At 38.7% G+C, this 108,793-nt stretch overlaps 4 protein-coding genes, 2 long non-coding RNA genes and 4 pseudogenes across 8 annotated transcripts; 4 read left to right on the top strand and 6 right to left on the bottom strand.

The window, feature by feature from the left end:
• Window positions 1-5,903: 5,903 nt before the first annotated feature.
• On the bottom strand, window positions 5,904-19,798 carry LOC143845795 (carotenoid 9,10(9',10')-cleavage dioxygenase-like). Its single transcript, XM_077354206.1, has 14 exons — window positions 19,460-19,798; window positions 17,761-17,831; window positions 16,808-16,822; window positions 15,728-15,839; window positions 14,861-14,960; window positions 14,626-14,688; window positions 13,464-13,574; window positions 13,194-13,378; window positions 11,790-11,928; window positions 10,653-10,764; window positions 10,465-10,566; window positions 9,424-9,675; window positions 7,296-7,407; window positions 5,904-6,214 (listed from the first exon to the last, which is right to left on the bottom strand). Exons 1-14 carry the CDS (start codon window positions 19,679-19,681, stop codon window positions 6,191-6,193), a joined length of 1,620 nt encoding a protein of 539 aa, XP_077210321.1. The 5' UTR covers window positions 19,682-19,798; the 3' UTR covers window positions 5,904-6,190.
• A 1,422-nt stretch (window positions 19,799-21,220) lies between these two features.
• On the bottom strand, window positions 21,221-27,832 carry LOC143845797 (uncharacterized). Of its 3 annotated transcripts, none has more exons than XR_013234530.1 (4): window positions 27,531-27,832; window positions 26,350-26,457; window positions 23,474-25,843; window positions 21,221-23,365 (listed from the first exon to the last, which is right to left on the bottom strand). It is a non-coding gene; the product is annotated as an uncharacterized LOC143845797 (long non-coding RNA). The 3 variants fall into 3 exon arrangements; XR_013234529.1 differs by having other exon boundaries at window positions 21,222-23,365; window positions 27,541-27,831; XR_013234531.1 differs by having other exon boundaries at window positions 21,232-23,365; window positions 23,474-24,290; window positions 27,541-27,829.
• A 6,067-nt stretch (window positions 27,833-33,899) lies between these two features.
• Window positions 33,900-38,250, bottom strand: LOC143845793 (zinc finger CCCH domain-containing protein 30-like). The gene is made up of 3 exons (XM_077354204.1): window positions 37,994-38,250; window positions 37,858-37,915; window positions 33,900-36,825 (listed from the first exon to the last, which is right to left on the bottom strand). The coding sequence occupies exon 3, from the start codon at window positions 36,800-36,802 to the stop codon at window positions 34,580-34,582; it is 2,223 nt and encodes a 740-aa protein (XP_077210319.1). The 5' UTR covers window positions 36,803-36,825; window positions 37,858-37,915; window positions 37,994-38,250; the 3' UTR covers window positions 33,900-34,579.
• A 16,211-nt stretch (window positions 38,251-54,461) lies between these two features.
• Window positions 54,462-55,817, top strand: LOC143891895 (uncharacterized). The gene is made up of 3 exons (XM_077396394.1): window positions 54,462-55,017; window positions 55,311-55,393; window positions 55,506-55,817. The coding sequence occupies exons 1-3, from the start codon at window positions 54,462-54,464 to the stop codon at window positions 55,815-55,817; spliced, it is 951 nt and encodes a 316-aa protein (XP_077252509.1).
• An 87-nt stretch (window positions 55,818-55,904) lies between these two features.
• LOC143891894 (uncharacterized) lies at window positions 55,905-56,925 on the top strand. The gene is made up of 3 exons (XM_077396393.1): window positions 55,905-56,254; window positions 56,398-56,544; window positions 56,646-56,925. Exons 1-3 carry the CDS (start codon window positions 55,905-55,907, stop codon window positions 56,923-56,925), a joined length of 777 nt encoding a protein of 258 aa, XP_077252508.1.
• Window positions 56,926-58,915: 1,990 nt separating this feature from the next.
• Window positions 58,916-61,591, top strand: LOC143891893 (labd-13Z-ene-9,15,16-triol synthase, chloroplastic pseudogene; annotated as a pseudogene).
• A 5,356-nt stretch (window positions 61,592-66,947) lies between these two features.
• Window positions 66,948-69,629, top strand: LOC143891892 ((RS)-norcoclaurine 6-O-methyltransferase pseudogene; annotated as a pseudogene).
• A 4,993-nt stretch (window positions 69,630-74,622) lies between these two features.
• LOC143846268 (uncharacterized) lies at window positions 74,623-79,831 on the bottom strand. The gene is made up of 3 exons (XR_013234728.1): window positions 79,765-79,831; window positions 75,341-75,410; window positions 74,623-74,694 (listed from the first exon to the last, which is right to left on the bottom strand). It is a non-coding gene; the product is annotated as an uncharacterized LOC143846268 (long non-coding RNA).
• Window positions 79,832-81,394: 1,563 nt separating this feature from the next.
• LOC143891891 (autophagy-related protein 18f-like) lies at window positions 81,395-84,174 on the bottom strand (annotated as a pseudogene).
• Window positions 84,175-99,971: 15,797 nt separating this feature from the next.
• LOC143891889 (autophagy-related protein 18f-like) lies at window positions 99,972-107,292 on the bottom strand (annotated as a pseudogene).
• Between the last annotated feature and the right edge of the window lie 1,501 nt (window positions 107,293-108,793).

Genomic DNA, 108,793 nt, shown 5'->3' with positions numbered 1-108,793 from the left:
GACCGGGGTTACCACATCTTATCTCTGATACCATTTGTCAAGACCCGGGTAGCTCTCACCCTCAAAACCTAGCCATTAAGGGTAGGGTGCCCATTCCTTTATAAGCCACCACATCCTTTCATTTTTTTTTCCCGATGTGGGATCTTGTTTTTGCGTGGAACCCCCAACAATTTCCACTCAAATCCATGCCTAGGGTAGGGCCCACTATTTTACACCATGTTTTTGATAGGGTGGGTCCCACTAACTGCACTCAAAACTAGACCTGGCAAACGGGTGGGTCGGGCCGGGTCAACCCGCGGGTGGTGCGGGTGCGGGTCACACGGGTCAGAATTTTGGTGACCCGCATTTTTGCGGGTTAGAAATTTGATGACCCGCGCGGCCCGCGGGTGGGCCGGTTTAACCCGCGGGTCACCCGCAAATATAAGCAAATATAATATGGGATTTAAATTCTCCTGATTTGACGTGATTTGACCGCACCCAAGTTTTTCCCGTAATTGTAATAACTCTACACATGTTTGTCGTATTTTTCTCGTTATTTTATAATTACATAACCATTTATCCGTAATTTTTCATCTAAAACTTTATAACTTATTTACTTTTTTTTTTGTGTAATGATTACGTTTTTTTTACTTTTTTTACTTTTTCTTTTCTAGAAACCTTCGCCTCTGTGCGCATCTTTGCACAGCGTTAAAAAAAAAAACGAAATGTTACCAACACTACGGAGGGCAATCTCACTTTTTTAAAGGTATGGTATGGCCCACACCATCGGATGATCCAAACCGTCCATTAGATGGGCCATAGGCAAAATAGGTTATACTCCAAAAATCATTTACATCTGATGATTTTCCAAGAGCTGATAACATTCTCTAATAAATTCTTAAAAATTACTTTAAAATGCGGGTGCCCGCGGGTTGACCCGGCCCAACCCATGTTTTTGCGGGTTGGGTTGCCCGCGGGTCAAATTTTGGCGGGTCACTAAAACCCAGACCCGTGCCCGCAAATTTGCGGGTGGGCCGGGTCAACCCGCGGGCATGGGCCGGTTTTGCCAGGTCTACTCAAAACCCTATGCATGGGTGGGGGGCACCATTTAACACCTCATGTTTTGATGGGGAAGGGCCACGTACTATTTTACACCCATGCATAGCATCCGCGCATGCAAATATCATAGTAAAAAATGAGTTTAGCACCATGGATGTAGGCACTATCATTGGTGAGACCTATTCGATATACAGCAAATCAACCCATGAAAACAATCTTTGGTGAGATCAAAGAACAGCAATATACAACAAATCAACTGGAAAACTATCTTTGGTGAGATCAAAGAACAGCTCCCAAAACAGCTGTGCGAAGTCCTCATCTTTCACCCTTCTTCTAAATCTAGACACTTCAAAAAATCAACGGCTTAGCTTTTCTTAGCGGAGCCCTAAAAGAGGCTTTATGAATCAATAGCCTAAGATCATGTTATCAAGGAATTCTCAACGGCATTGGGTCAATGGATCAGAATATGTAAACCCAAAATTGGGGATCAATAATTATATTTCAGGAAGGAGCCTAAAAGCAAGTTTCTTTTAGCATTTTACGTTCCCTTTATCATCTCTAAAAAAGGTCTGATTGGTTCAACGGAAAAAGTGGGAAAATCAAAGTAAAGAGACATGTTTTCCTTTGCCTGGCGATGTTTGGTTGCCATTTACTATTCAGATGAAAGCCGTTGTCAGCATTAAATTGTCCAAATGCAAGTCTTTTTTAACTGTTTAGCTTTCCTCTGATTTCCTCTCAAATCAGAGGAAAAGGAAAGTAATGAAATGGGAATATGTTTTCCTTCCCTTCTACTTCTATAGTATGAAAACAGACCAAATGAAATATTTAGACCATGCTTGAAAGCTATAAATAAAAAATTATTCTAAGGAACATCCGTGGGCTTCAAAAAAAAATTTCAAGGTTGCTGTCGTATAACCAATCACTCCAAAAGCTTAAGCTGGTAGAGAGTTGGTGTTAAAACTCCTTTATGGCAGTTATGACTAATTTTTTACGCCATCCTAAATTGGTTTTGACCAATGAGGGCGCCTTTTCCCTTGCATCAAAGCTTCTGTGAGTCCAGCATTCCTCCTAAAATATATTGATAATGCATAAATGAAATATCATAAAATTAGATAAAGACGTGGTTATTTTCTTTTGCTATGAGCTCGTGAATGTACATGAATGTCATGCTTTGATGCATGTCTATTATTGAAAGATGTACATATTTTTATAAATATATAAATAATATAGGATTATTTTCTATACTACTCCCAACCCTTATTAGAGAATGAAATCAAATCAAGATCAAATATTTTGAGATTAGAAGATTTGATTTGATTAGGCTATATTGGTTGGTTGGATTAGATTAGGCAAGTGAATTATATTAGGATAATGTCTTTCCATAATTATCTTATTCTCTTGCTATGTTTATCATTTGAGTCTTCTATAAAAACACTCCTTGTGTAAATCATCCAAGAATAATAAAAATTCTCTTAATTTATTATGGTATCAGAGCCATCGACCCTGGGCTGATCACAAATCATCAAGTCCTCTTTCCCAGCAGACCGTGATCAAGCCGTTCGCCCGGCCACAAACCCATAGGTTTTTTTTTACTTGTCTTGCTTGGAATTTCCAACGGCCTAACTAGTCACAAGTTTGGCCTCCATGCATCACTTTGTCTACCCGAATCCAGTCGTCTTCTTCCAAAGCCCCACTCATGATCCCATCGAGGCTATGATCTATTGGCTTTTAAGCCCTCTTCGTGACACATCAACAAGCGGTATCGTCTTCGGCAACCATCATCAATGATCATTGGCAGCAACATCACTCTTCATCAAAGGATCTTTGTCATCGACTTTTAGAAGTGTGCATCAAATCGGTTGATTTTGATTACATTTATGATTTGGAGAATTCAATTGTATTGGGGAATTTTTTTATTGTTGTCAAACGTATATCGATTTTCAATCCATATACGTTTGAGGGGGCATGTTAGAATATGTGGGATCCAACAACGATTGGATTGGGTTAAGATTTCACCGTTGGATCATCTTGGAGGTAGATTGGGTAAGTTGGCTAAATGAAGCAACTAGATAAATTAGGCAATGGATAAAAGAGGCAAGCAAGAGAGATTAGAAAGTAGATTTAATTAGGTAGATTTGATTATGATTCTTTCCCTCCATACATATCTTGATTTGATTCTATGTTTATCATGTAAGTGCTCTTTATAAGCACACAATGATCCTCTTGTAATAGCAACCAAGAATTAGTGAAATCTTAGGATTTATCATGGTATCAGAGCCATTTAATCCTTCGGCCTGATCACAACCTCCGTCAGCCCGTGTTCCGGTGGACGACAGACGACATATCTTGTCGTCCGCCTGGTATTGATAGAACACCGTTCTATCAGAAAAGAAAATAGAGAAGAAGATAATAGAAAAAAGGAATAGAGTGAGTTAATTCGAGGAAACTCAGGCCTCCAATATGCAAACTGTACTAAATTTGATTATTCATTGCTGAATAGCCATACGACATCTACATGATATAGAAATTAGGGAAAGCAAAATAAGGAACATAAATCAGTAGAATGTAAAAAAGAAAATAAGGAAACCCTAAATATGGGAATAACCTGAATAAAGTAGACAATCTAAATTTGCAGAATAGGAAAAATGAAAATTGATTCTAACATCCCCCGCCCTTAATTTCAACCTTGTCCCCAAGGTTCTCTCGGCCCCCATTTACTTTTAACGGGGATACATAAATATATGAGCTCTTCCTATCCTCATAATTAATATATTTACATGATAAAAGATCATATCTGTAGTGTTTTTAAAAAATTTCTTTTTGACTCGGCAATGAATTCACCGCGTAATCATTTTCATTCTCGTAATGAATGAATTGGTGATTGATCTTGTGCAAGACTTTCCAAATTTCTTCTCTCTTCTTCTTTTTTTTCTCTCCCTCCTCTTTGCATTTTCTTTGTCTTCTAATTAGTCAAGATTTTGCCTGTTATCATCAAGAGTTGAGTCCACTCCAATTGCAAACTGATCCTACCATGCTATTCATCAAAGCTTCTTTGATGTATTTTTTAAGATTTATGCCGGATGGTTTCAGGTGAGGATCTTTTCTATAGCATTGGAACGGTTGAGAGGTATGACAAATTTTTTGGCGTCGACGTTGTTGGACTCGAGAACGCTGATAATGATTAACCCCTTTCTTTTGTGGCTTTTTTGCTTTTTCTTCAATCTGATTTCTTTCTCTCTTTTTTCTGTTTCGTCTTTTCTTTTTTATTGTGTAAGCCTTCTCGACGGTGATCTCACTGAACTCTTCACTTAGAGCCTCTCCTAACTTCACGGCAAGTGACAGTCGTGTTTGCAGAAGAAGATCGATGATCATTTGCAACTGTGTCTCAATGTTGTTGAACCGTGCCTGATAAACCGCATTGAGTTCTTCTCTAATTTCAGCTTTCAAGGCATCCGCCATGGAATAGATTTGGAGGTCGGTGATGCCGGAAAACTCTTTCTGATGGCGAGTCAGCACCATGCTCCAGGAAAGTGCTCCGTTACCAAGTTGATAGAACACTGTTCTGTCAGAAAAGAAAATAGAGAAGAAGATGATAGAAAAAAGGGATAGAGTGAGTTAATTCGAGGAAACTCAAGCCTCCAATGAGTTAATTCGAGGAAACTCGACCTCCAATATGCAAACTGCACTAAATTTGATTATTCATTGCTGAATAGCCATACGACATCTACATTAGATAGAAATTAGGGAAAGCAAAATAAGGAACATAAATCAGTAGAATGCAAAAAGGAAAATAAGGAAACCCTAAATATGGCAATAACCTAAATAAAGTAGACAAACTAAATTTGCAGAATAGGAAAAAGGAAAATTGATTCTAACAGGTATCCATAAGCGTCTAGATTTTTTTTTAAGAAATTTTTTTCCTCTTGTTTACCACTGTTTGCCACCGCTCCTCATTGCCATTTCCCATCCTTACAGCTCCAATACTGCCTATATCAAGCTTGCTTCAATAGCTTTCATGGGCTACTTTCGTACTTGAAGAGATGGAACCGAGATGGAACCCCAGCTTTGTTTTCCTTTAATTCCCTTGAGAGTTGATATGTCATGAGACCAGCTCTATCTTCTATTCTAAAAGGTGAAGAGAAATGATAGGACGGGTACCATTGCTTCCCAAGAAGAATTTATCACCTTCTTTTGTCTCCACCTTTCACAATGCTCTTTTGTTTTTTTTTTTTCCTATTCATCCAACGTATAATGAAGGCTGGGAAATTTCACCACTCATTTTTGTTTCACACCCACTCTTTTTAATGCCCTGTCCATTTTCTTTGGCCGATATTTGCTTCATCGTTTTTGCCGCTAATTGATGCCCACCTTTTTGTTTTTTCCTCATCTTTGTTGCCCATTCCGGCATTGGTCCATCATGACCTATTTCTTGCCCATTCCGGCATTGGTCCATAGTGACCATTTTCTTACCCATTCCGGCATCGGTCCATAGTGACCCATTTCCAGAAGGTTCAGTATTTAAAATCGGCCTAAATATGACTCGCTCATTCAGGCTTGAGTCAAATCCAGTTTCACAGCTCATCTTTCATGCGGCACATTTTTCAACATGAGACAATCATCTTCAGCAATATCGGCAACATACATCAAACAAACATCAATCGTGGCAGTGTGCATTAAAATTTACAATTTTTTCTATTTCTTTTTGGGGATATCTATTGTAATCAAACGTATATTGATTTTCAATCCATATACGTTTGAGGGGACATATTAGAGAATGAAATCAAATCAAGATCAAATATTCTAAAATTAGAAGATTTGATTTGATTAGGCTATATTGGTTGGTTGAGTTAGATTAGGCAAGTGAATTAGATTAGGATAATGTCTTTCCATAATTATCTTATTCTCTTGCTATGTTTATCATTTGAGTGTTCTATAAAAACACTCCTTGTGCTCAATGTAAATCATCCACGAATAATAAAAATTCTCTAAATTTATAACAGCTGAGACTGATAATTCTCTGATTTGCTTCTGCTCCTGAATTTTAAAAGATAGCTCCCAGAAACATGATAAAATACTATAGGCTGGCTTGCCAAATTCCAACCATTTCTTCATCAGTATATCTTTGCAACTTTGGAAGCTTTAAGAATCAAAACTAGGCTTGTTTTCGAAGTTGCTCCTGTCGAAATATGCATAGAAGACTATTTTAGGGAAGAAAGATTACAGAAGTAAGGAAAAGATAAAGCTTTTATAAGAACGCATCATAACAATATGAATTAAGTAGCAATTGCCAGAGCAGGGAATTGGGTAAATCAGGCAAATGAGTTGGAAAAATAAACAGATAACATATAAATCTTATGTGGGTTCTGCTAAAACGCAATAATGATCGGATAAATTTCTTTGATTTTGTCCCTCAGTGAAGTTTACAAGTTCTTGGGTCTTCCGTTGTTTTTTTTTTTTTTTTTTCATTTTGGCTTGTCCTTTTGCTTTCGGCTCTCTTTGGTTATACTTAGAGAGCTTCCCAGGCTCCATTTTTTCATTTGGCCTTTACTATGGATTGATCGTTACTCAAAAAAAAAAAAAAAATGCAGTAATGATCTGTTAAACAACAACTGCCACTGAGATAGGTTAATCATCTACGGTATTGGTTACTAAACAATCCTCCATTGCATACTTTAGTTTATATAAATAAGCAATTTTGTTTAACATCTGCACAATCCTATAATTTAGCTTCGTATTAATTCTTTCTTTAGAATTCAAAGATATGCCTAGTGATGTCCTATTCGGGTCCTGTCGGGGTATGCGACACAAATGAAGCTGAGGTTAAGGAACTTTTGTTCGGATTGAAATGGTTCGCATGCAACATGAGGGGATCATTGATAGTGGAGTGACTCATCCAACACAGTCTCGTGGGCAACCAAAAATGCTGATGGCCCTTGGTGTATCCAGAATCACATCAGGGAAATCAAGGATCTCGTCCGTCAGATCAATCCAACGGTGGAGCATAGAAGGAGATCGGCTTCTAAAATGACCGATCAGCTAGAAGAGAAGAGAGGGGGGGTCCTACTAGAGGCCATGCCAATTTTTACTGCCCCTGATAGCGTGGGGATTGGAAATATTGTATCCTGAACCTGATCTATGTGGTTCTAACGAGGGCTATGAGGGACATCTTGTCCCCTACTTTTCCCTTTCTGATTTATCAATAAAGTCATCTTTCAAAAAAAAAAAAAAATGCCGATTATTGTCATTGGATTACTGACCTCTGTCACAAAGAAGGCATGGAATCCATATGGAACTCTCTTAGGTAGTTCCACAACTGCAACAGGCTCAGCTGACATCGTTTTTGCATCAATCACATTGACTTCAGATTTTCTGCAGCAATAAAATTGAAGATACAGACAGTTAACTATAGTCTTAGAAAAATTTTATACAGAAAAACCAATAAAAGTGTCAACAATTATTATAATTTTCTCAAAAGACAGCAGTCACCAGTATTGTAATTGAGTTCATAATGTGCCATACATGTTAATATGAAGTTGCAAGGATAGTGATTAAGATCATGATGTAAAACATGAAAATAAGATGAAAAAATGTAAGAATAAACCTTTTTTCAAGTTTGATCAGACTTAAATTTCCCTAGTTTTCATAAAAGAGAAGACAATATACTCTAGCCTTGCATATTTTACCATGGTATACAGATTATTCCCAGTTAAAAGCTATCCCCGATGTCCACAAATTCTAGCAACCACCCACAATGATTATGTATCAGGGCTTAAAAGCAGTGTTTAAAAACTCGCTGACACGACAAGGAACTCGCCCGAGGCAACAAGGTTTTTTTTTTGCCACGTTCCGTGTTACACCACATTCGTATTCCACATTTTTCCCTACAGAGTCAATAAAAACTCCTTTGACTCTTCCGAGTTATGACCGCGTCAACTACGTCAACTGCATTCTTGGCCACGTCCGTGCCGAGTCGACAAGGATTTTTCTTGGCCACGTTCCGCGTCACATCCGTGTTTTTAAACACTACTTAAAAGCACAAATTTGGGCAAGAACTCCGCCAAGGCAAACCCAAGTCAACTCAGGCAAGTCAATTATTGATAGTCAGTTTTTCATAACTCTCAATTATTGACGGTCAGTTTTTCATTAACCTGGGTAAGTAAAAAGGAGTTTTTTATTGACTCAGTAGGGCAAAAAACAAGTCAAGTCGTACACGCCAGTGATTAGCCCTGGGGATTTTTAAATGTTTTATGTATGGAACTACTAATGTTAGTAAGATATAATTGCACATGTTAAGTGCTTGCAAAAGTTATGTAATTTTAGTCCATCTGGGAGACATAGGTGAAATTGATGATAGTTATACAAACACATTCAAGAACTTGTCTTATTTGATTTCAGGTTTCCAATTCTAATGTGTATCACTAAAAGCCATAGCAATCCCATCTATCAAGGCAACAAATAAAATAAGGGCAGTGATAAATCAACCCCCATATATCTTAAATCGACCCCTATATAGGGCAGTGCTTAGAGAGAGAGAGAGAGAGAGACAGACATAGAGGTCAATTTAAGATATTAGGGGGTTGATTTATCACTACAAGAAATTAGTGAAATTGGGAAAAAAAAATGGATAAATGAACTCCAATTTGCTAGCCTTGGCTTGGATGGTCCACTTCCATCTAGTCAAAACACCGAGGAAGAACTTACTCGTGTTATTTGATTTCAGGTCCCTAGTTCTACACGTTTATTACTAAAAGCCAAAGCAACAGTGGTAGAGAAGTAAAATATACTTGTATGATACAATCCTTAATTAAAGGTATAATGATAAAATTCATTGTATTAGTATAAATACCATTGTAAATCACATTCTAATCAATGAGAGTTACACTACTTGCTCTCATACAATTTTTGTCTTCTCCTTTCTTTACCACTTCACTTCTTGATCAAGATAGATATTTTATGGTAGAGCCAGGCAATCCTTAAGATTAAATACATCAAGGTACTTCTAATATCTACCATTTCACATAGGGTTAGAAATCTTCAAGAGTTGATCCCTTCAGACAAACCCTAGATGAACCCTCCAGTACTACACATAGGGGTTGCTATTGCATAAACAGGTTCTATGGTCCTATCACCGCTCTATAATGTTTTCCTTGGACTTTTCTTAGCCTAATTAGGTCAATACGCATTCCTTAAACCTCACTAAGCATGAAAATATAGGTCACAACTGCCTTGGAGGATTTTCTTGCAAGTCTACATAAATTTTCTTGCAAGTCAACATAAATTTTCATAAAATCGCAACACCACACCAATATGATAATCATGATATAGTGACTAGAACAACACTAGAAGTTACCATTCAGAGAGAGAGAGAGAGAGAGTAGAAGTTACCCGGTGTTCTCGTCATGCACAAAGAAAATCAAGTAGCCATCATCCTCTTCTGAGGTGACACCTGGATTACGAGGAACAAATATGGCCTCTGAACCATATCTTCCAGCTGCCAATTCAAATATGCCTTGAATATTTCCTCCAACTTCAAGCTTTAATTTGCCTGCCTCTGGCTCAGCATGCAGATCAAACTTTATAATGCCTTTCACCTTTGTAATTTTGTCAAGTATGGTTCCATATACAAACCGTTGCTTCCTGAATTTACAAAATGATAAATAAATAAGCATGATGCTGAAGAAAATAACTTGACCTCTAGTGAAATGACTTGTCACCACAAAAATTATCATGATTTAAAACAGAAAAATAATCCCAAACATTTTTGGAATGGCTAAGGTACACGGGAATCTTCATGGGTACAGGCGTACAGTAATTGAGAAAATACAACGCTGTGAAACTTGTGGTAGTTCTTTGGTTTGAAAGAGAACGAAGCGAAGACATTTTCTGTACTTCATTAAGAATAGAAAATACAATTACAATCCATAGACTTGGGCACACCATGGGAAACAAATTAACATTCTCTATTTAAAGGACCAAGGACAGCATATTTCTTAGTTCTGAAAAAGTATTTATCATCTAAAGAAAATGAAAAATAGGGGTGTGTTTATTCACATGTCCCCCTTCAGAGAACACTAAGGGACCGTTTGGATACGCGGATTTTAGAATATTGGATTTCACAATGGAAGCAGTGTAAAATTTTGGATTTTAAAATGGAAGTAGGGTGCAGATGTGGGGGAAGTAGGTAGCAGATAGTAGGAGATCGCCCCTGTTTCCAGGTTTTAGAAATCTTAGGAAGGGAGAGAGATTTCTAAAACCTGGATGAGATTTCTAAAACCTGGATTTCTTACTTAAACCCTTCATCTGCAACCTACTTCACACCTGCAACCTACTTCCATTGTAAAATCCAGAATTATACACAGCTTTCAAACTAAAACATGGATTCTAAAATCCACGTATCCAAACAGACCCTAATGGATTGAGACATACCTTCCGGTGTAACTCTCGTTGATCCGAGGAAAATCTACAGCAGACACAGATAGTTGCTTCTGTGAAGCTTCACCAGTTTTCATATTGAATCTCATTTCATATCTACAGGAAAGAGACAACCGTTATAAATACTTGTGATAACCAAGATGCGGAAAGATAATTTAGTTTTATGGGTCAAAGTTGCATACAGCTCATTTTGGAAATTTTCGTCTATAGCCTCTCCGCTGACCTGATCCAGATCAGGATTTTCAAGGCGGCAAGTGATCAAAACAATTTCATCACCCTCCTCCCAAGCATTGGCTAGTAAAATAAGCAATTGAAAGCATCAGAAAAGACAACCAAAGTGCCCAAGCATTTTTCTGTTTCGTGAAATAATACTTAAGGAAACAAGCCAAATTCCAATGTAACCCAAGAATATCTACTCATGTTGAAATGACCAAACCTCAGTATACGATGCTACTTTGACTAAGCAATAAATCAGTTGATATTTTACTTTAGTTCAACAAGTCAATGATCCATAAGAATGGCCAACAAATGTTATCAATAGCATCGATCATGGAACATCATTTGTTCTATTGAGACAGCTTGATTCTTGAAAATCCAAAAGTCATTCGTGCATTCAGCAATGAGGTATAATTTCATGAAATGCGAGAGAAGCTAAAAAAAATTGCTTGGGAAGGATCAAGGAAGACTTCATCAAGATTTGAGGATTCAAACAAATGAACCAACAAACCTCTTTTGTAACTCTAAATGAGAAATCCAATTCAGTGATTCATAACTAACAGAGGATGCAAAGTGGATTGGCACTTCATCAATATAAACATAGTAAACAGTCGATTGAGCAAAGACAAGCATTGATAACAGCAAGAACATTTTCCTTGATGGTCCCTCAATCATAATTTGAAGAGCAACACGAATAGGATACAATATATATTTATTTTGATGTATGCTGTTTCCTATCCACGTATGGTTATTATTGTGCTTATAAAAGTTCTATACATGGCATATCTACTTCTTCCATGAAGAATCCCTTCAAATTTCTTAACATCGATGTTGTATCCTTATCCATAACCAAAACGTGTCCAGGTAGCACAGGCCAGTCAAAATCAGTTCAAGACTGACATAGTTACATGTAATCACTGAGAAAAGGTCTCGATTGTGGCACTGAGTAGGTTTATATTGACCAGCTCAGCTCAGCTCATTAGATTTTTCAATTTAATACTGCTTGAGATGTCACCTAGGATGATTATGCCAAATAGCATGACGAAGCTTAAATGATAGAGAACATCCTAAAACATTAACTATAATGAACAAACAGGGCTCACCATTATGGAATATGAAGCAATTTGGAAGCTCAAACCATCGGATTTGAAGCTCATTTTTCGCATATCTTGGAAGTATACCAAAGCGAGCTTTTTTTGTTGCATCAAATGAGAAGATTAGCTTCTTGTCTTTCACCATTTCCTGGAAATAGAAGGTAAAATGTTATGAACTAGCTGGAAAACCATTGTTTGTTCCAAGCATCAACAAAATACCTACGCATGAAGAGTAATTGTTATCCCTTGACCTCAGTGTTATGGAACTTGAGGTCATCATCACCAGGTCATAGCCCCAAGTTCCCTGAGTTATCCCCTGACCTCAGGTTTCGGTAGATACCGAAATCGAAATTGGGTTAACCAAAACGTTACTTTATTTCGACCGAAATTTCAAATTTTCGTTTTCTAGAAATTTCGGTCCGAAATTGTAGGAAAACCACGTTAAAATCTACATTTAATTAATTATTTCATATTTCCCTAAAATTTGGGCGAAATTACCGAAATTTCAGTCCAAAATTTTAGGCTGGATAAAATATTACTCTTTTTGATTTCATGGGATTTTGAACGAAATTCTGAAATTTCGGCAAAAATTTCGGTTTCGGTGACAGTACCAAAACGCATTCCGAAACCGAAATTTAAAACCTTGGTTAAATCTCAATGATCTTATGTTACACATAAGAATAATCAACTATTCAAAAAAAAAAAAAAAATCAACTAAAAAATGAGTTGTCAAGAAATACAAACTCAGAGTACCTTCTGCAAGTTACTTTGAGGAGAAAAAGGTGAGGCTAAGATAGGTTTTCACTATGGGAACAAGGAAAAGATTTTAAAAACTACAGAGGAAGGTACAGGGCCACAACACTTCTGAGAGCAGACAGCGGGCACCATATTGACCACTGCTTGATCCACCTTGTAAAATAAGCATGCCTACATGCAAGTCAGATGGCAGCAAGTATGCATCACAGCCTTGTTTAGTTACATTGCGAAAAAAGTGGGGCCTTTGAATAATTTTTCATTGAAGAAAAAAATCTGTCACACGGTTAAACACACATAAACAGACAATTAAAAATATAAAACTGACCTTCCCCTTACATTAATAACTGAGCAATATGAAATGAATATTAAAAATAAGACAAATTTTTCATAAAGAAAATGCCATATGGTAAGTTGATTAACCACTCTTAACAGTATTGACCCTCCCCATGCCCTTGTCATGCATAATTACTAATGACTTGGTAAAACAGGGTTGTCCTCTTATGACAAGTCATGCACCTAGTCTACTACATTGAACCTTTTTACCTATTTGGCATCTAGAATGTTATCACTATCCACAACATTTAGAAGCATTTTGGGTGTGGGGGGTTACTCACTTCCAAGAAACAATTTATATAAAAACACAGGTAATTAAAATACCTTTGGACGGAAGTACAGCGGCAAATCCATGAAGATTGCATAGTTTTCGGTGATGGCAAAGTCATGCATCATAACAGGGTCTGATATTGTTATTGGCACGGGATCAAGCATGACACCATCCTTAGTAATGACTCGATAAGTACAATAGGGTGGTGTATGTGAATAACCAAAGGTAAACATCTCATCTGCATTCAAAGTAATTATGAATAAAAAAAGTACTTGCATTATGATACTACACAACAAAAAATTGTACTTTAAGATGGGTTTTACCAGTAAATGGATCAACCTTCGGATGAGCAGTGAACGAATGAGACAACCTCTTGTCATAGTCTAGCATTCCAAGGGTTTGCAGATCACCATCTTCCAGAACTTTAAGAACGTCTGCAGAATGTAGTAGAAAAGAGTTTTGAATTATGCACTTTAAAAGTAGTTCAATAGGGACGAAATGATTAACAAAGTCTTTTAAACATGCTGTTATTCACAGGATTCAATTGCCACTCGCCATCACAAGCTGTCATTTTGATGATGCCCACATAATCCCAAATTCATAATCCATGGACATCTTTATTTGTTGTGCTCAGAATCAGAAGAGGTGCTAACATCGAACAAACGTCAACACCAAATTTATACAAACTATACACATTTATCGATAAATACTCAAAACACTCCATGAATAAAGATTTTCTAGTCTTTATGTAGATATAATCTCCCTATTTTGCAAAGAGATCTCATGACCTCTTAAAGGGAGGCCCTCCAACGCTCTCCTCTCAGGACCCCTCAAACAGCTTTTCCTTTTGCTTTGGGGCTACAAAAGTAGGAACCACGAAACACTCCAAGTCCAGCTCGATTCTCACGCAACTCTGCAAACACCCAGACACTATATGATCTTCTTACAATCTTCTCAGTTGGGGCAATTAGATACATCTTGGCATCATCTATGATCTCTTCACAAGGCCCCATTGCACACCTCCCATTTTATTTGCCCGCAAGTAATCCTTGCATAGGTTTACCCATCAAGATCTGAACATTCCTTGTTCAACCACCATCAGTGACACAGCACGAAAATGAACGACCGGGAACGACAAACCCCATGAAATATATTAGGGAAGGCCTAACCAGGACTTTCTTTGTCTATCAATTAATTTTATACTGTTCTTGACCATATATTTTACTAAAATATTAGATCTTAGAAATATTTATTAAACTTAAATCTAAATCACTTTTACCTACAATTTATTCATTTCTATTTCTACATGACTTTTGTCTCCACCTTCAAGGAATAATTAGAATTTGGCTGTTTCTGATTCATCTATTGTGTTGATAATTATACATCTCTATGAAACTTTATTGATGAAAAGTAAAAAAGAAAGAAAAACAGAGGCACTATAGAAATATTTAATTTAACTATCTAAACAATCAGGAGAAGGCTTACAAGGTTTATCTGCTTCTGAAAGTGCCAAAAGTCTACCATGATGATATATGAGCGCTGTGTTACCTGGCATTGTGTCACAAAAAATAGGTTCAGTTCTGATACATACCATGCTTAAAATCAAACCAAGATCATATAAACCACGTAAGGTGCAAGTTAACAAAGGATAATCTAGAACTGAAAAAAGAAAGCAGCTGATAAACTAACTAGTTATTTTTGGCTTAGTCAACAAACCTACCTGTACCAATTCCGTACGAAACATCCAGTACTTTCAATTTCGCTCGTAGCATTTGCATTTGGACCATAAAAAGACCAAACAACCCCTTAAGGTCTCCAATCTACAGATGACATAAAAACAACGTAATTATGTGTTTTCCAAAGTAGATTTTTTTATTTCTAGTTTTTTACAACTAACCATGAAGTTGAAACCCTTGAGTTCCATTTTATGCAGTTGGGGTCATCACTGATATCAATTTCTCGCTGACCATTTCAAGTGTTTTCTATATACTCTCTTTTTCTCTGAAGTGCATCTAAATCAATTAAAATTTAAGTTAAGACCTTTAACCACCCGATTAGTCCCCAAGATGGACCAATCTCTTAATTCAAGCGTGCAACTAGGTCCAGAGTTAGTGTTAGGAGTCCTTGTGAAACATCTGAAGTTAAAATTAAAAATGCTACACAGAGTAGCACTACCTTTGAGCAAACTTCTTTTTCTTTTTTATTGATCCGTGCCTCAGAATAAACTTATAAAGCGATGGTTACTTATTTATAAACACAATGCCAATGTAAAGCAATGTACTCAATAAGAAGATAATGGAAATAATAAAGGGAAATGATATCAGAAATACAAAGTTTTGATATTTCCGCTAAAGCTTCCTTTTTTTTATGAATGGTACGAAAAGGACAGAGATGGTCAATTATTCCGCTAAAGCTTCTTGTCTTTTAGTATTTAAAGGGCTGTCAATAATTTATTACAGTTCCCAAAAAGCTCTCACAAGCCAATTAAAAAGGAAAAGACGAGCTAGGACCGCGGAAATATCAAAACATGACAGTGCTGATATCATTTCCCATAATAAATTCTACCAACAATGGTTTACTAGTTTACCTTCATAAATTTTGCACCCCCATAAAACTCTTCTTGCTTTAGGCGTGATGTCCTTACATATCGTGAAACATAGGTTGCTTTTCCATCTTTGATATGCATTCCATGAACCATTCTAGAACATCATAATGAGAGCATCAAAACCTCAGTCATCCTACTTACTATCACAGATCAATTATGAAGGCTATATACTTTGAGAAGATGTTACACAGACTAAACCCTCCAACACAAAGTAGCAATCTGATAGAAATGAGCAAAAATGAACATCCACACACAACTTTCAAGTAGCTAAAACAAACAAGTTGTGGAACTCGGATAAAAAAAAATCCAATCTTTCCTGCAACATAAAAATAAGATGTGCAACTTCCGATTCATTCGATGAAACAAATTTATGACGTAAATCATATAAAAGTTAACTCCCATCTTTCCATAAGATAAAGTTGAACTCGTGAAAGATTTTTAAGGTTTAACCTAGGGAATGTGATAATATTAGTATTTAAACAACCAACTACTTAAATGAATGAAATTTAATAAATCTTTTTGTATTTATTTCAATTTTCAAATAATATTTCCTAGCCTTAGGGACATCATTGACTCCCATGAATGAATCACTACTCAAAAGATATGCATTGTGAAATTCTTAGACAAGGACTAAAGAATAAAACAACCAAAATCATTTTCGTCTTGGAATGGTCACCTGGTGTCATATACGCCAGCTGTTAGTGTAACAACAGAATGTTTTAAGAGTACTGGCAGTAACAGGTTGTAAGCATGTCTCTCTTAAAGCATGTCACATAGTTTTAGTAATAGCACGTAACAACAGAATGTTTCAAGAGTACAGACAAAAGTAGGGACTCTAGGAAGCCAGTTTCATAAGAATAAAAACAAAGAAAAAATTATTAATTATTGTTCAAAAAGAAAGAAAAAAATTATTAATTGACTAAGTACTTGAAGCTTCACCTAGAGCACTACGACTATTAAACTATGCAAAGGAAAGAATCCTCATTATGAAAAAACATAAGAAATTCATCTAAAAACCAGTGCACTTTTGATTTCCATAGGAAAGATGAGAAAACAACACACCCATCTCCATCAAACCTGCACACAAGTAGACAGAGAAACCAGAAAAAACTGTAAGCATTGGAGAATGGTTGCCATTCAAAAAAAAAAAATCATTGGGGCATCAATGCTAGAAAATGATATATATACCTCTATTTTGGCCCATATTTAAAGCCGTCAAAGGGCTGCTGTTAATTCTTCCATTTTAATCAAATATGAAAAATCCACTTGCATAAGAGTTATATCATTTGAGATTAATTGATTATTCCTGGACCCACCCAGGAGGAAAAAAAATCAAGAAGTCAAATTGCCCCATATATTTAAATAGGAAAGCCAAGATCAAGTTATAAGGCAAAAATATTTTTCCATTACAAGTAAAGGCATATCAGTGTGTTTATGTGCATGTGGGTCTGTACAAGTGCATGCACATGCACATGCACATATCTGTGTATGCATATACATATACAGAAAAATCCCTTTTGAAATCACTTTTTCTTCAAGGAAAACAGTGTTATAGCATGGACCCAACACAATGCTTATAGTTATAGTGATTGGGTCTGTGAATCATGTTGCCCACCACAAGTCTGGATCACTGCCCCTAGTCCAACTCTCATCAGATGATCCTAGCACCTTGATCGAGGGTGATGAAAATGGTGACTGGTTAAGATGCTCCAATCCATGGAACAATCTTGCAAATGAGACATCCATTCAGTAAGGGACCGGGGCCTATTTTGCCTACATGTGATGGCTTATCAGATAAACAGTTCCAATCACTAAACATGTATGGCACGTCAACGGTGAGTTATGGTAATTTTCGCTCATCAGCATACCATCTTCCTACTTTAATCTCATATATGCATCACAATAACTAGACAATTTAGATATTCCATTTATGCTCCAGGCTTGGCCAAAAAACATACATCTACAGAGCCCTGCTAAAATATTGTTAAATTTCAAGAGTAAGAAAAGAGATGTACCAATGATATCCAGCCACTGGAGCGAACTTTGGATTAGGGCCAACTCTGACAAACTCCCCATTCAAGCATTCCTGTTAACGGAACGCCCCACATCATTTCATGGACTTACTAGAAACGAAAAGTAAAGCTCAATTCACCAAAACAGAGATCTACATTTACAGGAACTCAAACAACTTCAACTGACATGGCAGTAAACGCGAGCTTACTATAGGATTCATTTCATAGAAAAGTGGCAAAGTTAGATTATTAAACCACTAAATATTAAATTGTTAGATTATTGCTTTAAGAGACACAAATAGAGCCTTTAGTTTTAACTGTATTCTCAAATTCTTGGTCAAACACGCAAGGCTGTCAATTCTAAATCTTATACTTCTGGAAAAATAATCTTTAAAGTTGAGCCAGTTTTATTAAAAAAATCCAAAAAAAAATAACCTATTTTTTGCTGAAAATAAACTTCAAATTGGCTTTTGCTTGGGTCAGAAACACCAAATGTAGAGAACATGACAAAGGAAAACAGGTTTTTTCTTAGAAAATTCTCAATTCTTCAAAGCATAAGTCCTAACAAAATTATTAAAGACAGACCCCCAGCCCAACCACGCCAAAAAGAAAAGGAAAAGAAACTGCAATAAGTCATAGGTACTGTGTAAAATAAAACCATCATAACTCGTAAGGAATACATTTAAAGAAACCTCAAACTCATCCATATTCTCAAGAGAAAGAAATGCCAAATCCTCAGGGAAGAACATGTCCTGAAAGCTATCAATTTCCTCCAAATCTAACAATTGGAATCCAAGCAATTCGAACTTCTTTTCTTTGCAATTACCAATAACAAAGAATGAACTTTACAAAATAATCCAAAATCTAAGAGAATTTTTTATTATCAAAACCTCCTCTAAAACTCACTCAAACTCATCCAAAAACAAACCTAGGAAAAATAATAATAAAAAGGGGGGTGATAAATCCAGCGAAAAACCATAAAACTTATCCAGCGTCTGAAAATTACAGAAACATTAGTAGAGGAACTAAAATCAGATTATCCAAAACCAAAGGTGCACCACAGATGTCATTACAAAATAATGAATAGTAAAATTCATCTACTTCTTATCATTACCTCATGAATTAGAACTCGTGAATTCATAACTTAATCAAAGTAATAGTTATAATAAAGGAAAATTTATAGCTTAATCAAAATAATAATAATAATAATAAAGGAAAATTATCAAATCATTCAAAAAAATAAAGGAAAATTGTCAAATTCATAACTTAATTTTTTTTTTAAATAATAATAATAATAATAGAAGAAAATTCTAAATCTTGGTTTATATGTGAGAATTTGGGTGAGCAAAGTTCGATCCAAATTAATAAAGGTGGTTTGATGACACAGTAATAAATGAATTTAATCAAAAGGAGAGAAAAGGAATTAAATAAGGGTGAGAGTTAGTAGCTCCACAATTATAGTAATAATAACCTTTCAAAAGAAAAAAGAAAATCCAACCAGAAACGTCAAAACATCCACAAAAAAAATTCACAAACCAAAGGAAAAAAAATAAAAAATACAAAGGTTCACAGAAAAGCCAAATAAACACATCCAAACACAAAAGAAACAAGAACCCAAAAGTAAAAGGATAAAAAAAGGCCAAAAAAAAAGAAGAAAAACTATCTTTGTATCTATGATTGTCTGTGTAATTTTATGTCGTACCGGAAGAAAACCTCTGACGGTGAGATTAGTACACGGAGGGGTCTCGTTGGTGACCGGAGCGAAATTTCCAGTGAGATAAAATTGAGGTTTTGAGTAATCATACATTACCCAAGAAATTACTTTCTCTAGTGCATCCACCATTCGAGATGTAATTCCTTTTTTTGGCTTTGGTTCCACTACCACCACTTTCTGCTCCTTCTCATTCTCTTTCTCAATACCCATCTCTCCTTCTCAACAAAAACTAGAACAAACAGAGGAAAAGAAAATCTCTCTCTCTCTCTCTCTCTCTCTCTCTCTCTCTCTCTCTCTCTCTCTCTCTCTGTATATATATATATGGCCACAAGGAGTAGATAATGTGGAGGAGATAATGGCCACTCCATATATATATATATATGGAGTGGGGGAGCTGTTGTTTATAAAGGTATATGTTTATTAGCTACTAGTGATACTGCAACGTAGATCCGTTAATGGCCACAAGGAGGAGATAATGGAGTTTCTTCTTTCTTAAATGCCACTCATTACGATAAAACGATGAGTATATCCTTCTACCGAAGCAGTGGTTTAGCGGGAAAAGAGAATTGTTTAGCACTTTAGCCCATGTCTGCATTGCATAAAAAATCATTATGATGGAGATTTTTTGTTGGGGATCATATTTTTTGGGTTTGTGATATGTGCTTGTTGAATAAGACCATGGCCCCACATAGGCATGGACTAGTCATGACTAATATTGATGCAGTTAGATATTAGCAAGGCATTTCACAGCCATACATATTAGGGTTTTGGTGAGCCCGCAATTACAAATCTTGACATTCGGAGCAGCTAAGGTATAAAGGTATATGTTTCTTTGCCAATATTGATCCGTTTTCTTACGTAAAGGCCACCCGTTTACAAGGAAACAACGAGGATACCCTTATACCTAAGGAATAGTTCAGCGGCAAACGAGAAGAATCGGTTGCCGGAATTCTTTTCGTTCTTGGGATTTTTTGTGGAACAAAAGACTTCCTCGGAGATTCATTGGAAAAAAACTTTCTGGAAGTATCCCAGTAAAATAAAAATCCAATGTTTGGTTGACCACAATATAGTGGGAAGAAAAAACTTGAACTGTTGGGAAGAAAAAAAAAAATCTTCTGTAAGCTTATTTTTTATTCCTAGGATTATTTTGGTTCTTGGGAGTATTTTTTTTTTTCCTTCGTGGGTTTTCGTGCGGGGTTATTTTGGTTCCTGGGATTAATTTGGGCCCACCAACCAAACGTGGATTTCCTGCGGAAATTCCACAAAAGTCCCAAGAATCAAAAAAATTCTAGCAACCAAACGGAGCTGGGTGCAACTTGGGTCGGGTTCAACCCGAACCCGACGAGTTCAACCCGTCTTTTTGCCTAGTTGGGTTGGGTTTTTCCTGGTTGGGTTGGGATTTTATAACTTGAATTGCAAATCGGGTTGGGCCAGGTTGGGGTATCGGCAACCCGAGCCGAATTGTAACCCGACTTTTTTTTGTTTTAAGTTTTTTCATTTTTTTCAACGTTTATTAATATTTATGTTTTTACCATTTCAGAGTTTTAGACTTTTGAGATCAACTGCCATATTTATGTTTTTACCATTTTAGACTTTACTTTTCAACGGCCATATCAAATCTGATTGCTAGGCTGTGATTTTTTTGGGTCAACCCGACCCGAATTGGAAATCGGGTCGGGTCGGGTTGAGGAAATTGTAAATCAGATTGGGTCGGGTTGAACCCTGCCTGGTTGGAAATTGGGTTGGGTCAGGTTGGGTTGGAAAAATGGGTTCCTCAGGTTGGGCCAACCCAACCCAACCCGAATGGGAAACCGGGTTGGTTTGGGTTGAACCTTGCCAGGTTGGAGATTGCGTTAGGTCGGGTTGGATTGGAAAAACGGGTTCCTTGGGTTGGGCCGGGTAACCCAACCCGAGTTTCACCCCCAGAAATACGAGGGTATAAAGTACTGCATAGACGTAAATGTCGCCTACCGTCGAGCTGAAACTTGAGGGAAATTAATGGGGTTCGATGAAGGGAAAAATAGTAACTAATTAGGGAAAATGCTAAAAGACGGGGTTTTTTTTTTCTTTTTTTTTTTCTGAAATGATGGAATTTCATTGGATAAGCAAGGCCAGGACCATGGTGGTCATGGGCACAAGATACAAAAGAGAAGATCACAACTAGGATAACAAAGCCCAACGAGGTGATAAGTCAATAGTCTCTAAATCCACACTAGACATTCCTGCACGAGCTAACTGGTCTGCCTCTGCATTTGTTGACCTCCTTGCATGATTAAAACAAACTATGGGCCCTCCACTCGACCAAGAATCACGTCCATGAACTCTGAGAATCTCCGGGGGTAGGAAAGATCTCCTGTCCAACCAACTAATAAGTTCCCAAGAGTCTGATTAACCTCTTCTGTTTGACCATCGGTCTGTGGATGGTAAGGAGAGCTAAACTTCAAGTCGGTTCCTAGTCTTTTTCAAAGACTTCGCCAAACCGTTTTCATCTCTATGGTCTCCTCCAATAACCATCGGGCCTGAATTACCCAAACTAGAACCGTCAAAATTTTCAACCATCCTAGGTCAGGAGGTTTCCATATAGGGGCGACAATCCCCTCCCAATCCTTGCTTAGGCAAATTTGTTTCCAACATCATTTGATATTTGTGACAAAATATAAATTGATAGAGGGAAAGACTTTTAGCCCATGAGATGACTAAAGATTTAATCCACGCAAAAGAAATGACAACAGTTCCCAAAGCACCCAAATGGATGCCAACAATGCAAGCTTCCATAATGTCCTCCCCTTGCTTGGCCATGGGGCATAGGACCAACTATCTAGAAGATTGAAAATGTTGGTAGGGAAAACCCACACGATTCCAAACAAATCTCGGATTTTGGCCCAAACCTCTCTAGCACACCTGCAATGGATAAGCATATGGATCATTGTCTCGCTCCTACTCACACAGACGGCACAATAATAAAACACAAGGATGTTAAGAATTAGTAATTTGTTCACTTTCGTTGCCGATCTTCTCACGCGGTGAAAAGATGTAAAGGATGTTAGAAAACACCATCTTTAGCAAGCTTATCGGCTTCCCAATTTGCCGATCTTCTCACATGGTGAAAAAAAATCCGAGCCCATTAACTATGTCTTTTATCTCATCAAAATGAGGGGCAAATCTCCAAGGAACAATAGATGGTCCTCCAAGCCATTTGATTAAACTTAGAAAGTCCCCTTCTACCACAACCTTATCCAATATATTTCGGTCTCAGAGTTTGATCCCTTAAAAGAGGACAGCTTGCAGTTCCGCTTCATTGGCATCTGCCACTCCTATGAGGGTCTTAGAATGCGCATCTCATCGATCCCGAATCATCCCTAAGGAGGCCCCCCATACTTGAGGGGCTGGGATTCACCAAACTTGATCCATCAAAATTAAGCTTAAAGAACCTAGTAGCGGGCGGCTCCCAGATTTGCACTATCTTAGGACCTGATCGGAACAAAAGCATAACTCCCTCCACCCATGCCATAAATCGAACGCAGATACAAATCCGAAGCACGGAACGATCTTCACCCGTGAGATCGTAAGGGTGGCAGACACCAGACGTTCTTTTCTTCGGAAAAAGATAATCACAGCTTTTAGAATGACCTTTGAAGACCTGGGTGTTCCTTTCTTTCCATATCACCCAAATTGTTGCAAGGAAGGAAACCTTCCATAAAATCTTCCCCTTCTTTATTCAAGGAACCAAGATGAAAGTTCATAGTAACAATAAATAATCCGTGCATCGAGCTTAAGCAGAATAGAAGTTAAAGTTTCAAAATGGGTAACCTCAAAAGGTTGTGTGAAAACTGCTAAAATGCACATTCCCTGTAGAAAATATGTGTTGATGTGGTGTTGCCTCTGAAAAACTGCCTGCAGCCAAACCGACAAAGTGGAAACTGGTATCTGATTAATTTCCATCAAGCATTAGGCCATCAAACAGCTTCCAAAGCAAAGCAAATATAAGCAACTTATGCTAACCTTTTCTTCTCTACCTGTAAATAAGCTGGGACAAAAATCCTGACCTAAGTAGACAAGAAAAACGAGTCTTAGCACATGGACCATGTGGACCAAGATGGAGATAATGGAGTCCATCTTGTTATTTTGTTTCATGGCAAAGGTTAACTGAGATACAAATAAAGCCGGTACTAAAATAGTCAGTAATTGCTGGATCCTCGGCCATGAAAATTGCAATGGCATACGAAATCACTCAAATCATGAAGCTGGGGTATAGAAAAAGTGCAGAACGGGAAAAATACTGGAAAAAAAAGAACTATAGCCAAAACAAATGCACCATTCAACATAACATATGTTTTTTTTTTCCTTGAGACGAGCTGATATCAGGTGGCAATTGACTTTAATACCATAATGTGTCTGCAAAAACTGTATGAAACCTGTAGAATGATAACTGTTGGTCATTTTCATTCTAACAATCCACTAATAGATCAATGATTGGATGGCTAGCTTCTTCAAACCTGGGAGTTCTTTGGGCACCGCGGACTCATCAAGTTGGTAAAAAGACAAAAGTTATAAGATGTAATTAAACTACAATAAATAGTCAGTAATTGCTGGATCCTCAGCCATGAAAATTGCAATGGCATACAAAATCACTCAAATCATGAAGCTGGGGTACAGAAAAAGTGCAGAACAGGAAAAATGCGGAAAAAAAAAGAACTATAGCAAAACAAATGCAGCATTCAACATAACATATGTTTTTTTTTTTTTTTTTTTGAGACGAGCTGATATCAGGTGGCAATTGACTTCAATACCATAATGTGTCTGCAAAACCGTATGAAACCTGTAGAATGATAACTGTTAGTCATTTTCATTCTAACAATCCACTAATAGATCAATGATTGGATGCCTAGCTTCTTCAAACCTGGGAGTTCTTTGGGCGACTCATCAAGTAGGTAAAAAGACAAAAGTTATAGGATGCAATTAAACTACAATAATTGCTTTAGAATTGGCATAAATCAATATGAACATGTTATCCCCACAAAAGAAGGAACAACAACTCAACTGGTGGAGATGAATAAGGTAAACAGAGTATTATATAATTAAGTTTTTAGTATGGCTTTGTTTTCTTTTTCCTTCTCAAAGATTCTTGAGTTAGAGCTGCACCAGGCCCATGCAGTACTGCAGCACAGCGGCGACGCTCAAGAACTGCCATAGCAAGCTGTTGGCATGGTCCTAGTGGATCCCCCCCAAAAACTAATTTATATTATTGGGCTTCTTTATATTATTGGGTTTGTTAGATCACGTTTTTTTCAAATGCAAACCTCGTAAGAATCAGATACCATGCAATCTTAGCCAAAAGGTATGAAACATCAATCAAGCAGGAAATTTATTACCAACTCTGAGACAAGTGAAATAGTTAATTGAACTAAATAACACCAATTACCATGTGACACTACAACATCCAAATGGAGCAGTAAAGGTCAAAGGAAATGATTGCCAACAACCTGAATGACCGGCAGGCCAGTTTGGTTCAGTTAACTATGTGTCCTGTGTAATAATGGATAAATTGAGTAAATTCTGCATTCATAAATCATAGTGACAGTAGTATGAACTATTGAAGTCTAATTAATTAGTGACAGTAGCATTTGTAACAAATGCAATACAGTAATGAAAATATTTACGGGTGAAAATACATAAAAGTAGTAACCATGTGATCATAGCATCAATACCATCCCTCAGAATGCCTGTTCTCAACCTGGCATGAAGTCGTGGTTTCCTCAACCTCAGCAAGAAAGTTGCACGAGGGAGCACCCACCTTTCACAATATTAAGAAAGTTCAGATTACTAAATGTTTCGTCATTGGGAACATGGAAGCATTATTAGCCAAAGAAAGTGAAATAAAGTCCTCACATATAATCTCAGCCAAAAAAGGTGGCATGCAGTCCCCACTTACTTCTAATGTCAGTGTAGGAAAAAATAAGCAAAAGGTAACGCTCAGTATCCATTCTTCGCAGCACTTCTGCATTTTTTCGATGCGGAGAATGATAAAAGAAAAATCGAAATGAACGCATTCTGTAATCCTGACCCACAACAATTGTTTCTCCAAATCATGGTTTTTTGAGTGGTAAAAGCATGTTTTTTAGAAGCGATACAGAGTCGTTTCAAGTAATTCTCATTCCTCTATTTTCGCCTTTTTTATTTGTTCAAAGTGCATATGCTGACTTGTAGCCTCTTTCTAATCTCATCCAAAGAAGGTAGGGGGAGATAAAGAATTTACCTGCTTCAGGCGGCACAATGCTTAAGGGCAAAGGCAACTTGTTCAGGAAGATGACAACGATCGCAAGGTAATTTGTCATTTTTCTTCGCCTTCGTCTTCGTCGCAATCTCCTTCTTCTTCTGGTTCAAAAGAGTTGTAGAATATGTTTCTGGTTTGAAATGGTTCAAAAGCTCCAGGTAGAACTAGTTCGAACTGATCTTTCCTTCTTTCTTTTTCTTACTATTCCTACTAGTTCAAAGTGATTTGATTTGTTTGAACTCCTCCTTCCTTTTTTCATCCTTCTCATGAGAGGGTTTTCGAGAGATTTTTCTAACACAGGAGGGAAATATGCTATCTTTTAAAAAAAAAAAAAAAAAACCCTAATTTCTTTTTTTAAAATCTTAATTAGGATAAATGGGCTAAATTGCATTAATAGCTTCAAAATGTGATATGGCATTGTCAGAATTATGTATAAAGGTTATATTTTGTCAATCTTTATCCAAAGTGAACTAATGAATTATTTTTTAGCTAGGGATAGTAGTACGAACTAATGAAGTCTAATAAACTAGTGACAGTAGCATTTGTAATAAACACAATCCAGAAATGAAAATATATACTGGTGAAAACACATAAAAGCACTAACCATGTGATCATACCATCCATAGCATCCCTCAGAATGCCTGCTATCAACCTGGCATGAAATCGTGGTTTCCTCAACCTCAGCAAGAAACTTGCACAAGGGAGCACCCACCTTTCACAATATTAAGAAAGTTCAGATTACTAAACTTTTCGTCATTGGGAAAGTGGAAGCATAACAAAAGATGCATACAGCAACAAAGAAAAGGGCATTCAAAGAACGATTGGAAGAACTGAACTAAACAGAAGAAAATATGCATGACTATAACTCAGATTTTCAGAGCAAAAGTCCAGAGTCCTTGGGTGAAATTCAAAACCATGAAAATAGTAACAAAAAACTCAAGAATAATTGACACAAACAATCTGATTAACGTCTCTCTTGTGAAATCCAACTTTACCATTCACCAAAAAAGTATCAAACCTCAACAGCCATGAATTTCCTCATAAGCTAGTATGGAGTAAAGGTTTGGACATAAAGCTATTCATCACCAAATGGGGGTCACCAAGAAACATATTGATTGAAATTGGAAGTTGATTTAAAAGCTACCACTGACAGGAGAGTATTAGGGCGAGGTGGAGCCCTCCTTCCTAGGAATCCATCAAGCTTAACTTTGACGAACGCTCTAGGGATAATTCATCCCCATTTTGTGTTGGGTAGATTTTGGAATTATTTGGGTAAAATAGTTGCCCCACAGGCTCTTATGGACTAAAAAAACTGAAATAATAACTCCTCTAATCGGGCTTTGAATCTTTAAGGCAGAACTACTACTGAGAATGCTATGAGTGGAGGTGACAACCAATGTGATTGCACGGGCAAGCCCGAGACAACATCATTTTGGTAATACTTCCTGGAAAAAATCACACTTTGGCTCATAGTTGGGATACCAAAACTATCAAAACAGAAGAAGTGTATATTTAATGAAAATGGCACATAAATCCAATGGTTGCTCCCAATTTATACCCCAAAAAAAATGCAAGAAAAGCACAGCTAAACCAGCAAATCAAAAGAATTAGAACAAGAAAAACCTCTCTCTAGATAAAGGGTTCTTTCTTGGCATAAAGGAGAGGTAATCTAAATCACAACAATAGCATCCAGTCATCCACAGCACAAAACCTAGCCAAACAAAAAGTTCCAAGTAACCCAGAACAACACAAATTCAAAATCTAGGGATTAAAAGATAAGGATACTCTGTTAGACCTTGTAGTCTCCCGCTTTGTAAATGAACTCCTCACATATTCTACTGCATTGGCTTATCCTTCTCCCTTTTGGAATTTCCGCATCTGATCGAGCATTCTAAACCCTGGGAAACTCAAACCCTAATCCTTTCAAATTCGCTTCACACATCAGCTGGAAATTCAGAAATCACACAATACGAGGCAACAAAACGACTATATAAAACCCTAGGAAACTCAAACCCTAATCCTTTCAAAAAAAACCCTAATCCCCGCCCTGTCCCTGTTTCTTTTCAAAATTTTATCTTTTACTTGATTGATTGGCAATAAGCCCTAGTTTTAGCTTATGAAAGCCTCTCATCCTACTGAAATCACAATTGGGTCGTGACCAAGACATAATAATCCCACGTAGCGTCCTATCTCAGAATAGATTGTGGCAAATGGCAATGTAAGAAAAATATCCTTCATTTTTTCTCTTGTTTTTAAGTAGGTAGTGATATTGGCACTACCATGTTTTAATAGTTGCACAAACTCAGGTTGTCTTTTCTTTTTATATTTAGCTCTTGAAAGGTTTTTCGTAAGGCTCTGTTCACTTGCTTTCCCGGGAAAGGAAAAGAAAAGGTTTTCCGGGAATCTGACGTGGCATTAGGAAAAGAAATCCAGGAAAACTGTGTAGGAAAATGTTTCTCGCGCCTGTTTACGTGTGCAGGAACTGTGCAGGAAAAGGTTTCCCGAGAAACTACTTGCCCACCTTTTTTTACTAGTTTTTCAAGAAAAGCAAATCCGACCAAAATAGTGGGATTTGGTTTACCACACTTGTGAGAAAAGAGACATTTCCACATCCTTTTTGGCAATTTCCATGTTATTATTTGACATTTTCCATCTAGGCTTGATACTTTCTCAGGAAAGCAAGTGAACACTAGAATTCTGTCTTGTCAAGGAAAAAAGAGGCTGTTTTCTAGGGATTTGCTTTCCCGGGAACGCAAGTGAACAAAGCCTAAGAGAAATAGCTTATCACTAGCCTTTAAGTAAATTCATGAGTGTATTTTGGTAACATTAGAAATCCACTCAAAACCACAAACGACATTTCATTTCCTACTTTTAGTTTCTATTACGCAAATGTAATGTTCCATTCTTTTCTACCCAAACATCACACCATCTGAAAGCTACTTCTTCGCTCTCACCTAAACCCTTAAATCCCATTTTACACCAAGGATTTATTCTCTTCAAAACAGTCCAAGCACTTTAATTACTTTCATTTCATTGTTTTTGGAGTTTTGGACTTCCCAACAAATACCAACCTTAATTACATTAATGGTGCTGATACAAAATTCACAGAGAATAAATGAAAACTTTTTGACAAATCACAACTTTTTATACGCCCTAAATAAAAATATCTTAAAATTCCCCATATTCTTGAATAGCACCATCTAAAAATCTATATTCCACTACACAGTCACATACCAATCCCTAATTTTGAGGCTCGAAATGCCCCCAATTGATGTCCTAAAAGGCAGAATTGCTAGATTTGTGACCCACCACATCACATTGATAATCCAAATGCTCCCCATTGATGCCTTAGAAACCCTAATTTCCTACTTAAAGCCCCAACTAAGATGGAAACCCTATTCACCACTTGAGAACACCATCCTCCACTTCACATTGATATTCTAAACCAGTGTTTCAAAATGTGGATGCAGAACAACAGAGAGCCAAACACAGCCCTGACTTGGTGCAACATGAACAAGTATTCAATTGACAGAGTCATATGGAGACAGGCTAAGGCCCTTTTTGTTTGGGATTTGAAAATCAATTGTGAAGCCATTACTAATTATTGTACTCAAAATAAAACATAATTTTGAGTCTAATGATCAGTTTTGGACTCACAATCAGTTCTCAAAATCCCAAACAACATCACCTAAGGAGTTTTATTGAATTCATAATCAGTTTTGGACTACAATCAGTTCTTAAAATCCCAAACAAACAGAGTTTTGACAGGATCTAAAGAGTTTTGACAACTTGTAGCGTAAAACGAGGACTCTGTAAGTCCTCAATGACTATGCTTCAAATCTGAAGCTCTCCCATGGTACTTTCTATGTTCAATTCTTTGTCCTTGCACAGCCCGTATTTCTGGTGCGATATAGGTTTTATACATGTCTAGTTGTTAAGAAGAAAACCCGACAATCTCCTATTGTCACTACCAGGCATGAGTCCACATGCCTGCATCTTCCATTGGAGCCACTAGCATTGTCATACTAGAGTCCATGGCTATTGTGACCACAACAACACCATAACAACATATTCCACCAAAGAGACGCCATAGAGTTTCTTATATACCTACATATAGTATGTACTTTGAACAACATTTATGTTCACCTACCTATACTTTGAACAACATCTCCTAATAAAGTACTCTCTCATATCTTTTTAACTCCTAAGAAAGTACTCTCTTTTATCTTCTATCATTGAATTTTTGTATTGAGTATTAGAAATTAGAGAGCATAAACTACCACCTTAGGCGATGTTGGTCGAATCAATACGATAGAAGATATTATAAATTTATGGATCATGAATTATTAGAGCCCCAATTGTACCTTACAAGTCAAACCATGGGTTTGAGCTTAAGCTTAAGCTTAGGACTACTAATCAAGCGTTGAAAACCTCTTTCCACCACAAATATTAGTTATCAAAAGAAGCCCTACAATATTGTACTTTTTTACAATTTTAATTAGGGCTGCAACTCGAGCTGGGTTTTCCCGACCCGCATCGACCCGATCCGAAAATAGCCTGGGTTGGGTTCAGGTTTCATGGGTTTCGGGTCGAGCCGGGTTGAGCATTCAAAAGCCCGCATGAATCTCGGGTCGAGCCGGGTTTGAAGGAGCCCGACCCGACCCGACCCGAGTTACATAAGTTATAGTATGTACATTTTTTTTCTATTGTTAGTTAAAAGTTAAAAGTGAAAACCTACGCACCCACTGTTATTGTGTGTGAGTGTAATTTATGCTTCTATGAGTTGAGTTGATTCAAGTGTTTGATTCAACATTGATTGTAATTACAACATTGTTTGATTACAGCATTGTTTGATTCAAGTGTAATGTGAGTGTAATTACATCATTGTTTGATTCAAGTGTAATGTGAGTGTAATTTCTGCTTCAATGAGTTGAGTTGCCTTGCCAAACAAGAATTTTCCTTAAAATATTGCGTCAATGTGAAAAAACCCGAACCGACCCGACCCGAGATTTATCATGGGTAGGGCCGGGTTTGGGAATCGTGGGTTTTCCAAAAAAAAACCCGACCCGACCCGACCCGAGTTGCAGCCCTAGTTTTAATAGTGGTTTATATTTGGCAAGACTGTGAGAGGTCCCTTCTTCAATTAGGATTAGCAAGTTGTATGGACTATAGACAATCGCCCACCTATTGTAATGACCCATTGAAATTAATTATCAAGATCTTGGTCACGAGTACGGTTTAAGATAATATCTCACGGGAAGTGATACCCCACCCCCCTCCGACGGATAAAATGCCCCCTTTAACGTTATCTGTTAAGTTTTAAAAGCCAAGAAAAGCGTTAAAGGGGGTGAATTTATCCTCAAACAATGACCCATACTCACAGAAACCGTTCCAGGGGGAATTTTATCCATTTGAGAGGAAAGAGGGGGGGGTGTGTGTATCATTTCCCTATCTCACCACAAAAGCACCAAAGACAAACCCAGAAATAAAGGCTACTGATATTGGAACTACCATATTTTGATAATGGGACTAACTCACCATGTCTTTTATAATTTAATTGGATGCAGACAGCTTTTTGGGAATTGTAATAGCTTTTCACAGCTGTTTAAATAATAAAAGACAAGGTGCGTTAGTCCCAATATCAAAACATGGTAGTGCCAATATTAGTAGCCTAAATAAATGCGTATACAAACTTTCAACAAATAATCTCAAAAGTAGGCCCATAAGGTTATACGAGATTTTATGGGAGCTGATATTTACGCCCCTTTTAATTCTGCGGACACCCATTTTCACCCCACAAAACGGGCTAAAGAAGGTAGCCATTTATACCACAAAAGCACTTTTTGAAATGACCAAAATACCCATGACAGTATTCAAATCCCATCTCTCTCTCCAAACCCATAAACCCTCTTCCTCTCTCTCCCACACGTCTGTCTCTCGCCCTAAACCAGCAGCGTCTCACCCAAACCAGCCCCATCTCGCCAAAATTGAGCTTCCATCTCCCAAATCCAGCTTAGAATCTCTCTCTCTCTCTCTCTCTCAAAATGTTAAAAGTAGTACTCTCTCTCTCTCCCAGGTTTTATTCCCAAGTACTTTAGAAACACAAATCCTGTAATAGCTCCCACAAGCTCTGCCATACAACACAAAAGTAAATAAGCATCTAATCTGAGCCCTTGACACAAACAACAGTGTATAAAGCATTCTCTAAACAACACTGTAAATACAATACAATAATCTACCCAATTCATAATGTCGAGAGGTAAGTTCCAAAAATTTGCTGAAAATGCATCCTGGTATCAAGAAGCTCTCTATATGAACGATTGGCTTACAATAGCATAGGCAAATCAAGATCGTATTTGAAGATTTGCAATTATTTATTGACTTCCCATAAATTCCATTGCAAATCAACATCTACTGATGAAAATCCAACTTAACATCAAAATTCCACACCATAATAATGGCGCTATATATTTCATATAATTTTGTCTGAGAGGCAAAATATAAATAGATTGGAAGAAATTAGATCCCAAATGTTTAACTTGAAACATTGTCAAACTCACCCTACGTTTTCTTCACTTACCAAGCCGATTGTGTGATTTTAGGTTTTCCGAGGAAAATAGAAAGAAAAAAGGCCTATTTTTTTTTATTTTTATATAGTAGCTGAAACAGGGAATGCACTCATAATCCGAGTAAAAAAGAAGGAAACAAAACTTATCTCTTTTCCCATTCCAGCGGGGACCATGGGACCATGGCATGTAATCAGGCAGCCATTTACAGCCCAGCTTGGACTCTGGATTTGGGCGAGAAGCGTGGGAGAGATGGAAAGGAGAGTAAGCGATTTAGATGCTTTTATGGGTATTTTGGTCATTTTCAAAAAGACTGGCTATGTGAAACTGGCTACTTTCTTTACCCGGTGAAAAGGTTTGATATCGGGTGTCCACAGAATTAAAAGGGGCGTAAATATCAGCTCCCGATTTTATAGGGTTAGGGTGTATGTGTAAAGTCCAGTATTCTCGGAAAGTACAATGGAACCCACTTGATAGGATTATGCGATTATCAACGTAAATAGGTTGTAATTTGAAAATCTTTTTCATAAGATGATCCTAAACTTCCGATCCACAGAGGGACTAATTATGGAAACCCCTAAAATTGGAGGGTTGGGATTATCTTATACAAACGAATTGCTGTGGTGCTACAAATGAACGGTTTGGATGATCCTATGAAGTGGGCCCGACTGTAGCTTTTGAAAAGTAGCCCATGCTCTCTCTGTGTGTGTGTGATACCAGCGAAAGCAGCAACAGGCGAACAACCAACTTCAGATTGTGGGAAGATTTGCACACGCCAACATACCACAACACGAAAAGAGGTGAGCCAGCAGAGGTAAACCTCCTGACTTTTACAACTAACACATCATACCACCCAAATGTAGTGTTCCATCAACTCCATCCTGTCTACCCAAATATCACCTTCTGAAAGCTACCTCTCCACTCTCTCACCAAAACCCTTGAATCCGAATTTACATCAAGGATTTGTACTCTTCCCAAGGAGAACAAAACAGCCCTAGCACTTTCATTAGTTTCATTTCAATGTCAGGGAGTTTTGGGCTTCCCAATAAATACAAACCCTAATCACATCAATAGTACTAATACATAATTCACTGAGAATAAATGAAGAATTCTTAAAAAAAATAACATATTTTAAATAGCCCCAAATAAAATATCCTGAATTCCACAGATTATTGACCCCTCACTAATAGCTCTAAGCCAAATAGTAAGCATGAAATTGATACTTCTACACCCCGCCATTAGAGAAGGAGGAGGAAGTTCTTCCAGTCATGGTTGGAGCAAGTTTTGTTACCTTTAGACTCATACACTGGGGGAGTCTAAGGCAATGTTTGTTTGGGAACTTGTGAACTGATTGAGAGTCCAAAAGAGTCAAATAATTTTAATTTTGAGTACAATAATAGGGACTCGAGATCAGTACTCAAAATCCCAAACAAACAGGGTTTTGAAATTTTGGAAAATGAGCATTGGGATTCACCACCATTGCAAAGAATATGCTACTTCAAACACAAGAATCAGAAGCAAGTCCATAAATTGTTGAACAAAGGCATTAAGAAAAGGTGGAAAAAGAAAGTAGATAAGGACGTAGCACTGCAAAGAAAAAGGAATTCAAATAAAATAATTAAAAAAGTTTTCTTTTAGGTCGAATGTTACATACGACAAGAGATATAACCCCTCGCCCCTTGCAAAAAGGCAGATCAAAATAAAATTAACAATAATTTAACCTCAAAATGGGAACACGTCACCAAAACAACGCACCGATTTCTTTTTTACAATTTTTTATTCGCTACTTCGGAGACCTGGTCGGCACAGAAAAACACTTCTAGAGAGAAATTTAAAACTTCACCTTCTTCTACTTGAACAGGTTAAAAAAAAAAGGAAAATACAGAATAGAAGGAAGAAGAAAAGGGCTACTGTTTCATTGCAATGAAACATGGAGCTCTTTGAAAGAAGAAGAAGAAGAAGAAGAAGAAGAAAAACCCTAATCCAAAATAATGGGAGACTTTCCTGACATGGGTTGGTCCCCCAGTTATTTTTTCACTATCCAGTTGAAAACAAATTTTGAAAATGAATTCTGAAATGTATCTCCCTTGTACTCTCCTTCCTTTTCGTTGTTACTCTATACTTCTCCCTCCCTCACCACCCCCACTGCTACTCACCACCATCGTCCCACCTACAAAAAATATAATAATAATATATAATTTACTAAAACCATTTTACTACGTTGAAGGGGGGCTCGGTAAAAATTCCATTTTTTAAATGAAATTTTCACTAAGCAACCAGTTGATCTAGTTGCATCTGCTCCAGCCAAGCTCCCAAAACTGAATGATCAATGGACTCCAAATTCGAACCCTCGCCAGAGGGAGCTGAACCAAGAGATGCTGTTGTTGGAACTATTGCTGTTTTTTCCTTAATTTCGGGCGGTGATTCCTTCACCAAAGACTGTACCCACGACAAATCGGGCTCCTCCCCACCGGACCCAAGCTCAAAAGATGATGATCTGCGATTACCCAGCTCCTCGCCGTTAACCCCCCAATCTAATTTTCCCGCAGGGGAGCCCCATTTCAACCATGAATTATTCACAGGGGAACCAACAATTCCCATATTACCAGAACCCAGATCACGGGCGCTGAGACTACGAAGCTTTTCTCGTTGAGCGAAAGCTGCAACCCTGGAGCTCAGTGGAGAGAGTGATTCAACAGCCCGAGGGGAAGAAATTCGACCGGGAGAAGGTAGCCCAAATGAGGTTTGTAAACGTGGATGACCAGAGAGCTGTTGATCAGAGTTTATGGGTGAAAACACATTGGTATTGATTGGAGAAAACATGTTCTGTTGATGTATCTGGAATTGGTTGAGAACTGCCGATTTGTGATCAGAATATCGTGGTGATGAGGACATTTCAGCTGAGAAGAGGTCCTCAAGGTTGGATGGAGTTAGGGTTTTGGATCGAACAGAACGGTTCCCAACAGAAGAGCTAAAGTGGGTTTGTGAGAAGCATGAGAAATCATTCAAGAGCTGATCATTAAGGAGCTGTTGGGAATCAAATTCTGGCAACATGGAGTAATCCTCAGTTGGAATATCTCTAGCATTGAAAGATGATCTTAAACGACTAGACTGAAGATTGCTTCCAGGGAGGTGCAAAGTAGGCACATTAGGCTGAGGCCAAACAAGAGAAGAATGCGAAGTTCCATTACCAGAAGGTGACATAGGAGGCGTAAAAGTAGTAGGAGACATAACTGGGACTGATGAAGGTGAACCAGACAAGAGGCTCATGGCCGCTGCCATCTCCATGGCAGAAGAACGTGGAGATGGGACTGCAGAACCTGTAGAAACATAGAGTGGGCGGAGCTCATCGGAGGTGTGAGCAAAGAAACAGACCCTTCGAGCGCAGCTCGTCCCATCCTTGCAGAGCCGGGTTCGATATTGTGCTGGATGAAGCCAGCATTCAAACACACCATGTGCATACTCGCACATATCACTTCTTCTACAAGCACCCTTTCGAAAATCGGGGCATGGGACACAACTGTAATGAAATTTCCTTGGGTCTCTTCTGCGGGCATTCTCACCGGGGTGGACAAAGGGGCACTCAGTCCAGTCATGAGAATAGGCCCTCGAGCAGGGCCGGACTTTGAAGGAGAACATCCGAAATTCGTCGGTCGAATAGATGCTGTTCTTGATGTCCGGTAATGATGGATCAATTGGGTATTCCTTCTTCTCTGATACTGCAGGGAGCTCATTGAACAACTTAACTCTTGGAGAAGAAGTTGAATCAGAAGAAGATGAAGGTGACCCACTCTCTGGAGAGGATGATAGTGGCGGTGAGTCCGAATTCGAATTTGATGTGGCCGTCAATACATGTAGATGGGGTGAGTTTGAATTCCAATTCGAATTTGAGGTAGCCTTTAATACATGTAGATGATGTTCACCAACGGTACTGTCAGTGCTGTTTAACAGTTCTTCAAGGCCAATTTTCACAGTGGGGAGCTTATGGGAGACGAGGATAACATCAGAAGGGCGTCGACCATTGGCATCAAGGGCATTCGGGTCCGCCCCTGCAAGTAAGAGAAGCTTGACGGCATCAACAGCATTAACAGATCCCCCAGAAGCAGCACAGTGGAGGGCGGTGCTCTTGTCGGGCCCACACGATCGATTTACATCGGCAGAGGAGAGGGAAAGGATTAGTTTCAAGACTTCTATGCTTCCATAAGTTGCAGCCACCATTAATGGAGTTCTATGCTCAAGGACCATCTGGTTAGAGCCCTTTTGGCGACCATACCATAGTTCAACATGATCAATAGCAGAGGCATCACGCTCGATCGATCGCTTGAACCCATCAAAGTCGTTGTTGGCAGCGAGTTCTAGTAAGCTCGAGAACGAATCTTCGGTTTCAACTGACAAATTGTTCATGCCTTTGGGTAGGGTTTGGGTTTTGCTTTCTTCAGGAGGTGTAGATGGAGTCGATGAGGGTTTTATGGTCTCAGGACCACCGCACATGCTTTGGTTCCCTAAAAATCCGCCTGAAATGTTTGAAACGGGTGAGAATGATGGAAAACAAAAAAAAAAGATTTTTCTGGATAGAAAAGAAATCAGGATTTGGATTTTTCAAGATAAAGAATCAAAGAAGAGAAATTACAGGCGGCTGACTGTAAATTAAGAAAGAAAAAGGCATCTAGAATTTTTTTAAAAAAACACAGAACCTTCAGTAAAGGATGAAAGGAAGTTGAAGGGAATTTCATATCCCAAGAGAAACAAAAATCTTCCGAGAACGGTTTCGAAATCCTATGATTATTTGAAATAACTAAAAACACAAATAGAGAAAGACCACAGGAGAAAAGAAAATATAAAAGATCTGAAGTATAGATATTGTGCAAATGTCGAACCTTTTTTCAGACCGAATTTGCAGACTAAAATATCGTAAAAAGAAAAGGAAAAAAAAAAACTGAAAACATAAAGCTCGTCCAAACAGTATGAAATAAAACAATAATCTCCTCGATCAAAACCCTAATTCTTAAAGAATTAAACCGATCTACAAATTTAGCGATTTCAGATCACGAAACAAGTGACTGCAAAACGATTTACAGATCGAATCGCGACTTGCAAAAGCAAAATACGAGAAACTGAAACAGTAAAATGAGAGCAAAAAAAAAAAATCGCATTTTCTACTTAAGATCTAACAACAAGGTACACAAATCTCAGATTTCCGAATGAAATCGAGACATAAAACTGCGAAGGTAAAACAAAAAATAGCAAAAAATGAAAACAAAAAAGTTGCATTATCTGCTCAAGATCTATCGACCAGGCATAAAAATCTCGCATTTCCTACTGAAATCAAGACATAAAAATGAAACGTAAAACAACAAAAAAAATAGAAGTAAATGAAAACAAGAAAGTTGCATTTTTGCTCAAGATCTATCACTAGGCATACAAATCTCGCATTTCGGAATGAAATCAAGTCAATACATAAAAATGCAAAGATAAAACAAAAAATCAGCAGAGCTACAACAAAAAAAAGAAGAAGCATCAGACATCAATTTTCATAGAAAACTTACCGATTTCCAGAGGCCGAAGAGAGGAGGTAAAAGGAAAAGTTCGACTCTATTACCAAATCTGCAAAAAAAAAGCTCAAAATCTCTTCAACAAGAGAAATAGTAAAACGGAAAGATCTTACAAAATAGGCGATCTAACCGAGAAAATGTCGAAGATAACGAGATCTGCAATGGTTTTCCTATCTCCATTCAATTTCTATTCATGGAAAAAAAAAATCGTGGGAAAAATCTCTGTTCAGAGGCAAGGAATGACACAAACATAGACCTTCTTCCCCTCTAAGTCTCTAACACTAAGGTCTCCAAATTAAATTGAAATGAAGTGCTCAAATGAGGATAAATTCCGCATAAATTATACGCAGCCCCCAGCCTTATTCAGTAAGTAGACCCGATAATTAAAATGGATTTGAAAATTCATCCTAAATTCACTCTACATGCGCGTTAAATCCTCCGAGAATTCAAATGAAGAGGAACCGGGTGAACCGGTTAAAAGGCCGGGTGTTTACTGGTTAGGTTGGCTCGGGTGACCGGCTGGAGGGCGCGTGTGTCTGGGCGATTGTGTTGGATTGAAATCCGAGTTCACGTCCGCGAATCAGGTTTTAGAATGAGTACTTTCGGATTTTGGGCAGCAGTCAAATTTGGTTAATTGTTAGAGTCAAATCGAGGGAAAAAGCGTGAGCACCAACGACAAATATTTATTAAAAAGATATAAAAAGGGCGATGATAAATTCGCACCCCCTGTAGCATAATCCGCACCGAAGGAGGATATGTCATATGTGGTATACTTCAACGCTTTTTAACGCTACAGGGGCGCGAATTATCTTACAGAGGTGCGAATTTATTGTTGCCCTTCAAAAAATTTGGAAAAGAAATATAGCCGCCCACATTGACTAAAAATAATTAGATAATAAAGAAAATAATCTGATTTTCCCATGGGTGATGATATTTTCACCCTGCAGTACTTGCACACCTCCTTATAATGTGATTTGACATAAAGTTTCCAACTTTTCACTTCAAATCAGGTTACAAAGGGGTGTGCACGTAATGGGGGGGGGGGGGGGGGGGGGATATCATCTCCCTCTCCGATTTCTGTTTCTCGAAATTTCGGACGGTTTTAAATCTCTTCCTCCCGAATTTAGGGCACGGGTACATGAAAATACTGGATTACTCTTCAAGATGGCATGAAATTTCTTAATGGGTGGTGTATGGGCTTACAAGAATAAGGCCTAGGGTGAAAGTACCACCCTTAACATTTGATCAAACAGCAGCTCACTTTTGCTGTTGGATCAAATATCAAGGGCGGTACCCCTACCGTATTATTGTAAGCCCTTACACCATATAAAATCTCTGGGTACTCCAACACTGTTGAGGATTACATGGAATGTTTCCATGATAAGATGGAGTTTTTTCCATGCGGTGTGCGTGAGGTCCAGTATTTTTTAAAAAGTAAGCGGGGCTCCCTTCATATGATGATCCAGACCGTTCATTTGTTGGGCCCCAAATTAAATAGGATGTACCTTATCGATCATCCCCGTAGGTAGATCCGATCTAAAGAGTTTTTATAATATGCAGTCCTTATATGAGGGTTAGGATCATCCTGTGGATATGATCTACGAGGTAGTACCTATCTACATTGTGGCCTAGCAAATGAACAGATTGAATTATCCTGTGAAATAGGCCTGCTGCACTTTTTTGAAAAAACTGGACATCATAGGATGACCCAAACCATTCATTTGCTGGCCCACAATGCAACTAGGTTGTGCCCCGAAAATCATTCCCATGGGATCATTCCAGCCTTCTAGCCCTCTGATCTATAGACCTCAGAGGGCTAGGTCATCCTATGGAAATGATTTCCCAAGGCACAGCTTATTTACTTTGCGGCCCAGCATATGTAGTGAAGAATTAAGTAGATATGAAGGAATTTCTCGACAAAGTTATTTTTGAGATTTTATATAGTGTAATACTTATAGTCCAGTATTTTCCAAAAAAGTACTGTACTGGCCATAGGATGATCCAAACAGTCCTTTTAATGGGTAACAAAGTAATTAATAGGTTGTGCCCAAAAAATACTTCCCTAGGATGATCCTAGCCCTCCGATCTATAAAGAAATCTGTATAGATCGGTTGGTTGGGATCATCACATTAAAATGATTTTTGGGGCACAACCTATTTAAGTTGTGGCCCATCGAATGGATGGTTTCGAGCATCCTATGGTGTGTGTTCTATAGTATTTTTTGGAAAATAAAGGACTATACACTGTTACACCATATAAAAACTCAATTATTTTATTTAGTCTGTTTGGTTGCCACCGAAATAGTATTTTCCCATGAATAAAATTAAGGGAAATGATAAATGCGCCCATTTTTAGTACTTTGGACACCCAGCTGCGTTGTACATTGCAATCAGGTCATTTCATTCCTTCAAATGTGAAGTACATCAGCACCTTGTAGCCTAGATACACTTCATTCCTTCAGATGTGCAGTACATCAGAACCTTTCCAGCCATAATAGATACCCAGTAGTAGCTGGGTGTCCCAAGTACTGAAAAGGGGTGCATTTATCATTTCCCTAAAATCAAATGACATTATTTTTACCTCTTCGGAGATGTTTAGTTGCTATGCACCATTCATTCTACTTCCATTGTTTGAAAGGAATTTTCGAAATAATTGCCTTTTGAGTTTTGAGCTTCCTCCCAAATCAAAATGAAAAGGAAAGCAAACACGATTTCCACTTGTATTTTTTAATTGGAAAATGATGTCATTTTATTTTCCATATAATTCGGTTAACTTGCATTCAAATGCAAAAGGAATTTTCCATTTTCTTTCAAAAGCTACTTTTTTTTTTACTTATATTAATAGAATTTAAGGTGCGCCGTGTATGTGGATAAATTCCGGGTTTAAAAAAACAAATTTTTTTATTTATTTTGTGGGAACAACTATATTGGCACTGGTACATTTGGTGTGATTAGTGATTCATGATTCATGTTAGAAATGGAACTTGTAATTGAACCAACCATGTCAGTGGACCAAGGAGCGCGTGACATTTTTCTAATTCTATTTAATTTCTTGGACAATTTTTTCTTTTTATGATAAAATACTAAAACTTCTAACTGCTTCCCAACTGACATTTTAGAACAATTCATAACTTGTTGGTGTTCAAACTGCAGGTTAATATATTATCACCAAGGTTTAAAATTTCGGTTTCGGTAACCACTTCGGACCCCACAAAAAACCAAAATTTCGGTCTGAAATTTGGTAATTTGGTTCCAAATTCCGCAATTTCGGCCGAAGTTTTGTAACACTTTTTAAAAAAAAAAAAATAATGTCATTAAACCGAAATTTCGGATCGAAATTAATGGCGAAAAATTGAATTTCGGAAATTTTCGGTTTCGGTCTCCACCGGTATCCGAAATTTCGGATTTCGGTCGAAATTTTAAACCATGGTTATCACCCTTTATTCCTAGCTATTTTAACTTTCTTTTGTATCTATTGATCCAATCTTAAGGCCTGATATTTTGGGTTGTGATGTAAGCCTAACATTGCTTGATCAGATCATAAGCAAGCAATTTTAACAAACAAAACTCATAAAATATCAAGCATAAATACCTCAAACCAATGCTTGATCCTGGATAATTTCGATCGTGACACTAATGGTTGATGCCCATTTTTTTTTTCACAAAAAGAGATCCCTGTCTTCCTAGCAGGGCTGGTAGACTATTATATTCCTCGAGAATTAGAGGAAAAACAACATGAAATAACAGAATGAGCCTTAGCTCTATACTCAAATTGAAAACGCTACCCTACTTCTCATATTTACTATGTAGAAGCCACTAAATCATTACAACTGTGATAATTTTTTCATGATATTGTTGTTATAAAGGAAAATTTTCAATGGAAAAAGTTATTTGTGGAAAATGAAATTCCAGGGTCTATTGATTCTGCAGTATTCCTTGAAAAATTAGGAAAAAATTTAATTTTGGGAAGAAATTTAATGAAAAATGAGTTTCCCTAGAGTCTCAAGACTGGAAATTATCCGAGGGTAGACAATCCACATCATCTTCAATGACCTTGCCATATTAATTAAACAATTTAGGAAAAAATTTGTCATCATCAATTGGATGGTCCAGATCAACGGAGATCACCTTCATCCTTGTGACTCAATTGGATGGTCCAGATCAATGGAAACCCAATTGGCCCCTCTAACCATAGTTTTGGTTTATACACTCAAAGTTGGTGTATCATATTATAGCTGATTGAGTTCCTGGAGGAATCTAATAATTCTCGGGCCCATCTAAGAAAGAAAAAGCACAAATCTCCTTTCGCGAAAGCATTATTTTTATGCCTCCCCATGATAGTTATCGATGACTTTGGAGTTGTACAGTTGTACCCAAAAAAGAAAGAAAAAGAAGGCCACAGATGAGATTTATATGCTGTGTGCGTGTGAAGTCCACTATTTTTACAAAAGTACAGTGGGGCCCACTTTATAGGATGATCCAAACTGTTCATTTGTTGACCCACAACGTGAATACATATTATAGGATCATCTCTAGATCAGAGGGTTATTGGTCATCTTATGGCGATGATTTTGAGGGGTACAACCTATTTACCTTGTGGGCCAACAAACTAACGGTTTGGATCATATTATAAAGTGGGACCTACTGAACCTAGAGTTTTCATATGTTGTTTTTGTATGTATTTTTCAAAAAATATAGCGGGGGCAACCACGATTGGATGATCTGAAGCGTCCATTCATTCGGTCCCACCTTAAATTTGCCGCGCCAGAAAAGCATCCCCATAGAAATGATCCTAACCTTCCAATCTGTGAAGTATGTCACATTAAAGAAATACCTTCAGATCGGAAGTTTAAGATAAAAGTACGAATATTGTTTATGGAGTAAATCCTATTTAAGTAAGGACCCAATAAATGAATGGTTTCAATGATCTGAGCGTGTGGTGCCCACTGCACTTTTTTAATAAATGCAGTGAGTAGACCTGGCAAAAAGTGACCCGGACCCGCTGGTCCACCCGGCCCGTCAAAACTGGGCCGGACCGGGCGGACCCATGGGCTCCCGTAGAGAAGCCCAAAGGTTTTATTTTGGCACTTTTGGTCTTTTTTTCGTAATTGTCATAACTTTTGCTTTTTTCTATGTATTTTTTCCAGTAATTGTCATAAGTTTTGCTTTTTCTATGTATTTTTTCCATAATTGTCATAGAACATTCTTTCAGTTTGGGTTTGTTTTTCGTAATTTTTCTATTTGCTTCCATTTTTCCTTAATTTCTCATTTTAAACTTAGTACCCCATGATTATTATTTATTGCTAGCCACCCATTCACAAATTGTACTTGTGCCAATCTTTGCAGTTTGCACCAGGCGGCAATAAGACAAATCTCTCAAACAGTCAACATAAATGGTTGGCCAAGGTGGCTAGCAATTCCCTATACAAATAAAAAAAATCTTAAAAAATATGTCAAAAAACCGGATGACCCGCGTGTGGACCTGGCCCGTACGAGGTGCGGGTCCAAACTTAGTGACCCATAAAATTTTCCGGGGTCATTTCGACCCGGCCCGTTTGACCCGGACCCATACGGGCCGGGTCAAACCCGGCCTGGCCTAGCCGATTGCCAGGTCTACCTGTGTACACCATATAATAGGAAGAATTAAAAGACAAATTATAGTGGGTCCAGGCGAATTTTTCTCCCATTGGGAACCAATCAAACGTACGGTTCAAAGGTTTTGGCCATAAGAGATCCAAGGGAAAATCAATCAGATGGACAGTTCCGATCATTCAATGGTGGGACCCACTATGCTGTTCTCAACCCATCTCGTCCTACCGAAGCATTCCTGTGTTTCTCCCATCCAAAGATGTGGACTCTCTCTCTCTCTCTCTCTCTCTCTCTCTCTCTCTCTTGTTGATCAAATTAGGAAGGTTACAATCCATGTGCTAGGGGTGCAACTCGGGTCGGGTTGGATCGGGTTAAGGCCAACTCTAACCCAACCCAAGATAGCATTCCCTCAACCCTAACCCGAGCCTCGGGCTGAGGATGTTCAACCCTAACCCAACCCGGCTCCAAATCGGGCTGAGTTGAGTTGGGTTGGGTTCAGGCTCATCTAGGGCCAAACAGAAAAATAAAAAGATATAAACATAACACCAAAAAAATCACGATAAAAATAAAGGACGGAGGTCAGGGTCGGTTGGGGTCGGATTGCCAAGGCCTCAACCTTAATCACACCCAAAATTAAATCGAGTTGGCTCTTCCTTAGCAAGCATGCCATGTGGGCCCAAAGGAGGACACATGGACTGCCCTAGACCCATCTTGTTCGAGTGTGACATGGAACTCCCGCCCAATCGGTTCCCTGTCCTGTAAACCATGACAAGTTGTCGTGGCACCAGACCACTACTCATACTTAGAATTCCTCCTTTTTGTGATCCATTTGGCGTTTTCTAGTCGCATCATCCATCCCTTCAAAATCCTTATCCAAGGGTGGCGTAGGGTTGGCCTTAAGAAATGGACAAGGTAGATTTATCTATGTTTATAGACTACTAGTTCATTATCATCCCCTTCTAGGATGAATTTACCCTGTAATTTTCAAAATGGACTGTACAGCCCACACCATAAGATGATCCAAACCACCCATTTGATGGGCTACAACATATATAGGTTGTGCCCCAAAAATCATTCCCACAGGATGATCTCAACCATCTGATCTATAGAAATTTCCATAATGTGAGTCCCTCTAGGGTTAGAATTAACCCTATGGAAATAATTTTTAGGGCACAACATATATACGTTGTGACCCATCAAATGGGCAGTTTGGATCATCCAATGGTGTGGGCTGCACAGTCCATTTTGAAATATTAGGGTTGAATTCATCCTACAAGTTGGTGAATTCATCACTGCCCAAAAAAGTCTATCCTTTCCTAATCGAGGTTTCAATTGTTGTAGTGAGAGAAGACACATGGAAAGAAGAAAATGGGTTGAAAAATGAACATCAATGCCATGTCTTTCAAAGGACTCTTCATTTCTTCCATGTAAAACAAAGGGAGAAGTTAAGAGCCCGTTTGGATACCTCCCATTTTGTATTTGGATTTGGAATTGACTTTTGAATACAAAATGAGTAGATCCGGCGGCTGATGTTGATGGAGAGAGAGGGAAGGGGGTACTTCCTAGTGGAGGGGAGAGGAGAGAGATTGAGGAGCAAATAGGATGAAGGAAACTGCCACATCTGTGGATTTTCAATTTCTTATTTCCACAGCATATTTATAAATCTAATTTTTTTCACTGTCAGCTGCTGAATTGGAAATCCAAGAATTTGATCGGATCCAAATTACAATGCAAAAAGAGCTGCAAGTGTAAGAAATCCAAATCCAAATCTTCTCGGCATCCAAACATTGGAGCATAGATGCAAATATATGCATTAGAAATTTCTCAGGAAGAATATATCTCAATATATTTTAAATATTTTTGTTACTTTCAATTTATATCAGCAAAAAATTATTAATAAAATATGGGGAGATGACAAATTCGCACCCCATATAGGATTATTCACACCCCTGTAACGTGATATGCCGTCAAAAAGCGTAAAGTGTATTCATGTTACCCTCCTTTTTTATGCTTTCTAATGTCAAATCACATTACAGGGGTGCGAATAATCCTGCAGGGGGTGCAAATTTATCATCTCCCTAAATATATTGATATTTTTTTAAGTATTGGGATTATTTCGGGATTTGTTGTTTTATCAATGTTATGATAAAATTCAATATTTGAAAAAGTCGGATATATTTGTAACTATCGGTCCGATATGGGGTTTAGACTTATTCTCCCTCTATATTTTGTGACGATATGGGGTTTAGACTTCTTCTCCCTCTATATTGTTGTGAACGTGGCTATTGAAAATGACTAGGAGTAAATTATAAAATGATTTTAGATAGTCTCTATCAAATAAGAAAGGCCATATATGTAGGGGTGTAAACGAGCCGAGCCGAGCCGAGCTTGGCCAGGCTCGGCTCGGCTCGTTAAGCTCACAAGTGAGGCTCGGCTCGGGCTCGGGCTCAAACCAGGCTTGGCCAGGCTCGCGAGCCTTACTGAGCTCGGGTTATATTATGTTCACACCCCTCATCTTCCCTGGACAGCCCTACTAGTGTAATTTGACTACTTTTTTTACACTATGGGGGGTGGTCCTAGTAACAAATGGGGTTCCAAAAATGAAGTGACATATTTTGCCCCCCCCCTTCACTCCATGGACAACCCTTTTAATGTATATATTAATATATAATATATATGTTTAAATATATTAAATTCTTAACGAGCCTTAACGAGCCGAGCCTGGCCTAACTCGGGCTCGGCTCGGCTCGTTAAGGATTCGAGCCGAGCTTGAGCCGAGCTTTTTTCGAGCCGAGCTCGAGCGAGCTTCCGAGCCCGAGCCAAAATTGACACCCTTACATATATGAGTTCTGCTAAGAAATTTATTAGCAATCTTATATTAAACACGGCGATGAAGACGTTTGGGGTCAATAGAAACTAAATTATTGAAGATAATGGTATTATAAAGACACAAATTAATATAAAAACTCATTGGTATGAATGGAAGGAGAAATACATTAAAATATATGGGTGAAGAACACCTATTAAGCATCGAAGCATTTGTCGTCTCTTCTCGTCGAGATATATTTTGTGGGTTAATTAACTTAATATTAAATTATATCCATAATCTAATCAAAAGAAAACATCATCAAATCCTTCCACACAAATTAGAATATCTCTTTAATGGCAGGTGATTGAGTGCATCCTAGTCAGAAGTCACAAGGGAATTGTATAATTTGGTAAGACCTTGGAAGATTAGAGGAAAAAGGTATATGATTTCTCGATAAGAGCAATGATAGATACAAGGGAGCCCTTGCATAAAGAGCTGCAAAAGGGCTCTTCATTGGATTCACGTCATTCTCAGTTACATTTTTAAATCAGTTGAAAAAGTAAAATCAGTTACATTTAATGATGTGGATCCAATAAAGAGCCCTTTTTTTTGCTCTTTATGCAAGGGCTCCCTTGTATCTATCATTCCTCGATAATTTATTATGGTATATATAATGAGAAAACTGGCGCTTTCATGCGCATGCTCCCGTGATATCAACAACATAGGTCAATATTAGTTGGGTATTTCGCACGGCAATAGCTATTCTAAAATATGAGGAATCCTAAACTGAAGGACGCCTTTACAAAAGTAAACAGCAAGGCTGCCCCTAATTGGATCCATGTCATCAAAGTCCATTTGTAATAGTACTAAAAATGAAAAAGTAAAGAAATAATTATTGTATTCTGGTGACCTGGATCCAACGAGGGACCTTTGCAGCTGGTTTTTGAAGTCTAGCTTTCCCCATGTTATATATGATAATTACCACTTATGATTATACAGTTTGAGGGCTCTCTGTGAACAAAATCTATGCTATGGGTAATTGGTTGTCCCCAAGCCTACTTACAACCTCATAAATGTAAATTTTCTTTGCGCGATGATATTCCCCCCGGTACGTATGCGCCCCCTTATAACGTGATTTGACATCAAAAAGCGTTAAAGTTGCCCACTGTTCGCGTCTAATCACGTTATAAGGGGGGCGCATGCGTACTGGGGGGATATCATCTCCCTTTTCTTTTAGCATTTAAACATGTACTATATACAATGGGAAAACTTGGATGGTCGTAGGTTATGAAGAAGTTGATGAGAAAGGTTTGATCTAAACCTGAGATCAAAAGCAAGATAAAACAATTTACAATGACAACACACAAAGAACACACTCGGTTTACGCAGTTCAGAATAAAGGCCTCGTCCACAGGTGATCCATAGAATATTTCACTAAATAAGACATAGAAAGATTACAATAGGTGGCTCATACGATCTAACACTCGATCGATTCTCCTACCATTTCCTTGCAACCCTTAACCCTTTCCACAACCCCTTCTTGGTGTCCTCTCTTGTATTGCACATAAGAAAATAACAAAAGCTTTCTTCTGGTCCAAGCTAGAGAATCTAAGAAGGAGATCATCTTCTTTTCTCTCTATTCCCCAAGAGAGCCAAACCGTCACCCTTCTCTACTTTATCTTCTCCAAGAGGCACAGAACTGTATGGTTTTTCAGATGTGTCTGTTTTTTGGAGAGCTCTTGTTAGCCTTATTTTGTAATCTTTCCAAAATACATAACTAGTTATCAAGTTATTTAGGAAATGGTTGGTGTGGGAAACAAGCAAATTCACAACAATTTATTTAAGAACCTTTTAAATGTAAATTTTTATTTAACTATTAAATATCTTACAAATGTAAAATTCTTTGGGCTACTGATAGCACTACCATGTTATGTTTTGAAATAAGATGGAAGCAGAATAGGATGCCAATTCTAGTGCCTGACTCTGAAAATTCAAATGCAGCTATAATCTACAAGGAGAGGTTTCATGCTTTAACAAATTACTTCAAATGGTAAATTATCAAGGTGTTTATGATAATTCAGTCACAGTCCTACTGGTTGAGATGGTGGATCGCATTGATCAAGTACCAACCACTGGAATCAGGGCTTCCAAGTGTCCACGTTCTTCAATGCTTCTCACTCTTTGAACTTCAGAGCATACGAAATGGGTGGATCAGAATCACTTGCAGCCAATAGGCTTTTGTTAGGTACCTAACCAATACTCCGAGAGCTCCAGAGCTGATGGAACGCATTAGGCTAGGCCCTTTAAACCTGTCCTATACCAGGCTGGGTCCCACCTAGTCCCATATCTAGGCAGGTCCCCCTCAAGACCATAACAACTTTGCTCTATGAATTCAGTGCTCGCTCTGAGAATTCAGTGCAAAGTCAAGTCAAATTTTCCTCGAGAGTTGGAAGTTGGAAGTTGGAGTAACGAGCCTAAAGATGTGCCGAACTCCATTCTCCGTTTTTTATTCTCCACAACAACAAAAAGCTATATATATAGGGTTAAAAACACAACCCGAGAGTGTCTGGCATGGATACTTTACCAGTTCAGAAGAATCCATGTAACTTAGCATATCACATGTATCCCATTTAACTTATTAAAAGGTGCAAGTTAATAAATGCATAAATTTTTTACATTCAACACATGAAAAGTTTAAATAGACATAAATTATAACAACCTCTTTCACTAAGATGGCAATGCTTTGTGTAACAGAGAGCATTTACAGTTTAAAACCATTTTCATACATATCAGTTTTGCTTTGGAATCAGATCAGTAACTATTTCTCCATTTCCCCACTACGACGCAGAACTCTTTCACAAGGAAATGCATATCTGTATAGCGTGGCCTGATAAATGTGGTTGCTTTGACGAATTGAAGTTAGAGAAAATGAAAGTTCAACTGCAATGTGACAACACATAAAGGAATTGAAGTTAGTAGTCAAATGCCATTACATAGAAGACAATTATAAAGCTAGAACTCAACATTCATTATATTCCAAAGAACTACCTGGTAGGCTTTTACACTACCAATAATTGCTTTGTTTCTGGGAGGCAACTAGATTCATGTAAAGCATATGCTATAAATTGCCATGTAAGACTGTAAGAGCAATTCTCAAACCAATTTCTGCTGCAGCCATGTAGTTTTTTTTAGTTATTTCAGGGGGAAACAACCTTCATATGTTTTGTCTTAAAGTTCCGTTCAGAACAGTTGCTTATAAATATGAATTTATATGGTTAACATTCTATGTAATGCACATGGAGGAATGTCCCCCCCTGTTGGACTTATTATGCAGAGCGGTGTGACCTCAATTGCCCAAAAATCTAGACACAGAATAGAATAGAGGTGCAGGAACTTCCCATTTATATTAAATTGACAGGTATACTAACAAATACTTAAAACTTGAAAAAATTATAAAATATGAACTCACTTCACATTGCAGTACTTTTTAAGTACGTGGAAAGATTTTTTTTTATTTTTTTTCCTGAATGGCAGCAAATTTCATTAAAAGGGACCCGAAAAGTCACACTTGGTTACACCATTGTTATCCCTAAGGACACTCCCCACTCTAGATGGGCCTGGATTCCCTAAAACTTAAACCATCAAAGTTAAGTTTAAACACTCCTATGCTTGGAGGGGCAATCAGTGGGCAGGGGAAGATATAGGGTGGTTGTTGTTACAGAGTACCCGCCAAAAATGTCAAAGCATATGGAGACTCTTTTAAAACTAGGGAGAACACTGGACCAAAAAAGGAATCAATGCTTGAACTTTCTGGAAAGTTTGATGAGAGGTTTTTGTTTTGTTTTTGAAGATGCGATTATTTCTTTCTATCCAAATAGCCCAAACATTAGCCAGGAAATCTAACCTCCAAGATACTTTCCCTCTAGAGACCCAAGGATCAAGATTCCAACCTTCAAAGAGCTCGTCAATGTGTGCAGGGTTACCCAAGACATTATAGAGGCACTGATTTTCGTTACCTTAAGTTTGGGTCTGCGTGGCGGATGTGTGCGAAACCTATGCTGTCTGTAACCATGACAAATGGCTCGAGCGTTTCTGATTTGGCTCCTGTTTGTATTTTTTTTTTCTTGATTGTACCAGTTTCCTAATTTGAATGTGTCCTGTCTCTCAATGGTTGTATCCTCTTCTCCAAGTTTTCATTGTGAGAGTTCTCCTGGATAATTATTTCCCAGTTAGTCAATGAAAACTATATATGAAGTGCCTAAAAGAATTAACTTTTTGGAAAATATTTCCAAACAGGTCTCCAAATATGGCACTAAATTGTTGTTGACCTGTAATTGTGATTGCTCTGACCTATATTTAATTTGAATTTTTCCAGGTTATAGTTGAATTAGAACTCTCTGCAGGAGAGAGACTAGCACTTGAACCTGCAGTTAGTAAATTTTTTTTGCCTCATCACGTTTTAACAAATCATGCTTGATGATGGTGTGAAAATTGTTGTTTAATATATAACTGCCATGACTAAGAATCAAATGAGGTTCATGTCAGTGACGACAAGAACCCATAGTTCGATCGTGAGGCGCAGTAGTCCGAACAACGCGCTCCTAGGTCGACCGTGAGCGGTACCGGTTCGAACAGCAACCCCCAAGGTCGACATATAGGTCACTGTGCACAGTTCTGGCCGTAGGGTCTGGAACTCTGGATTATGTAGAAACCTCTGTTTTGGTTGGTTTTTGGGATTCTTTTGCACGGATTACATACCCTTAAACCATTATTTGATGGGATAGTCTATTGAACTAATGAATCGGCCTTTGAACTTTGAATTCCCCAAAGATCTTCGAGATGACTTGTTTCAGGATCCTTATTTATTTTTGGTAATCGGTTGCGACTATTGTTCATACCAAAGAATGTTTTGACGAATTAGGAGTGTGAATGACAATCGATTGACTTGGACATAGAAAGGTTGGACCTTCAAATAAGATAAGTAATATAGCATTACTTGGTTTTACCTCACTTTGAGCTAGAACTGTATTGTCAATGAACTATGGAAAAGATTCGAACTCCAACCTAATGGCTATCTGAACATGCAAAACTCATTGAATATCTGAATTGGTGAAACTCATTGAACATCTGAACTTGTGAAACTCATTGAGTACTTTGTCTTTCAAGTTCAGCTTTCTCCTTATTTAGATCCCATGATTTAGACATGTTGTTCGGACAGTTTGGCTTTCGTTGAAATCCTCCCTATTTACATTGATTATTTCTGAAATTCGAATATAAGAACTTTAGACCACTGACCTAAAGACTATCACGTTATTTGTGGGGCTGCTGACCGTCGGCCTTTAAACGCAGCGTATTTATCTGAATTATCGATCCCGCCAATGGGGGATAATCATTGGTGTTGTCGACAAGTTATTTCGGGAGCTGCTGACCGCCGGCCTTTAAATGCAACGTGTCTATCTGAACCTTATGTTGGGTTTTTCGCCGAAGAAAACCCACTTTAATTACAAAGCAAACAAATATGCGGATTAAAATAACCAAACAATCAAGAGAGCAATCACACAAGAGAACACCAAGATTTACGTGGAAAACCCTCCAACGAAGAGGGAAAAACCACAGGACGGAAATATCCACTAATCAAATAAGTAATACATCGTCTTTCTCTCAAGTTTTCACCCGAAACTTGAGCCAGTGAAAGAAACAAGAGAGATAAAAGGTTACCTTGTTGCGAACACAAAACCCACTTTTTCACCAAAAAATACCCACTTCGATCTTCAAGTCGAAGAAACTCAAATCTTCTCGAAGTCTTTGTGCAACGAGAGGATCTAAAGGCACGGTGAAAAACTCCAAGAAGAATACTCAAGAAAGGCCTAGCTTTTGATCCAAATCAAAACCCTAACACAAAGAAACCCTTGTTCTTCTCTTCTTCTCTACTCTACCTTTTTTTCTTCTTCTTTCTATTCTCTCTTTTTTCGGTTTTACCTTTTTGTGTTTTTTATTTAACGCACACACACACCACCGACTCTCCTTTCCTGTTCCAACTTGGAAAGTTTATAATTTCCTATATCACATAGGAATAAAGTAGTGGATGTGGGGCCTACATGGGCTGGACCCACAACAATCTCCCCCTCCGGGCCCATGAAGAGGAGACAACATCCTTGACTCCCACTTCGAGTCCATGCTAGCTATGCCTAAGCACAGCTCAAGCTTTTCGATCATCTCAGATGAATTCCTATCGGCATGAATCTTCTTCAATTGCACCAACCACGTCTCGATCACATCACGGATCCAACGGTTCCCAAAAAACCATTTCACAATTGCTCGGTATTCTTTGCCTCTATGAGATTGTGACTCCTGCAACCTCTTTGGCTCCCGCTCACTAGTAACCAACATATACTCTGAGGTGGGATATCTTGTTGATGGCCGATGCTCTATAGTAAATCTTCTAACCTGAGATTCCACTATCTTTGTCTGTGGGGGTTGCTCCCCCTGCTCATGATCTATCACAGTATCATGACTACCTGCATCTAATCCACGATCACTAACATCGTCTTGCACTTCTCCCCCATGTGTAACATGCTCGAATGGAGAACGAATAGATGTAAGATCAATAATACCATCAACCGCACTCATAGGTTTTTCAACACTCTCAAAATCTACAAAATCCTTCTCACTCATGTGAGCAAGTCTCTTATGCCACAAGCTAGGAGAACTGTCTTTGGTAAAATTTACCACATCCTTGCACACCTTTGCATAAGTCTTGTATAATGTGCAACAAATCTTCCCCTTTGCAACAACGAGTGAACCTTTGGTGAGCTTCCAAGCTCCCTTACCAAAGTAGCTTTCATAACCTTCCCTATCCATGGCTATCCCAGAAATTAGATTTACGCACATATCAGGAACATGTCGCACATCCCTCAAAGTTAACGTGCATTCAACATTGGTTTCTAAGCACACATCACCAATTCCAACAATCTTTGAGAGACTAGTGTTGCCCATCTTCACCATACCAAAGTCCCCTGCTTTATATAAAGTGAAGAACTCCCTATTGGGAGTAGCGTGGTAAGAAGAACCGGTATCAACAACCCACTCTATACCCTGATCTGCAACATGTAAACACTCTTCTTCTCCAAAAGAGAGTGTTATCACATCTTCAGTAGACACGATAGCTGTAGTGTCTCTCTTTTGTAAACCCAACAATTCTTCCTTATGTAACCCTCTTTGCTACAATGGAAGCATTTTTTCTTCTCTCTTAAATTCGACATTTTTCTGGATTTGTCATAATTTTGTGACCCTCTGCTTTTGCTTCTATCCCTGTTCTCTGTGACAAGAGCCTGTGCATGGTCTGTACCCATTAATTTCCTTCTAGTCTCTTCATTTAGCAAGCTACTAGTAACTTGGCTTATGGTAAGTACACCATCTGGAGCAGAGTTACTAAGTGAAACCACTAAAGTTTCCCAACTGTCAGGTAACGAGCTCAAAAGTAACAATGCCTGCAACTCATCATCTAGCACCATCTTCATTGAAGACAACTGGTTCACTATGCTCCTTAGTTATAAATTCCGTTTCGTTCCGGCCGGAATGGACCGGATTCCGAAACAGAATGGGCATATTTTCCGTTCCGGCCGGAACAGTCTGGAAAGGCGTATTTTTCATTTTTTTGCAAAAAAATTGGAAAAAGTAAAATAAAAATCTCAAAATTACAGAAATGCCATTATAGCTGTTAGGGACTATTTTTTTACACTTCTACCTTCATTTTATGACCGTTTTATAGCTGTTGGGAGGGCATTTTGCGTCATTTTCACCCCAAAAGCTATAAATAGCCCTCTAACCATTGTTTTTTCACAATTCTTTTTTCACAACTCATTTCCTCTTCAAATCTTCTCCTAGAACTACAACCCTTTTATCTCCTACACTACACTACATACAACTATATCTACTTCTCCTACAACAACAAAGATCATCTCAAAGGCCTTTATTATTCCAATTCCAACAAATTCCACTACAAGCTCAAGAAGATCAAAGGCATTTTTTATCTCCTACAACAACAAGCTCTACTATACTAAAGACAAGGGCTTCTCTTCTACAACCTAAGCCTTCTTCAACTCATTCTCTCATCCAAAAGGCGTAAGGAAAGTTAAAGCTTTATTTGATTTAATTTCCTTTCATTTCTTATTCTATTTATCTCAATTTCAACTTAAAAAATGAGTTCTTCTGGAGGAGCCTCATCTATTGGTTCCGCACCCGCTAGATCGGATGACCCGGCATGGGCTTATGGCCTAGTAATTCCTGGTCAAAAAAACTGTGTTAAATGCACATTTTGTGAAAAACTCATAATGGGTGGAGGTATAACCCGATTTAAAGAACATCTAGCGGGTGTTCCTAGCGATGTAGCGGCATATAAAAAAGTCAATGCTGATGTAAAATGGAGAATGACACAAATGTTAGGCGAAATGAAAAAAGAAAGGGCTAGGAAAAGTGTATCAAGGGCAGAGGTGGGTAGTTTTTATGCTGCACCAGAAGAAGAAGATGTGGAGGAGGGGGAGGGGGATGAGGACGACGAACCGATGGGACCACCTCAGCCTAGGAATAAGGGGAAAGCAATTGTTGTAGAACCGAGTGGGGCAAAGAGGAAAAAGAAGGGTCTTGTAGGGGGGTTTAGAGATTTCTTTACACCACGAACAACCCTTGGATCCCAGCCAAGCATTAAGAGTGCTTTGGCAACAAAAGAAACACTTGATCTAGCAAATGTGGCAGTTGGCATGCTTTGCTATGATGCCAACCTGCCTTTCAATGTTACTAATTCACCATATTGGTAGCCAATGTTTGATGCCATAAATGCAGTAGGCTCAGGTTATAAGGCGCCTTCTTTTCACGATTTACGGGGGGGGGGGGGAGGATATTGAAGAAAACTGTACAAGATGTAAACAACTACTTCGAGGAAGTTAAGAATTCATGGAAAACTAGTGGCTGTAGCATTATGGCCGATGGATGGACAGACACCAAACAACGTGCCGTAATTAACTTTTTGGTGTACTGTCCTAAATGAGTAGTTTTCCTTAAATTTGTTAATGCATCTGGCGTAGTGGAGAATGCTGAGGCATTGTTTGCAATTTTTGATGAGATTGTTTTGGAGGTAGGTCCGAAAAATGTGGTGCAGTTTATAACTGATAGTGAGCCAAGTTATAAAGCTGCTGGGAAGAAGTTAGAAATCAAATATGCCACATTCTTCTGGACTCTGTGTGCAGCCCATTGTTTACTTGGGCAAACCAGATGTGTTTCCTCTCATAGGAAGCACAATTGACAGGGCTCGGAAGATTACGAGGTTTATCTACAACCACGCAGCTCTATTGTACTTGATGAGACAGAAATTCACGGGTGGGAGGGACTTGTTTCGTCCTGCGTGGACTAGATTTGCTACCAATTTTATTAGTATACAAAGTCTGGTGCTTCATAGGAAAGCCCTACAACAAATGTTCGTGTCTGATGAGTATGCTGCTAGTAGGTACATTCGACATGGATTGAGTGAAGAGATCGTGAGTACAGTGTTGGATAAATAATTTTGGGACAACTGCAAGCATATTTTAAACATCAGCGAGCCATTGGTGAGGATGCTGCGTTTGGTAGACCGGCAAGACAAACCAGCAATGGGTTACATATATGAGGCCATGGATAGGGCCAAAGAAAACATCAAGCCTAGGCTAAAGAACAAGAAGTCAGATTATGCTCCCATCTGGAGGATTATTGACCAAAGATATGACAAACAACTTCACAGTCCCCTCCATGCAGCGGGATACTTTCTTAACCCTGCTCTCTTTTTCAGTCCTACATTTTCCAAGCATCATGAAGTCACCCGAGGTTTGATTGAATGTATTAATCGACTAGTACTTGATGAAGTTACACAGGACACCATCACCAGTCAGATTGAGAACAATCGGGAGTCCACTGACGTTTGCAATGAAGATGGCAATCCGCAACCGAGGCAGATTGGGACCAGGTATATTGGTTTGTTCATTTAATTAGGTATATTTTATTTAAAATTTCCACAAGTAAATGCTTAACTATTATTATTTCCTTTACAGTTGCATGGTGGAACCAGTTTGGAAATTACGTCCCAGACTTATAGAGTTTTGCCGTCAGAATTCTCAGCCAAACCTGTAGTGCTACTGGATGCGAAAGGAATTGGAACACTTTCGAGCACATCCACTCGGCAAAAAGAAACAGGTTGGAGCATCAGAGGTTGAATGACTTGGTATTTGTCCATTACAACCTCAAGTTTCGAGAAAGGTATGCTACTTAATTGAATTGGAATTAATTTTCTCATATTTCACCACGTGCCTTTAAATTTTAAGTATTACTTATTAATTTATGTTGGACATTCTTTTCAGGGACTTAAACAGAAGATCTTCTACCACTAGCGACCCATTGAGTATAGATCACCTAGATGTTATGATGGATTGGGTTGCGGAAGATGAAGATGTCATTCTGACACCAAACGACATTGGATGGGAAAATATTAAAGCGCCTTCTAGAGTTGATGCGGCCGACGACGATGACGAGGACGCAAACCTTGAGGACACTCCTCCAAGAGGCGGTGGTGACGGCGATGATGAGGGCTACCAGTCGGTTGAGTACGATGATCCTCAACCAGATTCACCACCATTTTGATTTAGATTTAGAGATGATATGAGATGTGGCTGGCACTATGTATTTGGCTTTTGTTCTTCTATGTTCTACTTTTTTATGTCTTAGTTGTATTAAACTTTGGTTTTTAAGTAATAAAGATATCTTTTAGTTCATTTAAGTGTTTCTTATATTTTTCTAACAATTTCTAATTTTTTTGGATTTTTTTCATATTTTTAACTATTTTTTTCGACCGGAACGCCGAACGAAACGGCCGAAACACCGAAACGTTCCGTTCCGGTAGCTAAAACGGAACGGCGACTGGAACGGAATTTATAACTAAGCTATGCTCTGAACTTCATTCAGATGCTCTGCAATCGAACCACCTTCTTTGAACTTCAAGTTTACAAGCTTTTTAATTAAGAAAGCTTTGTTCCTGACAGTCTTTCTCTCATAAAGACCCTCCAACTTTGTCCAAAGAGAACGTACAGATGTTTCATTAGACACATGATGGAACACACTGTCATCCAACCATTGCCTAATATGTCCAACAGCCTTTCTATTCAATTTTTGCCAATCCTTATCAGACATGCCAGTTGGCTTGGCCTTATCACCTTCAATGGGTTCATATAAATTCTTACAAAATATAATATCCTCCATCTTTGGTTTCCAAATCATCCAATTTGATCCAGTCAACTTGATCATAGTTTCTGAAGAACTCTCCATCTCAATCCACACAAACAACTATGCTTCCAAACAACCTCGGCTCTGATACCACTTGTTGGGTTTTTCGCCGAAGAAAACCCACTTTAATTACGAAGCAAACAAATATGTGGATTAAAATAACCAAACAATCAAGAGAGCAATCACACAAGAGAACACCAAGATTTACGTGGAAAACCCTCCAACGAAGAGGGAAAAACCACGGGGCGAATCCGACAAAATATCCACTAATCAAATAAGTAATACATCGTCTTTCTCTCAAGTTTTCACCCGAAACTTGAGCCAATACAAGAAACAAGAGAGATAAAAGGTTACCTTGTTGCGAACAACAAAACCCACTTTTTCATCAAAAAATACCCACTTCGATCTTCAAGTCGAAGAAACCCAAATCTTCTCGAAGTCTCCGTGCAACGAGAGGATCCAACGATGCGGTGAAAATCTCCAAGAAGAATACTCAAGAAAGGCCTAGCTTTTGATCCAAATCAAAACCCTAACACAAAGAAACCCTTGTTCTTGTCTTCTTCTCTACTCTTTTTTTTTTCTTATTCTTTCTATTCTCTCTTTTTTCGGTTTTACCTTTTCGCATTTTTTATTCAACGCCCACACACACCAACGACTCTCCTTTCCCGTTTCAACTTGGAAAGTCTATAATTTCCTATATCACATAGGAATAAAGTAGTGGATGTGAGGCCTACATGGGCTAGACCCACAACACCTTAGAGTTCTACAGGACTATGTGGCTTTATCTAACTCTGAACCAAGTCTCCATACCTTACCTAACAAAGAATTAAAATAAGAAATTTTCTATATTAACATAACATATGCAATTATGTGATTTAAATATGAGTACTGCTAGGCTGCCAACCGAGAGTGGTACCGAACAAATCGCTACCTCCCGGATATGAGGAGGCTAGTTTTGCCATTTTAACAAATAGAAGAAGAAAAAAAAAGGCAAAAAATCACGAGGAAGATGTGGTTGACGTGTGAAGATGCTATTTCTTTGGATCCATTCTTGATATAAATGCAATTAAAAATAATAAAAAATTAACAATTCTATTTATATCACGTGTATATAATCAAATGTAATCAAATTCGTTTATAAAAACAGATTTTGTTCTGCAAAAATCACATTAGAATATAATTAATGGATAAGATAATATTTTCTAACAACCCTTCTCTACAACAAATTTTTGGCTCCCTCCCTGCTCTCACATGACAAGTTCTTATATATGTAGATCAGTATATGTAGCATCTCAGATCCTCAGCCATGCTAAGACACTTGGAATAAGCCTTGGTCTCTTCACTAGAAACCATGGCATCTTCAGAAGTTGGAGCAAAGCTTCAAGCCAGTGTTTCTTCATGGTCTTGGGAGGCAGCCAACCGAACCATTTTCTTGGTTTTAATTGCACTAGTATTAGCTATTTCATGGGGAACTAAGGCATCAAGAAAAGGAAAGTTGAGACTTCCCCCAGGGCCACGTGGGTTCCCGTTGCTCGGATACCTCCCGTTTCTTAGCTCCGAAATCCATCACCAGTTGACACAGTTAGCCCAAATCCATGGTCCGATCATGAAGCTCGGGCTCGGTACCAAGCTCTGCGTAGTATTATCCTCCCCCTCCTTAGCCAAACAAGTCTTAAGAGACCAAGATACCATTTTCGCCAACCGTGATGTGCCCGAATCCGCCCTCGCCTTGTATGAGGGCAAGGGCGTGACGTGGAACCCTTACGGTTCTCACTGGCGGAAGCTCCGAAAACTATTTGTCCGCGAATTGATGAGCAACACAAGCCTTGAAGCTTATTACTCTTTCCGCAAACGGGAAGTGCAAAGGATGGTAATGTGAAAATAAAATAAAAACCAATTACTCCAAAAGCTTAAGTTGTTAGAGTTGGTATATATTATTTAGGGCCGGTGATGATTTTTTCGCACCCCCTGTAGGATAATGCGCCCACCTCTAAAGCTTTTTAACGTCAAATCACATTGCCAGGGGGGCACATTATCCTACACGGGGGATCATCGCCCACTATTAATCATTTATACTCTTTAACACTCCCCATCAAGTGTGGCCGCTTTATTATTATTATTATTAGGTACATTGTGAAACAACCAATTACTCCAAAAGCTTATGCTGTTGGCCGTTTGTATACAAGAATTTTATAATACAGGATGGTAAAATCCTAGATTTTACAAGCTAAAACTTGGATTGTACATTTTCAAAATTGTAAAATCTAGGCTTTTTTAGCTTGTGAAATTTCAATCCTTCCAAACAGCAATTTAATGTTGGTGTTATTTGATCATTTATACTCGAACAGGTAGAGGACGTTCGTGCCCGGATTGGAACCCAGATTGACATTGGAGAGATGGCGTTCATAACCACGCTTAATATAATTACGAGCATATTATGGGGAGAAACACTAGTTGGAGAGGAGAGGTGGAAAGTTGGTGTGGAATTTCGGAAAGCCATAGATGAGATGATTTTGCTGTTTGGAAAACCTAATGTTTCTGAGTTTTTCCCTTCTCTGGCTCGCTTTGATTTGCAAGGCGTGGTGCGTGAGATGAAGAGACTCTTTGTTTGGTTAGAGAAGATCTTTGATTCCGTCATCGATCAGCATATGAAGATGGATAGAGCAGAAGGTGAGGGAAACGAGAAGAAAGAAGGCAGGGATTTATTGAGTATCTTCTTGCAGCTTACCAAGCAAGGAGAATTGACCGTCACAGACGTCAAGGCTACATTTCTAGTAAGATATCATTCGTTTTAGGTGGGAAAAATATTTTAAAAAAAAAATAGGGAAATGATATCAGCACAATCATGTTTTGATATTTGCACTAACTCATCTTGTCTTTTATTATTTAAAGAGCTGTAAAAGGTTATTACAGTTCCCAAAAAGCACTAACAAGCCAATCAAAAAGAAAAGACAAGCGGGGTCAGTGCAATTATTAAAACATAGTCCTAGAGATATCATTTCCCAATTTTTAAACACTCAAAGCTCTCTCTCTCTCTCTCTCTCTCTCTCTCTCTCTCTCACACACACACACACACAATTACTACCACCATAGTTTCAAAATTCCCTAGCAAGGTCATGAACTCTCCCGAGTCGACTGCTTTTCACCTTGGTCGCGTTCTTGTTGGACGCGACCAAGTCAATCAAAACTCCTCTCGACTCTCCCGAGTTATGACCATGTCAACAGAGTACTTGACTTGTTCGCTTTGACCTCGTTCTGACTCACATCCACATTTGGAAACACGGAGTAAACCCATCTCTCTTAAACAAAACCAGATGACCCAGGTTCTCTTCAATCCCTGATTAAAGAATTCTTGTTTGTTTCGTCGGCCGCAAGGATGTTTTATTTTACATTTATGACATGAATTTTTCTCCAGGATATGGTGATCAGAGCAACCGACACAACGTCAACCACGGTGGAGTGGGCAATGGCCGAGATCATCGGCCACCCAGAGATTATGAAGAAAGTTCAAGAAGAATTACTCAAAGTAGTGGGGGAAAATAATACCGTCGAAGAGTCTCATTTGCCTAAATTGCGTTATTTGGAAGCCGTCGTGAAGGAAGCGCAACGACTGCACCCGGTGGCGCCATTTTTAGTCCCAGCAAGGCCGAGCGAATCATCAGCCGTCGGTGGGTATATGATCCCCAAAGGCACCAAAGTAATGGTGAATGTGTATGCAATACATAGAGACCCAAGTGTTTGGGAGAATCCCTTGGAGTTCAACCCAGAAAGGTTTTTGGGGGACTCTAAATTGGATTATAGAGGCACTGATTTTCGTTACCTTCCGTTTGGGTCTGGGCGGCGGATGTGTGCCGGAGTTCCTATGGCGGAGAGGATGCTACTTCTTTTAATTAGTTCTCTTTTACAATCGTTCGAATGGCGGTTGCCAGAGGGAGTGAAGCTCGATCTTTCTGACAAGGTGTCACTTGGTCTGAAGAAAGCAGTGCCTCTTGTTGCCACTCCAACATTACGATTCTCAAAACCATAGCTTATTTTCAACATATTTCTGTTCTAATGTGTGAAACCTATGCTGTAACCATGGCAAATGTTTTGAGCGTTTGGGATTTGGCTCCTGTTTGTATTTTTTTTCTTGATTGTACCAGTTTCCTAATTTGAATGTGTCCTGTTTCTCAATGGTTGTATCCTCTTCTCCAAGTCTTCTTTATGAGAGTTCTCCTTGATAAGTATTTCCGAGTTAGTCAATGAAAATTATATACGAAGTGCCTAAAAGAATCAACTTTTTGGAAAAAATATTTCCAAACAGGTCTCCAAATATGACACTAAATTGTTGTTGACCTGTAGTTGTGATTGCTCCGACTTGTATTTAATTTGAATTTTTCCAGGTTATAGTTGAACTAGAACTCTCTGCAGGAGAGAGATGAGCACTTGAACCTGCATTAGTAAAAAAGATTTGCCTCGTTACGTTTTAACAAACCATGCTTGATGATGTTGTGAAAATTGTTGTTTAATATATAACTGGCATGACTAAGAATCAAATGAGGTCCATTTCAGTGACGACAAGAACCCATAGGTCGATCGTGAGGCGCAGTAGTCCGAACAGCGTGCTCCAAGGTCGATCGTGAGCAGTACCGGTTCGAACAGCAACCCCCAAGGATTACCTTTAGGTCACCATGCGTGGTTCTAGCTGTAGGGTCTGGATTATGTAGAAACCACTGTTTTGGTTGGGTCTTGGGATTCTGTTGCATGGATTACATACCCTTAAACCATTATTAGATGGGATAATCTATTGAACTAATGAATCGACCCTTGAACTTTGAATTCCCTAAAGATCATCGAGATGACTTGTTTAAGGATCCTTGTTTATTTTTTGGTAATCAGTTGCAACTATTGTTCATACCAAAGAATGTTTTGACGAATTAGGAGTGTGAATGACAATCGATTGACTAGGACATAGAAAGGTTGGACCTTCAAATAAGATAAGTAATATAACATTACTTGGTTTTCCCTCACTTTGAGCTAGAACTGTATTGTCAATGAACTATGGAAAAGATCATCGAACTCCAACCCAATGGCTATCTGAACATGCAAAACTCGTTGAATATCTGAATTGGTGAAAGTCATTGAATATCTGAACTTGTGAAACTCATTGAATATCTGAACTTGTGAAACTCGTTGAGTACTTTGTCTTTCAAGTTCAGCTTTCTCCTTATTTAGATCCCATGATTTAGACATGTTGTTCGGACAGTTTGGCTTACGTTGCAATCCTCCCTATTTACATCGATTACTTCTGAAATTTGAATATAAGAACTTTAGACCATTGACTTAAAGACTATCACGTTATTTGTGGGGCTGCTGACCGTTAGCCTTTAAACGCAGCGTGTTTAACTGAATTATCGATCCCGCCAATGGGGGATAGTCATTGGCCTTGTCGACTAGTTATTTCTGGGGCTGCTGACCGCCGGCCTTTAGATGCAACGTGTCTATCTGAACCTTAGAGTTCTTCAGGACTATGTGGCTTTATCGAACTCTGAACCAAGTCTCCATCCCTCTGAATTATTGAACAATGTATCGTGATAAGAACTATTAAAATTTTGAATTACTGACTCTGTAAATCTCTGATATACCGACCCTGTACTGAAAACCCTAAACCCTACTTTCCCTTCTGGGATCAACCATTGAACATATATGTTGAATTCTGAATTCTGAATCAAAATAATTATTTAAACATTTGAACTTATTGAATTGTGTATTGCGCTTAAGAACCATTGGAATCCTAAAACACGTGAGTCTCTTTGATTCTGTTGAAATGTAAACTGGATGTGACTCATGACTCCTTTGGATTCCCATCGATTTTGAAATTATATCAACTTAAATATTCGATGTGTGACCTGTTATCGATCTGTTGAACTCCGTCAGACAGCAACCATATGAACTTAGTCCTCAGGCTCCCAAGACTAATAACTTGTGAATTTTGTACACGAACTCTTGAATTCTCAATACTTGTGACCTTCTGATTATTGATTCATTGACTTGTGTACTAGAACCTTTGAATTTAAACATTTGACTTTGAAATAATCACTCTTGAATATAGAATCTGATTTCAGAACTGTGAATGATATTGAATTTGATATATTTATATTACTGTCACTTGCTTACTTTGCTTTCTTGGCTTGCTTAACCATAGTCTTTGCTTTGTTACTTTTCTGGGCTTTCGCTCATATGTAGTTAACAACATTTTAGATTCTGAGAATTGACTCTCGCGGAGGCTTGTGGCAGGGCCTTTGCATTTTGGCTTATTGGAGTTAGGATCTTTTATTTATTGTTAGTAGCGTGAGTACTTTGAGTTACAAGACAACTTCAATATGACTTGTAATTTTACATTCTGTTGTAGATGAAAGAGAATAGAACTTGATATCATTGTGATTAATGTTTTTGGAAATAGAGTTAGGCATGTTATCTAACTCCTGATTTGTCTTGTGGATTTTGATTTTGGAATTTGATATTAAATGCCTTGTGCACTATGTATGGGGTTCGCCTTGTGGTGCACGGCACGGTCTCGTACCGGGCCGTGTGAGATGATACATTTCATCTACTTGGGCAGCGCAGAGGAGCCGCATGTGCTCTAAGTAGCGCATCAATCGGCGAAGGTTGTCGTAGTTACCACAAGGCATGGGTAGAGAGGCACCCAATTGAGAAAGAGTCATGGGTTCGCGGTGCCCATGAATGATGTCTTCGATGCCCAAATCAAGTGCCCATTTGAGGCCTAGAGAGTCCATGGATGCCACTATGTTGCTCCAAACAGAGCAAGATCATCCAGCTCTTGATTTTTCAGCCCCATTGCTTTGCTTGGATGACTAATTTTTATCTTTGTTCCCAGCTTGTTCCCTCTCATGGGTTTACACGGTGACAGTGTTCCAAAGCTTCTTTAATGGAATTGAATAGTGGGTTGAACACTTGGCATTTTCTTATTGCAGATCCCCTGCTAGGTTTGTGCTCTCGGTCTCCATATCATTTTCCTTATAAGAAATGGTTTTGTTGAGTGCCCAAGGAGCATTGAAAATTTAAATCTACAATAAATTTACATACCGTTGAAAATGTAAACCTATTTTTTTTCTGTTATTTGGCACTGAATTCACATGGGCTCTTTTATTAAATACCCGTGCTGCCTTACACGCGGAACACGAGATTTGGGATCAATACGATTTAACGTGCAATTTACCAAATGACTCTACAAAAGATTCTGCCCCAAACTAATATGATTATGAAAGACACTTCATGTTGCAGGGATTTTCAAAGTACGTACAGGCGGGCAACCACATGGTGATATTGTGGGCCCAAGTCTTTTGGTAAACGATCACATCCATTAGATCAGCAAAAGGATATATAAAATTGGGCCGAATAACGTCTTAAGCGAAGCGTTCGAGGACGTACGACAGCTCTACAGATATTGAGGATTATCTATTCTCTGTTTGGTATTTCCATCTTTCTATTGCGATTTTCATTTTTATAATTTCCCTATTTGCACCAACAAAAATTCTAGAAAGATTCAATTAGATCAAGGGTATAGAATCATTTGTTCAATGTAAATGAAGATCAACGGATATAGACGTCAATACACATAGGCGAGGGTCATGCCAGTTAAGGATACTTTTATCTTCATTGAAATTTTAGGAGATATTGCATGTCCCCTCGTACGCTGGCATTTGGTGGAAATGTAGGGAACGTGCAACTAGTGGAACCTAGGAGGTTAGACCGTTATTAAGAATTACCTACCGATTCTACTTTATCTCTGAGCTCAATCGATGAAGTGGGAAAGACTTGTTGAGCAATTATCCAGATGGAAAGGTTCAAAGAAGTGGCACATTTTTTGCCAATCGAGGGAGAGTGGATGATAACCACATGGAAGAATGGAGGACGTGCAAGTCATTCACGTTCTTCATGTGTCAACATCCCCACATTTGGCATCACATCTGTACTATAAAAGTCATTTCCATTTGTGTAAAGGTACAGGAGCCCAAGGAAGAAGTGTCGTTCCCTTCCTCTCTTTCACCTGAAATCCAAACCCAGGGACAGAAACATTTCGGCCATCCAAACTCCTCGAATTTAGTTTCCGATCTTTGCCTCCAAGGAGGCTAGCATGCCTGCGCATCACACACCCATACACATGGCACACGGCGCAATGCACTGACCAACCGCGCCTAGGTCCGACTTTAGACCAAACAATATATAAATACGGAGCATCAAGGCAATTTCGCACAAACTCATTTATGCCCTCTCTTTTTCAGGAGAGAAGTGGCACCCTCATTGTTGAATTTGGATTATTTATTTAATTCTTGAGGTGGCACTTCTCTTTTGAAAAAGAGGAGATGCAACATTGCTTTAGCTAAAATGCTAGTACATATTACTTGTCACCAAAAGCGTGGGTTACATGCGCTTTTTAGTAGAGCTCACATCGTTTTTCTTAAGTCGTTTTCTGTATCTTATTCTTCATATAATATATATTGGGGAAAATGTTGGTGAGCTAGAGCTCATGTAAGCTTATATCAGCTAGACCTCACTAGTCACTAACATAGGGGGCCCACATTGTTTCATAGGATCATCTTAACCCTTCTATTTGTGGAGGTTAAAATGGACGGGTATAAACCTCTATAAATTTACCTTTAGCGTGATGGTTGATTACATTTACAGATTAGTATGAAGATTCTCTACAAATTACAAGAGATCTGGTTGTTCCTAGAAGCAACCCATCAAGATAAAGAAAATGGAAAAATAACAGATAAAGCATAGAAAGGGATACGCAATATCTTTTGTGATTTCGATGATGATATCATATCCTCACCAGTAATGACCTGCACCTAGATCCTTTGATCTTAGTTTATCTTGATCAGATGATTCTTTATCCTTCGACTGATCCAATGGATTAGATCTTTCAGCATGAGTCTTGGGCCCACCATATGAACAATTTTAATACGGAACGCGCGAGTGCCACAACAATACATTGAAATACCCTCACTTAGAATAGCCTTCATAATCAAATTATTCTGGAGCATAATCTAATTAATACGTATGGTCAATGGGTCAAAAGAATCAAAATTACATATTATATCCTGTTGTTTCCGATTCTCACATGTTCCTCGTGTAAGATAACACAGCTCATAACAGGGAATTAGAGGCATTTGATTAAAAAAACGCATGTGAAGTTGTGAGCCCAAGAGTTCGGTACCACTAAAAATGGTTTTTTTTATTCACCCAATGTACACTCCCATAAAGTAGCATAGTAAACATGCCACTATATAAATCGATGGAGGGAACAAGCTGGGAGCATCTCTCTTCTTCTTTCTAACAAAGAGTGAGGCAAGAGTCATCCAAGAAGAAGCAAAGCAATGGGGATAGAAGCAAGAGAAGAGCTGGATGATCTTGCTCTTGTTTGGAGCCACATAGTGGCATCCACGGACTCTCTAGTCATCAAATGGGCACTTGATTTGGGCATAGCAGATATCATTCATGGGCATGGTGAACCCATGACTCTTTCTCAATTGGGTGCTTCTCTACCCGTGCCTTGTGGTAACTACGACAACCTTCGTCGTTTGATTCGCTACTTAGTTCACATGCGGCTCCTTCGCACCCAAGGAGATGATTTGTATCATCTCACTTCTGCGTCGAAATTCATCCTTGTTGAGGACCCAACGAGCTTAGTCCCATTTGCTCGGCTGATACAGCAATGGGATGCAGACAGTTGGAACGCACTCGGCTCTTTGTTGGAAGCAAAGGCAACTACCTCGAAAGGAGAAGACATGTGGAGCAATGCCGCTAAGAATGCCAAACATAACAAGCTCTTCAACGACGCCATAGCCTCCGATGCCCGATTAGTGACCCCGGCCTTGATCAATGGTTGTAGGGACATTTTCCGAGGGATCAAATCTTTGGTGGATGTCGGTGGAGGCACAGGCACAGCCTCTAGGGGAATTGCCAAGGCATTTCCACACATCAAGTGCAGTGTCCTTGACCTTCCTCACATTGTCGAGACGATACCCGATGTGGAACGTGTTGCGGGTGACATGTTTTCTTTCATACCCCACAACGACGCTGTTATGTTGATGGTGAGTATATATATATATATATATATATATATATATATATATATATATATAGAGAGAGAGAGAGAGAGAGAGAGAACATTTCCTACACACTTGTGTAGGTAAGTTACCTACGCACTACCTTAAAATACAGTGGGGGCCTCCATTGTTTGGGTGATCCAAACCATTCATTTGAATGATCCTCACATAGATAGGGTGTCCACAAAAAATCAGATCCATAGGATCATCCTAACCATTTTTTGCTCTGGAGGCAAAAAATGGACTAATTTGTGAAGGTTTATACACGTCCATTTTACCTCCACAAATCGTAGGGTTGGGATGATCCTATGGATCTGATTTTTTGTGGACACCCTATCTATGTGAGGACCATTCAAATGAATGGTTTGGATCACCCAAACAATGTGGGCCCCCATTGTATTTTAAGCTAGTGCGTAGGTAACTTACCTACACAAGTGTGTAGGAAATGTTCTCTCATATATATATCATCCCAACCATTCAAACTATGGAGGCAAAAAATGGACTAATTTGTGAAGGTTTTTATACACGTCCATTTTAACTCCACAAATCGTAGGGTTGGGATGATCCTATGGATCTGAATTTTTGTGGACACCCTATCTCTGTGAGGACCATTCAAATGAATGGTTTGGATCACCCAAACAATGTGGGCCCCCACTGTATTTTAAGCTAGTGTGTAGGTAACTAACCTACACAAGTGTGTAGGAAATGTTTTCTCATATATATATATATATATATATATATATATATATATATATATATATATATAGAGAGAGAGAGAGAGAGAGAGGAAACTGTTGGTGAGCTTAAGCGCACCAAACTTATGGTGCGCTTAAGCTCCCCAATCACATGGGTCCCACATGTTCTGTGGTGATCCAAACCATTCATTTGCAAGGCCTTATCATAGATAGGGGGTGTACCAAAAATCAGCTCCATAGGATCATCCTAACCCCTCCATTTGTGGAGGACAAAAATGGGGCAAATTTGTGTCTGTCCATTTTTGTCCTTCACAAATGAAAGGGTTAGGATGATCCTATGGAGCTGATTTTTGGTACACCCCCCATCTATGTAAGGGACTTTCAAATGAATGCTTTTGATCATCCTAACAAAGTGGGCCCCCATGTGATTGGGCGCTTAAGCTCACCATAAGTTTGGTGAGCTTATATATATATATGTTACTTTGTCGCTTTATTTCCTTCATGTCGAATTTAGTTTAGGGGCTGTTTGGATACGCAAATTTTAGAATCTTAGATTTCATCAAAATCATGAGTGGGAGAGAGGAAAAGGAGACCAACAGTCGTTTTCTGATTTCTCGTTACTCTTTCTGACAGCAAGAAAGCAGGAGATCATCCCATGTTTTCAGGATTTAGAAATCTCGGGATGGGGGAGAGATTTCTAAAACCCGGATTTCTTACTTAAAATCCAAGAAACACTGTCAGGACAGCATACAGCAGCTTGATCATGAACTGTCGTTTACACTGTTTTCAAACAAAAAACCTGGATTCCAAAATTTGAGTATCCAAACGGCCCTTAGTGTGGCTTATAATAAGGCTACTGATGATGGTCAATACAACCCGTAAAAATCTACTTTCTTGTATAGCTAATGAAAAGGCTAATGTTTTGTTAATGGTAATGGTATGTAACATGTGTTGGTTGTAGAAAATACTACACGATTCGGATGACGAGGACTGTGTGAAGATTTTGAAAAGATGCAAGGAGGCTATACCAGAGAAGGGAGGGAAGGTGATTATAGTAGACATTGTATTGGATATTGAGGAAGGTCACGAGATCACTCACACCAGATATGCCTTCGATGTGATAATGATGTTATCCACTGGAGGTAAGGAGAGGACTGAGAAGGAATGGAAAAGGCTAATTTTCAATGCTGGATTCAGTCAATGTGAGATGACACCCATTAACTCTCTGCAGTCTGCCATTGTCGCATCTCCTTAATCTCATGCCTTATCTTCTCCAGTTGTGTTTTGTTTGTTTCTCCCTTCATCTCTTGTATTGCTGTGTTGTTGTAATGATGCCTAAGCATTTAGTTCTAGTTTTCTGGCTTGCTTTGTAATAATCTTTCTAATATTTACAAAAAGACAAAAAGAGTGAGGCCTCGTCACAAAATGTGGTCCTTAATTAATGTAGTACTATGTGAGGGAGGCAATTATGTTTATGCTTACTTTTGGTAACTACCTTTCCTGTTTTCTACTTAAGGCTGTACATGAGGGGTATATTCATCTTAGCAGGTCAAAGTTGGAGTGGAAAAGTTTAAACTCTCCAAACTTGACTAGAGTAGTCACCTAAGAAGGGCCTAATAACCCATAGTTAATTCAATAATCAACTTTCCAAAGTAGCTACATTGTCTGGTTATGGAACTCGATGGTGATACGAACTACTTCGTTCCTATTTAAAGAACCAGTCTCTACTAGAATACGTGCTGGATTCCATGCGAAAGTAAAGATTCCACATGGTGTGTTTGGTTGCGGAAAAATGGGCATTTCGTAGCATTTCAATGGGATTTAGAAAGCCAAAGCATGTTTGGTTGTATTTTTTGGTTGAAATCCCGTTTTGACCACTCTGCTTGTCAGAAGCTTGTTGGCTGACATGGTTCACAATTAAGAGCCGAATGGCGAACCATGAAATCGAAGTTTTTTCTCTCGGATCTTAAAATTTCAGCTTTTGAAATGACTTTTCAACTTTTAGCTTTTCAACATATGCAAACATCACCAAAATTCCAACTTTTATCTTTCCAACCAAACAACACTTTTAAAAAATGCCACTTTCTTTCCCTTTGACTGACATCCTATTAAAATCATGTTTGACTTCTAATTCCAATAAAACCCCACCTACCATATGGAACCAAACAGGGCAATGTCATAGGAAAAGTGAATGGATGTGCAAGGGCTTATTCGGACTTGGGCGCCCTTCCCTTAATGGCTAGCATTTAAGGTGGAATTCTGCATCGATCCCTAATTATTACTGCAGTGTACCCTTGATGTTGATGAAAATTCCACAGGAACAACTTGTAGTGCCACAATGCTTCCACCTTAACAGTTAAGGGCTAGCTTTCAAGGGTGAGTTCGGTTTCTAAGAGTATGAGGGGTCCATACATTAGTTTAAGGTCACGGGTTATTTAATACAAATGAGAGGTTTGGAATGTACACTCTAAAGTGACTGAAGGCAGAGAGATCCCCTCCCCCGCTCCCAACACACACACTCACACACACACACACAAAGAATTTTTTGGGGTTAAATATAGGTCATGCCAGTCTCCCTATATAGATTGCAAATCCTCAAGAGTTCGCGACTACAATGCCCTATGCTATTCCTAAGCTTCAAGATTGGCGGTCACATAACACCAAGGTTTTAAATTTCGACCGAAATTTCGGACCGAAATTAAGGGAATATCACCAAAAAATCTGGTTTTATTAATTATTTAATATTATCCCTAAATTTCAGGGATTTCGCCGAAATTTTGTAGGGGATAAAATATTACGGTATTTGATTTCGAGAGATTTCGTCCGAAATTTCAAAATTTCGGTGAGGACCGAAACGCACTCCAAAACCGAAATTTAAAACCTTGCATAACACCGATAGCCCCTTCTAGTTTTTCCTAGACAAACTGACTCCTATGTATTGGAGTTTGAGTCCAAAACAGATTTTTGGACTCAAATTGTTGAGATTCAACGCCGACACTAAACTGATTCCTTAAGAGTTCGCGACTACAATGCCCTATGCTATTCTTAAGCTTCAAGACTAGCGATCACATAACACTGATCGCCCCCTTCTAGTTTTTCCTAGACAACCCGATTCCTATGTATTGGAGTTTGAGTCGAAAACAAATTTTTGGACTCAAATTGTTTAGATTCAACACCGGCACTACACATGACGTCGGAGGTGTCGGTCCGACATGGCAAACGCTGGCCCATATGGATTATTCCTAGTTAAACTAGGACCTTAAGTTTTCGAAGTTTCTAATTTTATTGAAGTGAATATGAAAAAAAACGGAAATATTTCTTATCTGTTAGTTTCTTAATTTAATGGTTTTTAGGTTTTAAAAAGTGGTAGAATTAGAGAAGTTTATTTTAATGTCTTTGGTTAGTTTTAGAAAGTGTAAGAGAAGGAAACCGTCCTTCATATTTAGAAAGAGAGGAGAAACGTTTATGTGGACCAAGTCTCCGGTCAAAGCTTGTGGGGCCTCTATGGTGGAGTAGGGGTAACTAGTTGTGTGTTTCTTTGAACAAGGGGTATTTTTGTAATAATTGTGAGGTGAGGGGATGATTTGTAGTGAGGGGTGGGATTGTAAATTGAAGGGATAGAAGGGGTAAATGGAGTTAAAATAGATTTGACCGTTGGACTACCCAATTTCTTGAAATTTATTTTATACACTAGTTGCAGTCCCGTGGCGAAGAAAAAATTATGAACGTGATAAAATCGGATATGATCTTGATAAAATCGGGATGGAGATGGATATGTACTAAAATACTAGTTGCAGACTCGTGATCGAATGTTAATTTAGATTGAAAAGGAAAAAAATACTAAAATAAATAAAGAGTGCAATATATTCTTGAATTACTATTCATCCGTATATGAAAAAGATTAATAAAAAATCACTAAAAGCAAAGAAAAGATGCATTTACATCCAACTAACACCAAAAACATGAGTTATAGAAGAATCGGACTTGTCATAGCCAAATTCATATCTCTTGCAAATTTTCATCATTGAACCCCACTTTCATAGTAAAACCAGTGAGTGAAAAAAGACTTGAAGGAAAAGAGAGAAAAAATCAACCAATTCACTATGAGCTTGATCGATTTCACCATAGGAAAAGCTTAGCTGGATAGAAGATGAGGGGCTTTGGTTTTGTCTCGTAAAGAAAAAAAAATTGCCATGAAGTTCATGAATTTAACAACAAATTCACATGAAAAAACAAACACAAAGGATCAATGGAAATAACAAATTAAAAGAGTCCCGCCAGCTGGAGTGGAGAGGCTGGTAGAGATTTTTTGGGAAATGATATTTACGCCCCTTTCATCACCGGGGACACCCATTTGCCAGTGTACTTTGCAATCAAAGCCACTGGATTTTTTTGACATAAAGTACATCATCTCCCTTTTTGCCATTGATACACTGACGTTGGGTGTCCCTGGTGATCAAAAGGGGCGTAAATATCACTTCCCGATTTTTTTCGTCTAAGAATAGCTGCAGATCAACTTTGAAGTACTTCACTTACAAAAATCAACTTTGAAGTAATACTATGAAAAGAAAGTTGCCAAACTGTGGGAATCGTTTGGAGTGATTGAAAAGATATAGGAATTCAGTCCAACCTGTGGTGTACAAAAGTAAGCTATCACACTCCATATGAAAGTTAATACAATCTTTTTATTGTTCCAGTTAACACCAGTCAATCAACATTGAGGCCACCTATAATGCTAAGTTAACTATGCAGGATTCCATAAACTTAAATATATACCAAATCTTAAAATCTCAGATCACAGTAACTACAGAGAAAAAAACAAACAATAAGAAGATGCATTCCTGCATTCATTCTTGGTAATGGGCAAAATAAAGCAAGCAGTGGTTTCATACATTTGGTAGAGGCCTAACTTAGATTTTTTTCCTGTACAATATGCACGATGTCTGAATATGTGATATCTTCAGGTACATATGTGTTTATAAGATGGAGAGATGCTGGGTCTTAGGTTATCTCCTAAAACAATTCGACCAAAAGAGAAACACCCAAAATCTGGAATTTTCAATCAACAGATAGGAAAGTGAAAATCTTCAGTTGGATTTTCTAGGAAAAAAATCAAATCCAAAATCATCATCCCTCACTTGTTATCCTGCAAAATCGGAATTCGCTTAGAATATCATACAAAAGTAAATGGAAAAAAAAAAAAAAAAATCTTCGAATGAAGGTAAAATCCTTCAAGGTTACTACAAATATTTATTGTAGCCTAGGGAGACGCTGGCAATAGAATGGAACCGCCAAAATTAGAATATGAATAATTTCATGCGTAAGGCACAATGCTTGCATTAACTTACTAAAATGTAACGGGTGGGAAAAACAAAATAGGTATATATTTAGCTTAGGGGATTCCGCTTTACATATATATATATAGGATAGGATTGATAACCCCAATAATTTTAGGAGATTTAATGTGTAGAGAGAGATTATTTTAATCAATCGTTTATTTTAGGCAATTTTTTCATTCCTTGATTTTAGGCGTTTTTTCAATTCCAAAATAAGAAGTATTTTAGGAGATTCAATATGTGGAGAGATATTATTTTAATCAATCCTTAATTTTTGGCGATTTTTTCATTCCTTGATTTTAGACGTTTGTCAATTCCAATATAAGAAGCATTTTAAATTCCGGGTGAAACGGTGCGCTACATCCCCTTAATGCGTTATTAAATTTTGGAATGCGGTGCCGGTGGGGGTGACACGTGGCACAACCTCGGTCCAAAAAAATGCTTTATAACTTTCTTTCTTTTTTTGAAAAAATGAAAGAAAAAAGAATTCATAAGGTAATTATATTTGTAAATATAAAAATTAGAAATCAGTATTACACAGTTGAGTAGAAGATAATACCTCAATTAGTTATAAATTAACAATTAACAATAACTATAAAGCGAAACTCAAATATAAAAAAATGCAGCCAAAACTTAAAACCCAAAATAGAAATGAATATCATAATAAACAACCAAGTTTGAGGAAAAAAAGATACGTAGGAGTCGGAACAATAAAATGTATAATTAGAATAAAAATAATTGGAAGTCAATAAATGTTATAGAGAATAGAACTTGAGGAAAACAGATTAGATAAGTTGCAGATATCATAACTCAACCGCATCGAAATCAATTTAAATCAACAAAACACACACAAATGAAGGTGTATGAGTTGTAAATAAAGGAAGAAAATACATTAAAAAACATACCCAATAGTCTCCAAATTAATAAGAAACTTTCCTCGCCTGTTGTACATTATTACTCTTTGCCAATAAAATAACCCTAAAACTTGATGTAACAGTAACAAAAGGTCACACATTTTAAATGGACTAAGAAATCAACTCATTATTTTTCATGCTCTAAATTGAAGTGAGAGCTACAAATTAGATTAAAACACATTTTAAATGCTTAAAAAGAATCAACTCTTTCATTTTTCATGCTCTAATCTCTTCTCAATGACGGAGCAAGTTCAAGAAAAGATACGCCTAATATTTGTCTTCTCGGAGATTTTAAGATATCAGCCCCAATAGATCAATGGTTCTAATCATAACAGTAGAGAGACAATATGCATGTGATGCAGGTTTTTTTGACCTGGTAAGCCCCATCAGGGACATGCTATAGCCCAAGACCACACCAATTTGGTTGTGGTCATGACAAAAATTCTCCATTGAATCTAGGTCGTTGGTCATACTTTTTAAAACTGTAAATTTGCAGTCGTTTGACCTAGGATATGTTTCCTTAGTTACATATGCTTAATTAGCAACAAAGGAGAAAAAAAAAGAAGAAGATGAGATTAAAATTTAAAACTGATCTGAATGCGAGGTGGCAGCATGTCCATAGAATGATAATCAATATTGTGAGAATTCCTAAATAAGGAACCAACATGGATGCAAATTAAATAAGACAAAGTGACATGGATGGAAACCAAGTACACCACAGAAACAGAAACATTGCGGAAACTTTCAAAATCCATGGGTGAAAGCTGCTCTTCCTCTTCAGTTTAGCTGCAGAAAGGATAAAACAGGAACAACGGTATTAGCAACGGTATTATTACTTGTTACATTCGGTGTATATAAAGAGGTAAATTAAAGGGACTTTACTCCCGGTTTAATAGAAACGTGTAAGACCCTATTGCGCTCTCATTAGTTGAATAGGAAACTGCCACGTACGTGTAAAAGTCTTTAGTGCATTATGGTCATTACTCGGATCGAAAACGTGTATGACTCTTTTGCGCATTGACATAGGAAACTGCCACGTGGTACAACCTAAGCTTACCACATTCAGCTTTATATATAAGTACTAGTAATACCCGACGTGCGATGCACGACACTGCCAAAAAAAAAAGGCTATGATACCAAGAAAAAAATTAGTTAAAAATATGTAGAAACAATATTTTTAACCACGACTTGCGATGCACGACAAGGCCAAAAAAATGAGTGTGATACCCGACGTGCAATGCACGACGCGGCAAAAAAAAAGAGACTATAATAACAAAAAAAAAAATTAGTTAAATATATGTAGAAACAATAAGCAAAAAAGTATGCATAACCACATACAAAGTAATGAAAAAATGCAAAAGAATGAGTTTTCTAATTACTTTTTCTGGAAAAAAAAAATGCACGATACGGCGGAAAAAAAGTATATGATACAAAATTTCGTAATTAATTTTTGTGTAAAAAAAATAAAAATATGCACGACTCGGCAAAAAAAGTATATGATACAAAATTTCGTAATTAATTTTTGTGTAAAAAAATAAAAATATGCACGACACGGCAAAAAAAAAGTATATGATACGAAAAAATGTTATTTAAAAAATATGTAGAAAAAATGTAGCTAAAAATAAATAAATAAAGTATCATATACTTTTTCTAAAAATATATGCTTTTTATATTTTTCTAAAAATATTTTCTAATGCTTTTTAACAAATGAGGGGATTATGATTGAAATTATGTCGGTTTAATGGGTGCCTTTGTTAAAAAGCATGAAGGAGGGGGTAGGATTGAAAATATGTGGGTTGAATGGGTGCTATTGTTAAAAAGCATAAAGAAGGGGGTAGGATTGAAAATATGTGGGTTGAATGGGTGCTTTTGTTAAAAAACATAAAGGAGGGGTAGGATTGAAAATATGTGAGTTGAATGGGTGTCTTTGTTAGAAAAAGTCAAAAAAAGTGAGGTGTAAATTCCATAGATTTTTCAAAAAATTCAAAAAAGCTTGGGCTTTTCCATCCAGCTTATTATAGTAGATATAGATGAAGCTTTCAAGCACCCATTGGTATTCCTATATTGGAATTCACTCTTTGGGAGTTAATGTTCTAGTTACATTGTTTCTAGTTTTTGATTTCCTATTTCCAACACCCCTCCTTAAATCAAATTCCTGAATATTTTATAATCTTCATCAACACGATCATCATCTGAACTTGATGAAATCTTAATCTTCAACATAGCAATGTAGTCTTCAAGCAACTCAATCTGATTCTTCAAATCTGCCACACGTTCTTTTTCTTCCATTAGGTTACGATGATTAGCATCCACGAAAACGATAGGGTAGCATGCCGCAGGCAAGAAATGAACGGCGACATGTCCTACACTTTTGTCAGCTTCTTTCTTTGTGCTTTCCACATTTCCAAAAAATTTATTGAAAATTCCATGCATACCAACTTCAACCGAGGCTTTGAAAATGGGTTTGTGGGCCGGTCCTTCTTTCCAAACAGCATAAACATGAGGTTTTAGCTTCAACTTTTTTGAAGCTTCCATTAGAAATGCTTTGAACGGAGCTTTCACAACAATGGTTTTAATGGTGCAATTGCATAAGCAAAAATTGTTATCGTTGCCTTTATGCAACGCCAAAGGGATAAAGGAAAAAATTGTTCTTTTTCCCAACACTAATCAGGACAATAAGAGAAATTCGTTCTCTTTCCCGAAACACAACAGAGGACACTTGCCTTTTTCAATTTTAAGAATAAGAGAAGATGATCATTCTCTTTCTCACACCAAAAATTTTGCACCACCCATTAAATGAAAACACCATAAGTAGATATAGAGAAGAGAATCGTTCTCTATTCTAACAACATCCTTAAACAAATCATCTCTCTTAAACCTTTAAAATATAGACCATAATAATCCAAAAAACCTTTAAAATAGATAACTTTCCAACCGAAATCATTTGAAGAAAATTTCTTCTCTTGAAAATTCGAATATTGAAAAACAGTCCACTTTGAAACACCTCCACTATTTTGACAATAACTCTTCGTAGAAAACTCCGATTAACGATCCGTTTTTTTTTTCTGTTGGAAACTACACAGAAAAATCTTTCAATTGGTATATCATAAGCTATGTTTTGACAGAAAAAAGTTTTTCGGAAAAATAAGATAAAATATGCAAGAAATCTTGCACTGGTCACGCCGTACGCTTTGATACCACTTGTTCATCCAACAAAGTGGTATCAGAGCGTAGTTTGAAGGTTGATCATGGCTTCCAGCAATATGTTGCAACTTCAACTTCCTCGATTCAACGGCAAGAACTACAATCAATGGAGTATTCAAATGAAGGTGTTATATGGATCTCAAGATATATGGGATATTGTTGATACTGGCTTTGATACCACTTGTTGGCCCAATTCGATGGATCGATTATGTGTGTTATGATTATAAGAGAAAGGTAAGGAAGCTTGGGAGATACACGGCCAAAGGGTCTGTGTAGATCTCCACCAAAAAACCAAGTGTAACACCAAAATGAGAACTATATATATATATATATATAGGGCGATGATATTGTCACCCCCCCTAAATTACGCATTCGCTCCCCTTTTGGCTTGATTTGACGTCAAAAAGCATTAATAAGGGGGGCGAATGCGTACGCAGGGGGGGTGACAATATCATCGCCCTATATATATATATATATATATATATAGAGAGAGAGAGAGAGAGAGAGAGAGAATAGAGTTCCTAAGGTGTCACCTCATATAGCTTATATGAGGTGGCGCTCACAAAACATAAGGGGTCCACATTTTTTGGGTGATCCAAACCATTCATTTGAAAGGCTCTTAGATGGATATGGTGCCTACAAAAAATCAGGTCCATAGGATCATCCTAACCCTTCCATTTATGGAGGTTAAAAATGGGCAGATTTATGGAGGTTTATACCCATTTATTTCAACCTCCACAAATGGAAGGGTTAGGAAGATCCTATGAAGTTGATTTTTTGGGCACACCCTATCTATACGAGGGCCTATCAAATGAATGCTTTGGATCATCCAAACAAAGTGTGCCCCTTATGTTTTTAAGCGCCACCTCATATAAGCTATATGAGGTGACACCTTAGGAACTCTATTCTCATATATATAGGGAAAGGTGTGCGTACTCGGTCAAGTAGATAAGCTTATCTACTCGGTCGGGTTAAAAAAGTGGGGGCCCACATTTTTGGGGTGATCCAAACCATTCATTTGAAAGGCCCTTACCTAGATAGGGTGTCCACAAAAAATCAGCCCCATAGGATCATCCTAACCCATCTAACAGTTGAGGGAAAAATGGGCAGATTTGTGGACTGTGGACCCCGATCCTGAGGACGGTGCCGAGGGACGCGAGATCCCTCCTGCGATCCTCAAAGATCTCCACAATGTGAAGGAGAGCTCTACCAGGGAACTCTCGAAACGGATGCCACCCTCACAGCATAGCATGAGTGGCGACATAAAAAGAAAGATACATCCTGATCCGGAGCCAGGGCTCGAAACCAAGATATATCTGAAAATATAACTCAGAGTCGCCATCCATGGACACGCCATGGAACCAAAACAAATGCTCTGTTTGCAATGGATAACCAGAGATACAGAAGGTCCGTGCCTGATGACGAATGGAGAAGGTCCGAAGAGCGCCCCCAATTCGCCCGAGTGCGAACACTTGGTCTCTTATGCCATTTATTATTAACCTTGAAGAGTTTCAAGCAAAAATCATATGAAATGGGAACACGCATCTCCGAGAAAACGTCTATCTAATCATGCATGTCTCGGAGATGAAAATAAGCACACACAAAAGAACCGAAATAAATGTCACCTAATGACAACTAGGTTATGAGTGACATGCCTAATAGGTGTCTAAGTTCTGGTAGACGAACACATGCATGCTACAGCTACAGGTATAAGTCTGTACAGGAAAGGAAATCTAAAATTAGCAGTTGATCATGAATAGTAAATGAAATAAGGAACAAACAAAAATGCCAGGCAAATAATAGAATAATGAAATAAAAACCTACGGCGTGCACATAGCGCCTATCTACAATGGGGCGAATACATAGCGCCTAATATAAAATCCTAACACATCTCATCTAGAAAGCAGTAAATGACAGATAGAAAATGCAGAAATACCGTAAAGTGTTACAGCTAAGAAGATAAACCTGCGCAATGAGCAAACATCAGTAGATGATAGTAAAAGATAATAATCAGTAACCTAATAAAGATAGAGAATTACAGCTAAATATGTGAGAACTACAGCTAAGCAGGTAGAGCTACAACTAAGCAAGTAAGAGCTACAACTAAGCAGCTAGGTAAAACACATAAGCAGGTAAATGCTATAGCTAAGTACGTAAGTAAGCAAGGAGATGAACACAAACTATCATGATCCTATGTAAAAATCGATATACAAACACAAGCCCTAAGTGCTAACAACAGACCCTAAGACTCTAATGTTTAAGCCCGAGTCCTTAGATGATCTGATGTTCATCCAAAGAAGCCTACGTATCCCCGCCTCCACGAGAATCAAGGCAACGTAGTTCTTCGCGCCTATTCTAAGCTATGATGCCTAGGACATCTAAACCTCTATCCTAGACACGACCTAAAAGACCGGACTAGTTATTAAAGCTTCTTAAGCGATCATTTAGATTCCAATGAATTGTAGATTTTAGGACACCCTATATGCCCTAACTAAATGCAGATTAGCCCTAAGCTAATGCAAGTGGTTCCTACAACCTATGTGTAACTAGGCTGTGTTTCCTAAGGAAAACAATGGGATCACTAACGTATCCAAGACCTAGTCATCAGTCGGCGATGTGAATCGCCAACTGACCGGACGGAGGCGCTCCTATAACTCTAGGACAGACCCCTAACTCTAAAACAAGCACACAACAAACAAACAATCAAACACCTTATAAAAAAGAAACTCCTAACTCTAGAGGAAGATCTTTTGAAAACAAGGTTTTAAAGGTTTTTGAAGAAGGTTTAAAACATTATTTACAAAAAGTTTGGCTGGACTTGGGATATGGATCCCAAGCTGCACTACGTACCTCGTGAAAGAGGATCAAGCCGACGTAGTTCGGAAACGAACTCTCCTAACTAAAACCTAACACTCCAAATGATTTAAGGGTTTTTAATGTTTTTCAAATGTTTTTGATATTTTTAAAGTTTTCAAATGTTTTTGAGTTTTAAATTTCTAATGTTTTTGGATTTTAAAGCTTTTCCAATACTCTAAACCTTTAAATGTTTTCAATATTAAAGGGACACGCAAGTAATACCACAAACTAGGGCAAAGCCCTAAATCAAAAGGGGAAACTCCGAACAAACAATAAGCGTCTCAAAGAGACGAACCACAACACGTAAAGAAGTGTCCCAAGAACAGAGAAAACAATCTAAGATCCCAGGCAGGGAAGGCTCTATATGACTGAGTTAGTCTCAAACAAGAATGAATGACAACAAAGCTAAAGGCGAACTCCTAACCAACACACTAAAGAAAGGAGCACAAATGAGTCAGAGACTCACTAAAAACACTACTAAAAAAAAGGGTAAAATTGAGTCAAAGACTCGCCAGGAGGAAGGGTTATTCTAACATGAGGCTAGGTAAGCCTCCTAAAGGGGAAACTCTCTATATGAGACAAGGCTTGTCTCCGAGACGCCAATGATGTAAACATCTGATGAGACTGGGCAAGTCTCCTATATACAAATGAGGGGTATGCTACTTGGACTGAACAAGTCCCCTAAGGATGGGCTTAGGCTAGCGCCTTCATCGCCCGTGCTATTATTTACAAAACATCTTAGTCCGGATCATTATCATCATCCTCAAAGTGGGTCGCCATCTTTGGGCTTTCTCTGTTATTTACAAACTCGAGCTGGGCTTCCATCTTTGTGCTCTCTCTGTTATTTACAAACACGAGCGAAGACTTTAATTTCGGGCTGTCACTTTTATTTACAAATCCCTTAGTCAATTCCATCGACGCTTGAAGTTCACCCCAACCATTATCAAGAATGGTATTGTGAAGCTCGGCCACCACTGCAACACCATTAGACGTACCATCAAAAGAGCTACAGCTGCTTCGGCGTGAAAGCCTCCCATCTTCTGAGAGTGAAGACTTTTGACGCAGCAACACCCCATTCCGATTGCTGTCTAAAGCAGTAACCCTTGATTGCAGGAATTTGGGAGTTTGAAGATAATGAGAGACCGGTACCAGATCTTTTGACCTAGCTTCAATCATCCGCGTGGGGACCCTTTCTATTTCTACTTCCCCTTCCAGAACATCTTCACTATCTGTTTTGATGCCATCCATCATCACACGAAAGTATATCTCAGATTTTGCCCATAATGGGGCCTGAACTGGATACATCTGCAACTCAGCCTCTGAAATATACAAGTGATGTTTCTCCTCGGTACCATGCTTCCTATTTCTAACCAGTCCACTATCACTATGATAGATACCAGTCCCCTTTCTTATCCCTTTTGGGAAAAATTTATTGATGTCGCCATTAGAATGTTCACCATAAACGTCCATATTATTTTCCCATTCTCTCCTGTTCTGCCTCTGACAAATATCCCATTTCTGAACTGCCTCAACAACTAAGCCCCCATCATTATCTTGATTTGCTTCGTACAATGCGGTGCTTAATCCAGAAATGGCAGTCCCAATATCACCCCCAGTACAAATATGCAGCATATACTGTATTATACTGCCAGAAGGAGAGAACACCAAGAGGTGTTGCTTTGTCTTCAATGAGTTGGCATCTGGGTAAGCACCGTTGCCCTTGCAATTATGGAAAGCTGAGGCAATAGCACCATGAAGAGAACTAACCCTACCTGTTGCAGCTGCAGCTGCACCACTTACGGTGCCTCTCCAACTATTATTCCCATTCTTTATTCTGCTCACAGCAGATAGTGTGACCGGTGGACAGGAACCACAAAGACCTTGTTGATTAGGCTTAGATGAACCTGTGCTAGGTCGGCCAACGAACTGTTGTCATAGTTGTGAGGCCCAACCCACTGCTGCCATCGATAAAACTAGCATCACTACTGTGAAGGTTTGTGGTCCCTCCGGGAGGGGATATTGCAAATAAATGACTTGTTCCCCCTGAGGAACTAATCATAATCCATCGGCTGTCATTACTGAAACTAATGTCCTGTATAACCGCATTTGTGAAGCCACGTTGCAGGCTATAAAGATGCACATAAGATCCAGTTGCGTCAAATCCTGATGAGCTTCCAAGGGGAGAGGGCATAATCCGGAAAACATTAATGTTGTGACCCTGAACTGACGCAGTCACCAATAGGATCCCGCTAGGATCAAAGCATAATGCTGAAATAGGACTTCTGCGAGCCCTAAACTGAGTAACAACAGATTTGCTTATGTCTCTGACAATGACCATTCCAGCATTTTCTGTGACAGGAAAATGTCCGTTAATGGTCCCATTTGTTTTCCAACCAGTAGTCCCAGGTCTCATAGAATTCTTGCAATCGGGTAGAAGCTCTGAGCAGTACTTAGACAACTTCTTGTATCCCATATCGCCAAGGGTCACAATACCAACAGCAAGTTGCTTGCTTGACTCGTTTGCATAGTGTGCAACCAGGTTCCCGTTTGCGGGAGAAGTGGATACACTTGTAGCACGAGTCAAATGTTGTGGACTGACACGGCCAGTACTTGAAATAGGAACTGGACTTCCTGTATAAGCCAACCATCTGGGGCCCACAGCAAGTGGTCCATAGCCTATACCTCCGGAACCAAGGCAACATGAGACTACAGGATAAGTAAGAATGGTGTATTCTCTCTCCAGTGTTGCAGCATCAAAGCAATGTATCTGAGCTGATTGGGAAATAGCCACAACTCGGGGGCTGCACCTTATTGAGTATACAGCTATTCTGGAATTTAGGACGTGGACATAAGAGTGTGACCTCAACGAATAAAATCGAACAATTGTAGGCATAAAGTGACCATTTTCCGGCTCGTGGAAATTAGTGGAACTCCCATTGCAGGAAGAGTCAAACCCATCTTGAATATTACCACCACCAGAAAGATTTTCATCTCCAGCGACAAGCAGCAATGGACGAACATTTGCAAATTTATCGTCTGATCTCTTTAATGGTAGTGGTTTACATTGCATTGGCAAAAAAGAAACAGGGCCATCAAGTCTTGATACCAGCTCACGCACATCATCAGCCTCCTCAACATCCCAAACTTGGAAACCGAACTTATAACCCAGCAAAAGAACTTGTCGAAGGACACCCTCTTCATATTAACTTTTGAGCATTGGGAAGTGCATGAGAAGCTCAAAAGCTGGGTATTCCCATCTAGTCATTGGCTGTGGCATTTCATCAAACAGTTGATATACATGAACTTTAAGGACCCGGTATACACGTTGGATGAGAGTCCAATCAGGTGGGAGAATAGAAAAGGGTGCATAAACAGTAGGCCTGCACTTTATATCCCAAGGTTGACTCTTTCTAGGCCTAGTCTTCATGTTGTGTGATGTTGCTTTCTTTTGAGGCCTTGAAGAACATTCCACCACTAAACCTGAAAACATGTCCGATCCTCTTTGCTCTTCTTGCTTCAAAGTAAACTTCCAGATCCCCTTTTCCTTTTTCAATGAATGCTTATTCCTCTATAAATTCAGATCCGATGATGAAAACCAAACTGATATTGTCCAAGACTTTGATTAAAACAACCAGATTTGAGCTCCTATGACTAAACAGATATGGATCTAAGGTTTCTAATGACGAACAAGTGACGGATCTGAAGTTTAGAGTTTGGAAATTTGATTTAGGGTTTGAATCAGAAAAGATAGGTTTAATGAAAATCGGAACCTAGAACAACGATCAAAATCCGGTTAAATTCTAGCCGGACAAGAAGAAGGAGAAGGAGCTAAAGCGGATCTTGAGTAGAAATAAAGATCGAAGAAGGGATCTAATTGCCGGATTCCGGCAAGACATGCCGGAGAAGATGATCGGATGGTAGAAGCTTTCTCACAGATTCGCTCTCTTTTCTTTGAGAAAAATGAGATCTATACAAACTTGAGAAGAGAAATCGACCGGAATAAGATCGGGATCTGGCCGGAAATGCTCAGACCTTGATCGGAAAAGCTGTGAGATCCGGATCTCTCTCTCTCTGCGAGAAATGAACAGTCCTCCCTTTCTCTCGTTAATTTTTCTTTTATATATATTTAAAAAAAACTGGACTGCTGATATTGGCACCCCCCAAATTAATGGGCGCACAAAATCCAATTGGCGCACGAACTTGGCTCAAGCTCAATCGGGACAATCTACCCCCCTTTTATATGAAAATGATATTTTTATCTCTTTTTCTCCCATGGACAGCCCCTACCTCGATTAATTCAACCCCCATATACACTTATACTACGATGTTCTCGAGGCTCGTTCGCAAGGCAAATCAATTCGGATTTCAACGAAATTTTGTAGGAGCCACGGTGAGACCTTAAGCTACCCCGAGGTTCAATTTGGGACCCCAGCTCACTGATTTGACGAGGCTTTGCCCAAACGACACGAACTTGGGTCCGGTCAAAATGGGGTGTCTACAGATGCCCCTCTTTGGCAGAGCGTGCTTGTCGCGTGAATGCCAAAGCCGAACTGACAACTCATTTTGATCGACCCGAAAACAAAACAAAGTAATTTTTGGGTTTTTTGGTTCAAAGATAATATCCACAAAAGTAAAACAACAAAAAGACACTACAAGACTCAAAGCAAATAGGGAAGTGATCTCTCACTAACCCTTCAAAAAAAAGTAACCATGACATCTCAAAGAGATAGCCTCTCTCTAACGCTCATGACTCAACTAAACAAACAAACACAAATCACAAACACTCTAAGATTTTTATATCAAGACCTTCTCAAAACAAATATAAAATCCAAACACTCAAAGAATTTTTTTTTATATGGTGCCGCATAAACCAGCTCCATGGAAATCCAAATTCGTATGGTTCTGGACAAACCAGATCCATATGAACCTTTCACAGATATTCAAAAACAAGCATAAAACCAAACACTAAAAGAGTTTTTTTTTTTTTACTATGCGATGCTGCATAAACCAGCTCCTTACAAATCCAGATTCTTATGGTTCCGCAAAAACCAGATCCATATGAACCCTTCACAGATATTACAAAACCAAACATCCAAAGATTTTCTTTTCAAAAGTGGGGTGCTGCATAAACCAGCTTCATAAAAATCCAGATTCGTACGGTTTTGCAAAAACCAGATCCATATGAATCATTCACAGATATTACAAAACCAAACATCCGAAGATTTTCTTTTCAAAAGTGGGGTGCTGCATAAACCAGCTTCATAAAAATCCAGATTCGTACGGTTCTGCAAAACCAGATCCATATGAATCCTTCACAGATATTACAAAACCAAACATCCGAAGATTTTCTTTTCAAAAGTGGGGTGCTGCATAAACCAGCTTCATAAAAATCAAGATTCGTACGGTTCTGCAAAAACCAGATCCATATGAACCTTTCACAGATATACCGAAACAAAACACAAAACCAAACACTCAAAGAGTTTTTTTTTTATATATGAGATATCAAAACCTTTTCCAAAACAAAATATAGTGCCACATAAACCAGCTCTAAGTAAATCCAGATTCGTATGGTTCTGCATAAACCAGTTCCATATGAACCTTTCTCAGATATACCGAAACAAAACACAAAACCAAACACTCAAAGAGTTTTTTTTATATATGAGATATCAAAACCTTTTCCAAAACAAAATATAGTGCCACATAAACCAGCTCTAGGTAAATCCAGATTCGTATGGTTCTGCATAAACCAGTTCCATATGAACCCTTCACAGATATACCAAAACAAAACACAAAACCAAACACTCAAAGAGTGTTTTTTTTATTTATTTATTATCAATTAGGTCAAAGACCAGGGTGATAGCTATACAGACCATTGCTGAAAATCCATTTGTTTAGCTATCAAGGTAACTCTGACTCCTCTCTTTCAAGGTAGCGAATCACCTAAGATTTATATGGTGCCGCATAAACCAGCCCCATGTAAATCCAGATTCATAGGATTCTGCACAAACCATTTTCATATGAACCTCTTCGCAGATATGCCTGACTCCTAACCAGTTAGGTAGCGACACATTACGGATCATCCTTGATTTATATAGTGCCGCATAAACCAGCTCCATACAAGTACAAAACCAAACACTCAAAGAGTTTTTTTTTTTTTTTTTATATCGTTGTATAAAAAACTTCACTAAAACAAGTATAAAACTAAACACTCAGAGAGTTTTTTTTTTTTTTTTTTTTTTTTTTTGAAAATTTACCAAAACACGTATAAACCAAACACTCAAAGAGTCTTTACCAAAGCAAGTACAAACTAAACGCTTAAAGAGTTTTTTTTTTTTTTTCGAAAACTGAAGAAAAAGACCAAACCGCACAATACGAACTCCAGTAATTTTCTGCTTTATTTAAAACTTCTAAAAAACGATGGAAGGAAAAAAAAACCAGACTCCGAAGCACAGAACCATCAGTTTCTATCCTTACTAAAAACTCAAAAGATGGAAGAAAAAGCTAACTCCGAAGCACATAGCTGTCAATTTCTATCATTATTAAAAACTCAAAAGATGGAAGAAATGGCAAACTCCAAAGTACGGAACTGTCAATTTCTATTCTGATTAAAAAAAATTCAAAATGATGAAAGAAAAGGTAGACTCCGAAGCACGGAGCTATCAATTTCTATCCATATTAAAAATTGTAAAGTGATTGAAAAATTTAACAACTTTGATTGATTTCAACTAATGGATTAGTTATCTCTTGTCGAGAGTAACTAAGAGTGCATGATCTTTGCTAAAAGCAAAACTCAAATAGATTGATGAGATTTTTTTTTTGGGTAATGACTCTTTAACATGTGAGAAGCATTTTGCTGAGGTTTGAAGATTGTAAGAGTAGGTTCTAGACTCCGCTGGGAATTGAAGTTTCTGAAACTTTGACTCCAAAAGAAACAATTTAATCAAAGAATTCAACTTTAAGAGTGTTCAAGCTTCTGTCGTCTCTATTTGGTAAGAATAGATATCCCAATTATCATTGTTTAATATCTTTTATGACGCAAGTCATAAAAGATGCCCCTAGTATGATGTGCTTCCATGACAAGGTCTTAAGAAGGCAGAACCAAGGTATGTAGGAAAAATTTGAGTTTGCATGTGTTCTTTCTTTGGTATGGTGGTAAAACCATCTCCACAAAGGCTAAATGTAAACATTCTTCCTTTTGCTCAATGTTTGAGGCTTTGATGTCTCTGACAAGTTTGAACAAAATGTGACTTGCCTCTTCCTTGATTCATAAACCAGGATCTACTTTGAATTTTCTTCGCATTTCAGAAGGTATACACCCGCTTTTTCCAGTGCCATACACTATGGACTTTAGAAGAAAATGAATATCAATGAAAAACAGACTTCTAAGAACTCAACAACGAAGATGCAGATTATTCAAGGGACTTGACTCATTTCGATTCACCCTTAGATCTGATGTGTTATTTTGTTATGGTAAGGCTAGCCACCCATAAAATAATTTCGAAAACCATGTCAAGAGGCACTAATTTCCTCCATCAGGATTTTTGTCATGGTTATTACCCCTTTCAGATTTTTAGTCTTAATGCCCCTAGTTTAGAAAGATATCAAAGTAAGTCTCACTGACACTACTCGGATTCCAAGATCCTGTCCTGTGTAGTGATTGTTTCTCCATCTTTTCAATTTCACTCTTCCCAAGAAGTCACAACTATTGTTCTTCCATGTTTTCGGTCTAACATACCACTTGTCTCAACTCTTGCTTGCACTACTCGCACTCGAATTTTGGAATTCTTCATAACTGAGGAACTCTTCCTTTATCTCATTAGCTCACTATTTATGAAAAATCCTTGCCTCTGACTAGATTGCCTTCTTGAGTTTTCAATCTATCAGACCGCTACCCTCACTTTGCATAAGCCAACTCCTTTGGTTGTAGACTTAGCAAGAAAATGGTTCTCACTTTTCTCTAGGCCGCCCTTTCGGATTTTCAACCTAACGGGTCTTCAGACTCTCGTTCTTTTCTTTTCTTTCTGTTTTTTTTTCATTCGCCTTGAACCTTTGCTTGTTTCACCAGAAGGACTTTCTAGGTGGGCTTGGGTTCAAAAGGGTTAGATATCAAAAGTTCAAACGATTTGGACCGAATCTGGTCTTGCCAGACTACCTACGTACCCCAAAAATGGAGGATCAGATCCGCGTAGTTCGCTTTGGGGTTTACAAAGAATGGTTTAGCTTTTAAGCTTCAAAATTTTAAAAGGGGAATGATTTAGCTTTTATCCCCAAGGTTGACCGAATCTGAATTAATCAAACTGCCTACGTACCCCTGAAGAGATGGGGATCAGGTCATAACGTAGTTCAAACTCATAAAAAAAAATGCCCCTGGTTTATAATGTGGTTTTTTTAAAAAATGGTTTGATTTGAATTTTTGGCCCAAAGGGTTTACAAACGAATTTTTAAACGTTAGGATTTTGGCTATAAAGGCTCAAACGTCCAAGGATGACCTCCTGGTGTTTTGGCGCATAAGCTCTTTTGCTTAAGGCTCAAAGACTTTGAATATTTTTATCGAGGAGTCTGGCGGTTTTCTGGCAAGACTTTAACCACGGTGCTCCATTCTCTTCTCGAGATCTTGAATTCATGCTCAAGATTCTTCAACTTTCATTTGTCTCCAAATAGTAAAGACGATTCTCATCTGCGATCTATCTCATTGACTTCATCATCTGGGTCTTTGATATTCCAAAAGAATTGTCATATGGACACATTCCCTTCTCTTTGTCTTTCTCTCATATTCTAAACATTAAAAATGTCTTTTTTCTTGAAATATTCCACCTCAGAATCTCATTGAAAACATGTATCTCAAAAGCTCTTTTCGGGTTCGAATTGATGACTTCATTTTCTGAAAGTCGTCTCTAAACTTCTCATCAGCTCAACTGGATGTCTGATGCTCTACTCTCTTGGATTTTGCTTTTCGACTGATATCTAAAGCTGATGGAGTCTTGCTTTTCACAACAACAGGGTGTTCACCCGATTTTATCCTTATAGGATCAAGCAAGACTATCTCAAACCCCCATAAACAGGTTTATCAATTCCTCGCTCTCTTCAGGAGATAAAGTTTTGCCAATCCATCATTCCCGAGTTTCAGATTTCGATACCACTATCAATGGCTTCGATTTCTTCTTTGAGTGGCTATGCTCGACGCTCTTCCTCTCGTTTGATCATGTTTCAGATCTCGAAGGGAATTCCGTCTGCATTCTCATCCGAGAAGGGTGTCTTTAGTTACTTAAACATTAAATCCAAGGGTGAATCAAAGAATATCAAAGATACGAAATCAACAACTTTATTGAATTGAAAAATGCAAGTACATCAGTAACTCTTTGACGCGCCTCAATGGGCTCTACATCAGACTTAACAGCAGACTGGACATTGACTCGACAAGAAGACTGACAAACACTATACATTCTGAATTATTGATGACACCACTGGACTTACCAAATTTGACACAAGAGTTGGTATAAACTCAACAAAAGACAAACTCTGAAAACTCGACACTTCTTCATGAGCAAGAGAGTGGCATTGAAAGTTCTTGGGCCATACACCCTCTTCCCAAGAAGTCACAACTATTGTTCTTCCATGTTTTCGGTCTAACATACCACTTGTCTCAACTCTTGCTTGCACTACTCGCACTCGAATTTTGGAATTCTTCATAACTGAGGAACTCTTCCTTTATCTCATTAGCTCACTATTTATGAAAAATCCTTGCCTCTGACTAGATTGCCTTCTTGAGTTTTCAATCTATCAGACCGCTACCCTCACTTTGCATAAGCCAACTCCTTTGGTTGTAGACTTAGCAAGAAAATGGTTCTCACTTTTCTCTAGGCCGCCCTTTCGGATTTTCAACCTAACGGGTCTTCAGACTCTCGTTCTTTTCTTTTCTTTCTGTTTTTTTTTCATTCGCCTTGAACCTTTGCTTGTTTCACCAGAAGGACTTTCTAGGTGGGCTTGGGTTCAAAAGGGTTAGATATCAAAAGTTCAAACGATTTGGACCGAATCTGGTCTTGCCAGACTACCTACGTACCCCAAAAATGGAGGATCAGATCCGCGTAGTTCGCTTTGGGGTTTACAAAGAATGGTTTAGCTTTTAAGCTTCAAAATTTTAAAAGGGGAATGATTTAGCTTTTATCCCCAAGGTTGACCGAATCTGAATTAATCAAACTGCCTACGTACCCCTGAAGAGATGGGGATCAGGTCATAACGTAGTTCAAACTCATAAAAAAAAATGCCCCTGGTTTATAATGTGGTTTTTTTAAAAAATGGTTTGATTTGAATTTTTGGCCCAAAGGGTTTACAAACGAATTTTTAAACGTTAGGATTTTGGCTATAAAGGCTCAAACGTCCAAGGATGACCTCCTGGTGTTTTGGCGCATAAGCTCTTTTGCTTAAGGCTCAAAGACTTTGAATATTTTTATCGAGGAGTCTGGCGGTTTTCTGGCAAGACTTTAACCACGGTGCTCCATTCTCTTCTCGAGATCTTGAATTCATGCTCAAGATTCTTCAACTTTCATTTGTCTCCAAATAGTAAAGACGATTCTCATCTGCGATCTATCTCATTGACTTCATCATCTGGGTCTTTGATATTCCAAAAGAATTGTCATATGGACACATTCCCTTCTCTTTGTCTTTCTCTCATATTCTAAACATTAAAAATGTCTTTTTTCTTGAAATATTCCACCTCAGAATCTCATTGAAAACATGTATCTCAAAAGCTCTTTTCGGGTTCGAATTGATGACTTCATTTTCTGAAAGTCGTCTCTAAACTTCTCATCAGCTCAACTGGATGTCTGATGCTCTACTCTCTTGGATTTTGCTTTTCGACTGATATCTAAAGCTGATGGAGTCTTGCTTTTCACAACAACAGGGTGTTCACCCGATTTTATCCTTATAGGATCAAGCAAGACTATCTCAAACCCCCATAAACAGGTTTATCAATTCCTCGCTCTCTTCAGGAGATAAAGTTTTGCCAATCCATCATTCCCGAGTTTCAGATTTCGATACCACTATCAATGGCTTCGATTTCTTCTTTGAGTGGCTATGCTCGACGCTCTTCCTCTCGTTTGATCATGTTTCAGATCTCGAAGGGAATTCCGTCTGCATTCTCATCCGAGAAGGGTGTCTTTAGTTACTTAAACATTAAATCCAAGGGTGAATCAAAGAATATCAAAGATACGAAATCAACAACTTTATTGAATTGAAAAATGCAAGTACATCAGTAACTCTTTGACGCGCCTCAATGGGCTCTACATCAGACTTAACAGCAGACTGGACATTGACTCGACAAGAAGACTGACAAACACTATACATTCTGAATTATTGATGACACCACTGGACTTACCAAATTTGACACAAGAGTTGGTATAAACTCAACAAAAGACAAACTCTGAAAACTCGACACTTCTTCATGAGCAAGAGAGTGGCATTGAAAGTTCTTGGGCCATACACCCTCTTCCCAAGAAGTCACAACTATTGTTCTTCCATGTTTTCGGTCTAACATACCACTTGTCTCAACTCTTGCTTGCACTACTCGCACTCGAATTTTGGAATTCTTCATAACTGAGGAACTCTTCCTTTATCTCATTAGCTCACTATTTATGAAAAATCCTTGCCTCTGACTAGATTGCCTTCTTGAGTTTTCAATCTATCAGACCGCTACCCTCACTTTGCATAAGCCAACTCCTTTGGTTGTAGACTTAGCAAGAAAATGGTTCTCACTTTTCTCTAGGCCGCCCTTTCGGATTTTCAACCTAACGGGTCTTCAGACTCTCGTTCTTTTCTTTTCTTTCTGTTTTTTTTTCATTCGCCTTGAACCTTTGCTTGTTTCACCAGAAGGACTTTCTAGGTGGGCTTGGGTTCAAAAGGGTTAGATATCAAAAGTTCAAACGATTTGGACCGAATCTGGTCTTGCCAGACTACCTACGTACCCCAAAAATGGAGGATCAGATCCGCGTAGTTCGCTTTGGGGTTTACAAAGAATGGTTTAGCTTTTAAGCTTCAAAATTTTAAAAGGGGAATGATTTAGCTTTTATCCCCAAGGTTGACCGAATCTGAATTAATCAAACTGCCTACGTACCCCTGAAGAGATGGGGATCAGGTCATAACGTAGTTCAAACTCATAAAAAAAAATGCCCCTGGTTTATAATGTGGTTTTTTTAAAAAATGGTTTGATTTGAATTTTTGGCCCAAAGGGTTTACAAACGAATTTTTAAACGTTAGGATTTTGGCTATAAAGGCTCAAACGTCCAAGGATGACCTCCTGGTGTTTTGGCGCATAAGCTCTTTTGCTTAAGGCTCAAAGACTTTGAATATTTTTATCGAGGAGTCTGGCGGTTTTCTGGCAAGACTTTAACCACGGTGCTCCATTCTCTTCTCGAGATCTTGAATTCATGCTCAAGATTCTTCAACTTTCATTTGTCTCCAAATAGTAAAGACGATTCTCATCTGCGATCTATCTCATTGACTTCATCATCTGGGTCTTTGATATTCCAAAAGAATTGTCATATGGACACATTCCCTTCTCTTTGTCTTTCTCTCATATTCTAAACATTAAAAATGTCTTTTTTCTTGAAATATTCCACCTCAGAATCTCATTGAAAACATGTATCTCAAAAGCTCTTTTCGGGTTCGAATTGATGACTTCATTTTCTGAAAGTCGTCTCTAAACTTCTCATCAGCTCAACTGGATGTCTGATGCTCTACTCTCTTGGATTTTGCTTTTCGACTGATATCTAAAGCTGATGGAGTCTTGCTTTTCACAACAACAGGGTGTTCACCCGATTTTATCCTTATAGGATCAAGCAAGACTATCTCAAACCCCCATAAACAGGTTTATCAATTCCTCGCTCTCTTCAGGAGATAAAGTTTTGCCAATCCATCATTCCCGAGTTTCAGATTTCGATACCACTATCAATGGCTTCGATTTCTTCTTTGAGTGGCTATGCTCGACGCTCTTCCTCTCGTTTGATCATGTTTCAGATCTCGAAGGGAATTCCGTCTGCATTCTCATCCGAGAAGGGTGTCTTTAGTTACTTAAACATTAAATCCAAGGGTGAATCAAAGAATATCAAAGATACGAAATCAACAACTTTATTGAATTGAAAAATGCAAGTACATCAGTAACTCTTTGACGCGCCTCAATGGGCTCTACATCAGACTTAACAGCAGACTGGACATTGACTCGACAAGAAGACTGACAAACACTATACATTCTGAATTATTGATGACACCACTGGACTTACCAAATTTGACACAAGAGTTGGTATAAACTCAACAAAAGACAAACTCTGAAAACTCGACACTTCTTCATGAGCAAGAGAGTGGCATTGAAAGTTCTTGGGCCATACACCCTCTTCCCAAGAAGTCACAACTATTGTTCTTCCATGTTTTCGGTCTAACATACCACTTGTCTCAACTCTTGCTTGCACTACTCGCACTCGAATTTTGGAATTCTTCATAACTGAGGAACTCTTCCTTTATCTCATTAGCTCACTATTTATGAAAAATCCTTGCCTCTGACTAGATTGCCTTCTTGAGTTTTCAATCTATCAGACCGCTACCCTCACTTTGCATAAGCCAACTCCTTTGGTTGTAGACTTAGCAAGAAAATGGTTCTCACTTTTCTCTAGGCCGCCCTTTCGGATTTTCAACCTAACGGGTCTTCAGACTCTCGTTCTTTTCTTTTCTTTCTGTTTTTTTTTCATTCGCCTTGAACCTTTGCTTGTTTCACCAGAAGGACTTTCTAGGTGGGCTTGGGTTCAAAAGGGTTAGATATCAAAAGTTCAAACGATTTGGACCGAATCTGGTCTTGCCAGACTACCTACGTACCCCAAAAATGGAGGATCAGATCCGCGTAGTTCGCTTTGGGGTTTACAAAGAATGGTTTAGCTTTTAAGCTTCAAAATTTTAAAAGGGGAATGATTTAGCTTTTATCCCCAAGGTTGACCGAATCTGAATTAATCAAACTGCCTACGTACCCCTGAAGAGATGGGGATCAGGTCATAACGTAGTTCAAACTCATAAAAAAAAATGCCCCTGGTTTATAATGTGGTTTTTTTTAAAAATGGTTTGATTTGAATTTTTGGCCCAAAGGGTTTACAAACGAATTTTTAAACGTTAGGATTTTGGCTATAAAGGCTCAAACGTCCAAGGATGACCTCCTGGTGTTTTGGCGCATAAGCTCTTTTGCTTAAGGCTCAAAGACTTTGAATATTTTTATCGAGGAGTCTGGCGGTTTTCTGGCAAGACTTTAACCACGGTGCTCCATTCTCTTCTCGAGATCTTGAATTCATGCTCAAGATTCTTCAACTTTCATTTGTCTCCAAATAGTAAAGACGATTCTCATCTGCGATCTATCTCATTGACTTCATCATCTGGGTCTTTGATATTCCAAAAGAATTGTCATATGGACACATTCCCTTCTCTTTGTCTTTCTCTCATATTCTAAACATTAAAAATGTCTTTTTTCTTGAAATATTCCACCTCAGAATCTCATTGAAAACATGTATCTCAAAAGCTCTTTTCGGGTTCGAATTGATGACTTCATTTTCTGAAAGTCGTCTCTAAACTTCTCATCAGCTCAACTGGATGTCTGATGCTCTACTCTCTTGGATTTTGCTTTTCGACTGATATCTAAAGCTGATGGAGTCTTGCTTTTCACAACAACAGGGTGTTCACCCGATTTTATCCTTATAGGATCAAGCAAGACTATCTCAAACCCCCATAAACAGGTTTATCAATTCCTCGCTCTCTTCAGGAGATAAAGTTTTGCCAATCCATCATTCCCGAGTTTCAGATTTCGATACCACTATCAATGGCTTCGATTTCTTCTTTGAGTGGCTATGCTCGACGCTCTTCCTCTCGTTTGATCATGTTTCAGATCTCGAAGGGAATTCCGTCTGCATTCTCATCCGAGAAGGGTGTCTTTAGTTACTTAAACATTAAATCCAAGGGTGAATCAAAGAATATCAAAGATACGAAATCAACAACTTTATTGAATTGAAAAATGCAAGTACATCAGTAACTCTTTGACGCGCCTCAATGGGCTCTACATCAGACTTAACAGCAGACTGGACATTGACTCGACAAGAAGACTGACAAACACTATACATTCTGAATTATTGATGACACCACTGGACTTACCAAATTTGACACAAGAGTTGGTATAAACTCAACAAAAGACAAACTCTGAAAACTCGACACTTCTTCATGAGCAAGAGAGTGGCACTGAAAGTTCTTGGGCCATACACCCTCCTCCATGATAAAGGTATCTACTGAGCTTGATCCTGAAGTATGAATCTCGAAAAGGGTAATCCTACAAAGCCAGGGTTAAGTGGGACAATAAAAGGCTATGTTGGCAATATAGGGAAGCATTAAACTGCCTTGATCAAATGTATTTGAAAGTGGTTAGTCTTTTGGAGGAATGGTCTTTCGTTGAACACAGACTCTTGACTTGGAAGCGCACACACTAGATCAACAGTCATGAGATAAGAATTCTGAACAAATAGAAATAAGAGCAATCTTAAGCATATCTTTTGGTACCTCAAGTCAAAATGTCAAAAATGATGACATGATCTAAGTAAACTGGGTCTCAAAGAAATCCTCAATCAACTCCTTTAAATTTTCTTCGGGTATGACTTCTCTTCTTTCAGGTATGAAAGAGTCAAGAACGATAAACACCCTTAATCTGAATAGGTTTTGATCTCAGCATTAATCATGCACTCACGGGATAGATGGGCAAGACATAACCAATCCATTAATGATCACGGTGTGATACAAGAGTATAAAGTGAAGGACGGAAAAACATAGATCAAATGGGTAATCAATGGCTCATATGATAGACCATGGCCATAAGAATGACAAAAGTATGGTCAAGGACCGGATCTAAAATCTGAATGAAAGATGAACACTCAAATAATTTTTATGTACAAAAAATCTCTATAAAAAGGTAAATCCTAACCAATGGATATACAGGTGGAATGTAACCAATGGATTTACAAGATAACCCACGGTCACGAAAGTGACAGAGAAAGAGCCATAGGCTAGGTCAAAATCTAAAAATTGGATTCATATAATTGATTTGAATTAGATAAGGAACCCTCATCAAATACGAAAGCCCTAAACTAATAATCAATATAAATAAGTATATATACATATACACCCTAACCAGGAGCACCAATCCTAGTCTAATCTAGCGGAGTCAAAGAAATCTTGACTCTTGACAGACTGATGAGTGTACTAGGACTGTGTCTGTAGCCACATAAAGTGAGCTACCCTAATCTATAGATAGGACAAGGCCCCTAACTCTAGGCTCCACAAGTGTAAGTAACACATGTTCGTCCTTATATGCAAACAAGAGGACAATGCAATATATAGAAGGGGTACCGATGTGAGGTCCACCTGGCCGGGTGCATAGTTACTTGTACACTGTGACATAGAGTCCAGTGTACGAACTATGTCCGTTTTACACACGAAGTGTCCAGGTGCTGAGTATACTACTGGTGCGGTGGCACTAGAAGGCGGGTATAGCCCTCACGGCTCCTACTCATAGTATCTCGAATAGGTCATCTGATAGTATATCCACAGCAAACCATAGCAGAAAGTAACCACAAAACAGATAATATATGCATGGATGAAAGTGGTGTGTGAACCTTTGTTTTATTTACGCATTTAATTGGCGCCCCTGGATTCTAATCGATTAAATTCCCATTTATAATGATTTTAGCCCAAAATTCTTCAAAGTTAGTAACAAATGGCATTTTTGTAGAGTTAGGCAATGTTCCAAGAACTCCCCAGCAGAGTCGCCAGCCTGTGGACCCCGATCCTGAGGACGGTGCCGAGGGACGCGAGATCCCTCCTGCGATCCTCAAAGATCTCCACAATGTGAAGGAGAGCTCTACCAGGGAACTCTCGAAACGGATGCCACCCTCACAGCATAGCATGAGTGGCGACATAAAAAGAAAGATACATCCTGATCCGGAGCCAGGGCTCGAAACCAAGATATATCTGAAAATATAACTCAGAGTCGCCATCCATGGACACGCCATGGAACCAAAACAAATGCTCTGTTTGCAATGGATAACCAGAGATACAGAAGGTCCGTGCCTGATGACGAATGGAGAAGGTCCGAAGAGCGCCCCCAATTCGCCCGAGTGCGAACACTTGGTCTCTTATGCCATTTATTATTAACCTTGAAGAGTTTCAAGCAAAAATCATATGAAATGGGAACACGCATCTCCGAGAAAACGTCTATCTAATCATGCATGTCTCGGAGATGAAAATAAGCACACACAAAAGAACCGAAATAAATGTCACCTAATGACAACTAGGTTATGAGTGACATGCCTAATAGGTGTCTAAGTTCTGGTAGACGAACACATGCATGCTACAGCTACAGGTATAAGTCTGTACAGGAAAGGAAATCTAAAATTAGCAGTTGATCATGAATAGTAAATGAAATAAGGAACAAACAAAAATGCCAGGCAAATAATAGAATAATGAAATAAAAACCTACGGCGTGCACATAGCGCCTATCTACAATGGGGCGAATACATAGCGCCTAATATAAAATCCTAACACATCTCATCTAGAAAGCAGTAAATGACAGATAGAAAATGCAGAAATACCGTAAAGTGTTACAGCTAAGAAGATAAACCTGCGCAATGAGCAAACATCAGTAGATGATAGTAAAAGATAATAATCAGTAACCTAATAAAGATAGAGAATTACAGCTAAATATGTGAGAACTACAGCTAAGCAGGTAGAGCTACAACTAAGCAAGTAAGAGCTACAACTAAGCAGCTAGGTAAAACACATAAGCAGGTAAATGCTATAGCTAAGTACGTAAGTAAGCAAGGAGATGAACACAAACTATCATGATCCTATGTAAAAATCGATATACAAACACAAGCCCTAAGTGCTAACAACAGACCCTAAGACTCTAATGTTTAAGCCCGAGTCCTTAGATGATCTGATGTTCATCCAAAGAAGCCTACGTATCCCCGCCTCCACGAGAATCAAGGCAACGTAGTTCTTCGCGCCTATTCTAAGCTATGATGCCTAGGACATCTAAACCTCTATCCTAGACACGACCTAAAAGACCGGACTAGTTATTAAAGCTTCTTAAGCGATCATTTAGATTCCAATGAATTGTAGATTTTAGGACACCCTATATGCCCTAACTAAATGCAGATTAGCCCTAAGCTAATGCAAGTGGTTCCTACAACCTATGTGTAACTAGGCTGTGTTTCCTAAGGAAAACAATGGGATCACTAACGTATCCAAGACCTAGTCATCAGTCGGCGATGTGAATCGCCAACTGACCGGACGGAGGCGCTCCTATAACTCTAGGACAGACCCCTAACTCTAAAACAAGCACACAACAAACAAACAATCAAACACCCTATAAAAAAGAAACTCCTAACTCTAGAGGAAGATCTTTTGAAAACAAGGTTTTAAAGGTTTTTGAAGAAGGTTTAAAACATTATTTACAAAAAGTTTGGCTGGACTTGGGATATGGATCCCAAGCTGCACTACGTACCTCGTGAAAGAGGATCAAGCCGACGTAGTTCGGAAACGAACTCTCCTAACTAAAACCTAACACTCCAAATGATTTAAGGGTTTTTAATGTTTTTCAAATGTTTTTGATATTTTTAAAGTTTTCAAATGTTTTTGAGTTTTAAATTTCTAATGTTTTTGGATTTTAAAGCTTTTCCAATACTCTAAACCTTTAAATGTTTTCAATATTAAAGGGACACGCAAGTAATACCACAAACTAGGGCAAAGCCCTAAATCAAAAGGGGAAACTCCGAACAAACAATAAGCGTCTCAAAGAGACGAACCACAACACGTAAAGAAGTGTCCCAAGAACAGAGAAAACAATCTAAGATCCCAGGCAGGGAAGGCTCTATATGACTGAGTTAGTCTCAAACAAGAATGAATGACAACAAAGCTAAAGGTGAACTCCTAACCAACACACTAAAGAAAGGAGCACAAATGAGTCAGAGACTCACTAAAAACACTACTAAAAAAAAGGGTAAAATTGAGTCAAAGACTCGCCAGGAGGAAGGGTTATTCTAACATGAGGCTATGTAAGCCTCCTAAAGGGGAAACTCTCTATATGAGACAAGGCTTGTCTCCGAGACGCCAATGATGTAAACATCTGATGAGACTGGGCAAGTCTCCTATATACAAATGAGGGGTATGCTACTTGGACTGAACAAGTCCCCTAAGGATGGGCTTAGGCTAGCGCCTTCATCGCCCGTGCTATTATTTACAAAACATCTTAGTCCGGATCATTATCATCATCCTCAAAGTGGGTCGCCATCTTTGGGCTTTCTCTGTTATTTACAAACTCGAGCTGGGCTTCCATCTTTGTGCTCTCTCTGTTATTTACAAACACGAGCGAAGACTTTAATTTCGGGCTGTCACTTTTATTTACAAATCCCTTAGTCAATTCCATCGACGCTTGAAGTTCACCCCAACCATTATCAAGAATGGTATTGTGAAGCTCGGCCACCACTGCAACACCATTAGACGTACCATCAAAAGAGCTACAGCTGCTTCGGCGTGAAAGCCTCCCATCTTCTGAGAGTGAAGACTTTTGACGCAGCAACACCCCATTCCGATTGCTGTCTAAAGCAGTAACCCTTGATTGCAGGAATTTGGGAGTTTGAAGATAATGAGAGACCGGTACCAGATCTTTTGACCTAGCTTCAATCATCCGCGTGGGGACTCTTTCTATTTCTACTTCCCCTTCCAGAACATCTTCACTATCTGTTTTGATGCCATCCATCATCACACGAAAGTATATCTCAGATTTTGCCCATAATGGGGCCTGAACTGGATACATCTGCAACTCAGCCTCTGAAATATACAAGTGATGTTTCTCCTCGGTACCATGCTTCCTATTTCTAACCAGTCCACTATCACTATGATAGATACCAGTCCCCTTTCTTATCCCTTTTGGGAAAAATTTATTGATGTCGCCATTAGAATGTTCACCATAAACGTCCATATTATTTTCCCATTCTCTCCTGTTCTGCCTCTGACAAATATCCCATTTCTGAACTGCCTCAACAACTAAGCCCCCATCATTATCTTGATTTGCTTCGTACAATGCGGTGCTTAATCCAGAAATGGCAGTCCCAATATCACCCCCAGTACAAATATGCAGCATATACTGTATTATACTGCCAGAAGGAGAGAACACCAAGAGGTGTTGCTTTGTCTTCAATGAGTTGGCATCTGGGTAAACACCGTTGCCCTTGCAATTATGGAAAGCTGAGGCAATAGCACCATGAAGAGAACTAACCCTACCTGTTGCAGCTGCAGCTGCACCACTTACGGTGCCTCTCCAACTATTATTCCCATTCTTTATTCTGCTCACAGCAGATAGTGTGACCGGTGGACAGGAACCACAAAGACCTTGTTGATTAGGCTTAGATGAACCTGTGCTAGGTCGGCCAACGAACTGTTGTCATAGTTGTGAGGCCCAACCCACTGCTGCCATCGATAAAACTAGCATCACTACTGTGAAGGTTTGTGGTCCCTCCGGGAGGGGATATTGCAAATAAATGACTTGTTCCCCCTGAGGAACTAATCATAATCCATCGGCTGTCATTACTGAAACTAATGTCCTGTATAACCGCATTTGTGAAGCCACGTTGCAGGCTATAAAGATGCACATAAGATCCAGTTGCGTCAAATCCTGATGAGCTTCCAAGGGGAGAGGGCATAATCCGGAAAACATTAATGTTGTGACCCTGAACTGACGCAGTCACCAATAGGATCCCGCTAGGATCAAAGCATAATGCTGAAATAGGACTTCTGCGAGCCCTAAACTGAGTAACAACAGATTTGCTTATGTATCTGACAATGACCATTCCAGCATTTTCTGTGACAGGAAAATGTCCGTTAATGGTCCCATTTGTTTTCCAACCAGTAGTCCCAGGTCTCATAGAATTATTGCAATCGGGTAGAAGCTCTGAGCAGTACTTAGACAACTTCTTGTATCCCATATCGCCAAGGGTCACAATACCAACAGCAAGTTGCTTGCTTGACTCGTTTGCATAGTGTGCAACCAGGTTCCCGTTTGCGGGAGAAGTGGATACACTTGTAGCACGAGTCAAATGTTGTGGACTGACACGGCCAGTACTTGAAATAGGAACTGGACTTCCTGTATAAGCCAACCATCTGGGGCCCACAGCAAGTGGTCCATAGCCTATACCTCCGGAACCAAGGCAACATGAGACTACAGGATAAGTAAGAATGGTGTATTCTCTCTCCAGTGTTGCAGCATCAAAGCAATGTATCTGAGCTGATTGGGAAATAGCCACAACTCGGGGGCTGCACCTTATTGAGTATACAGCTATTCTGGAATTTAGGACGTGGACATAAGAGTGTGACCTCAACGAATAAAATCGAACAATTGTAGGCATAAAGTGACCATTTTCCGGCTCGTGGAAATTAGTGGAACTCCCATTGCAGGAAGAGTCAAACCCATCTTGAATATTACCACCACCAGAAAGATTTTCATCTCCAGCGACAAGCAGCAATGGACGAACATTTGCAAATTTATCGTCTGATCTCTTTAATGGTAGTGGTTTACATTGCATTGGCAAAAAAGAAACAGGGCCATCAAGTCTTGATACCAGCTCACGCACATCATCAGCCTCCTCAACATCCCAAACTTGGAAACCGAACTTATAACCCAGCAAAAGAACTTGTCGAAGGACACCCTCTTCATATTAACTTTTGAGCATTGGGAAGTGCATGAGAAGCTCAAAAGCTGGCTATTCCCATCTAGTCATTGGCTGTGGCATTTCATCAAACAGTTGATATACATGAACTTTAAGGACCTGGTATACACGTTGGATGAGAGTCCAATCAGGTGGGAGAATAGAAAAGGGTGCATAAACAGTAGGCCTGCACTTTATATCCCAAGGTTGACTCTTTCTAGGCCTAGTCTTCATGTTGTGTGATGTTGCTTTCTTTTGAGGCCTTGAAGAACATTCCACCACTAAACCTGAAAACATGTCCGATCCTCTTTGCTCTTCTTGCTTCAAAGTAAACTTCCAGATCCCCTTTTCCTTTTTCAATGAATGCTTATTCCTCTATAAATTCAGATCCGATGATGAAAACCAAACTGATATTGTCCAAGACTTTGATTAAAACAACCAGATTTGAGCTCCTATGACTAAACAGATATGGATCTAAGGTTTCTAATGACGAACAAGTGACGGATCTGAAGTTTAGAGTTTGGAAATTTGATTTAGGGTTTGAATCAGAAAAGATAGGTTTAATGAAAATCGGAACCTAGAACAACGATCAAAATCCGGTTAAATTCTAGCCGGACAAGAAGAAGGAGAAGGAGCTAAAGCGGATCTTGAGTAGAAATAAAGATCGAAGAAGGGATCTAATTGCCGGATTCCGGCAAGACATGCCGGAGAAGATGATCGGATGGTAGAAGCTTTCTCACAGATTCGCTCTCTTTTCTTTGAGAAAAATGAGATCTATACAAACTTGAGAAGAGAAATCGACCGGAATAAGATCGGGATCTGGCCGGAAATGCTCAGACCTTGATCGGAAAAGCTGTGAGATCCGGATCTCTCTCTCTCTGCGAGAAATGAACAGTCCTCCCTTTCTCTCGTTAATTTTTCTTTTATATATATTTAAAAAAAACTGGACTGCTGATATTGGCACCCCCCAAATTAATGGGCGCACAAAATCCAATTGGCGCACGAACTTGGCTCAAGCTCAATCGGGACAATCTACCCCCCTTTTATATGAAAATGATATTTTTATCTCTTTTTCTCCCATGGACAGCCCCTACCTCGATTAATTCAACCCCCATATACACTTATACTACGATGTTCTCGAGGCTCGTTCGCAAGGCAAATCAATTCGGATTTCAACGAAATTTTGTAGGAGCCACGGTGAGACCTTAAGCTACCCCGAGGTTCAATTTGGGACCCCAGCTCACTGATTTGACGAGGCTTTGCCCAAACGACACGAACTTGGGTCCGGTCAAAATGGGGTGTCTACATGGACAAGCTGTGTTTGTCCATTTTTCCCTATTTTTCCCTCCACTGTTGGATGGGTTAGGATGATACTATGGGGCTGACTTTTTGTGGACACCCTATCTAGGTAAGGGCCTTTCAAATGAATGGTTTGGATCACCCAAAAAATGTGGGCCCCCACTGTTTTTAACCCGACCGAGTAGATAAGCTTATCTACTCGACCGAGTACGCACACCTTTCCCATATATATATATATATATATATATATATATATATATATATATATATATATATATATATATATATATATATATATATATATGAGGAAAGTGTTGGTAGCGTCCATCGCAGAAGGCATTTCGAGGCTAGTCTGTCACACGTTAGGCCAGCCACCTCTTGAATGGAGACAGCTATATATATATATATATATATATATGAGAGAGAACATTTCCTACACACTTGTGTAGGTAAGTTACCTACACACTAGCTTAAAATACATAGGGGGGGGCCACATTGTTTGGGTGATCCAAACCATTCATTTGAATGGTCCTCACATAGATAGAGTGTCCACAAAAAATCAGATCCATAGGATCATCCCAACCATTCAAACTATGGAGGCAAAAAATGGACTAATTTGTGAAGGTTTATACACGTCCATTTTACCTCCACAAATCGTAGGGTTGAGATGATCCTATGGATCTGATTTTTTGTGGACACCCTATCTCTGTGAGGACCATTCAAATGAATTTGGATCACCCAAACAATGTGGGTCCCCTATGTATTTTAAGCTAGTGTGTAGGTAACTTACCTACACAAGTGTGTAGGAAATGTTTTCTCTCTCTCTCTCTCTCTCTCTCTCTCTCTCTCTCTCTCTCTCTCTCTGTATATATATATATATATATATATATATATATATATATATATATGAGAAAAGTGTAGCTACACATACGTGTAGCTAACTTAGCTACACCAACGGCTTAAAATACAGTGGGCCCCACATTGTTTGGGTGATGCAAACCATTCATTTGATGGGCCCTCATATAGATAGGGTGTGCCCAAAAAATCAGCTCTATAGGATCATCCCAACCCTACGATTTGTGGAGGCAAAAATGGACGCCTAACAACCTTCACAAATCTGTCCATTTTTGCCTCCACAGTTTGAAGGGTGGGGATGATCCTATGTAGCTGATTTTTTGGGCACACCCTATCAATGTGAGGGTCTATCAAATGAATGGTTTGGATCACCCAAACAATGTGGGCCCACTGTATTTTAAGCCGTTGGTGTAGCTAACTTAGCTACACGTATGTGTAGCTTCACTTAACTCTATATATATATATATATATATATATATATATATATATATATATATATATATATATATATATATATATATATTGCTAGCGTCCATCGCAGAAGGCATTTTGAGGCTAGTCTGTCACACGTTAAGCCAGCCACCTCTTGAATGGAGACAGTAGCTTTTGTCTCCATTCACGAGGTGGCTGGTCACACATGCGGCAAACTAACCGCGAAATGCCTTTTGCGATGGACCTTAACAAATTCCTATATATATATATATGAGGAAACTGTTGGTGTTGGTGCTCTCGAGTGCCCAATCACATGGGTCCCACATTTTTTGTGGTGATTCAAACCATTCATCTGCAAGGCCCTATCATGGGTGTGTACCAAAAATCAGGTCCATTGAATCATCCTAACCCCTCCAAAAGTGGAGGGTAAAAATGGGCAGATTTGTGGACAAACAGTGTTTGTTCATTTTGACCTCCACAAATGGATGGGTTAGGATGATCCTATGGACTTGATTTTTGGTACACACCCCATCTATGTAAGGGCCTTTCAAATGAATGCTTTGGATCATCCTAACAAAGTGGGCCCACATGTGATTGGGCACTCGAGCGTACCATAAGCTTGGTGTTCAACAGTTTCCTCTCTCTCTCTCTCTCTCTCTCTCTCTCTCTCTCTCTCTCTATATATATATATATATATATATATATATATATATATATAGATGTGTGTGTGTGTGTGAGAAAAGTGTAGCTACACATTGGTGTAGCAAACTTAGCTACACTGACGGCTTAAAATACAGTGGGCCCACATTATTTGGGTGATCCAAACCATTCATTTGATAGGCCCTCACATTGATAGGATGTGCCCAAAAAATCAGCTCCACTGGATGATCCCAACCCTTCAAACTGTGGAGGCAAAAACGGACAGATTTGTGAAGGTTTTTACACGTAGCCATCAATATTGAGATAGCCTTCACCCTTGAAGCTTCTCTCTAAACTTTTTTTTTAATTGACATATTTCATTAATATTGAGATAGTAATTGGGACCAGTAGTTTAATCCTGCATTACAAAATATTAAGGTGGACTGGACCGACATACCAGCACCAGTCCAATTGAGCTAAGCGGAACATTGACATTGGATTATAAACATCCCTGCACTAAACTAAACAGAAGACTGTATCCTTTACATCTTTTTACAGCCATAAAGTATGTACCACCTGTGCGTGATAAGGAAACGATTTACTACTAGCCATCAACCTAGAATCTCAAAGACAACACCTTGAAAGACTACGGCACAAAACAGATGGCTATTTCCTCCTTAGTCTCAATACTTCCAAACTAATCCACTCCCAGGAAAGAAAACATAGCTAAAGCATCAAGAAAAAACGAAGCGAAAGAACGAATCTCTCAAGCTACGGCAATAGAAAGTAAATTCTGGATATATAGCCTGTCGATCGGCAAGCTATTTAGTCAGTAAATTGCTGGGGAAATTCATCCTTCAAGTTCTTCAGCCTAAAATTGAAACTTCGGCAAGCATAGCCTCTCCACAAAACCTTCGTAACCAACCTAAACTAACCTAAAACAAATTCATTCCTTCTATACCACTGGTCTATCATATCTTTCCTTTTTCCACTTTTTCTAACTTCCCCTATCATTCTTCACTTTCCATTTCTCTTTTTCTCTTTTTTCTTCCTCTTTTTCTTTTTTTCTCTCATCCCCCCCCCCTTTTTTTGGGTCGGAAGGTTTTTCATGCAGCGTTACCACCCTCGGCCCCCTTGTCCTCATTTTCTTTCTTTTCCAACTTCTCTATACTCCTTCAAGGTCCTAAAAGCCATAGAACGAAATAAGTTTTTTGTGGCTTCCAAGTTATCATCAAAACCAATTCCAAAGACATCACCTATTGCCAAGAGTTCGTCTATTTCCTCACGAAGGACAATTTCATCATCTTCCAATTCCAAAAAGTCTATCAATCTAGAATCCGCCACCTGCCTATCCTCACCAATCCTTTTTCGAATCTCTAAGCTAACTTCTCGGTCAAAAGAGTCTCTTGACACCTGGGAGGCACCATCTGAGGAACCTACCAACTTTTCTAAACGATCAATCTCTGCCGCCTTATTCTCCTCCCAACGTTGCGACGCGCAAGGCGCTCTTCTTCTAGAGCCTTCTGGAGAAAATCCATGTTATAAATTTGGACAAATACTTCCTTCGGATCAGACTTACCTGAAATCTGAAAGAAGCTTTCTTTGTTAGCCATAGCTTCCCGCTTGAACTGCTTCCATTAATTCTTCAAGATAGTCATGTAGATTTCCTTGGGAGTTGGACATTCTTCGGCCGCCATTTGTTCATCATACTTTAATTCTCGGAGAAATTGAAGATCGCTAACCTCAAACGAGAGTGCCTTCCACTTGCTCGGAAGAGACGAAGAAGCGGAAGACATAGAAGTTAGAAGAGGACGGAAAGGTTTGTCAAAATCTTTTAGAAGAAGGTTAAACTTGGAGGCTAGTCTGTGATTTTTTTGCTCCTCTCTCTTACAGGAACCCAAAATATTTCTTTTAAAGAGAGACTAACCGCCCATTGTAGCTAATAAATATTTTTTCTCGATATGACTCCCCTGCCCCTGCAGACCTTTCTGGGGCCAAGTATTTTTAATGAAGGCACAATGCCTTGACGACCGACTATTGGTATCCTTTTGGATTTTTCGGAATTACTTTATTCTTCTTCCTTCTGAAAAAATGATTTTTGATTTTTACTGACTTTTCTACTGACACAGGGTGAAGGCTACCGTCATATATATCCTTCCTAGTACCTTTCCCCGCAGCAATGCTAGATTTGGTTTTTAAGAGCTTCTGACCAGATATTTCCTTATGACTGACCAATATCCCTTTTTATGATGGGACAGGACCTTTCGATGCATCTTTCTGATTAGCCATTCCCGAGGTAGACGAAATTTCAAAATCATGGGTCGGTAAACCAAACGACTCTTTCCCACTGGAATTGACAAATTTGCCCCTAGAGACAACCGAAAGGTGCCCAATCGTTGGCGGATCTTCCTCTGGAGATGAATCTACCGGAGCGCCAACCTCCGAAACCACCGAATTCCTTCCTTCCAAAGAGTTATTAAGGGACTTTAATGGCTCATCCGCCAACCTAACTCCGATTGGATAAATTATGGAATCTACCATAATGTTTATAAAGGATGGCAAACAATTCCATAAAGGAGTTAATACTTTAATGGAGGCAAATTCCATACAGTGTCATGACTACCCGACAATTGAGATTTCAATATTTGACCAAAATGTTGACCCAGTGTCTCCACCGTGGATAAGGACCAGGCATGAAGGGGAATATTAGATAATCTAAGTCTCATCGATCTTGCACCCGTATTCAAAATAGGAGACCAAGGTTGGAGGGACATTAGATAGCCTCCCAAAGCATCTCCCCCCTTTCGGAGAATAGAAGTAGCTTGGCTCTGTGAATCAAAGGAAAAAAGTACCGATAAAGGACTCAAGCAAAAAGGTTTGCTAAGCTGTGGCAAGGCCCATTGTCTTTTAGCCCAAAAGCATATTTCTTTCAGTAGAGCTCTATTTCTCAAGGTGCCAATCAAGCGGTTTTTCAGAATCTTCTTCCTATCGCTAATCACTTCACTAGGAATAGATATTACAGGGTTTCTTTCCTTAGAGGGTTCCGGGATGTTTTGATTAGGCATCTCCGGGATCCATACTTTGCCAAAAGCTGCCTTTCTGCCAATATCTACA

The sequence above is a fragment of the Tasmannia lanceolata genome, unplaced genomic scaffold (genome assembly GCF_043159265.1).
Source record: "Tasmannia lanceolata isolate RefF3 unplaced genomic scaffold, GAP_Taslan_0.1 ptg000015l, whole genome shotgun sequence".
In the NCBI taxonomy this organism is placed as follows: domain Eukaryota; kingdom Viridiplantae; phylum Streptophyta; class Magnoliopsida; order Canellales; family Winteraceae; genus Tasmannia; species Tasmannia lanceolata.
This window is presented reverse-complemented; position numbering and strand designations above follow the sequence as displayed.

Bases quoted from the DNA above. Each gene is read 5' to 3' on its own strand.
- LOC143845795 (XM_077354206.1), bottom strand. From the start codon at position 19,681: ATGGGTATTGAGAAAGAGAATGAGAAGGAGCAGAAAGTGGTGGTAGTG. The intron at 14,689-14,860 runs GTAGGTTTGTTG...ACACAATGCCAG, and splicing joins TTCGTACGGAATTGGTACAG to GTAACACAGCGCTCATATAT. The intron at 13,575-14,625 runs GTAAGCCTTCTC...TACATTCTGCAG, and splicing joins TTCAGAAGCAGATAAACCTT to ACGTTCTTAAAGTTCTGGAA.
- LOC143845793 (XM_077354204.1), bottom strand. From the start codon at position 36,802: ATGTGCGGTGGTCCTGAGACCATAAAACCCTCATCGACTCCATCTACA.
- LOC143891895 (XM_077396394.1), top strand. From the start codon at position 54,462: ATGAGTTCTTCTGGAGGAGCCTCATCTATTGGTTCCGCACCCGCTAGA. The intron at 55,018-55,310 runs GCATGCTTTGCT...CTAAATGAGTAG, and splicing joins TCTAGCAAATGTGGCAGTTG to TTTTCCTTAAATTTGTTAAT. The intron at 55,394-55,505 runs GTAGGTCCGAAA...CTCTGTGTGCAG, and splicing joins TTGATGAGATTGTTTTGGAG to CCCATTGTTTACTTGGGCAA.
- LOC143891894 (XM_077396393.1), top strand. From the start codon at position 55,905: ATGGGTTACATATATGAGGCCATGGATAGGGCCAAAGAAAACATCAAG. The intron at 56,255-56,397 runs GTATATTGGTTT...TTTTGCCGTCAG, and splicing joins CCGAGGCAGATTGGGACCAG to AATTCTCAGCCAAACCTGTA. The intron at 56,545-56,645 runs GTATGCTACTTA...CATTCTTTTCAG, and splicing joins AACCTCAAGTTTCGAGAAAG to GGACTTAAACAGAAGATCTT.